At 49.2% G+C, this 143,070-nt stretch overlaps 1 protein-coding gene across 1 annotated transcript; it reads left to right on the forward strand.

The window, feature by feature from the left end:
- Nucleotides 1–41,120: 41,120 nt before the first annotated feature.
- On the forward strand, nucleotides 41,121–85,426 carry SFRP1 (secreted frizzled related protein 1). The gene is made up of 3 exons (XM_060001069.1): nucleotides 41,121–42,076; nucleotides 47,319–47,396; nucleotides 82,069–85,426. Exons 1-3 carry the CDS (start codon nucleotides 41,551–41,553, stop codon nucleotides 82,389–82,391), a joined length of 927 nt encoding a protein of 308 aa, XP_059857052.1. The 5' UTR covers nucleotides 41,121–41,550; the 3' UTR covers nucleotides 82,392–85,426.
- Nucleotides 85,427–143,070: the final 57,644 nt, after the last annotated feature.

A 143,070-nucleotide genomic window follows, 5' to 3' on the forward strand; every position in this document is an offset into this window, starting at 1 on the left:
CTCTTTCCTCTCCTGGACATGTGGTGCTACCAACAAACAGCATCTTTTAAGTTCTCCAGTGGAAGGGAGAGGGATATCTGGTCAACCCAACCATAGCAATATCTAAAAATGCTAAACAATACAGCCCCACAATTTAGCATGTTTTCCCATGGGATGATTTTGCTCTCCTGAAGTGTGATTGTCTTCTATCTGGTTTTTGGGTGGCCTAGACTAACACAGTACTGTTATTGGAAATAAACGATATCCTGCAAGTCCTTCTGGCTGAGCGTCTCCTGTTTTACCCCATGCCTGGGACAAATGACTTACAGTGACTACACCTTCCAAGATGCAACAGAGCACGTCCCAGGACTACACCTCCCAAGATGCAACAGGGCACCTCCCAGGTTCCCAGGCCGTTGACTTCCTGGGCCTTGATGTCCCTCTGAATGGATATAGAAAGCTTAGAAAGGATAGTTGGGGTGGATGGGAGCAGGACCTATCCAAAACCAACCAAACAAAATGGACCACACTTGGAAGTTAGAGGAATGACTATCTCATTTCCTGGACGTAGGTGAATCAGGAGGAAGACAATGAGTGTCGATAGGAGGTTTTCCAAACCTTTTTTCAAGCAGTCTTTATTTTTTAAAGCATAATCTAGGGTAGGCTGTCAGAAGTTCTCTGCAAAAATGCAGACCATTATCTGTATGTGTGGGAAACACATTCTTAGTCAAAATATTTATTTAAACATTTCAGCTGATCATTTGTCCCTTTTGGGAAGAATTATTTCACTGCATGTGAACCTCAGTGGAAAAGACATTGAAAAATTGAGTAGTTCATTCTACACAGCTCCAACTCACATTCTGCTTCCCTCACCCACACGTTTTTATTTCTATCGAAAATTCTTTTTACACCTTCCTTTGAGACAGGAACCGATACACAGCACTAAAACAATTTCAACAGATGTCAACACAAAACGCAAGAAGACATACACCAGGTGCGTTTTCCGAATCAATAAAAACGTTACTAATAAGAAAAGACATTTGTAGTTTGTAAATTTTCATTTTGCTGGGCAGGAAGCCAAAATTCTGGATCATCAGTTTAATAACCAGCCGCTCGGAAGCTGGCTTGAGAAGGAAGATTTTCCTCATTCTGCTTCCTTGGAGTGGCTTAGTGGCTTTTCCAACAGCGATCCCCTTCCTGGGGATGTTTCTCAGGGCTGAGCCTGTAAAGGGACTGGGGGCACAGGCCCTGCTCTTTGCTGCCCCCTGGGGCAGCCCCCTCAGTGATCAGGCCAAGAAAAGGCCCTTCCAGGCCTTGGTGGGCTCTCTAACCTGGTCCTAAGGGTTAAACAACCTTAAACTTCCAATCTCAGCTGTTTACCTCAGCTCAGGTGCATTAGAGAGATTATATAAAGGCCTTCCTACTTTTTTCTGGTTGTCGGATTCCGATGCTTGGGTATTGTGTTTTAAAAAGTTTATTAGTGAGACTCTTTTCTGAAAAAGTAGTAACCAAAGAATAGTTTTCTGCCTTTCTACTATGATTAATTGGTGAATCCTCTACCCAATTAACTGAGGCAAACTTCACATTTGCATTATTGCTGCCTGTTCAGATTCCAATGGCACTTAAAAAAAAAAAAAAAAAGTTCAATGGCTCATTTCAGCTCTACCTAAATGTCCTTACAGCACAAACGTTATTTTTGGCTCAGGGCACATGCTTTCAGCTATCTCCCTAAAGCTTTCCCCGCCCCGGCTGTGGAAACCCAGCTTTGCCGAGTCTATTCAGGCCCCCTCACATTTGCATGTCTATCAGGGGTCTTTCACAGCCCAGTGGCCCCAACAAGTACTTGCCAATGGCCGCATTGTTCTTCAAAACCACCCCAAATCAGGACTTGCAGCGTCCTTCTCGCCTTACCAGTGAAACACCTGTTAGTTTTCCGGGACTTTGCTTTCTACTTATGGGAGTTGTACCTTCCCTACTTGTTGAGATGGCTATTTGTGGGGAAATGCTTGAACTTCCTCTTGGAAAAGTCTTTAGAAGTTACCTCAAGTTTTATATGATGCCATTTGATCCCCCTTAGCGCTCATTTCTGCTTGTTCAAAAAAGGCTGGATGGCCACATGGATGGGAGAACGAAAAACACTTGTTTCTCTCACTCTCATGGGCTTTATAAATTTAAAATTTCCCCGAAAAGAATCTGAAAAAGAATGGGTATATGTATATGTATAACTGAATCACTTTGCTGTACACCTGAAACTAAGACATTGTAAATCAACTATACTCCCATATAAAATAAAAATTAAATTAAAAGAATAATAAACTTTTCCCAAAGTTAAAAGTCTACATGAACGTAAAGTGATTATATTGTGAAACCAACATTTCAGATTAGACTATAAAACAACACCGTGTTCAGGGAGATGAATTAAAATCTATTGCAAATATTTAGTCCACAATTGCACAGGTCCAGGGAGCCCACTTAACATAAGAGCAGGGCAGGACTCTGAGTAGATATGTCTGTTTTGACTTGTGTGGTTATACATATGTGATATGTGTCTATGTGTACAGATACATACATTACACAGATATGTTTATTATAAATATATGTATATACGTGTATTTAAACATATATACTTTCATGGTTACTTAAGGCATTGAAGACTAAAAAGACAATATCTTTCATTTTTATTCTTTAAAATCTGTACTTAGGACCCACACAGGGTTCGGCTCATCTGGAAATCTAAGAAATGCTTTTGCAGACTCACATTTTGGTGTTCATATCAGACCTGAGAGTAAGACAACTCACTATTTTTATTTCCATGTTATGAATGAGTTATTATTTTTAGTATTAATAACTACTTTATCATTCAGCTGTTTGGAAGTAGACCCAGGCTTTGTGACCTCTGGTCTTACTGTGCTTTTCTCCTTGTTCCCAGCTCAGTAGCAATTTCCCCCCAAACTGCAATCTTTTTATATGATCGTATAGCACTTTTATTGAGTTAGAGAATTTTAATAATAATAAGCAGATGATCAATTATAAAGCAAGTCGTAAAATATCATCGGTGTAGGTAATACTAATGTACACGTAAAAATAGTTTAAAATGGTTTATACTTATTGAGTTAAGGGAAGTTCTGTGCTTTAAGATTTCGCATTGTAGCTTTTTAAGCAACTTGGCTTCACAGCCCAAGAAGCGTTATTCACTGTTTCTCAGAAGGGTGGCAAATTCACATTTGGGCTGTTTTCAGCAAATCATTTTTGGGCTTCTTGGTAAATTGTATGCAAAATATTTACTCTATGGAGTCACGCAAGAGAAATGGTACACGTTGCCATTTTTGGACGTTTGTGAGTATAGCCAGACAAAGCTAAGTGGGGTGGAGTCTGAGAAAAAGCTTAAAAGCCTCGACCACCTAAACAAATGTGGCATTCAGGCATTCAGGCTGGAGGTCCCCTGGTCCTCCAGCATCTCTGGGATACTGGGATGACCAGAGGAACAGTGGTGTGAATATTCAAAGCCTGACCTATTCCTCTGGGTGCCCCTTTCCTTCTCCTTCTGGGTGGAAGCATTTTCTCCACAGACTGACTCTAGTTCCTGAACTAACTGCAGTAGGCAGTTATCAATTCCTCCAAATACATATATTTTTTTCTTTTCTAGGCCTAGAGTGGGGCTGGCTGTGGGAAGGAAAAGTTAGGTCTATCTAACGGCAGGATGAAAGAATCAAAAGGATTATGTTTCAGAGAGAAACAATTGGCTGTGCCTCCTTGGGAAATGCTCCTAAACCGTTCAGGGCCTGAGATGGGATTAGACGCAGCCCAGCCTGAGGCAGCATAGATGCTCATTCAGCTCAGGTCTTTTTCTGCCCACTTTCCTCTGGGGAGTGACCAGGAGAGAGGGCAGCCGTGTCACCATGTTTCCCAAGGAGCAGACAGTGGAGGTTTCAGAGGTGAAAGGTTAAACACTGGTGTCACTAATGTGAAGGGGAGTTTGGGGATGGGGAAGGTCAGCAGGCAGGTTGGGGGAAAGGCGGGGGAGGTGAGAGCCAAGGCAAGCCAGTCCCAGGGTTGAGAGAAAACAGGCCGGCCTCTCCTCCCTCCCCTGACTCCAGACCCTACATCTGTGTGTTGGCGGTTGTGATGTGATCTCCTGCCTCTCTCCTTCAGCTCTGCGGTTTGGCATTAGCCTCGATGCTATGGCCTTATACACAGGATGTTCACAGAAGATGCTTGTTAAGTTATCGTGGTCCTGCCTAGACTTTGGCTCCCCTAGAAATACTCTGATTTTGGAATCACTTCCAGTCTTGGGGCACAGTTTTGCATGTGGCCTTAAGGGTTGCTAATTTCCCTAAAGTAAAGGTGGAATTGATTTTTGGAAGAAGTGTTGCATAATCGGAATAAAATCTGAAAAGGGTAGAAAATGAAGCATGGACTTATTGAAAATGAACCCCTTTGAAACATGGGGTTACCAGAAAGTAATACATTCACTTTTTTGTTAGGTATATATATATATATATATATATATATATATATAATATATTTATATATATATTTAAATATGTATATATGTAATATATTATATATAAAATATATTTATATATATTATATATATTTTATATATTTATATATATTTATATATATATTTTTTTTCCTGAAAACATTCTAAAATAATTTTGCTAATAGTTAGTACATTAGGGTAAGTGTGCAACTTCTCAAAGTCAGTGGTCATTTTGGAGGTCCAGTCTGCATACAGAGTATTTATCTGGAAAGAAAGGCTGTTTTCTTCCCCTGTTGTCATATCCCCCATGATGGGCTCTTCCTTGAGAGCTGAAGAGAGGCTCTACTCACAGCCCAGGAGAAAAAAGACCCAGTTACCTCCTGGACCGCATTCAGGTTGGTTGCCAGGATCCCTCCTTTGAGGAATCTGCCACTTAAGTCAATGGAGAAGGGCATACTGTGTTCTGGGGTGAGATGCAGGCAGGGCCAGCCATTAGGGGACCTGGCTGGGATTGGGTCTACCTGGTAGCTACTTAGTGATATATTTCTTTGGCAGTTTCCCTCCTGACTTCCCGAATGAATTTAAAACCTCCCCCCACTTGGGCTTATATTTTCTTACCTATAAAGTAGAAAGAAAAAGAAGAAGGATTTCTCCCTTTGTGCAACCCAGTGCTATAGGGACGACTATGAAAACTCTTTGGGTTCAAAAAAGGAAAAAGAGAGAAAGACACAGAAAATCATAAGGAAGGATAAAAGGGAAAAACCATATAGAGAAAAGACTGGCAGGGAACAGGTAGGGAAGGGAACAGATGGGAAAAGGGAAGAGAGGAAGGAAGGACAAAGAAGAGAGGAAGAGAGTGAAAGGAGGGATGAGGGCAGAAAGAAAGAGCAGAGGAGAGGATGCCTCATCAGACCAGAGCCAGGGGAGACTGAGGAGCCCTAACGCCCCTGGGGAGACAGAGCAAATCTGGTCTGAAATCTTCAGGGATCTATTTTCTCAGATGTCCTGGGGACAGAATTCCAAGGCCTGGGAGACACCAAATTGTGTTCTTTCTGTGGTGCTGGGTCGTGGGGCTGGATGGAGGGGAGGGAAACCATCTGCAGAAGCAGAAAGTAATAGATTGTAGCCTCAGGCTTCTTATGTGGACACGACGCTGAGGCAGAGAGGGAGGAAGACAGATTCTCAGGTTTGGGGTTGGGGGGATCTGTAAGCATGTAAAGTGGGATAAAACTCTAATTTATGTGAAATCATATGTATAAAATTTGTAACACACAATTTTATTTGCTATAGGACAATGTATTTTTAAAAATCATTATAAAAGCAATCAAGATAGAAGAAATAATCCTAAAATTTATATGGAACCACAAAAGACTCAGAATTGCCAAAGAAATCATGAGGAAAAAGAACAAAGTTGGAGGCATAACCCTTTCAGACTTCTGGCTATACTACAAAGCTACAGTAATCAAAACAGGGTGATATTGGCACAAAAAATGAACATACAGATGAACAGAACAGAATAGATAGCCCAGAAATACACTCACGCACCGATGGTCAATTAATCTAGGACAAATGAGGCAAGAATTTACAAATGGAGAAAAGACAGTCTCTTCAATAAGTGGTGCTGGGAAAGTTGGACAGCTACGTGTAAACCAATGAAATTGGAACACTCTCTCACACCATATACAAAAATAAACTCAAAATGGTTGAAAGACCTAAATATAAGACTTGACACCATTAAACTCATAGGCAAAACATCCTCTGACATAAATCGTAGCAATGTTTTCTTAGGTCAGTCTCCCAAGGCAAAAGAAATAAAAGTGAAAATAAACAAATGGGACACAATCAAACTTAAAAGCTTTTGCATAGCAAAGGAAACCCTCAGGAGAATGAAAAGACAACCTATGGAATGGGAAGAAATATTGGTAAACGATGCAACCAACAAGTGCTTAATTTTCAAAATATACAAACAGCTAGTACAACTCAATATCAAAACCCCAAATGACCCAATCAAAAAATGGGCAGAATACCTAAATAGACATTTCTCCAAAGAAGACATACAGATGGCCAACAGGCACATGAAAACACGTTCAACATCACTAATTATTAGAGAAATGCAAATCAAAACTACAATGAGGTTCTCACATCAGTCAGAATGGCCATCATCAGAAAGTCTACAAATAGTAAATGGAGAGGGTGCAGAGAAAAGGGAACCCTTGTACACTGTTGGTGGGAATGTAAACTGGTACAGCCACTATGGAGAACAGTATGGAAGTTCCTCAAAACACTAAAAATAGAGCTACCATATGATCCAGCAATCCCACTCCTGGGCATTTATCCTGAAAGACAAAAATTCTAATTCAAAAAGATACATGCACCCCAACGTTCACTGCAGTATTATTTACAATGGCCAAGACATGGAATCAACCTAAGTGGTCAGTAACAGCTCATTGGCTTAAGAAGATATTTTTTATATATATATATATACATACATATATATGTATATATATATGTATATATATGAATATTAGCCATAAAAAAGAATGAAATATTGCCATTTGCAACAACATGGATGGACCTAAAGATCATCATTTTAAGTGAAGTAAATCAGATGGAGAAAGACAAATATTGTGATATCACTCGTGTGTGGAATCAAAAAATAATACAAATATCTATACATAAAACAGAAATAGACTCACAGATATAGAAAACAAACTTTTGGTCACTAAAGGGGAAAGGGAGCGGGGAGGGATAAATTAGGGGTATGGGATTAAGAGATACAAACTACTATTTATAAAATAGAAAAGCAAAAGGGATTTACTGTACAGCCCAGGGAATTACATTCAATATCTTGTAATAACCTATAATGGAAAATAATCTGAAAAAAATGTGTAACTGAATCACTTTACTGTACACCGGAAACTAACACAATCTTAAAAATCAACTATACTTCAATTTTAAAAAATCAAGGTAAAAAAACCAGCCAACACTACCGTGGATGGACGCGTGTGTGCCCACTCCCTGCTGACATCTTGAAAAGGTCCCAGCCCGGCTGTGAACCGGGAAGGGTCTCTGGCATCCTTGTTGGCACACTGTGTAATAGCAACCTTGTATTCCCAGCCCAAAATGGAAATATGCAGCTTCATGCACGGTCTGACACTGGGATGGAGTATTTAAAGTTAGACTACTGTGGGAACACATGGGATGTATAGGCTTCTCCACTTAGGCCCTAGCGATTCAGCCACAGACCTGCTTCCCCTCCCAGGAGTAACAGTCTCCCGTCTGCGTAGAAATGGAATCCGGGTTTTGCTCCTAGGGATGACTGGTCCTCAGATGAGATTTCCTTCCCCTTTATCCCTCCAAGGGGACAGTGTGAAGACCCCGGAGCGAACTCCCCGGGGAAGAGGCCGGGAAGGGAAGGAGCCACTGGCTGGGCCGAACTGGGGAAGCTAACAAAACGCAAACACCTCCCAGCCCCCAGCGATCCGCCACTTTCCACCCCCTCACCATCCCCGTCCCCCGCTGTAACGCACGGTGTAATCTCGCTTCTAAACACAGAATTACAGCAAACCAGGGGGAAAAAGCCCCAAAGGAAGAATTAATTTCTGCTTCCTCATGCAAATCCTTTGGCCAGTCATTGAAGGTTCAGAGCAGGACCAATTCAGCTCCTTGTGCAAATTCCAAGCTGAAGGCATTTAGAAAAGAAGAGGGAGCGAGAAGGAGAGCAATTGAATGGATTTACTTTTCTAAGAACCAGCATTAACAAAGGTTCCATTTTCCATGGTTATGGGTCTGGCTAGCCGGCTCTCCCTGACAAGCTCTCCAAACACATGTGCTGGCCTGTTGAAAAGGCCTCGCTGTTGACTGACAGATAATTGAAGTGACAAATTGTTTCATTGTATTTGGCAGGGAGAGTGCTGTATTAGATAATTATGGGGAACGGAGGAGCTCTGGGGTCTCAGGTCACAAGACATGCCTGACCCTATTTTCTGCGAGGTCTGAATGGCGTTCTCGGTCCCAGAGGACCTGAGTGGGGGGCTGTCTCTTTTTTCATTGGTGTTGCGTTTTTTTTCCTTCCCCTTTACCTCCCCTCCCCCTCCCCGGCAACCCCTCCCCCTCCCCCTTTCCGATTTAAGAGCTAAAGCATATGGAGACCTCCAGAGCGGAGAGAAGGGCCCTGATCTCGCCCCTACCCTGCCCCCACCCCAATTCCTGGCCTTTTAGGAAAACAGTTTGTGGATTTTATCCACAGTAGAGAGTTTTCAAACTCTTCCTCTGATCGGCTGCCCACAGCGTCCTGAAAGGAGGCTGGCTAGTCTTGGAGGGAAAGTGGCTGGGGACGAGGGAGTCCCTTCAAATGGCTGGGGGTGGGGGGGCCTGGGGCGCGTCCTGGCAGGGTAAAGGGCGCAGAGCTGCTTCTGTGTGCCGCGTCCTGATGGGGGGTTTTCTGCGTCATCAGCTCTTTCTGATCCTGGTTTTCCTGAAGGAAAATTAGGAGACGCGGGAGACCTAAAGATTAGGAGGTAGTAGAACCATCTCTTTTTTCCAGCTGAGCCCCAGGAGGACCACGCCGTTTGTCAGTGGAGAAGTAGGGGAGACCTCAGGTCGGGGGACTCCCCATCTGGCACTCTTTTCCCCCAAACACTGGAGCCTCCTGGGAGATAATGAAAAAAGTGTCTGCGTGTGTAATACAAATAACTTTGTCCGCCTCTGCCTTCCCAGCTGCCCTGACTGCTGTATAATCTTACATGAAGCTGAAAGCACATCACATGGATGGATGGATGGATGGATGGATGGATGGATGGATGGATGGGGGCTCCCTTGTGTCACACTTCCTGCCCTGCCCCACACCCTCAAGGCAGTCATTCTCAGGAGTTGGGGGAGAGACCCTGGGAATGAGACTTCCCCGATGGTTCAGAGGGACCCCAGAGCAGGCCAGAGGGGCTGGGAAGAGCCTGCTCTGTAGGCTACGAGGGAAAGTGAGTGGCAGGTCCTTCTGCCCTCAGCCTGCAGCCACTCAGGGAGGGGGGGCAGGAGATTGGGGTCTGAGGATTTTCACTCTAAACCTCACTTGTTTTCTACAGAGCTTTGATGCTTTGGAAGATTCACTTTTCTTTCCCACGGGAAAGGTGTTAGAATTACGCAAACTTTACGATTCATTAGTTTCAGTTGAATTTTCACTTTGCCCCCATGGACTTTCTTTTTTTTTTTTTTTTTTTTGCCTTTCTTTTGACTTTTCACTCTAAATATAAGTCCAGAAGAGAACCTCAGAAGGTGATTTGTCATTTGGTTTCCAAAAGAAAAAAATGGTGGGAACACCTGAAAATTTCTGCAGTGTGTGTGACCCATGCACTTTCCCTGACTGTTTAAAAAATCCAATAACTTAAAAAAAAGAGAGAGAGAGAGAGAGAGCTCTCTAGCGGGTTTTTTTTTTTTTAGATGTTGGGAGTTTATTAATTAATTAATTTATTTTTGCTGTGTTGGGTCTTCGTTTCTGTGTGAGGGCTTTCTCTAGTTGTGGCAAGTGGGGGCCACTCTTTTTTGTGTGTGTGTGGTACGCGGGCCTCTCACTGTTGTGGCTTTTCCCGTTGTGGAGCACAGGCTCCAGACGCGCAGGCTCAGCGGCCATGGCTCACGGGCCCAGACCCTCCGCGACATGTGGGATCTTCCCGGACCGGGGCATGAACCTGTGTCCCCTGCATCGGCAGGCGGACTCTCAACGACTGCGCCACCAGGGAAGCCCAGGGGGGGCCACTCTTCATCGCGGTGTGCGGGCCTCTCACTATCACACCCTCTCTTGTTGTGGAGCACAGGCTCCAGATGCACAGGCTCAGTAGTTGTGGCTCACAGGCCTAGTTGCTCCGCGGCATGTGGGATCCTCCCAGACCAGGGCTCGAACCCGTGTCCCCTGCATTAGCAGGCAGATTCTCAACCACTGCGCCACCAGGGAAGCCCTCTAGTGGTTTTAAGGCAGTCATTCTCTGAGTCAAAACCTGCTGTGCTCAGTTCAGGACCGGCTTTGACTGACTTATAGAACGTATGTCCCTAACAGAAGGCATTAATTAGAGGGATCGTGAGTTTGAGGGGAAGGGAATAGAGGCAGCACAGGATCCGAAACGAATAAAATGGTTTTAGAATCTTGTGGTAAGAGAAGTTGTGGTACGAGTCTGAGCAGAGTTTCCAAGCATGGCTGCCACAAGTTCCCTCCCCCAGCACAGGTATACTTCTCAACCCATCAGGAGGAGGAATTGAATTCCTCTGCTCTTGGACTGATCTTAGTGCCTTGCCTGAGCTGTAGGACGCGGTGGAAGGGACTTCCAGGGACTTCTAAGGCGAGGCCGTGAGCACTCTGCGGCTTCTATCTGGGTCTCTTACAACACTTGCTCCTTGAGACACTCCTTCTTGGGACATTCCTTCTTGGGACCCTGCCACCATGCTGTGAGAAGCCATATGGAGAAGCCACACGAGGTTGTTCTGGTCGTCAACCAGCTGACCTCTAACTGACAGTATCACCTGTCAGCCATCGAGTTGAAATGGAGCAGGACCCTATGAAGTCTTCCCAGGACAGAACCACCTCCAACCGTGTCCTCTGCCTGCCTTTTGTCTGTAGAAAGACTTTGGTCAAAGAATAAATTTAATCAGAGAAGTGAGAAAATGTAGAAGCAAAGGAAAGCATTCATATAGGACGAAATAATAATAATCGAGTCATTAAACAAAGTCAAGGGCCTCTGTTTAATTCCTCCTCGAGGGCTATATATAATATTCTGAGCCATGTCCTTTGAGTTGTTTTGTAGATACTGAAACCCCCAGCAGGTGGAAGAAGTTGAGTACGTGATGACCAGGCCGTAGCCATGATGCAAGCTGCCATAGTTCTGAGAACTGGCCTCAAAGGAATGGGAAAAAACCAACCCCGGAACTAAAGATTAACTGTACTTAAAACAATCAAGATGACACTGATCAGACCACTGCATGACCAATTTCAAGACGATTGTCAGAGATGACTGTGCCGTTCTGCAGGTAACCCCTCCAGCCACCCCTGAAACTCCCCTTTAAAAGTTCTTGCCCCGTGATTGGCAGGTGGGGATTTGGCCTTTGGACAGGAGTCTGCCTTCTCCCCAGGTTCCTTTCTACCAACACTTGCCTCTTGAGTATTGCTTTCAATCAGGGAGCAGCCGGACCTGAGTTCAGTAACAGACTGAAACAACTCCACTGGATGTCCAGTCTACTCAAGCCTTTAGATGACTCCAGCCCTGGCCCCTACCAAATACAACTCCATGAGAAATCTTAAATGAGAACTGCCCCGCTGACCCATCAACAGACACATGAGAGACAATAATAGATTGCTGTTTCAAACCACTGTGTTTTGGAGGTGTTTGTTAATCAGCAAGGTGGACAGAACAAACAATGAGGCTTCTGTCCCTAAATCCTTGCCTTGGGGAAGGGGCTAGAGAGAGGGAGATTGCTCCAGAAGAAGTAGAACACCATCTACAAACAGTAGATAAAGCAAAGACCTAGGAGAAGGAGACATAGAAATTCTACGGTCCAAAGGATTTTTTTTTTTTTTTTTTTTTTTTTTTTTTTTTTTTTTGCGGTACGCGGGCCTCTCACTGTTTGTGGCCTCTCCCGTTGCGGAGCACAGGCTCCGGACGCACAGGCTCAGCGGCCATAGCTCGCAGGCCCAGCCGCTCCGCAGCATGTGGGATCCTCCCGGACCGGGGCACGAACCCGTGTCCCCTGCATCGGCAGGCAGACTCTCAACCACCGCGCCACCAGGGAAGCCCGGTCCAAAGGATTTTGCCCAGCAACTGCTGTAGGACCTGCAGCTGGCCCCAGATGCTTTGAAGTACTAGCAAAAAGTCTTCATTTTTTTCTCTCCTTCTTACTGAAAGGATGCTTTTCCTTATGAAATTGATCTGAAGGATTCATCATGGTAGGAAGCCTCTCCTCCCTGCCCTGCACTACCTGTGCAGTTGTGTGACAAGAGGGATTCAATGACCTTGAAGGGAAGGGAGTATAATATATGGGGCTCTCAGTGTGGGGTAAGTAGAGACTGAGGATGTTTTCATGAACGTGGGTTGTGAGTGAGGGTTCGCATCCAGAAGCTGGAGAGGTTTGCAGAAATCCAAGGTCACCAGGAAAACAGGCTAGAGACTCTGTCAGCTTGTTCCCTTTGGCCCAACACAGAGCTGGATGCAGGAGCAATCGCAAGCCAGTGACATCAAAGGTCCTTGTCATGGGGTTTCTAGCTCTCTCACCCAGTGGACTTATTTGCTGTTTTCTTTTCCCTGCTGCACCATCCCATTGCACCCTCTGGCATAGACCCTCCTTCATTATTTAAAGACCTTTCTGGGGACTGATGATCTCAGCCCTTTCTCTTTCTAAACCTCCCTTTTGGAGTTAGGCTCCCATGTGGACCACATGCAACTCTGGCAAACAGGCACGCCCTCCTGGGGCCTTAGCCCTGCAAGGAGACTGCAGACAAACCACTCACTGCTAAGTGTCTTCTCTGAAAGAAGAACAAAGAAGAGATGGATATTCCTTGAGAAAATCCAATATAAAAAATTCGGGTTTGATAGGATGTACATTAGAGGGTTATTCATATTGCAGGTAGTGGTCCTTTAAATGTCCACTAGTGCATTTAAATACAATTTGATTTAAAAAACTAACCAAGGTAGCGTTTCTTCAGGCCATGTTTACCATGTAAAGTGAGAGGGACAGATGTTTATAAGAAGGGAATCCAGCAGAAAGTGTCTCAGTCTAGAGACAAAGGGAGCCCTTGATTGATTTCTCACAGGGGGAGACATTTTTCTACCTTCTGGAGTTAAAACAAACAGCCAAAGAGGGGAACAAATCAGGCTTTCTGCAGTCAGTTCACTTCACCAAGTACTTTTTTAAAGAACCTACGTGCACCCATTTGGAATATGCCAAATAAAGAGTTTCAAATTAGTAGAGCAGACTAGAGGAAAAGCCGTCTTCAAAACTATAACAAGGTGATAAAATTTTACTATTTGAAAAGGGTGTAATGTGAGACAACCTTCTTTATTTCTTTATTCCACACCATTTCTAGAAAAATAGGCTGATACTCTTAGGTGTCAGGAATGGAAAATGAATTTTGCCCAATTATCTAGGGAGAAATGTCTAGATCTACCTGTAAAGACCTTTACATTCTAAGTTAAACTTCTGCCTCAGGCAGATTCATTCTCTGGATAAATCGAAATCAAATCCAAACAACGAAGCTAAACAAACTAACCAGAAAAAAAAAAAAAGCCAACAACAACAAAAAAAGAAAATTAAAAAAAACAAAAGGCTTTGTGGAAAGAAATTACAGTCAGCATGGAGGAGAAATGGGAGCTCAATTCGATTTGATTCCATTCACTTCAACTCAGCCCAACCCAACCCAACCCAACCCAATCCACCCCGATCCAACTCATCCCAATCCAATCCAGTCTGATCCAACCCAATCCAATAAATACTTATTGAGTGCCTACTACCTGCTGGCAGAGCATTACATTCCATGGATTCGGAATTGAGACACAGTCTCTGCTCCCAAGAAGTTCTGTTTGCAATATCTGCAGAGGATCAGACATTCATACATTAGAGAAGGTCCCAGGCTAGCCCGTTGCTTCCTGGCCCTCTGGGAAAGCCCTGCCCTTATGACCCCACCTCTGTGCCGCCAGGTTTAGCCCAGTGCCTTCTCACCTCTGCACAGAGGGGGCACCACTGCTCCGTGTGCATGGCCGTGTGGGTGTACACGGACGTTACGCCTGGTCAGCTAGAACTCGTCTTTTCTAGCACATTTGCTAGAGCTTGAACTTCATTATGATCCCTTTTTTTCTCTCTCCACTGTCAGTCTAGCGCAAATAATAATTATGAAACCCCTTTTCCCACTATCGAAATAAAATACAGCCAGAGAGCTAAAGCACAGCCCGTCCACCGAGAGCCGGCTGAAGCTGGGTGAGACCAGTAATTCAAAACAGATGAATGAGCGGCAAATACTATGGACTCAGTATTCCAGGCTGACCTGACCTTTAAAACTTGCTGAAAGTTATCCTTGAAATTCCCCAGAACTCCTTGAATAACTTCTGTAAAAGGCTTATTTATCACAAAGTCATAAATAATATTTGCTAGGTATTTGCTCCGTCCGTCTAGAAAATGAATTAGGCCAGAAGACATGAGCTCAGTGGCTGAGCTGGGGTGAGGGTGGGATGGCCTGGGTGGTGGGGTGACCGTTCACAGATCTGAGAAGGAAAGTACCGAGAAGCTGCAGCTTTCTGTCTTCCATACATGGGGGTGTAAAAGGAGGGGTGCTCAAGGAATGTGGTTCAGTACGGCAGATTTTAATTTCATTGCTTCAACACAGAGGTGGCTGCAGATGGCTGTCAAGAGACATAGCTCTGGCAAATAATTCAAGTGATAACTTTTACAATCACTAAATTGTTTCTGGGCAAGATCCCAAAGTCCCTTCCCCAAGAGCTAGATGCTCTGTAACCGCCCTCCGTGAAAGCTGGAGGCTTCATTCATTCAACAAATCTATCCAAAGACAGCGTCCTAGTTCTCTGGGGGATATAAAGATAAAAAGGACTTAGTTACATCTTTCAAGGAATCTTTGTCTTCAGGAAGACAGAGAAACATGCAAACACCTAGGACACAATGTAGAAAGTGATAAGCATGTTAGTACAGGAACAGAGACAGGGCAGTAGGAATTCAGAGGATGACTTCCTGCTCATGGGGGTGGGGGGGCAGGCGGTGGTAAGAGGGGGCAGGGGAGGAGATGAGAGGATTTTTAGAGGAAGCCCCACTGAGCTTCTTGAAGGCTCGGTAGGATTTGGCAGGGCAGGGGTGAAGCCTTCCAGGATGAAGGAAGCGTGGGAAGATCAAATATAGGCGTATACAAGGCTTGGCCCAAATAGGCTGTGAATTTAAATAGGGGGGTGATGGTAGGAAGGGAGGTGGCAAACCAGGGCTGGAAGACTGACAATGGTCCCTATAAGATCTAAGGAAGATGCTGTTGTAGATGTAGGAATGAAGAGAAAGGGATGCTCCACAGCCATTATAGGGGGTGACAGACAGAAGTTGGCAACTAATCATGAGGGTGGGGCGGGGGGCGGCGGGAAGGAAGGGGAAGGGATCCTCAAGCAATAATGTTAAGATCATTTCCTGGGTCGGGCTTCCCTGGTGGTGCAGTGGTTGAGAGTCCACCTGCCGATGCAGGGGACACGGGTTCGTGCCCCGGTCCGGGAAGATCCCACATGCCGCGGAGCGGCTGGGCCCGTGAGCCATGGCCGCTGAGCCTGCGTGTCTGGAGCCTGTGCTCCGCAACGGGAGAGGCCACAACAGTGAGAGGCCCGCGTATCACAAAAAAAAAAATAAAAAGAAAGAATAAAAAAAGATCATTTCCTATCTTGAGCGTGTGATGCTATTAAACCTCACGGTCTGAGCCTGCCTGCAGGGAATTGAGGCAGAGCAGGGAAGATAGGAAGTGATGCCTGCTGGGGGGAGAGGATCACAAAGGACAATCGACTGCATCTTCTGCTGCCGACAGCTGGGGACCGGGGAAGGTGTGGGGTGTTTGCAGGTGAAGGGAGCCCGTGGGGAGAGGTGAGATAAGGGAGGGGGATGACACACATTGTCGAGGGGTAAGGAAAGGAGGGATGCATGGCCTACAGGGAGAAACAATGAGCTCTGACGAGTGGATGCCCAGGAGTCGTGGGGAAAGGGGGAGTCGAGAGAGTGCCTGTCCCCACCCTGATGAGGTCAGAGGGCAGAGAGAGCTGCCTGGACACCTGGGGAGGTGGTGAGGTCTACACCAGGTTGGCAGGAAGCAGTGGTCAAGACCTCCTGCCTAGTGTTTTGCCTCTGTTTTTATTCTGTGCCCAGGACCAACGGGCTCAACCGGACACTGTGCCTCCACCGTTCGTCCTGGGAATATGGAGCTCTGAATGAGGTGACTGGGTGCTGGGGAAGCAGGGCCCCCGTGACAGGATGGTGGCTGACTAGATCGGGGAGGGCAGGTTTGCCTTGCCAAGGAGCTGCGCTCGGAGATGCTCTGAAGAGCCTGCCTGCTTTTCTGTGTTCCTTGGTGGCCTTCCTGGTGACTCCCAGAGGACACATGCTTTCTTCACGGCACAGCATGACTGGTTGTGACGGATGCCTCACTCAGGGGCTTGGCATGGTTCCCGTTCTTATCCTAGAGCGTCAGAGCTAAAGGGGGCTTCGAGCTCATATCGGCCAGGGGCCTCCAACCGGTCCACCCGGAAAACCAGGTCTGGACCTAGTGTCACAGCAGCTGCCAGCCTGAGAAGCCCTCCAGGGATAGGGAGGGAGCCTGGTGGGGTAGCTTGAGCGGCCTCTCCCCTCCAGGGCAGGTGTGATGCTGGCTTCAGAGGTAGAGTGGGATAGTGTGCTGCTAAGAAGGTGCAGGAACCCCTTATGAGGATGACTTCCAGCTGGCAACACCATGAGCTTAGGGCCCACTGCCCAGCACAGAGTAGAAGCTCAATAAACATTAGTGAGATAAAAAAATAAGGAAATTCATTAATTCCATCATGATTGGAGAAGGAATAAAGTTTGAGGAGTTATAGGGTTTTTGATTCTTAGTTCAGTTTCCTCTCACTGCACCCATAAGCTTTCTCTCCCCAACATCATTTTCTCTCATGATTTTGTACCTTCAAGAGCTGTGTGTCTTTCTTAGGCTTCTTCTCGAATTTCCAGAATCTTCCCCGGGGCCTGAGGATCTCAGTTTTCTTTAGGCACTTGGAGTGCTAGACCTACATTCACTCCCTGCTCCCTCCTTATTCACTCTTTCTTTCTTTCTTTGTGTGTTTATTCACTTACACCATTAAGATGTTAATTGGCCATCTGTCCTAAGTCACCTGACGTTCCTGTAAGAGTGTGTATTGTAAAGACAGCCTGGCAGCTCAGGTCTCCTAGAGGTAGGTCACAGGATGGCCGCAGTCCGCCCCCTCCTTGGAGTCACACCCTCCTGCATGCACGCTGACTTCCCTCCTGGGCTTTGTCACTTGAGTGGCTCTGGATACTTGGAAACCAGCGGAGGCTGAGAAGCCCTTGTGCAGTGGGACTGGTCTTCTCTTCTGGTTTGTGGAACTCCGTGGCTGCCGCCGTGTGAAGAAGCTTCTGATGATGAGAGACACGTGGCCCTGTGGCCTCCGTCATCCCGGCCAATAGCCTGCCCTCAGCCAGATGTGGGAGTCACCCCATTACGTTTCGGGACTGTTTGTCTTCTGGCAATAGGTAACTGATACAACAGTTACCTCCTCATTAGCCTTGAGAGGCATCTAATATCTTTCCAAACAAAAATTCCCTCTTGCACCAGGATGCGCCATACTTTCAGCCCCCAAATCATTCTCCAGCTGTTGGTCTCCTTTTATCTCGTTCAGACTTTCTGGAAAGCCACTGGCTCTCTTACAACCTCTGGGCCTGAAATCAACAATAAGTATTGGCTTCCCATCCCAAGACACAAAGTGAGAGCAGTCATCACCATACTCCCAGCTCTGATGGGAGTGGGTGCACCAGAGGCAGTAGTGAATATTTGAGGGAACGCCCTCCAGGGCACCCCCAGGGAGCACGGGACAGCTGTTCCTTCAGCCAAGGAACTTTGTAGACTGGACTCCATCCTGCCAGCTCAGGGCACGCCATCACCCCCAACCCAGCAGGATCCTTCGAGGGCCAGAGGCAGCTGTCCTGCTGCAGCTCCCCAAGGGGCAGCATCTCTGTTTGCCCACTCAGGAGTCTTCGCTGGGTGAGGGCAGGGTCTCAGGTTCCGGAACACGAAGACCCAGCTGAGGAGTCTGTGCTTTGTTATAAGAGGGGATGGTTCCAGAGTGTCGGGCTGGAGCCTGCTGTGGGGGTGCTCTGTGGCTCAGTGGTCCCTGCATTTGTGGAGAGACTTCTAGGAGTGGGGAGGGATCCACACTGTGTGCAGGATTGCAGAGAATGTCAAGAGGATGAATAAATGATGCCGATACATGAGTAAGTGATGCCGCTGCTGGTTATAGTGATAACAGCAGCAATAGCAGTGGGAATCGGGGCATCACCAGCTCTGCTAGCAGAAGCGATGGCGCTTGCGATGCTGCAGGGCTAGGTTTGCATGCGTCTGACCTCTGTCCAGCCCACTTGCACTGGGCGCCCTTTCTCTGGCTTTCCCACCTCCAAGCTCAGGCTTCCCTCCCCCCAGTCACCCTGACAGCCCCTTAAACATCCAACACCCGCTCCGCCCCAAATCAGTGTCCCCTCCTCTGTCATAATCCTTTTGGGCTCTGGTCTCTACCAGCAGACAGTTAAGCCCAGATAAAGGCGGCCCCACTAATCTGTCCGTTAGTGTGTGTGTTCCTGTCCCAGATAACACACTCATTATGGCAGACACTTGGCTGGGCTCTTGGAGAGGGTCATGGAGCAGCAAGACGCGGGCTGGAGTTTGGTTTGTACCTGGGGGTCCTGGGGGAGCTTGAAGAGATGGGGTCTCATTACCTCTTACACCATCCTGAGGGTGGATGTTCAGCTCCCTCTGTGTGTCTGAAGCCGACCTCTCATCTGGGGCGTTGGAAGAGTCACAGCCTTTGGAATCAGATGAATCTGATTCGGCCTCTTATGAGCTCTGTGACTTAACTTCCCGCCTCTGGACCTCAGTATTTCTCATCTGGAAAAATGGGAAAATTATAGCTACCGTGCAGGCTTGCTGTGAGAATTAGGAAGCATATATGAAAAATGTTTACCCACGACGGGACTCCCCCAAGGCAGTGCTGGGATGGGGAGTTTCTCCTGCCCGAAGCCTTGAGGATGTAGAGCACCCCCAGGTGCAGGGGCTGCAGGTCTGGCTCTGGAGCCAGACCCCGTGGGCTCAAAGGCTGGTTCCACCGCTTATGAGATGTGTGACTTTGAGAAAGTTACTTTTCTGGGCCCCAGTTTCCTTATCTGTAAGGGACAGTATCAGTCCTTACGTCATAGGGATTAAGTGAGTATCTCGGCATGTGATGGAGCTGGCACTGTGCCAGGGCAGAAGGATGGTTCCAGGAGGCTTGGGGGAGGACTTCACCGGCTGACTGTTTTGTCTTCTCTCTGAGCTCTGTCCGTCCCCAGGTGTGGGGCATGGCTCACCAGGACAGGTGCCTGCCCCAGACTCTTCAGATCCAGGGAGCAGTGTCCCGGGGGGGTCTCAGGGTCTGATGGGTCCAAGCATCTCACCTTAGGAGGCCTGGTGGGGTGCAGACAGAACCCTCTAGGAGGGATGGCCAGGGGCCTGGGGTGTGAGAGGTTTGGGAGGCAGGAAGAAGGAAAGGAAACTCAACTTTTCTTTAGCTCCTACGTGTGTTAGAGGGTTAGACCCCATGATACGCATTATCTCCCCACCTGACGAGCGCATGTTATTATCATGAGGAGCCCGAGGCAGAGCGGTTTCTACCTGCCGAGGTCACACGGAGCGCGGCTGATGGGAGAGAGACTGGGACGAGCGTCTGCGGGACACCAGAGCTCCTCCTGGGCAGCGAGGCCATGCAGTGGCCCTGGTGGCTTTAGTCACAGCACGGTCCTCGGATCCTTCAGTTACCAGGGCGGGGAAAGTGAGCTGTGTACCGTGGGGTCACCTGGATCCTTGGCGTGCGGCTCTGTGAATCGGCCAGTCGACAGGTGCAGGCAGCCTCCAGCTTCCAGCGAGGCCTTGGGGCAGCCGGGGAAGGAGAACTGCTGTGTTTGCTGATTCAGGGCAGAGTCACTTCCTCCGCCTTTGCTGAAATTGCCTCTGAAACTCTGGATGCTAAAACATCACCCCGCTTTTTTTTTCCAGGAACTATGCTTGACCACAATTCTACTGTCAGTTTGTTTTCTTGGATTGCTTCTCTTTTTCCTCCAGAAAGGGTACTGGGATCTAAGAAATAAAACAAATAAACAAAAACCTCCATGAGATGAGAACTGTGACCAATGGAGCTCTGGTTAACTGAAGCATCTTGTGGAAGGTGGCTTTTGTCCCTGTCGCTCAGCATAAGCTTTAGTGTGTCTGTGCAGCAGGGAGAACCTGTCACTGCCAGTGACCACCGGTGACTCCCCGGTTGAGGTGACTGTGTGTCTTCTGCTGTGTGTGGTCACACTAGCTTCCGGGGTGTCAGGGCCATGGGATAAAGGGGCCCAGCAGGCGGGCCTGTATCTCATTGATTTCCTGTGGATGCAGTGGCCCTTGAAGAAGAGGATTCCATGGGGCAAGGCCCCCCCGCTCTGCCTTTGCAAACTTTCTCCTCACTGAGCCCAGGCCTGTGTGAAGGATGCTGCTGAAGGGGGCACCAGGCAGCGGGGAGGGGAAGGAGGGAGCCATTGAAAGGAGCGCCTGCACGTCTAGCATCTTCAGTGGGCCAGGCCTCTCTCATTACTACCTAGGACGCTGGTGGTCCCCAGGGCAAAGGGCCCTTTGTTTATTGTTCCTTCCCATGTCTTCCTTCATTCCTCCCTCCTTTCCCCCCTTCCCTTTTCCCATCCATCCATCCATCCATCCGCCTATCCAAGTATGACACTGTACAGGAGATGTGGTGGGAAATATACAAGATGAGGTCCCTGCCCTTTAAGAACCTCCAATCTAGGAAGACGGATGAGACAGAGACACACATAAAGCAAAGTAGAAAAAGAGCAGGGCCGTAGAGCAGAGCAAAAACTGCCATGAGCATTCAGGGAAGAGGTCTTGCTGATGTGGTCAGGAAGGGGGGTGAACCTGGAGGGGGAGGTGAGGGGGTTTTAAATGATGGAGGGGATAGGATTAGCCTCTCAGGGAACAGAAACAGCAAAGGTCAAGGTTGGCAGGTGGGAAGGCTGTGGTTGTTTAGGGAAAGGGGACCCGTTTGGTTTGGCCGTGGAGTAAGGGTGCGTGGAGGTGAAGATGGCGGGATACTTTTGAGCCAGGTTGCAGAGGGCCCTGGCTTTAGGCTTTGTTGCACGAGGTAGTCAGGATCCACGCAAGGCTTCTGGCTGGCGGTGCCTGTCCTGAGCGGTGCCGACACACAGCCGCCAGGGACAGCGCCCAGTGGGTGAGTCCACACCCACTGTCACTCCCTGACCTGGAGGGCCCAGCCACTTCCCTCCTGTTCCAGCACTCCTGGCCACTCCCATTCGTGTGAGGATCCATCATGAAAGCCCCACGAGGCACGGCCGGATGACTAAGTGATGGGTCGCCTTCATGGAAGAAAAGCATTGACCAGAAGAACTCGTCAAAGAGAGGAGGAGTCTGACGCAATTAAACTTTGTCAGTGACAAAGAGAAGCATCGCCCGGTGGCTGTAAGTGTCTCAGTCGTGACTGCTTTTTGTAAATTCTTTTGGCTGCGCCAGGTCTTAATTGAGGCACGTGGGATCTTCATTGCCGCGTGTGGGATCCAGTTCCCTGACCAGGGATCGAACCTGGGCCCCCTGCATTGGGAGCGGGGAGTCTTAACCACTGGACCACCAGGAAAGTCCCATGACAGTCCTTTTTAAAAAAAATTTATTTTCTTGAAGTACAGTTGATCTACAGTGTTGTGTTAATTTCTACTGTACAGCAAAGGGATTCAGTTATACACATAAACATTTGTTTTCGTATTCTTTTCCTTTATGGTTTATCAAAGGATATTGAATGTAGTTCTCTGTGCTGTACAGTAGGACCTTGTTGTTTATCCATCCTCTGTATAATAGTTTTCATCTGCTAATCCCAGCCTCCCACTCCCTCCCTCCCCCACCCCCTCCCCCTTGGCAACCACCAGTCATCGTCGCCCTTTTAAATGAGCAGTGAGCTTACTTCTCACAATACTTTAAAGAGTGTTAAAAGGTATTTTGTCCACAGTAATTATCCCTGCCCCGCCAATGCCATAAGTGGGCGCCATTAGGCCTTCTTTTGGTTTAAGGACGACAAGGTCCCTGGCACGTACATGCCTACCTGGGAAGGGGAAAAAAAGGAGATCTGTTGGGTCCCTGACCTTCAGGGTGAATGGATTCCTTAGCAAATCTGTGTGCTGCGGCTTCTGAGGGATCAGCACCCAGGACTGGATGGGTCTGGAGTATTTTTAAGAAACATTTAATGAGCTTGTCGAGTGTGCAAAGGTCTAAGCTGGAGAGCTGGGGCTGGGGAACAAAGACGAACACACCTCAGTCTCTTGCTGTAGCTGCTCAGAGGGTCCTGGAATCCGGCAAAGAAGCAGCATCACTAATGTTCTCGTTACGTTTCTCAAGGCATCACCTCCTTTAAATGCATTCATACACCCTGATGAGATAGCTACTAGGATCCTCACTATTTTAGGCTGAGGAAACATGCTCAGAAACGTATGTACGTAGTGTTACAAATCAAATGAAGGAGATCTGGGGGATGGGCAGGAGGTGGCGAGCCGCGGGGGGCAGACTTAGCCAGACTCCAGCATCTGTGTTACAACTGCAGGGCTATGAGGTGTGAAGACCATTCTAAAACCTGACCCCAGGAGCGAGGTCAGAAGGAGAGAAGCCAGTCAGACCCTGGGGCGGGAGAACAGAGCAGGTAGGAGTCAGGGCAGACCCTGAGGGTGGGCCCAGGGCGGGTGGCACTTGGTCAGGGCTCTTGGGATTTGCTCCTTTCTTCTCATCAGTAAATTCTGGGAGCAGGACCAAAAGAAGCAACGGTGGAGGCTCACCAAATCTGTGGGGTTAACTCAAGCAGACCGAGCCCGGGTCCCCTCCCCGTGGGACCCGCTGGCCCCCAGATGTACTAGAGAATCAACCTAATTCCTCCACTTGGAGTCCATGATAAATTTTGATGCAGCCGAGAACGGCGTGGAGAATAAAAGCCTCCCCTGGTGGATCCCAGGATGGTGCCTGTGTGTGTATGTGTGTGCACTCACCAAGCTCCCTCAGTCCCATGCAAACGTGCGGGGGCCCCCTTTTCTTGGAGGTCAGTGACAGCCCAGCCTCCCATTCACAGGTTGGAGAAAGGGCGTTAATCTTCCTGACATGGCGGGGGTGGGAGCGGGGACTTGGGGGCCAGAATCCCTCAAACTGGGACGCCACTGAAAGCAGAGAGATCCTTGTCTTTGGCTGGGTGAATACGCTCTCGTTATTGAGTCCAGGACATAAAAGAAGTCCGAGGGGCTTGAAGAAAATCGAGTAGCATTACAAGAAGCAAATATCACCTCTCCCTTTTCTCCTTCCTGCTTTTTCTTGGGGGGGTGGGTGGGTAGGGTATTCACGGAGGGGACTCTGTGCCCTTGGAGGAATTTTGCAGTGTTTTCCGAGGACAGACACCTATGTTCTCAGCAGAAGGGGCAGAAAGGGCAGGCCTGGTGAAGTCTGAACTTGTGCCCGGAACGTAATTCATACGGCCAACGGCTTGTACAGACTGACCAGCTGGTGAGGCCTCCCCTTTCTCCAGTGGAGCTCTCCTCCACCTGGATGTTCCTATCTCCCCTGCTCCTCGCTGTTCACCTGGGCTCCGCAGCCACAGCCTGGGGGATCGGGTCCCATCCATTTGGAACGAGAGAGGCGGGATTGCGAGTGAGGGGAGGGGGAGGGGGTCAAGCACCCAGACCCATTGGTTACAGAAACTTAGGACCCTGTGCCTGCACCCTCCTGACTCATGGCTGGTGGCCCTCTCCGCACCCCCAGCTTTGCCCCAGCTCCAGGCTTCCCTCTCCCAGACTGTCCAGCCACCTCCTCTCCCGCTTAGCCTAGCCCCGATGTAACCCAAGGTAGGTTCCGTCTCTTTCCTGAAGTCTCCAGCCAAGGCCAGCTACATATCAGCCCCATACAACGGAACGCCTCCGGGGCCCTCACTGCTTCACACGTGACAGTCCCGGCCCTGAGGGCTCTGCCCTCTTGCCGGGGGCTTGCAATCATCCTAACTGCATTCGGCTCTCCAGGGAACTGTCACTTCTTCAGAGCGGCCTGATCTCAGCCCTTCAGAGCTAGTCACCCTGTGTGACTTTTTCCCCACAGCACTTCCCAATTCCTTAACATCTTGCTTCCTCGTGTGTTTGTTCTTTTCTTGTCTCACTACTGGAAAGCCAGGCAAGGAGGCAACTTGAGGCGTTGTTCACTACAGTGGTCCCGGTGCCTAGAACAATGCCGGTTTGCTGAAGGATTAGAGATGCTCAGGGCAGCAGAGCGAGCGGAGCAGAGGCTGGAGCGGTGCAGATCCAGGACTGGGCTTGGGGTTCTCACCTCCACGCTGTGGGTGACCCCGGGCAGGTCCGGCAGCCTCCCTGGGGCTGGACGGCGGCAGCCCTTCTTCCTGTGATCCCAGAGCCCTGGGTGTGGTGGGTACGTTTGCGGCTCTCAGGCTTGGCCAGCAGACGTGCCTTGGCAGCCGGTGCCATGCACGCAGCGCACAGGTGCGCCCGGGGCTGCAAGGCTCTTTGTGGAGCCACTGGAGCAGGCTTCGTTAGTGAGGAGAGGAAAGGGAAACAAAGGGCAACCTTCCCAATTATTAATAAGGCAGCAGCCCCGTCCATCTTAATGAGACAGGGCGGAAAAAAACAGCGTTTGGGCCGTCAGTACACAATGGGATACAATAGAGACCTTGCTTTCTTTTTCAAAAGGAGGACAGAGACACAGACAGACGGGAACAAGGAGGCCAGATTGGAACGCCGATCCGAATGTGCACCTCCGCGCCCCTCGTGGAAGGAGGCCCCTGCGCTGCAGCCACAGCTGTCGGGAAAGTGCCAGGGGTCCTCTGCTGGGGCGGGATGAGGCAGCCCCTCTGGCAAGTGGGCGTGGAGCGGCACCCAGCCTAGCGAGGGCCTTCGACCCCTGGGTGCACGTGGCCCAGTGCGGACCAGTGGCACAGGACCTGTCACCTAACGCGGAGCTCGTTTTGATGCGTTAATCTTTTCAGTTAGTAGCCCCCTTCCTCCTACCCCTACCCCCCTGGCCACTGTGCCGTGTCAAAGATTTTCTGAGTCCCACACCTGGGTCCTTCTACTCGTCAGCTGAGTGACTTTGGGCAAGTTTCTTAATGTCTCACCCTCAGTTTCGTCAGAACTAACTTACCTCCCAGATTTGCTGAGGTTCTACTGCGCTCATCTGTGTATAAATGATTGTCAAAGTGTCTGACACAAAGAAGGCATTGAGTAGATCTTCACCGAGTCAGAATCTGAATCTCATCTCAGCTGGCGGACAGGCAAATGAGGTCTCCAGGAGGCTGGGCTACCTTGAGAGTGGATCTGCCTCGTGTTCGCCCTGATCGCTCCCCACCCAGCACGGAGTAGCTGAATGAATGACCAAAAGGCCAGAACTATAATAACTTCATCAAGACAAGAGTCTGATCGAGGGTTGGTCATGCCCCGAAAGGTGGGGAATCGTCCTTCCTTCTGGAGAATGTTCCCTGGAGTCTGGAGGCCCCACCAGCCCTGGGGTTCCCTCCCCCTCTACAGCAGGTCCCCCAGGCTGCGAGGTCCATCTTGAGCACCGGCCGCGCTCTTCTCCTTCTGGTGGAAATTCTCCATCTGCAGGAGACTGTAGGAAGGAAGAAGGAAGGCAGCACACATGGGCGTCAGAACCCGGACACGTGGGCGGCGCAGAGGCTGGCCAGGAGCCCAAAGCACTCAGGTGGGGCTGCAGAGAAGCTGGTCTCTCTAGCCACGTCTACTTAGGTCAAGGTGTCCTGCGTGGGTTATGGAAAGCATTTCAGTGTGGGGGGAAGGGGAGGGAAGAGGGGCAGTTGGGGGGTCTGGTGACAGGCTGCAGAGTGTCCCGGGGCTGTGCCCTGCAGGGGCCCTACAGGCAGGGCAGGAAGTTCCTGGGGAGAACGGGCCCCAGCCCTCACACGCGGCCGTCCTCCACAGGAGCCAAGGCTAGATCCCAATTAGAGCCAGGATTCCTGCAGTGATGGCTGTGCGCTGCCAGCACCCTCATTAGCTTGGCAGGAAATCCCTCCAGCCTCGCAGGATCCCGCCACATGCCCAGACACGCTCCCCGATGTCCGAACCCCCGGCTCTCTGCCTCCCCTCTCTTGCTGGGTGACACCCCACGGGTGCAGCATTTCCTCAGAACAAACACCCCCAGGACTCCGCAGGAAACGCAGGTCCCCCGTGTGTGCAGGGCAGAGTTCTCACCAGCCCTCCCCTCCCGGGACACAGTCCAGTCCAAATGGGAAAGGAAAGGTGTGTTTTGCGTGGCAAGCTATTACAGGATGAATTCCTGCAGCCTGGAAAGGGCAGCTCTCCTGATATGACAGGCATATGACCTTCCAAGGCTCCCCTCTTGGCCCCTTCCCATGGGTGGGTTACCTTGGGCAGAGCTTGTGCCATGCCTGGCAGTGGCCGGGAGGGTGGAGGGGACCGAGGCGAGTTTGCTGGGAGGGAGCTCAGAGGCCCCGCATCCCCCAGGGACCATTGCATGACCCCCAAGCCTGCTTCAAACCCTCCTCTGCTGCTGCCCAGAGTTAGAGCAGGTGGACGAAACTCAGAGTCTCTTCCTTAGGGGATGCAGAACGCAACGGAAAGATATCCAGACTGGGCCTGGGATGCCCCGGGAGGGCAGGCAGTCCACACAAAGCAGACAGGGGTGGCGAGAGGTCTTGAGGGGCAGTGAGGAGGGCACGTGCACAGGAGTGAGCAAGGATGCACAGCAAGAACCTTGCACGTAGTAGGAGCTCATTAAATACCTGTTGATTGATCACTGGCCCCAGAGTTCTCACACTAGCCTTCACTTCTGTGTGGTCTGGAAGATGCAGATATGACTCTATATGCATCGTGAACTGGACAATGGGGGCAATTATCCCCCATGTGAGCCATCACTCACCCCGTCCCACACGAAATCTTTTGCAATAATTACCTGACATTTCAAATGAAGCAGGATTTTAAAAAACCTATGTCATTGGGACTAATATTAGAGACTCACGTTGTTCCTTTTGCTGAGAAAAATAGTTATGCTGCTCTCTTTGCCTATCCTTTTTACTTTAAAGTTAATATCTATACTTTCACTTTTTGTTCCCCCAAAGTGATATACGATCATTGTAGACATTTTAGAAAATGACGAAAAGCCAAAAGAAGATAGTTTAAATCCCTTTTTTTTTTTTTTTTTTTGCGGCGCCACCAGGGAAGCCCTAAATCACTTTTGATTCCAACAACCAGAGACAATGAGCATTTCAGTGTAGTTATTTTCAGTTTTTTAGCTGTCTTTTTTCCTTCTTTCCTTCTCTCCCTCCTTTCTTTTTTTAAATTGAAGTATAGTTGATTGACAATATTGTGTTAGTTTCGGGTGTACAGCAAAGTGATTCGTTTTTTCTTCAGATTATATTCCATTATAGGTTATTATAAGATACTGGGTATAATTCTCTGTGCTCTACAGTAAATCTTTGTTGCTTATCTATTTTATGTACAGTACTTTGTATCACTCACTTCTTTCTCTTCCTTCCAGTCTTTCGGCAAAATTTGTTTTTTTTGTTTTGTTTTGGTTTGGATTTCTTGCGATACATGGACCTCTCACTATTGTGGCCTCTCCCGTTGTGGAGCACAGGCTCCGGACGCGCAGGCTCAGCAGCCAGGGCTCACGGGTCCAGCCGCTCCACAGCATGCGGGATCTTTCCAGACCGGGGCACGAACCCGTGTCCCCTGCATCGGCAGGCGGACTCTCAACCATTGCGCCACCAGGGAAGCCCTCGGCAAAATTTGAATCATACTATAGATAGGTTTGTATCCTATATTCTCCTCATTCACTCATTCGTTCATTCATCATGAGTTCATTTGTTCTTTCAGCAAGTGTCTCCTTCTTGAGTGCTTTCTAGGGACCAAGGCACTGTTCTGTGAGATGCAGTTGTGAACAAAACTGATACGAATCTCTGCCCTTGGGAAGCGTTGGTGATGGTATAGAGGGAGACAGACAATAAAATCAATGAGAAAAATATGTGGGTGTTAGAAGAGCATAAGAGGTGGGTAGGAAGTTGAAGCAGGAAAAGGGGGTGGTCGCTGTGGAGAGGCTGGATGCAATTTAAATAGAGAAGACCCCCCAGAGCAGCTGATGCCTGGGCTGAACTGGCAGGACATATTCCCTCCCGAGATGTCCCATTTTCAATACCTAAGCTTTGGGTGCTTGAAATGACTTTCTCAGGTGCACCAAAAAATCTAGGCAAAATTCTTGTATCTTCCATATTGATAAATGCAGTAGCGAAGAAGAAAAATGCCAAGAGAAGTGCTCAAAGCTTATGGCCGAGTCGTGCATCTTTCCCCGGGGGGATCAGAGCATGTCCACGGCAGAGAAGAGAAGGAGCTGGGAGAAGGCAGGGCTGGTGAGGGCGACACGGTAGCACCCAGTCCACACTGCCAACCAGGTGGCTCTCTCATCTTCCCATTTGGACACAGTTGTTATAGGAATAAAAAAAGAAATCACATCAGCGGGGACTTCCCTGGGGGTCCACTGGCTAAGACTCCAAGCTTCCAATGCAAGGGGCACGGGTTCGATCCCTGGTCAGGGTACTAAGAGGCCGCATGCCACGCGGCGCGGCCAAAAAATTACAAAAAACAAAAAAAAACAAAGTCACCTCAAAACAGCTGTATCTCTGGTGGTGCCTTTGCTGTTTTCACATTCATCTTTTCACACCGATCTTTTTCACACTGATCTTTGCTGGTTATAATCAGCACTAATATTTGCCCTGGGCTTCTGGGTTTTCTCGTGTTTTCAGAGCTCCTAATGCAGTATGAGATGTAAAGTAAAGGAGGCATGGTCAGAGTTTTCTTTCTACATAAAATTTCAAGGTTTGAAGGGGTCTAGAGCCTAAATTGCCCAACTGCCTCACAAATTAAGGCCCCGAGGCTCAGAGAGACCGAGAGGTAAGTCCCTCTGCTTGGTCAGGCTGGAAAACTAGACTCCTAACATCACAGAGTTGATGTTATTACGGCACCATTCCCTTCCAGAAGCCAAGCTGGTTTTCCCTAAATAAAACTCGCAATACTTAAGACTGTTCTGGAGTTAACCACTGGTCCCAGGACTCTCAAATTAAACCGAGAATCTGCCTTGCCTGTGTTTAGGGTGGCAGCGTGGTCACCTGTCTCAGGAGCGGCGTGGCTCTGACCAGGATGGGGATGGGCTTGGCTGGCTGGTGTCAGCTGCTGGGCTCTTTCTTGGCCACTGGGATGCTTTGAGAGTGGGTCCCAGGAAGTAGCCTGGGCTGGTGCCCATTAGCCAACCCCTTCCGAAGCCCTGAATATGGACTTTGTCTGGCGGCCTCCATTCTGCTCCGAATGGACTAAAGCCAGTCATTTGGCAAAAATCAGCTCAGTGGCCGCCATTGTTCTTAAAGAGGCAGAGCTGAAAGGGCTGTGGGACTAATGTATTCTATTGTGCCCCTTGGGCTGGCCTCTGAGCGTGGGGAGAGGGCTGCATTCCACAGACGCCCCTCCCCCAGAGCTGGAGCTGCTCAGGCAGTCTTTGGGGCCATGGGTGCCTCACCTCCCAGGGAAAATCGGGGGGGGGAGGCACCCCATCTGGAACCCCTCGGGTGGAAAGAAAGGGTCTTGAGAGCAGCCAGGAGCCCAGGAAGCGAGCCAGGGATGGGAGTGGAAAGGTGGGGAGCTTCCACGGAGCCAGGCACTTCGCCCTGGTGGTCCAGCCCTGTCTCCCTCACCCCTGCTCTGCAGGGCACAGTCACCAATCAAGCAGCCCCTTCTCCTCTGCAATCCATTTCCCATCAAGAACATTCCACCTCCGAGGACAAGAGGGGTCACCGGATTTGTTTTGAGCTGCCTACAGATCTCTGGTTCCAAGGTCAGTTATGCCCGAAGCAAGAGAAATATGATGTGTGAAAGATAAGGAGGGAAGGGCTTGGAGACGGAGAGCCTGGGCTGACACATTTATCATATATGCCCTTTTAAGCACAGAGAAGGGGTCTGTGTGAGTCTGGGGAGACTACCTCTGGTTCCCTGTGTTTTTGCAAAGCTGGGCCTCCATCCCAGGCTTCCCCTCACTTTGGAGGGCTAGAAGGGACCTCAGCCAGCGGAGGAAGGAGGCGAGGCAGGGTGTGGTCCGCTGGTTGAGGTCTTTCCTAACAAGACAGAGGTTTGGAAGTGTGATTCCTCTGGACTTCAGCACCACCTGGTTCTTCCTCCCTGCCACCCCCTTTAATCTTCTACAAGTGTACTTATTCTCATGACAGCAACCATTCAACCTTTGGGGGCGGTATCACGAGGCTGAGAGCCTCCTTGTTTAGGATAGTCGGGGGTGGACAAAATGATGGCATGGGGAGAGAGAGAGAGAGAGAGAGACTTGTCTCCCAGCTTGACAGAACGATGGACCTGAGGAAGATGGGGTCTCTGTGTGCTGCAAACCACAGTGGGGGTGAGGCGGGGTTCTGGGGGGCTTGTTCTGGGGCCGAGTTCCTAGCATGTCCCTTGGTTTCCCTGAGTTGCTGGACAATAGGTGGGCAGATGCAGCTCCAGGATAAAGCATGTTGTCCCGACAGAGTGTGACAACCCGTCACCCACGCTCTTCCTACCACCACTCCCCCCAGCTTTGCTCTGCATACACTGGCCCCCTCAGCCGTCTCTGATGTGTGTCTTTCTTTCCCATCTCTATGGTTTTAGGGATCTGGGGGTACCTCTTAGAAGACCTCTCTTCCCCACAGGACCCAGCTCAGGCAAAGCTTATGTCAGGAGAAAAGAGAGGATGGAATTAACCCCCAATCTGAAATCCCCACTGATTATGAAGAGGCAATTTCCTTGCAGTGGAGATGGAAATAAAGCCCCCAATCTGGGACTGTGGGTGAGTTAAAATTATGCAGGATGCAGAGCATTTCATCCTCCAGAAAGAGTATTTTATTCTCCTGTCAAGGCGCCAATGATGATGGCAATAAAGGAAAACATAAGTGATAGTGGTAAGGATTATGTGGCAATTCAGGAAGTGGTCGCTTATATATTTATGGACCGACGTGGCTGGAAAACTTTTCACACCCAAGGAGTTCATGCAGAACTTGGAAAGCACTCCAAGGCTGAGAGGCTGTACTGGGGAAGCTGTTACTGATGGGGCTTACACTGTGTTTTAAGCAGTTTGGTTAATAGACTACAGTTAAAAATCAAGAACAAAGGGGTTTGATGGACAAATGATGCTTTCCTGGGGGTTGGGGATTATGGCTTTCCCGCAACACTATAAGTGTTAGAAGGACCCATGAAAGGCCATGCTTGTCTAGCGACAGATATTAAATATGATACAGCTTGGAGCTGCTGCAAGATTACAGAAGCCTCCAGATGCACAGCTGCTTATATTGCAGCATGTGGGGAAGAAAGCGGGGTCTGTCTGCCCCTGGCTGCTGCAGTCAGCCTCAGAGGTGCCAAGGGGCAGCGCTTCTGTGCTGCCTGCCCTTTGCTTTGTAGCACCCCTGCAGTGCTGCTTCCTTTAAGAAAGAGAGTTGCCTGTCCGCCCTTTCGGCCCGTGAGCTCGATTTCATTGTTGAAGGATTGTCTGAATGCTCTGTCCTTGGGGTGGCTGAGGAGCCTCTCTGTGACTTACTCTCCTCTTCTGAAAAGTGGGGATCCGTAAGCCCCTTCCAGTTGATTGCTACATCACGGAATGCAGAGCAATGTGGGTGCCCATGTGTGACAAATCCACTGACACCTAGAAATAGGTTGTTTTTGCAGCCATCGGAATTGAAACAGGAGAAAGACAAAGCAACTTCCTAGCCTTGGAGGAGTTTCTTAGGATGGTACTTCTCAGTCTTAAATATGCATAATATGCATGTTGGAACCTTGTTAAGATGCACATTCTGATTGAATACGTCCGGGGTGGGGCCTGAGATTCTGCATTTCTCACAAGATCCCAGAAGCTACTGATGCTGCTGGTCTGGGGACTACACTGTGAATAGTAATGTCCCAGGAGACAGTAAAAATTGGAATGTTCAGCCTTTGAGCTTCCTGTCTGCTGTGAGAGCCTCTAAATGAGAGACCTGTATCACTTAGGTTTGTTTCTATCTGTATGAATGAGAAAACCCAAATGATTTTGGATTTCAACAAGTGAGGCAGAGAGATTATAGGTCCCGCCCAACAGGAATTCCAGGGTAAGCCACTCAGGTCATTGCTTATGATCCAGGTTCTTTCCATCTTTCTGTCCCTCCACTCTAGTGTGTGGGCCTTTATCCTCATGCTTGTGGTCTCATGGTTGCAAGATGGCTGCTGTACTTCTTGGTATCACATCTGAATTCCAGGCAGGCAGAAGAGTGGAGGGAGGGTCAAGGTGCATGCCTTCTAAAGTTATCTGGATTTTTTTTCCCCCCACTGCCCAGCTTGTGGGATCTTAGTTCCCCAACCAGGGATCGAACCCAGGCCCCCTGCAGTGGAAGCATGGAGTCCTAACCACTGGACCACCGGGGAATTTCCTAAGGCTGTCTGTTTTAAAATGCTTTCCAGGGTGCCCCAGTTACCAACCTGCACTTACTTCTTACTGCTCAGAGCTGGGTCCTAGGACCCATCTCATTCAGGGATCCCGTGTCTACAACATGGCAGGCAGTGGGCTGAGTACGGAAGATACAAGGACCAAAAGGATATAGCTTCTGTCCTCAAGAAGCTTCTGGAGGAGCTCCAGACATGTAAACAAGCAAATAGTATTTGAGGAGGGCTGCTTGGATAGCCATGGTGCACAGGGGCAGAGGACTGCCTTGGCTACTTCTAGCAGGGGGACCCTGGGGAGTGGCCAGCCAAGAGAAGATGGGGAGCTGAGTCTTGGGTACCAATTGGGAAGACAGCTGGCCTGATGCATTCTGGGAATGGTGCATCTTCTCACGCTTCTATGGGAACCGTCCCAGTGCTGGGATGAAGCTGGCACGCCTGTAGGGCTGCACAGGTGGTTTCTGTCTGGCATACAATCTGATCAGTTGTGCCATAATGGGTTTTAAAATTTTTAATATCCCCCCTGGAAAGACCACGTAACTCTCAAGGTGTTCAGACCCTGAAGAGGACCGTACACAGAACTCCTGCCTCACATCCTGGACCAGCTCTCACACAGCCCTCTTTCTCTCTCTCTCTCTCCCAGGTGTAGTGAGCCCCCCTTCTTTGCATGGCTCCCAGTCTTTTCTCCCCTAGAGCATTTCTTCTGGGCATCCACATGCTGCCTGCACAGAGCTCTGTAGTCTCCTTGGCAACCCAGGACAGGCCGGGTCACCCTTCCTAGCAGCAGTTCCAAAGCCCCCACTTCTGACCCCTGCAGGCACCCGCTACTCCATCCCGCTCTTCCCTGGTTCTAGGACTCACAGGAAGACCCCTCATATACCTGCCCACGCTTCAGACCTATCTCTCCATCGCTCCCTCTTTCAAAACTGCACTGCTGGTGGCGGTCCCACCGCTCTGACGCTCCGGGTCTTCTTCTGAAAAATGGGAATAACGAGCTGCTGTGCCAGCTCAGAGGCTTCTTGTGAGGTCCAAAGGCGATAATGTGGGTAGACTGCAAACTGGGAAAGACTGAAGAATGGCAGCTCACTACTGGGGCTAGGGGCTAGGGACCGGGGGGCAGTGTGCCTGAGCTCAGGGGAGCAGGGCCTCTAGGACGCGGTGCGTTATTCAGGCGGAGGGAGACTAGGAGAGGAGACCCCCCAGCCGTGGATGGAGATCAGGGGATGAGCGCCTTCAAAGCGCATGTGTGGTCACCACACCTGACGGGTGCTCACTCATCCTCTCCCCGCACCTCGTTTATACCAAACCCATGAGAAAGGCGGCTCGCGGCTCCTTGGGGAATGTGTCCCCGTTGGCCTTCCCCACCCCATCCTCGGAAGCAATCCCAGCGATTTACGGGCCTCCGAAGCCTGTGTCACTTCACTTTCACTGCCTGGATCACCGGAGGGGGGCTTTCCTAAAGAACCATTTTCCCTGCTCTGTGATGTCCAAGCAAAGCCCGGGGCTCTGAGCCAGGACCTGGCATTAGGTCGCACCCTGCGGAGCCCTCTCCAGCTTCTCTTTGCCCCTTCTCCACTCCCAGGTGCTGTCAGAGGCTCTCAGGAACCCCGGCCTTCTGGGTACCAGACCCTGTTTTTTTTTTTTTTTTTTTTTTTTTTTTTGCGGTACGCGGGCCTCTCACTATTGTGGCCTCTCCCGTTGCGGAGCACAGGCTCCGGACGCGCAGGCTCAGCGGCCATGGCTCACGGACCCAGCTGCTCCGCGGCATGTGGGATCTTCCCGGACCGGGACACGAACCCGTGTCCCCTGTATCGGCAGGCGGACTCCCAACCACTGCGCCACCAGGGAAGCCCCCAGACCCTGTTTTTAACAGGGTTGTGTTAGGGTCAGTGCCCATGCAGGATTTGCAGGAAGTTCTCTTCTCCTCCGGAAATCGGCCAGTACATTCACCAACTTGTCCACCTTCCATGCCCATCTGCAACTGAGCAGCCTACTTGGTGCAGGCCCTGGGGAGAGGTGAGTTGGATACGTGTCTGTCCCCAAGGCCGGATGTGAGGATCAAAAGGATGCAGGAGAAAGGCTCAACCCGCCGTTGCTGGCTCTGAGGATGGAGGAGGCGACCTGGAGCCAAGGCATGTGGGCAGCGTCCAGAAGCTGGAAACGGCGGAGAATCCCAGAGCCTCCAGGAGGGACGCAGCCCTGCTACCACCTTGATTGTAGCCCAGAGAGGCTTCTGACCTCCCAAGCTGTAAGATGATAATACATCTTACAACAGTCCCACACTCTGTTTACAGTCTTTGTATAAGGCGCTGAGGATCAGTTCCTCTGCAGAAGGAGAAAACCATGTGAGTTATTCATTCTTACTTACTGCCTTGGTTCTCAGGAAACACAGCGTAAAATCGACGCTCAAGGGCATACCTCTCTTAGCCTGGGTCTTTCACACATCTGCCTCTCTCTACTACATATTTATGCATTTATTGGGGAGTGCAGAGCCTTATTGAGCACTTACTGTTTGCCTGGCACCATGCTAGATGCTGGGGATGCAAGGATAAAGGAGACAAAATAAGATCCTCCAAGAGCTCCCAGTTGTGTAAAAGACACCCCAAAGCAAGTAGTTATAAAAGGTCAACAGGAGGAGAGAGAGGTTAATCCGATTGGGGTGAAGGAGGGAGGTGATGGGCCGAGAGGGAGTCAGACAAACCTGCTGGGGAGAAGCAATGCTAGAAAGATGAACAGGTGGGTTTGCCACATAAAATACAGGATGCCGATTTCAATTTAAATTTCAGATATACAAGAAATAATGTATAGTATAAGTATATTCCATGCAATATTTGGGATATACTTATACTAAAAATCTTTTTTTTCTTGTTCATTTGAAATTCAAGTTTTACGGGGGCATCCTATAGTTTCATTGCTAAACCCGGGAAGTTTATGAGCTGGAGTTTGTACGAAGGTGAAGGAGGGTGTTACTGACAAAACAACGTGTGTAAGAGGGAGGGACTGGAGGGACATTGGAGGGCAAGATCTTGATATTCTTCTGGAGTCTGGGCTTTTTCCTGTGGACAATCAAAAAGTCTGTGAGGGTTTTAATCAGAAAACCAGCCCATTAGAGATTTTAAAAAGTTATGTTAAAAATGTGTGTTTTCGTTCCTTCTTTTCTGGAAGGCGGTACATAAATTCTACAATGTATATATCTATAAATAAGGTAGTATATTCAAAATTGAATACAAATTGCCAAGCCCAGTTTGACAATGCCTCTTCTGGGGAGAGAGAGGTGGGTCTACCTGAGCAGTGGGGCAGGCAGGGGCTGTGTGTCCGTGGCCTTGAGGTAGATTAGGGTGGGCACTAATGCTTGGGTGGCCTAGGGAGGAGAAATTACAGGGAGCAGAATTTCCCTTCAGGAAAGGAAGAACATTCTCATGAAGTTGCCTGAACCTGGTGGCTGTGTCCCCAAGAAGTGAAAGGGTCCAGTGGTGGTGGCTTGGTGCTCAGCCAGCCCCCATCAAGAATGGTGCAGAGGTTTGGGGACTTCCCTGGTGGTGCAGTGGTTAAGAATCCACCTGCCAATGCAGGGGACATGGGTTCAAGCCCTGGTCCGGGAAGATCCCACATGCGGCGGAGCAACTAAACCCGTGCACCACAAATACTGAGCCTGTGAGCCACAACTACTGAGCCTGCGCTCTAGAGCCTGCGAGCCACAGCTACTGAAGCCCGCGCGCCTAGAGCCCGTGCTCTGCAACAAGAGAAGCCACTGCAACGAGAAGCCCGCGCACCGCAACGAGGAGTAGCCCCTGCTTGCCGCAACTAGAGGAAGCCCGCGTGCAGCAGCGAAGACCAAGCACAGCCACAGATAAATAAATAAATAAATTTATTTTTAAAAAAATGGTGCAGAGGTTCACCAATACTGTATTGGACACTTAAGAATGCATTTGGAGGGTAGCTCTTATGTTAAGTGTTCTTAGCACAGTAAAAAATGAATAAAAAGAAAGATGCAGAGGGGTGTTTGCCTGGGAGGAGGTGGAGCTGGACTATGCCTTTAACTCCAAATGTTTATGATTCTTCCCAGACATTCCCAATCCCAGACAGCAGGTCAGGCCAATTCTTTTTTTTTTTTTTTTTTTTTCGGTACACGGGCCTCTCACTGTTGTGGCTTCTCCTGTTGCGGAGCACAGGCTCCAGACGCGCTGGCTCAGTGGCCATGGCTCACGGGCCCAGCTGCTCCGCGGCATGTGGGATCTTCCCGGACCAGGGCATGAACCCGTGACCCCTGCATCGGCAGGCGGACTCCCAACCACTGCGCCACCAGGGAAGTCCCTAGGTCAGGCCAATTCTTGAGTCAGAGGGGATTGGGAACCTCCGGGCATTTGCACCTCCACAGAGGCGGAGCAGAAAAGCAGCTCATCCAAGTGAGAACATTTCTGTGCTTTGTGGTGTCTCGTATGGAATGCCATTTTAAACGCTGCAGACTGTAGAACACAGTTAGGACTGTGTGCCTCCCTGACACTGGATGTTGAGAATCCACATATTTTATTTCCTGAGGTAGCAGGGCAGGCATGAATAGCCCTGATTTACAGATGAGAACTCAGCGCAGAGAGTCAAGTGTGAGTCATCCAGCCTGTAAGGAGCAGAACTGGGGCCATACTCCATACATCCTGGGTCTGAACGCAGACCCATCACCACCCAGCCACAGGCAGGAGACCCTCCGCCCTGCACACTCGCTCCAGGATGATGGAGAGGACGCTGAGTGTACCTCTGGAGAGTGTCATCAAAATCACTGATGATATGACAGTGAAACAGAATGGGAGAAACCGGCCGGAAAGGTCCACCCCGCAACCCTTGTTTTTTCGGAAGAGGGCAGGATGGAGCTCTGTGTGTAGGCGCCGGGGAGGCCCTGCAGTGACCCTGCATAGCCTGACATTCAGCTTTCGGCGACCCGGGAGACTGAAGAATGCCTCCTTAAGGTGGGGCTATGAAGCAACAGGGAACACGCTTCCACGTTTTTTTTTTTTTTTTTTTTTTTAATAAGTTTACTTATTTATTTTTGTCTGCATTGGCTCTTCGCTGCTGTGCGCGGGCTTTCTCTAGTTGCGGCGAGCGGGAGCTACTCTTTGTTGTGGTGCGCAGGCTTCTCATTGCGGTGGCTTCTCTTGTTGCGGAGCACGGACTCTGGGCACGCGGGCTCAGTAGCTGTGGCGCATGGGCCTAGTTGCTCTGCGGCATGTGGGATCCTCCCGGACCAGGGCTCGAACCCGTGTCCCCTGCATTGGCAGGCGGATTCTTAACCACCGTGCCACCAGGGAAGTCCCACTTGCACTTTTTTGAAACGAAAACCACAAGTTTAAAGGTGTATTTTGCCCCTGTTCATTCAAGAAGGAAAGATGTGCCTGGCTCACAACTCCCATACTGGAGACCCCTGGTTTCTGAGAGCTCTGTCATGTCAATAACATGTTTAAAGAACCTTTGTTCTAGAACTTTCTCCTCCACACACACACATTCTTGCCATTAGGGCAAGGGAGACTGGGCTTTGAAGTGCAAAGTTTTGACAATATGACAAAGCACCACACAAACCCAACAGCTGCATATGCACCTCTAAAATATGAAGTGTTCAGGCTGTTCTGGGGGAGGGGGAGGGGGGAGGAGGAGAAAGAAGAGATTGTGTTTATTCTTAAAAAGCAGTAGGTCAACTTAGGGTAAATATTCAGGTATCAAAAACAATGGCTAGGGCTTCCCTCGTGGCGCAGTGGTTGAGAGTCCGCCTGCCGACGCAGGGGACGCGGGTTCGTGCCCCGGTCCGGGAAGATCCCACATGCCGCGGAGCGGCTGGGCCCGTGAGCCATGGCCGCTGAGCCTGCGCGTCCGGAGTCTGTGCTCCGCAACGGGAGGGGCCACAGCAGTGAGAGGCCCACGTACCGGCAAAAAGAACACAAACAAAAACAATAGCTAAAGTGTTTAAAATTTATTAGATTAACAAACTTGCTCAATTATATTATTTGATTTAATTTAAAATTTATTAACTGATAGCTGTTCCACATATTATTTTAGAATTTATAATATTTGTACTGTTTCAGTAAATTTTCACCAGAGTTGTCTGCTCAGAGCTAATCATTTATTCAATTTTCCACTTACCCTCTGAATATCTGGATTTAGAAATCATTACATCTCTTGTTATATATGAGATGACCTTATAAAAATTAGTGCTAGCTTCCTCCTCAATTTCAAGAAAATCAAGACATTTTCTTTAAAAACATTTTAAAAGATTACCTGGGCAGTCACGCTCAGTGCAGTTCCAAACTCCATGGGCACTGATTGGTGGTGGGCAGTCATTCTCCAAAATCCTAGGTGTGAGTTAAAGTCTGTCAGTGGGACAGACTTGAGCCTTTCCTTTCCAGCTGGGCCTTGAGAGGAGCCAGAAATGTACTGAGTTTAGGATTCTGGGGTCTTACATCCACACTCCCTGTATTTCTCAGAACAGTCATGTCCCTGGCTTGCCCCAAGAGGCCTCTCGCTAAGGCCATTTGTGGGTGATCAATGAGAAACAGCAAGACCTAGGCTAGGCCCTCCCATGAACGGATTTGTGAGATTTACTCCAGACTCGAGACCCCCCCACCCCCACCCGGCCCCAGGACTGGTGGAGGTGTAGTCACTTGGACTAGTTTCCAGAATTTTCATGGTGGGCAGACCCAAGTCCTCCCACCATTTGGGGAAACAGTGCAAACATGAGTGAGAGCTGGGCAAAGACTGGATCCAGAGGTGACAGGATGTTATCTGCTAACGCAACTCTTTGCAATGAGTACGTAAACAGACACATTTGTCTTGGGACTGAGGGCCTGCCTGGAGGAGAGAAAAGGACCCCTACCAAACTGCATTTTTCTCTAACTGCCCCTTGAGTCGAGTCACAGTTGCCTGGTTTCCTGAGGTCTATTCTGTGTCTGTGAAGAATGTCTTCCCCAGCTTCTGGGGCTGAGCATTACCAATTGTTTAGGGATTAACCCTTCGCCACCCAAAGTCTTGCTCTCCCGCCATCTCTTTGCCTCCATGCTGCCCCTCTCGTGTTAATGCACCTTTCATTGGCTTAGAAATGACAGGGAAGGTGACCATTGGCAGTTGCTTCCTGTGTGCACAGTGGAATCACCATCTCGTTAGGGGCACCAGGGCTTTAAGAAAATAGCCTCGCTTCTTCAGAAACTCTAGTCGTTTGACTTGGAATGTGTCCATCAAGAAATTTGGTCTGCAGAATCTAAAGCAAGCTTCCCCAGAGCTTTACAAACAAGCTGGCCCAGCAAGGCAGCGCCTCCTCCGGTGTCTGCCTTGAGCCCGGAGCTCTGTGGCCATTTGCCACCTGGGGAGGTGCCACACTGCTCAGATGTGGTCTGCAGCGTTCTTGGCCGCCCTCCACCCCACATTTCAGGACACAAGCAGTGTGGAGACCCAGTTAACCTCAGGAACTGCTGTTGCTGTCTTCTGCCCCTGGGGTCAGTCGTGGTCACACTTCAGGTCCCTGAAGCTTGAGCCTCCCCCTCAGGGTCCCGTTTGAAACATACAAAGAATCCCCAGGAACTCTGAGGTGGCAGTGGCAGAGGGACTTCATTTCCCGGGGGGCTGGATGGGAAGGATGGGCTGTTTCTGCTAAGACTTCCCTCTTGCCTCCTGCTTTAACGGAACCCCTGGTTTTTGACTTGAAGTTCCTGGGCCAGCTCTGAATGCAGCATGTGTGCCTGAGTGATGGACTTGATATTTACACAAGCCACGCTGATAAGTGCACATGTGTTTTTAATGTTTTGGCTTTCTAGACCACAAACATGTCAATGTGCATATGCGTGCACACACAGACGTGCTCTTGGGCTGGGCCTTGAGTAGGGCTCTTTTTTTTTCTTCTTCTTTTTCTTTTTTTAAACGGTTCTCGCAGAGTTAACACCTTTGTTAGCACCCTTTCCTGCCTCACTGCCTCCGGGTTGTCGGAGGGCCGTCATCCGGTTATCCCACCTGGAAAGGCGCTGCCTTTTTAAGCCAGCAAACAGCCCGACGACACCTTCGCCTGGCCCTTTCGGGAGCCGAGCCCCACGGGCTGGGGATTGAAAAGCAGACCTCCTTTGCCGCAGCCTTCCTGAGCCCCGGTCTGTCGGAAACGGCCCATCTTCGTCTGCAGCCACAGAGAACAACACCGAGGAGGTGGGCTGCTGCATAAAGTTAGGGAAAACTGTTTGAAAAAAAAAAAAAAGTCTTGATTATCTCATGGACTTGCAAGTACTGTTAAGGTTCCTTACTTTCCTGCCATCTGACTCAAGTTAACAGCAGCATTAAACATCGTCTTGACCCACCGCACGCTTCTCTTCGTCCCCAGTCTCTCTTCCTTTTTTTTTTCTTCTTTTTCTCGTTTCCCCCCCCTTCTTCCTTCCTTTATTTATTTTTTGGTTTTGTTTTTTAAGGGGTGTTGACCTGCGCTGAGTTCTAGGGAGCCGACCCCTCCCGCCCGCGAGCCGATTGGCCGGCCACGCGGGTGACTGACGGGCGGGCCCGGAGCGCTCGCGGCGGCCGGCGCTGATTGGCCGGCGCGGCTCGGAGGGCTCGGCCGCGGGAGCGCCGGACACTCGGGTCCCGCCGCCTCGGGAGCCGGGCCGCACTCGGGCCGCGCGCTCGCCTCCCCGCGCGAGCTCCCTAGGGTCGCCCCGCCAGCGCCTGGCGCGGGTGCGGACGGCGCCTTTTGTGCCCGGGGGCTCCTGGAAGTTCGCGGCGGGACGCGCGCGGGGAGGCGGCCGAGGACGCCCCGCGTCGCAGAGGCCGGGGCGCCGAGCATGGGCGGCGGGCGCTGGGCCGCGGCGGGCGCGCTGCTGGCGCTGGCCGCCGGGCTCCTGGCCGCAGGCTCGGCCAGCGAGTACGACTACGTGAGCTTCCAGTCGGACGTCGGCGCGTACCAGAGCGGGCGTTTCTACACCAAGCCGCCGCAGTGCGTGGACATCCCGGTGGACCTGCGGCTGTGCCACACCGTGGGCTACAAGAGGATGGTGCTGCCCAACCTGCTGGAGCACGAGACCATGGCCGAGGTGAAGCAGCAGGCCAGCAGCTGGGTGCCCCTGCTCAACAAGAACTGCCACATCGGCACCCAGGTCTTCCTCTGTTCGCTCTTCGCGCCCGTCTGCCTGGACCGGCCCATCTACCCGTGCCGCTGGCTCTGCGAGGCCGTGCGAGACTCGTGCGAGCCCGTCATGCAGTTCTTCGGCTTCTACTGGCCCGAGATGCTCAAGTGCGACAAGTTCCCCGAGGGCGACGTCTGCATCGCCATGACCCCGCCCAACGCCACCGAGGCCTCCAAGCCCCAAGGTGAGGCGGGGGGTTCCCGGGGCTGTCCGCGCTGCGCCCCGGGACTGGGGACGTGCTCTCGGCCGTGCCCGACCGCCTTGAGAGCTACCGGCCCGTCCGAGGTGGTGCCCGGCGGGGCGAGCGCCGCGCGCACCCGGTCCGGGTCCTGGAGCCGCTGTCCTGGGATCCAGTCAACGGTGAAACAAAGCCTTAGCTCTGGCTCCCAGAAGAGCTCTTCTGTCCCTCGCGAGGGAACCGAGTCCCTATCGGAGTTTTGAACCCCCCAGACGGGATGCTCCGGGGAAAAAAAAAAAAAAAAAGCCTAAACCCCAGATCTGGGAAGCTCAGAAAGGCCGAGCAAATGCTAAGGTGCAGGTTTGTTTATTTGCTTAGGTTTCAGGAGGATTTTTTTTTTTTTTAACGCTTTCCTTAGCTAGTCATTCAGCCAAGTAGCTCCAGGACTGGTTCAGAACTGGCCGAGAAAAAAAGTTCAGAAGTTGCGAGGCTTTCTGTTTCTCTACCCCTTTCAGTTAACAGCTTCGGGAAGGTTTGGGCGGGGGCGGGATGGAAAGGCTCTTCTCCCTCATTCTTGCATACCCCCTGCTTCTCTCATTTACACAAATCCTCAGGTAATTAGAAAGATAAAATTGTCATTAGCTCATGGCTCAGCTCCCCTTGGGGAGCGAGGCTCCGCAGATTGGAGGCTTTCCTAACAGCCCCAGGGATGAGCCAGAGGTACTTCTCTGAAACCCCTTCCACTTAAAGGGCAGTTCTTGGTGGGGGTGGGGGTGGGAGGAAAAACCATCCCGGGGAGGCAACAAAACAGAACGAAACAAGTTAACAAGCAAATAAACCAAAACAAAACCCCACAGAACAAACAAGCCAACGAAAACAACCCAGCACTGTGGCCTGACTTTTAGAGGAGTGAATTCAACCCCAAATTCTTCGGAAGCGGAGTTGAGGCTCAAAGAGGTGGAGGTCCATACCCAGGGCGCCGAGCAGAGCGGTCCGCATCCCAGGGGCTTTTGAGGAACGGGTTTACGGTGGGGGGAACCTGCTCATGGCTGACTCAGTTCATCTCCAAGGGATACCAAAGCACAAAGGTCCCCCGAGGGGCGTACTCCCCAGAGTGAGGGTGGGGTAGTCCCGGGAAAGGGCACCCCGAACTTTGAATGCCTTGGCTTATTCCAGGGAAGGAGGAGGTGGTCCAGAGGGGCGGGTGTGGGGTGGCAGGTCTGGCGGGTGGGCAGGGCAGCGGCCCGCCTGCGGGGGCAAGGTCTGGGTCCCGCTGCTCCCCTTTCCTGGGGGTCTGCACAGAGTTCACCTTCGGGGAGGCGCAGCCCTTTGAGAACGGGAGCCGAGCCGTTACCTGGAGCGGACAAAGCGCTTTGTATTCTGTCCGCGTGGAACCCACGGGATTTTCCTTCTCCCCGTCGGCACTGCCGGCGGGCAGACTAGCCCAGCCCTGCCCCCGGAGGCCGCGGCCAGCTCTGCTGGGGCTGAGTCCACCCCCCAAGTGCCCCTTTCTGGTACAATCAGCGACAGAACACTTCTGAGGGGGAAGCCCTTCTGACGGGAAGGTAGGGGTGCTGGCTGGGCTGCCTACTTGTGAAGGGACGAGCATCCTCCACCTCGATGCCCCAAAGGCAGGGGTGGCGGGGTGGTGGTAGGGGACCAAACCCGGGCTCTCTTCTTGGAGGCTTCGACTCCTTGGCTGTGTCCCACCTGGCTGCTCCCAAAGTCTGCCCTTTGCACCATCTCCTCTCCTCCCTCCATCCCAGGAGCGCTCAGGTCGTCACCCTCCTGAGACCAGCTGCACACAGAGAACAGTCCCGTGTGGGACTTGGGACCCGGTCGTCCCCACCGAGTCTTTGGTGACAGGCTCTGGGGGAGGCTCCGCTCCTGCCCAGGACTGCGGCCCCTCAGTGGGAGGGACCCCCTATAGGAGTCAGTCCTCTGGGGCCGAGAGGCCACTGACTGTCAGCTGAGCCCGGAGGTGGGAGGGCTGTGTGTGTGTGTGTGTGTGTGTGTGTGTGTGTGTGTGTGTGTGTGTAGGGCAGGTGGAGACTGGTCCTTGTAACCTTACGGCTGGTGGCTCCAGCATCAGAACTGGTACTTTGGAGGAGACCAAGTATACATGCCCTACTTTTATTCTTTATTTCTTTTTATTCTGTAAACTTAAAATGGAATTTTCAAAGCAGCGGCATATCCTTGCATGCCGCAGGCTGGTTTCTGTTCACATACTTGGACAAGCACCGTTTGGGGGTATTGGGCAGGCCTTTGGGGCCGCATGTTATCAAAGATAAACTTGATAATGAGACTGAGTCAAAAGACACCCCCCCACACCCCCAAAGGCTTCAGCCCAAGCTGCTTCAGCATCTGTTATGGGAGAGGAAAAGTGTTTGTTTGTTTGTTTTCAGGAAAGTTATTTCTAAATCTTGCCCTTGCATTAGACCTGTACATTCCCAGGCCGATAAATTGTCGTTCCTCCTCCCAGCCAGGTTTTACTGATTCAAGCTCTGCGAACGAGCACATACCTTTAGTTTTATTTTGTTGTTGATTAGGCATGTTGTGCGTTAAAACAGCCTGGCTGTTTTAGTCACAGATTGCAGAGGCCACGGTACACTCATCCTTCCCGGGAGCCTTCCTTAGGGTCCCTTCCCTGTATTGAAGAGCTGGCCAGGCAAGACCTGCTCTGTGTGTGTGGGGTGTGTGTGTGTGTGTGTGTGCTGTGTGGGGGTGTGTGCCGTGTGCATGTGTGTGTGTGCTGTGTGTGTGCGTGTGTGTGTGCTGTGTGAGTGTGTTCTCTGTGTGTATGTGTGTGTGTGCTGTGTGGGGGTGTGTGCCGTGTGCATGTGTGTGTGTGCCGTGTGTGTGCGTGTGTGTGTGCTGTGTGAGTGTGTTCTCTGTGTGTATGTGTGTGTGTGCTGTGTGGGGGTGTGTGCCGTGTGCATGTGTGTGTGTGCGTGTGTGTGTGAGTGTGTGTGCGTGTGTGCGTGTGTGTGTGAGTGTGTTCTCTGTGTGTATGTGTGTGTGTGCTGTGTGGGGGTGTGTGCCGTGTGCATTGATTTTTAAAAATCCACTTACTCTTGATTCCAGTGTTGGACTTTCCCGTCCTCTCCCTTAACTACTGATGAAACACAAAACGTTTTGGGTTTTGGTTCTTTTGCTTTAAACATTATTTTAAATACACCTTAAAACAGCCATTTAGTTCTGCCTCTCCGATGGATGACTGGGTGGATTTCTCCTGCTCGGGCCGCTCGCAGGGCCCCCCAGCACGATCCAGAGAGGCCACAGATTAACAGCGCCCTACACAGTCTAGAGCTGCTCCACAGTCGGCTGTGGGTGGGGGCAAGCCGTGCAAAGGCGCAGAACTCACTGCAGCCAGCTCCTGCCCGGCTGGGAGACGCTGAGGGCCAAACGTAGCTGAGTCCGGGGCGCCAGTTGGATAGGGGAACTCAGAGCGTCTAGACAAGGTGATGTGAGCGAACAAGGGGAATCCGGTGTTTGTATTCAGATAGTCCTGCCCTGCAGGTTGTTTGGTCAAGGTCACATTCGTAGAACTTTGCAACGTGATAACTTCCACTGAAAAAAAAATAACCCAAACAAGGAAAGCCCCAAAGCACAGTCCACACTCCCGAAGTAGATACCATGGTCCTTCCCACATTGCGGGATTTCCTTTCTGTTTTTCTCCCCGTGGAAGCAAGAACCATGATGCAAAATTCTGGGTGAGTTTTTCCCTTTTGTCAGAAACACAACCTCTGGAATCCGATCTTAAGTTCTGGCTGAAAAGCACATTTTCAGCATCCGGGTCAAAATATAGCCCCATGGTCTCCTGCTCGGGGCGTGGCTGTGGTTCTTGCTGCAGGACTCTGGATGGAGTGCGGCCCTGGGCACAAAGTAAAGGTGGGACAGGGATCTGTCAGTAAAGACCAAGGTGTACGGCCTCTGCTGCGCCTCGCAGGGACCCTGCTTGGAAGTGGGGCAGGGGGGTCGCGCATCACCTTCCCGGAGCTGGGGACCAGCTGCGTCCTGGGGGCAGCACTGGCCCCGGAGGGCTGTACAGCTCCCTTCTCATCCACCATGGGAGGCTCTGCCTGTTTCTCTGAGCCATAGAAGTGCTCGAAGGTGAAGGAGATGCCGCCAGAGGAGCCACGAAGACGGAGGGGGAGGAAGAGGATGAAGAGCCTGAGTCGGAGCGAAGGTCACTCAGCGCCCCATCCTCCCTGGGGGTGACTGCTCCCCCCCCCACAGCGTGGCCGGGCATGGCCTCCACCAGTGCTGCCGAGGTGGAGGACCCTTAGAATGTGCTCTTGCTTTCCGGCATCATGGATAAAACTCCAAGTTGTCTGATAGATGATGGAGGTGACGGTGGGATGGCAGCGGTGGTGCCAAGCCACCTTCCCTTCTGGCGATCCCACTGGGCCGCTCTCTCCCTGCCCTTCCACGGAGCCCCCTTACCTCCCAGGGGTCTCTCCAGCATCAGCAGCATTTGGCTGGGAGGACCCGCTGGCCCTGGCCTCCGAGGCCTCCCCCTCCCCCGGGGCCTCAGCTGCCCCCGGTGGCCCCCATCCCTGCAGCACACACACCTCCTCTTCAAAGCCCTTCACAGTGTGAAAACGCCTCCAGAGGGTCTCTCCCATGTCTCGCCAAGTCCTTCCCTTGGGCAGCAGGGCTGGTGCCGTTCCCAGCCCCCACCAGCTTCTCCTGCTTCCCGCCCCTGGCAGGAGCTCGCTGCAATAGCCCTTCTGGGGAGGGGTGTTCAGGGCCTGTGGTTGGAGTTTGTGAGTCGGGCTGATTTTCTTTCTTGACTCCTGGAGAGCTGGTCGGACGGATCGGCCATCTTTTGGGGAGTTTGGGAACAGGAAGTGGGCAGGAATCAGAGGGGGGTATTTCAAGGAGAGGGGAGAAAGAACTGGGGGGCAAACAACTGGGGTAGAAGTGTTTGGTTACAAGTCAGCTTCTCCTAGGGGCCCACCACATCCATCAAACCACGACTCAGGACCCGCCCCATCCAGCCCCACATCATGTTGGTTTTCATAGTTGTACCATATTCAACAGCTCTAGTCCCCAGATTTTCAAGAAACTATGCGTCTGTTTTGGTCTCCAGGACTCGTCTTTTCTCAAGTTGCCCTATCAGGAATTCCAGAAGACCTTTAACTCCTTCCAGCCTGGTCCCTGGGCTGATCCAGGCCCCAGGGGCAGGTCCGCCCCGCGTTCCACCGCAGTCACTCAGCTCCTGTTCTCCCCTTGCCCTTCCTAGGCACGACGGTGTGTCCTCCCTGTGACAACGAGCTGAAATCTGAAGCCATAATCGAGCATCTCTGTGCCAGCGAGTTTGGTAAGAAAGCGTCCCTGGCCGCCTCCGGGAGGTTGGGCATCCCTGGCTGCTCCCATTCTGCATCCGTGGTGCAGAGCCTGTGGGAGCATCTTTTTGGAGATGTGTATTCTCTCCCTCCATCCTCCCCGGACGGCTGCTGTTCTCAGGCAGATGGAAGGCCAGATAGGATGGGGAGCCGGCCGGTTTTTATGAAAGTCAAACTTGGCTTCTGTTCTTCCGTGTGTGGGATCACTCGGCAGGTTTGGGGGGACCTTCTCGAGGAGTGGAGGGAGGCAGGCTTGGGGAGAGCTGTAGAGGAGCTGGGGGAAACCGGGCGGCTTGGGCTGGCCTCTCGGCACAGCTCTTCTTCCATCCACCCCTAGGTGTCAGCACCACTCTGCCCAGGATCTGGGAGGGGAGTCTCCATGCGCTTAGGGCATTGCCGGGGCGGGCGGGTAGTGGGTGCGGCGGCTCTCAGGTCCTTCCAGGCCAGGAAACTGACAATCCCACAGTGAGGGGTTTTCCTTCCCTTCTTCGCAAATCACTCCGGGCTAAAAGGCAATTCTGGATGAGCCCTTGCAGCCCTAGGAGAAGGGCTGGATGTGGCCCTGGGGGCTGATCTCAGGGAGCCTCTCAGGGACGGTCCCCGGTAGTCTGCCCCGCAGAAGACCGAGCTTCACACACCGTGGGAGGCTGTCCTCTGGAAAAATAGACGTGAACTGCATCCTTTTGAAGGGCCGACTCCCTCCAGCCTCTATTGTATATGGATGCTGAGAAGTGCCTGCCGCCAGGCCTGCTTTGCCAAGGACAGGTTCTCACGATTCTGGCCATTGTGTCCCCGAGGCTGGATTTCTTACAGAATTCCTCCCAGGGAAAGCATGATGGTAGGTAACGTGAGTGTTTACGTCCATCCAGGGCTACCTACTCCGGGTTTTCACTAACCAAGCATAATAAAGTACGTGAAAGGGCCTCGTGCTGGCAAAGTGCCATGTTGGAGAGCTGCACACGTGTATGTGCGCACTTGTAAGCTGAAGGAAATGGTACATGTGACAGGTGTAGTCTCAGGTATTTGTCATTGTGACTGAAGGCGGGAAGTGGCGAATTCTGACCCTTTGCCACGGAGAGCTTCTTGAGAATGCACACGTTTTTTAGTGCCTTATTTCTGCATTGAGTATCTCTCCCTGCCTTCTTGGTTCTTGGTGAATGACCGCTGGGACGATTTCGTCTCCCAAGCATTCCACTGCTTGTGTTTGAGTCACATCCTTTGTTCTGGTTGCCATTTTAAATGAACTCAGATAAATTGTAGAGGGACCTGCAGCAATGTTCCCAAACTCTGATGACCCTTCCGTCTGACGGCGGTGACACTTGCTTGTTGACGCTCACACCCTTGCTCCATCAAGGGGAGCCCAACGCCCGGCGAGGCTGGCAGGTCTCTGCGGCAGAGTCTGCGCGGCCCCAGCCTGTCCGAGTCACAAGCTTTCCTTCCGCAAACGGCGCGAGATTCCTTCCCAAAGAGGCATTTGGGCATCGAGAAAAAGGCCAGAAATAAAATCTCTCAGAAGTCCTGATGAGAAGCCTTTTGCTGCGTGATTGGCGGGGGGGGGTGGGGGGGGTGGCAGGAAGAATCTGCTCGGATGTGGCTGTTATCCCGAAGCATCCTTCCTTGCGGGGGGCCGGAGGCAGTGTGGATAATACTCAGGGGCCACCTTCAGATTTCACTGACCCTCTTCCGATAGTGTAAATCACCACACTCACTTTTAGAAGTCGACTCCCTGACGTTTCAGCAACTCCAGGCAATCGTATTAGAGCCCACTCTGAAAGGTAATATATTAGCTGATGTTCTACGTTCAGATGACTTCTCCCGGGATGACTTCTCCTGGGACTGCGTGTGCGGAGGACGCGACTCAGATTCAGTGTGTCCAGTCATTGACTGAGCCACGCGTCCAGTCGGTCACTCAACATTTCTTGAGTGCAGAGCTCTGTGCTAGATACCGTGTCCTCAAATACGGACCTAGAATAGACGAAAATTTCATTAAAGAAATTTCTTCACCCCGACCAAGCACGAATCGGTGATTTCCTAGAGAATCGTGGTGTCATAGAACTCACCGCCTGAAGGGGGCGCCGTGGAGACTCCAGGCGAAGGATGTTCGGCAGCCCTGAGAAGAGAATCTGCACCTTCTCGTTCAGATTCTCGGTAACCCACCAATCTGCTTTTGTTGGGGGCTTTAGTGGCAACTTGTTAAACTAGAGCCGTTCGCTAGACATGGGCTGAAGAAGCAAACCTTGGGAAAGAATTTGAGTGTGAAGGTTGACCTTTGGGTGAAGGGGAAAGGTGTGGAGGGGGCTGCGGTAAGCCTACTGGGGAGGGACAGCCTCTCCCCGCGGCAGTGGCTCCCTGCGTGCAGGCGCCAGGGGTGTATCTTATTTTAATAACCAGTCAGGGCCTGGGCAATCTGATTGGCTGTTTGGGACTGTGTTCCTTTCACCGGGAGATTATCTCCTTCTTGAGTTCCTAGAACTTTTGAATTCTCCTGGATCCTCCAGGTCATCCTATCAAGTCCACTTATTTCACAAATAAGGCGTCTGACTTGCCCCACTGGAGTTCTTTTACTCGCTGTCATGCTGCCTTCCCCCCTTAGGAGAAGATGAACAGCCGCTGGGCTCCCTCCTGGAGGCATTTATCTCCTCCTTGCTTGGGTGTCCTGGACGCCAGGCTTCTTTATCTGAATGCAGGAGAGACTTTTATGGGTTTTCTGTGTGTCATGGTCTCATAAGGCAGTAAATAGGATTTTTTTTTCCTTTCTCTCTCTCTCTCTCTGCAGGGGCTGAGCTCAGCTCTGCCCTTCTCGGCACCCTGGAGAATGCAGCCTTGTTGAGAAACTTGTTTCCTAGCTCAGCTCATTTCAAGTAAGGGAGGTAGTCAGCCACGCTGATGGGATTCAGTTAAGAGACAAAGAAATGCAGCAGGGCAAGCTGACACACAACAGAGAAGAAAAAGAATGCTTTACTCCCTACTCCAGGGATCAAACTTTGCTTTAAGCGGCCCTGACATCCCCTGTGGGAAGACATCAGGTTGTTGGAAGGCTCCCTGGGAACTCCAGGAACAAGGGGTGCTTTCCTTCTGGGTCAGCACGCCCTCGCCCTCTCCTGCCAGTGCGTCCTCAGACCCCTGCCGCCCCCGTAGAGCTGGGCCTGCCCGGTCTATCACCGGCTCCCCGGGCGGCACAATTTTTTAAAAAATTATTTATTTATTTTTGGCCGTGTTGGGTCTTCGTTGCTGCGCGTGGGCTTTCTCCTAGTTGCAGTGAGCGGGGGCTACTCTTCTATGCGGTGCGCGGGCTTCTCATTTCGGTGGCTTCTCTTGTTGCAGAGCACGGGCTCTAGGCGCGTGGGCTTCAGTAGTTGTGGCGCACGGGCTTAGTTGCTCCGCAACATGTGGGATCTTTCCGGACCAGGGCTCGACCCCGTGTCCCCTGCATTGGCAGGCGGGTTCTTAACCACTGCGCCGGGCGGTGCATTTTTAACTCTCTGGCAGGTCTGCTTGGTTCTCTCCACCCCTGCACTGTACCTCCTCAGTTCAGAGCACATATTCTGCCCCCAGCAGGGAAAAGCCTCAGTAGAAACACCTGTGGGCTGATGCTCAGGAATGCAGCTGGATCAGCCTGGATCAAGCACCAGATGTGTGACGGCCAGAAGTTAGACGGTGCAAAGTCTGTGGATTCAACATGGCGGCCAGGCTGCCTGCTGGGCTTCAATGAGAACACCGGCCCTGCTGCTTGTTTCCTCGCTGCTTTTCCTGCTCCATGACAGCAGGGTGCTGCTGTTCTCCCTTCGACGGGTCAATATATTATTTGCAAGCTGCCACACTAATAATCCTGCTGTTAACAACTCAGCACCCATAACTGTCTTTCCTTCAGCTCAGCTTATCCCAGGGATGGGGGATCTGATTTATAATGGCTGTGCGGTTAGGATCCTGCCTCTGGCCACTCTCTAGCTTCTGGATCTGTAAACACCCTTGAGCTTTCCTGGTAGAAATGTGTGGGATAATATACTTCTGCTAGGACAGTTCAGAGCTTCCTCTTGTACTGGCTTCTCCTCTTTTTTTTTTGAGAGTTCAGGTTCTCCTTTTTTTTTTTTTTTTGAGTTCAAGTGGCCACTTCTTTAGCCCAGTATTTTCTGGTTGTGGAAAAGGATTTCTTGGCCCCTAGAAATTTTCCTTGCCTTCTGGAAGTATTTTTTTCCCCGTTTATAGGTTTCCTCATAAAGAGTAAAACTGTACACTGCAACACTAAACTGAGTCAAAGAGGAAAGAGAAAAAAATTGGCTCTCACCATTAGTGTTTGGGAGTATTTCCTAGAAGAAGCATTCTCGGCGGTTTCTGGACCTTCACTAATTTGTTCTCACTCTGGCTCACTCTGCTTTCAAGGTGTTTTGGCTGGGCTGCTGTTTGGAGGTGCATTGTTTGATTTCTTGCATAAAGGAGGCTCAGCCTTTCCAAACTAAACCTTGGGTTTCCTCCCACAGAGGAGGAGATGGTAGCTGCCAGCACGGTAATTGCAACATCTGTAAGCTGCTTGAGAGCAGAATCTGTCTCTGATACCATATTTTACCTAACGGTAAGACACCCATTGATCGCGGGATACACCATCCATCACGGGAGATGCCCCGCCCACAGAGAAAACATACTTCACATTAAAATGTGAAGAGAATCTGTGTCTTAGAATGAACAAAACAAGGCCTGTGTGTAGTTAAATCGTCCTTGGTATGGTGTCTTATCCGCGGTAGGCATAAAATAAAAGTTCGTTGGGCATGTGTGTGAATGATAGTGTGTGGGCAAGGTAGGGAGATGGAAATTCGCCTTTTTTTTTTTTTTTGAGTGGTTTAGTTTCCAGTTTATTTTCTGTTAAAGTAACTACAACCTGGTTTTATGTTGCATCATCTTAAAATTCACAAAGATGAATAATATAGGAATTTTTAAATCCAAAAATATTATAATAGTACGCATCTGAGTACAAATCCTAGATTTTCTACAGTGTGCATGGAAATGCCTTTCCTTAATGTTCACAGTTGTTAAATGGGAACAAGTACATTTATATCACAAGATTAGGTTGTATTTAAGTGAGAAAAACAATGTAAAAATTATGTAATATTAAAATGTTCCCAGATGACTAGCAATTGGGATAATTTAGACTTACTTTTTAACTTATTGTATGGGTCGCCTGTTTTTGACCTAACCATTGTATATCCTCCTTTTTCACTATTATCCCATTCCACTAGTACTTATGGAAAACCGGTGAATAGACGATATTATTCTGGCAGTAGACGCACCTTGTAGGCAAAAAGTAACAGAGCATTGGTTTTATTTTGTTTTCCAGTTTTCTTTCTTTTTTTTTTTTAATGAAGTATAGTTGATTTACAATGTTGTGTTAATTTTGGCTGTACAGCAAAATGATCCCGTTATATATATACATCTTTTAATATTCTTTTCCGTTATGGTTTATTATAGGATATTAAATATAGCTCTCTGTGCTGTACAGTAGGACCTTGTTGTTTATGGCTTTCCTTTTTTGTAAAAGGAGAAAACGTCTTTCCAAACGAGTATGTGTAACTTGTTTATTAAATTCGAGGGAAACTGCATCCCTGTTTTGGGTGACTGAGTGTATATGTTAAAAAAAAAAAAAAAAAAGCCCTAATATCTAGAAATCTAGTTCAGTCAAAGTAGAATTAAATAGACAGAGGAAGGAACTGTAACCCCGGGGTGGAGTTGGTAGGCTGAAAACAACTGGTTTTTATTGTCAGTGAAGGTCTCTAAAATACACAGCCCATCCACAGATCTGGAAATAGTTGGAAGGAGCTGTATGGCATTTCCCATTCAGGGAAACATGGGGTCAGAGCTTTAGGTGCCCTGGAAATGCCACTCCCAGCTCGTGGCCTGTGGCCCATCCTAAATCCTTTGCCCATGATGGGGGGGGCTTGTTCCGTGCAGAGACCACTGCTGAACCCTTGAGGGCCTTTGAAGCCCTCCCATGGGCTGGGTGGGTCATGGTGGCGATTCCACGGCCTCCCAGTGGAGAGCTGGGGGCCTGGCTGGGGGAATCGAGCCCCGGGCAGTTCGGGCCGAGATCCCATGGGGACCACTCTGCGCTCTGAAGCCATGTTGAGTCTCCGCGAGGAAACGCTGGGAAAAGAGCCAGGTTTCCCCCTCTGGTGAGCACTCTCTGCGCGTTTAATTCTCTCTTGGCTGTACCTGGCAGGACGATTCTTAGATAAGGCAAATGTCAATAGGAGCACTTTGCTTTAGCATACTTGGCCCTGAGAAAGGACCCAGAAACCCAGGATCCACGGGTGGAGGCGGCTCCCCTGGAGCTGAGTTCATCTCTCCCTCTGCCCCTATACGTACGCCGGGCAACACTGGGAAATCTCAGAACCTCTCCAGGCCTCGGTTTCCCTGCGAGGTGACACTAATACCCAGCATCGGTTTTAGTGAGGAGCAGATGAGCTGGTGTAAGGAGCCCAGCCCTGGGCCCCGCACACCCGCTGGACTCACTACCTGTTCATCCTGGGGGTCTTGGCAAGGACGGGTGGCCCAGCCCTCTGTTCCCAGCAGACGAGGCCTCCCTTCTCTAGAGGAGCAGGATGCGCAGCTCCAAGGCTCTCAGTTGACACCTCCCCTGAGCCGAATCCTGTTTCCAGCCCTTCCCGGTCTCACATCCTGCTGGAGTCCTTGCTTTCTTTGACCCAAGGCACGTGGCGGGGTGGGGGGGGGCATGTGACTGCTCCCTCTTTGTCGATGGGTCCAGCTCCGAAGAGGTTATTCCTTGGGACGGTCAGTTGCCAGACCGCTGGGTTTGGGTGCCCTTTGACGTGCCCTCCAACCTGCCATTCCGTGATTCTCCTATTGAGTGGCCCCGCCTCACTGCCTTCCCCTCCTTTTTAAAAAAAAACTTATTGTGATGAAATATACATGACATAAGATGCACCCTTTTTTTTTTTTTTTTTTTTTTTTTTTTGGTGTGTGGGCCTCTCACTGTTGTGGCCTCTCCCGCTGTGGAGCACAGGCTCCGGACGCACAGGCTCAGCGGCCATGGCTCACGGGCCCAGCCGCTCCGCGGCATGTGGAATCCTCCCTGACCGGGGCACGAACCTGTGTCCCCTGCATCGGCAGGCGGACTCTCCACCACTGCGCCACCAGGGCAGCCCAGATGTACCCTTTCAATCCTTTTTAGGTGTATAGCTCAGTGGCATTAAGCGCATTCACACTGTTGTGCCGCCATCGGCACCATCCATCTTTGGCGATTTTTCTTCATCCCAAACTGAAACCCTGCACCCAAACGCTAACTGCCCTCCTCCTTCCCCCCAGTTCCCAGGAACCGCCACTGTACTCTCTGTCTCTGACTTTGACTATTCCAGGTACCGCGTGTAAGTGGAAGCCTGCACTGTTTGTCCTTTTGTGTCTGGCTTATTTCACTTAGCATCATGTCCTCCTTATCATTTGATGTGTATATAAACGGTCATGGAGAAGGGAAGCCAAGGGAAGGGTTTACCCTCAAGTTCACCTCTGTTCCCTGGAGCCTTTCTGGGGGTGGGTGGAGAAGGAGGGGCGTAGAGATGAGCTGAAACAAGGGGGGCTGCTCGCGCATTTCTCTGGGTGCTGCTTTGCTCCTCCGTACCCCTTTGTCATTCTGAAGATCTGCTGAGCTGGATGGGACCTCAAAGATCAGCCAGTGCAGGGCGCTCAGCTTACAGATGGAGGAAAATAAGACTCAGATAAAGGAGTTAGTCATCAGATTGCCCAAGGCCACTCTCTGCCTGGCATCCCTTACCGGTTTTGTTCCCAGCAGCTCTTAGCTGGGTAGCCAGTCTGGATTCCACACCCTTCTTCCTTCATGTCCCCTCATGCCCATCACGTTCCCATCCTGCCAGGAATGGGAGACGAGGCTCTCTGGGAAGGGGCACTGGATGCTCTCAGAGTTTGCCGGGTATAAATGGACTGATGCCTGTGCCTGACACAGGGAAAGAGCTCGGCGATCGTTGGTTTCTTTGTGGAGGGGCAGGCGGTGCTGTTGCATAGAAAGAACATAGGCTTCAGGCCAGACAGACTTGGATGAAATCCCACCCTTATAAGCTGAGCGGCCACGAGAAAGTCTCTTAACCTCTCTGAGCCTGTCTCCATCACCTGTGGATGGTGATTCCTGTGTGACTGTGTTGGGAGGAGAATTGGGTCAGTCAAGCATGTTCAGTTCCTGGAACATGGCGCCTGCTCCAGCCATAACCATTATTATCTCTTCTTATTGGAAAGAATTGTTTCAGGATGGAAACTGGCCTCGGTAGGAGGATGCAAGCACTAATAAAACCAGCTTGCTTGGCACAAAATGTTAGGAAATGGAATGGAATGTCCTGATGAATTTCTGGTTAGTAGAGGATTAAACTGGAGAAATCTTTTACAAACCCCACTGGGGAAAACTTTAAAAGGCTGATGCGGCTTCCAGGTGCTGAAGTTCACAAAACCAAAACCAAACCAAAACCAAACCAAAAGCAACCCTATAAATACCAGAAGTGAGACAGTCCGGGCTTTAGTGAAATGACACCCTAGAGTCACTGTAAAAACTGGAAGTCATCGGACAGTGATGACCGCAGAATACGTAGCGCTTGGATTGAGTATTTGCTGATTCTAGGACACGCCCACTGAACTTTGTTCTTTTGTTTTTGAGTGATTTTCAGAAATCTTATTCCTGATATGAGTTTTTCTGCTCATAATTTATCGGGTCTAAGAGAGACCTTAGAGGCGTCCGTGTTGTCCCCTCCTCCCAAGCACTGTCTCTGGGGCAGTTTTCACGTTTTTTCCAGCAGCTGTGATATTTGTGATATGCACTCCCGTGAGCCAAAGAAATAGGCCATATTCAGAAGCAAGTGAGCATTTAAGTATTGGCAGGTTTCTTCCAGTTTTTCAGAAATGAGCCAGCAGCTCCAATCTGTATTTATTTTTCAAAGGAGAGCAAATGGCCAAAGAGATGTCAGGCCCTCGCCCTGCCCCAGCCTGCGTGGAGCAGCCAATTAAACGTGCATTAACTTTGGAAGGCTTCTCAAAGCCCTATAGATTGCACTTGAAATCTTTGTTTAGTCTTTCAGGAACACTGTCACATGGATGATTTATCAAAGAAAGTTGTTTATCTGCCAGTAAAATAAACTCTGGGCCTGTTCAGACGAAGATTTCCCGTGAATTTCTACCAAGGTAAACACTGGGAACTGGCAGATTGCAAATTCTGTGTGAAAGCCAGACGCATACAATAAATATTTGAGCTACAGATCTGCTGTGTCAGAGGCCCGGCCTGTCACCAGCACTGTCACTCCCGCCGTACCCCGGAGGACCTGGCCCTGCAGCCGGGCCGGTGGGCTGCCAGGCCCAAGGACTGCCCCTGCTGCGTGGGCCTCCCTGGGCTCGAGTGCCACTGAGTGTGGCACAGGGAACTTCCTGGTTCAGAGGGGGCAAGCCTCAGTCCGGCTTCCCTCTGCATCACACCGACAGCCCGTCCAAAAGTGGCCACCTTAGTTTTCTTTGCAAATAGACATTTGTTGAACCAAATTGGCAGGAGGCTGGGGCGTGTTGAATGATTTGGGAGCTGGGGCCGGGGCATGGTGGTCGGGGGTGAAATCACCTTGAAGATTCTGCTGAGTTTGAAGGATGGGGGCGGAGGGCTGAGATGCTTTCCCAGGGTCTCTGGCTCTGCTCGTTGGGGGTTGTGAGAGCTCCATTTAGGAATAAAGGGGGAAGATCCAGCCCTGTGAGGGCGGCACAGGCACGTGTGCCCAGGACCTGTCTGAGGGAGGGAGGGAATGAACGGATGAATGGTGATGATGGAATGAGAGGAAACGGAGCCTTCTAGGTCTTTCTGAGGGAGACAGTACAGCGGCTATCTAGAGTGGCTTTTCAGGGAGGGGCTGCTGGGTTATATACTGCTTGTTCCCAGACAGCCCTGGAGTCTGGAGTTTCTGGGTCACCCTGGTCTTGGGGTCCTCATGGAAGGCTGCGTTTGAAGGGCTTTGTGGGTACCACCTCTTATTTAGGCACCATCCCGGGTCCTGCTCATCCTGATTTCCTTGGTGGGTCAGGGAGGGGAAGCAAGGACCCTAGAAGAGATGATGTCACCTGCGAGGGCTTTGGGGGTCGGGGTCAGGGCTCACGTTTGAGGATGGAGAGGAAACGGTGCTGGTGTTCCACGGCTGGAGGCGCCGTGGGTGTGTGAGGCCCGGCGCCCGGACAGCTCCTCAGGGATTTATGTGCAGGTACTGGGTGCTTGCTGGCCTGTGGGTATTTAGGGGAATAAAGGAGTATTTCTTCAGGGCAGGAATTGAGGGAAATCCTTTACAACAGATTCTGAAAGGATGTCTGTGAGCTGCAAAGAGATGCCGAAATAGGACTTTGCAGAGGGAAAATTAGGAACCAGCTTCCCTAAACGACGCTCTGTCTCATTCAGGCAGGAGAACCAAGAGGGATTTTCTTCCATCAGCATGTTCCCTGGGACGTTTCCTCTGGGAGTCCCTCAGACGTGCTCTCTGCTCTTCGTGAGCCCTTTGAAAATGAGTTCACACTGGTGTGTCTCTCACTGCAAACCCAGCTGGCTTCTGGAGGCGGCTTTAGGGCTGACGGAAGTCCCGCCGCCGTGGCTACGGCCGCAGAGCTAGAATCGGGGCCTGGAATAAGCACGTGAAACCCGTCAGGCTCCACTGGGGCCTCTTGGACCCAGGTCTGTGTCTGTGGCAGGGACGGCCTGTGCTCCTTCCCGTGGCCTCAGCTCCGCATCAAGTCCTGAACAGATCTGAGGGCCTGGAGGATGAGGCAGGCCAGAGCCAGGCTTGTCAGTCCCTCTTCTCTTGCTTTAGTGCTGGGTTCCAGCTCTCAGGCCTGTAGGAGGGCAGGGTCTCCCGCGGGGGTTGGATACATCCAGGGCGGCTCCCTAGAGTAGATGAAGATTAATGGAGAAATTCAGGGAAGGCATCCTGGTGTCAGGAGGTGAGGGCTGGGAAAGGAGTTAAGACTCAAAACAAATAGCACTTTAAAAAAATTTTTTTTAAATTTATTTTATTGAAGTATAGTTGATTTACAATGTTGTGTTAATTTCTGCTGGACAGCAAAGGGACTCAGTTGTACATATATGTACATTCTTTTTCACATTCCTTTCCATTATGGTTCATCACAGGATATTGAATACAGCTCGCGGTGCTCTACAGTAGGACCTTGTTGCCCATCCATTCTCTATATAATAGTTTGCATCTGCTAATCCCAAACTCCCAGTCCATCCCTCCCCCACCCCCTCCCCCTTGGCAACCGCAAGTCTGTTCTCTGTGTCTGTGAGTCTGTTTCTGTTTCATGGATACGTTCATTTGTGTCATATTTTAGATTCCACATATAAGCGAGATCATATGGTATCAAATAATACTTCTTAAGTTGACAAAACCCGATTCAGGTAAATCCGCACAGGTAGAGAAGGTCATCTGTTGGTTCAGGCAGCTGACTCGGCATCCTGTTAGGACTCGCTTCGGCCGAAACCCAGGGACTCAAGGGCTGAGTTGAGGTGTGAGGAAGGAGGTGGTCTTTCTGATTCCAGGTTCCCCGCTGGTAGGATGCTGGGGCCCCAGAGGGAGCAACAGCCGGAGTGAGCAGGTGTGTTCCAGGGGTGACCCAACCAGCATGTCTGTGGGTCCGAGTCAGGGATCCTGCCAGCGGGGCATGGCTGCAGGGGGAGTGTGGCAGTCTGCCCTGGGCGACTGAGCCTACGAAGACAGCCTCTAACTTCATGTCAACTACAGCGGCTTCCACGAAAGGGAGGGGGCTGACTAGAGAGTCATGGCCTGGCCTTTGTTCTGAGATGCGGAGGCTCAGATGCCCACAGCGTGCCAGGTGCCAGCTAGCACCCAGCCTCTAGGGTGACAGCTCCTTTACTCTTGGCATGCATTCGTTTAAAAACAGGCATATGACGTGTGCGTGTGTTTTCTTTTGAAAAGTCTAACGATCGCAGAAGGTGGGCAGTCTTGCACAGATTTGATCCTACAGACGATTGTTGGGCTTCTGCTGAGGACACGGCCCTGCTTATACTTTAAGCTACGTATGCTGACTTTGGGATCGACAGACATCCAGAGACAGGAGTGTTTGTACTGTTTCTTCCCAGAGCCTGGGAGGAGGGGGGTCCGCACAGTCAAAGCCAAAGAGAGCGGCTGTCTCCTCTCTGCAGGTGCTCTGCCCTTGGCGAGGAAGGTCAGACCTCAGGCAGAAGATAGCTTTTACCTGTGCACATCAGGGGAGCTTTGTAGTGGGGGCAGTTCCGTCCATCCTTTCGTGTGCAGCCTTTCAAACTGCATTCTCAGTGAGAAGGCCTGCACTGAGCTGCCTTGAGGGGGCGAGTGGCCCACGTTATCAGGCCTCCATCCAGACGTGGTGGAGGTGGAGGGGGGTGTGGTGTGTTCGGGGGGCGGGGTTCTCTAGGTGACCTCATAGGAAGACCAGGGCCCCTCACCCTCCCTCTTCCTGGAGCCAGCTTGAGGCCAAAGCTTCATCTGGGGGCCTCCCCATGGGGCTTCTGTTCTGCCTCTCGGGACCTGGCACCCGCCAGTTCTGTGCCAGTCCATATGGTGTTCCCTGCCCTTGAGAGGGAAGTGAGTGGTTGACCCAGTCCCGCATTTGCGTTAGAGATGTCATAAATGCCGGCGGAATTGAAGGCTGTATCACGTGCAGACTCAGGAGCAGTGAGTGTGCACGACAGCGGTGTGCTTTCTACCTTCAGAAGGCTTACGGTCTGGAGGAGACAGAGGGGAGAAAACAGGCAAGTATAAGATCACGTCGTCAATGCTGAAATCCCTGTAACAGGTAAGCACTGGGGCCATGGGAGCACAGGAAAGGGAGCAGGTCTTCCTGGGGAGGGGTCGGGACAGCTCCAGAGAGGAGGCACCTTGTGCTGTCCACTGAAGGATTGGTTGGAGTTTCTCACCAAAAAGATGGACATAGGAAGAATATTCTAAGTGGTAGACCCCTCAGAGACCAGGACACATAGGCATGACGTCCTCTGTATATGGGGGAGTGGTGATTCTCTTTGTGGACGGCTTATAAGGCGTATGGGGGCGGGTATCTAGAAATGAGATTGACAGCGTAGTCAAAAGTCAGCTCAGGGCCTTGAATGCCATGCTGAAGAAAGGAACATTTGTCTTGTTGGCAATGAGGGGCCAGGAGCCTATTTTAAAGTGAAGGGCTTGGGTGGAGAGCAGAGAGAGGAGGGGGGAGGGGGAGGAGGGAGAGGAGGAAGGGAGGAGGGGAGAAGAGGAAGGGGAGGAGGGACTGGGGTAGGGTGAGGATGAGGGGAGGGGAGGGGGGAGGAAGAGGGGGAGGAGGGAGAGGAGGGAGAGGAGGGGAGAAGGGGAGGAGGAGGAGAGGGAGGGGCTAGGGGAGGGTTAGGAGGAGGAGGAGGGGAGGAGGGGCTGGGGAGGGGGAGGAGGAGAGGGAGGGGGAAGAGGAGGGAGAGGAGGAGGGAGGAGGGGCTGGGGGAGGGGGAGGGGGAAGAGGAGGAGGGGAGGGGGAAGGAGGGGGAGGAGAGGGGAAGGAGGGGGAGGAGAGGGGAAGGAGGGAGAGGAGGGGAGAAGGGGAGGAGGAGGAGGAGGGAGAGGAGGGACTGGGGAGGGGGAGGGGAGGAGGGAGATGGGAGGAAGAGGGGGAGGAGGAAAACTGAAGGAGGAGGTGCTCATTCATCCAAAGCAATGATGTGCAGAGCCTCAGGTGTCAGGGGTGAGAGGTTTGGGACAGGAGGGCCTGTGGGCTCAGGGCAGCGCCGGCCGGTGCCGGGCCACCCACTGGAAGGCGCCGCTGTCGGCCGTTCTGATGAGGTCGGCACGCGGCTCGGGCAGCTGGGCAGGCCATCTGCTGCGGTCAGGGCCCCGGGAGACCTCCGTTGGGGTGCGCGGGGCAGGAGCCCGAGAGTGTCATCAGCCCACACGCGGGTCACCGCCGAGCCGGTCATTCCCGAGAGCGGCGGTCGTTAGGAGCCGAGCCGATGTAAACTGCGCACTTGCTCTCCAGACCTCGTTAGCGGCGGGCGGGCGGCACGTTTGGCGCCCGTGGAGCCAGGCCTGTGATGGTGGGGCCGAGTCACCCCAGGGGTCTGGGGCCTCCTGGAGGGGGAGGCAAGAGGGGCTGTGGCCACACGGGGGCGGGGGCGGGGGAGGCCTCGGCTGGGGTGCGAGTGTGGTTTGTGTGTGTGCGCGCGTCTGAGCGTGTGGGTAGGTCTGAGCGCGCTGATCTGTGCACAGCGTGTCTGCCTGGTGAGCGTGGGTTCCAGTCACCCCTCCGGGGGCTGAGTTTCCACGGCCGAGGTCAGGGGCCTCCTCCTTTCCCCGTCGCTCCAAAGAGACGCCTTCCAGAACCCGCCACCGATTCCCCAGACTCGGGAGGGCTCTGGAGCCTGGCAGGGATTTCTGGGCAGCAGGCGCGCCCAGGGCCATCTCTGCGGGTCGGCGAGCACTCCTCCAGTCCCCGTGTTTTGTTTATTCCTCCAGATGCCAACCGGGCTGATTCTGTTAGGTTTCAGTGTTTGCAGCAAGTCCACTTAGAGCTGCTGCTTCTCTGGGCGAGAGCCACCTCCTCGGCAGATCCCAGCGGTTCGCAGGGGTTGTTGGGAAGGGCATGGTGTAATCCCTGGGATATGAAGAATCCATCCGGAGAAACAGGCACGGCCTGAGGTGTCATACAGGCCTGAGTTCAAGGCCTGGGCCCACCACCTACTGTGTCAGCTTGGGCAAGCCGCTTCACTGCTCCATGACTCAGTTTACCCACCTGTACACAAAACGCAACAATAAAACAAACTTAAAAACTTCTGTGCGAGGAGATCGTGGGATGTGACAGACAATCGCCCCAATCCCGGAGTCCTGCGATGTGACCCAGCGCTGCCACTCGGCCAGTCGGTGACGTCTCTGAGCCTGTTTCCTTAAGCAAGTTGAAGGGGTCACCCTGGGTGACCTCTGAGGCTCCTTGCAGCTCTGAAATCTTATGGTTTTGCTCCGCAAAACTCTGTGACTTGGTTTCTTGATAAATGTCTCTGCTGGCACCTCCCTGCTTGCTGGGGACCTGGGTCTCCATCTCAGGCGCGTGGAAGAGCTGAGCAGTGAGCGGGAGGCCGTCGCGGAGGAGCTGGGTTGGGGTGCAGGGGTGGGACCCGCAGCCTGGGAGCGGCACTGGTCCACGGCAGGTCCGCATCCCCTGACGGGGCCTGGCTGGCTGCTGGGCACCCTGACCTCAGCCCCTCTCCTGGACGTGTCCCCCCATGCTTCCTCAGAAACCCAGGGACAGTGGGGACCCTCTCCACCTGTGCGGGGAAGACAGCCTGTTGGGAGACCAATCTGCAGGCACGGTGCGGGTGATTTCCAAGGAGGACTTTCCAAACCTCAGAACCGATTTTCTATTCCAGCCCCATGATTTGTCAGCCACGAGACTCTGGCCAACTCCAGTTCTCTGGGCCTCAGTTTTCTCACCTGTCAAATCGGGATAATTGTGTATACTTCTCAGAACTGGTGGATAGACCCCATGAGATTGTACCGATGTGTCCTGGAAAGGACACACTGCAAATCCACCCCAAGCCTGTGACCTTGGCCGCGGTCCCACGTGCCATCTTACAGCTCTGCTGGGCAACCCCGCGTGGCCGCTCTTCCCTAAAGCATTTCTAACCTAAGCCACACACTTGGCTTTCCTTAAAAAAGAAAAAATAAAATGAATGCATTTTACAGATAGACCAGATCTGAACCAGGATACTTAATGGTGATGCTTTTCTCAGAGGAGCTTCACAGTAATTTTAGAGGTTATTAAAATACACACAGACTTCACCCCCCAGACATCTCTGGGGTCACAAGGGGAGCAAATCTTACCTGAAGACTAAAGTTCAAAGCATCAGGTGGAGAGGACACTCAGAATGTCTGGGGCGGAGACTTTGTGTCAGTCTTGTCCCCGAGAGGGGCCAGTGGCCATGGCAAGCCGGGTGCAGACAGGGCACCTCTGGGAGCCTCTGTCCCTCAGTGGCAAGTGACCCGGGGCTTTTACTGACACCCTCTGCACTGACGCCGGCGTGTGGAGTGAGCACCCAACAGCCCTTTGGCCCGTGGCAGCCAATGCTGGATACTTCGTGTGGGCAGCAGCTTGAAGTGTCAGCAGGTAGGTTGTGAGCATCACACCTAGGTGCTACCGGGTCAAAGTTGGGTGTTTCCTGCTTTCTCTGGGGCCTGGTGATTCTCTTCCCACTTCCTCCTTCAAACGACAAGGCTGTGTTTGCCTCTCAGGACCACAAGTGCCAGGAGGACAGTGGCTGAGAGAACTGGGACTGGCTTGTCCAGCCAAGGGAAGTCGTGTGCTGTGTAGCTCAGGTAGAACCCGGCTTGCTGAGGAAACAAAACCTTGACCGACAAGGTGGTGGGGTCCCCCCTCCCCAGGGAGCCGTTCACAGACGGGATGGCCTCTTGCCTGCGGACCCGAGAGGGCTGCATCTGGCAGGAAGCAGGAGGATGACTTCTCCGGTCCTTCCAGCCCCACAGAGTCCGTGGTCCTCAGGGCACCTGCTGGCGGCACTCCTGCTGGTGGCTTCCCCAGGAAGGTGGCTGTGTTGGAGGGCGAACCTTCCTTCTCAGGAGGACCTCGCCTGATTTTCCAGAGGAAGGTGGAGGGACAGCCTGCGGCCTGGTCAAGTCACCCAGCAACCTGGGATGCCAGCCTCGAGTCCCCGCCCTCACGCGTAGACCCTTCAGGAGGGAAAGGCCGGCTCCGGTGTGCACAGTAGAACCTCGAAGCTGGTCGAGTTGCGTGTCTTTGTGGCGAAGACCAGACGGCTTGGAGCCCCTGACTCCCGGTGACCGGTCCTCTGGTTGCCAGGGAGGAGGCCGACAGACCTGGAATGAAGTGCAGGCCCGGACGGGCCTCCCTCCTGCCCTTTCCTTCATGCAGGCGGGACATCTGGTCCACCCCCCGCTCCGGGTATCAGCTTTCCTGGGGACTTGGCTTTCCCAGTTGTGTAACTGTGTGTGTGAGGGTGTGTGTGCGAGGCGCTGGGGCAGCGGAGCCCGGGGCCGGCTTCTCTGGAAGGACGGGGCTCCGTGGCTGGTGTGGGTTTGCTCGTGACTGACAGCTCTTCGCCTGCAGCCTTCTTTCCTTACAGACCTAATGTGTCTTCTGGCAGGTTTCCTTGTTCGAATTACTCAGGCCCCGCAGAGCACCGGTGCTTTCCTTTTCTTCTGCTCACCACCCCCATCTTGGTCCCCCCTTCCCGAGCGGGTTGGGGGGTGGAATCCGGTCTGGACCAGCTGAGAACTCTCTGTGCTCCTGCCTGGCCCCGGGGCCTTAGAATGAGGAACCCCAGCCAGAGTTGAGAAGCTTCCTGTTCCTCCCTGGGAGCCCTCAGCGTGGAAATTCCAGGCGGGCCCATACCCCAAAAAGCTCTGGCTCAGGAAACCGACACGCAGCTCCTTGTGCAGTGGCCTGGAGGGTCCCTGGCGTTCCCCCGGGTCTGGCTGTCACGGGGGTGTGAGGCCTGAGAGCCCATTTCCCGGGCGGCTCTCTAATGAGGGTACGCATGGGAGTGCAGCCTGCCGTCCAAGCCGCTGACTCACCCCCAAAGGCCTCCAGAGGAAGGCAGGTCTGGGACTCACGAGGACAGGCCCCAGGATGGCTCAGTAAGAGTTTCCAGGACCGGAGGGGATAGAGTGCTGGGCCGCAGCCTGCTGTTCTGCCTGTTGGGTGGTCCTGGGTCAGAGTGAGGGGCCAGGCTCTCCTTGAAGTGGTGGGGGGACTGGCAGAGGGACCTCTGGCCCCGGCTTTCCTCCTCCACTGCAGCCACGTTTCTTGGAGGAAGTGACAGATGTGAGAGCGAGCCGGGGTTGTCCTCAGCCCGGCTGCAGCTTGGTTTTCCGGTTTGGGGCATCTTGTTCTGGCCTTGGAGCAGGGGGAGGGTTGTTCACATTCGGAGAGGAGGGAAGGGGACTGTGTGATTACATGCGGTGGGAGCCCGAGGGGCTGGGGGTCCTCTTTCCGAGACGGAGTGTGTGTTGAAGGACAGTGCTTGGGGCTCGAGGCGGGGGGCAGTGGGGGTCCTGGTTCCAGCTCTTGATGAGCCGGGTCCTTGTTTCCTCTCAGCCCCGTTCAATGATCTCTGGAAGAAGGCTTTGGCTGGATGGCCTCTTAAATCCCACGTCGCTCTCAGCATGTGCCGTGTCCTAACGTGGTGTTCTGTAAACACACACACCACGAAGCGGAACCTTTCTTCAAAGGAAATCTCACCCTGACTTCATCATAGAAACTGGTCCACGGGGGCCTCTACGCTGGAGGAGGGGGGCCTGGACCTGGGTTGGCCTGGGCACTTCTTACTCGCGGCGCATGACTGACCCTTACTCTTTTAAGAGGTTCCTGGGCGTGTGGAAGGGTGTCTGACCTCAAGGAAGAGGGGCTGTGATTATCCGATGAGACACTCGCTGTGTACTTTCTTCCTGGACGGACATTGGGGCCTTTACCCAGTGTCCCCTGGCCTGTCCCCTGTGGGTATGGACGATGACATTGGCGCCCACAGCGTGTGGCCCTGCCAGCCTGCACTTGCTGGGGTCCACCTGCTCACCAAAGGCGGGGTGCTCTCCAGGGGGCGCTCTGGGGAGGCTCTGCTCCAGGGCCCTCTCCTGGCTTCTGTTGGCTGCCGGCAATCCCGGCATCCCTTGACTCATGGCTCCAGTCTCCGCTCTGTCTCCACGTGGCTCTTCTCTGGTGTCTGTGTCCTTTCTACTCTTCTTGTAAGGATACCAGTCGTTGGGTTTGGGATCCACCAAATCCAATGTGGCCTCATCCTAACTAATTGCATCTGAAAAGACTGCATTTCCAAGTAAGGTCATATTCTGAGGGTCCAGGTGCATGTGAATTTGGGGGCACGCTACTGAACTCTCCGTTACTCACTAGCTGTTGTCTTTTGGAAAACTGTAGCCTAAATCCTCTTGTCTTACAAGGTGAATGATAGTTGTACCGACTTTACCAGGTCTCTGTAAGGCCCTTAAGGATGATGCCTGACACTTGCGGTCAGTACCGGCGTCCCTAAGGTGGACTTGGGAGGTGGCAGCAGAGGGCGGTGGTCGTCAAAGGCGTGATGGAGTCGCAGACAAAGAAAGCCGGCTTCACGCGGTGAGTACCAATGCGCGAATTGTGGAGGCATTTGTAAGGGATAAAAAGCCTTGTTGGTCTGGAGCACCTGGCCTGGCAGAGAAAATTCTAGATGTGAGATGGTGGCCCGCTGAGTGCCGTGTCACACACAGCAGGGCCTGGCTCCTGGTGGCCCCTGGGAAGCAGGGAGCAGCTCCATACAGCCTGGCTCTGTTGTTTAGCTGCTGGGGGCAGCGGTGTTACAAGGCTGATTTCTAACATTATAGGTGAGCTTGGGAATAGAACCGCCGAAAACCAAGAACCTCAAGGTGCAGCGTCTAGAGCATCAGAGGTGAGAGGATGTCTCCCGTCAGCCAAGCCAGGGAAAGTCAGCTGCAGATGTGGGGCAAGGTCGGCTCCCAAGGCATCTTTGGAACAGGTTCTAAAGGGTGGCGGGAGCGATCGTGGAGCCCCCTCTGTGCCCCTGGCCTGCAGTGCCCCGAGGGTCTCCAGCAGCTCCACCCGAAACCCTCCAGCTGCTCATCTGAAGCGCTTTAGAAAATAAGGACCCTTTAAAAACCGTTTATTTGTTGAACGTGAGGCACGAGAACGTGAGGCACAAAATCTGCATTCACAGGAGGGAGGAACTTTGGAGAAATCGCAACTGGGGGAGATCAGAACTCAGAACGCCAGAGAACGGCCAGCAGCGTTGCCCAGGGGGCTGGGTCTTGAAACCGCATCTTTCCTCACTGGCCAGCAAATGAAATTCTTCATACAGAGAGTGTGTCAGCCCCTCAGGCTACCAGGAGTAATTAGTCACGCACGCAGGCCGTGTTAAGGATGGTTTCACTGCAAACCCTCAATTTACGACAAATTGGCACTGTAGCTGTTGGGTGTACGGTGTCTATACGTCTGTCCACCAAAGATCAAAACGGGTGCTGACAGGTGACAAGGTGCCTCCTACGTAGTACCAGCTTATCTGCAATGGCTGAGTGGTGGCCGCGAGCTCGAGCATTCTGGGTCCTGAAGTGTCTGTGCTGGTGCCGGAGCTCTGATCGTAGGCCGGGTGACATTCGTCTTCCACCATCCCTGGTCAGTGGCAGTGACATCAGTCCCCGATGCCTGGCTCGTGAGCAGGGCGGTGACCTCCGTTCTTGGGCAGATCCGGGGGGACCCGCCCAGCTTCCCGACTCCTCCTGCTTCGTCCCAGCTCTGGGGGGACAACTGGGGGCAAGCGAGTGTGTGGGCTCAGAGGGTCAGCCCTCTTGACCTCTGCCAGTGAAGGGCACGCCTGGCCAGGGAGCCGGATGCTGGGGAGCAGACTGAGCCAGAGCCATCGCCCGGAACCCCGGGGTCCTGACTGTCTTCAGCAGGAAGGGATGCACCGCACACGGGGCGTCCTGGGGCCCATTAACCAAAATCTGTCGGTTCCGGAGCCAGGAGCTTGGTAAACACGTCGGAAGCACTGGCCGCCTGAGTGGTAGGCGTGCCTTGGCAGTTGGCGCGCCACCCCAGGATGTGGTGAGACACCTGCTGCCCAAGAAGCTCTGTCCCCGTCATCCGAGTCCTTGCCCATCCACCAGCTTCCCCAGGGGTCTCCTCTGGGCCAACTCGGCCCCGGGGCGCAGCGGCTTCCGCAGCCATGGGGAAGTTTGTTTGTTGATGTATTGATTTTTGTTTCCATCTCTTTTTAATAAGTAGTTTTCCTGAAGAAGCAGAAAAGAGCCCCAAGGGCGGCACCCAGATCTGCCCCCTTACCTGTGTGTGGGGCTCCAGGTGGGTGGAGAGAAAGAAAGGAGACCCAGTGAAGTCAGGATCTGGAAGCAGGACTCGGGACCCCCAGCTCGGGGCCGACACCACGGGCCACGTTGCGCGCCTGCTTGCTGAGCTCGGCGGGAGCAAGGAGCCTGGACAGTAGAGAGGAGGCCAGCTTTCAACGTATTGTATCTGTTGTTTTATACAGTTTTGAAAGGTTCCTTTCCATTTACAAAATATTAGCTACATTCCCTGTGTTGTATAAGACATCCTTGAGCCTATCTTCCCCCCAACAGTTTGTACCACCCCCTTCCCCATCCCCCATCATGCCCCCCCATTGGTAACCACGAGTTTGTTCCTATATCTGTGAGTCTGCTTCTTTTTTGTTATATTCAGTAGTTAGTTGTATTTTTTAGATTTTAAGTGATATCGTACAGTATTTGTCTTTCTCTGACTAATTTCACTTAGCATAATGCCCTCCAAGTCCATCCATGCTGCAAATGGCAAATTTTCATTCTTTTTCATGGCTGAGTAGTATTCCATTGTGTCTGTAGTATTCCATTGTGTGTGTGTGTGTGTGTGTACACCACATCTCCTTTATCCATTCATCTGGGTGATTTAGATTGCTTCCACGTCTTGGCTATTGTAAATAATGCTGCTATGAACATTGGGGTGTATGTATCTTTTCAACACACATAGTGTTTTTGTTTTTGTGGATATATGTCCAGGAGTAGGATGGCTGGGTCCTACGTTAGTTCTATTTTTCATTTTTTGAGAAACCTCCATCCTCCGTAGCAGCTGCACCAATTTACATCCCCACCAACCGTGTAGGAGGGTTCCCTTTTCGAGAGGAGGCCAGCTCAGAGCTAGGACCGGGTGCCGACTGCCATTAACTTTTCAGATTCTTGGCTTCATCCAGACCTATCTGAGGCCATGACAGACTTCACCTTTGGGAGACCAGCATTCCTCTCCATCCTGATTGCATTACGTTGTAATCCAAGGGGACACACGTCTGTCTCTGGTGGGGCAGTGCCGGGCGGGTGGCAGGAGAACGTGTGTGCTCTTGCCCCTCCCTGGGGCTTTGGGGTGAAGCCGGGTGCTGCCCCACCTGATGGACGGGGAAGGTGTGCACGGTGGGCTGGGCTCAGGCTGACGCTCGGCGCCTCCCAGGCCGGGGTCAGGCAGGCTGCTAGGGTGCCTGGGCCTTCTGCCCTCCCTGCTCTTTATACAAAGCCTAGAAAGACTGAAAAAAAGAAACAGAAACTTTCAAGTGCAGTCAGCTGGGTAGCTACGTGGTCAGGATCTCGGATGGGCAGGAATAAGCTTCATGGCGGGCGAGGGGTGGGCTCAGGTCTAGGACCAGCCTCTGTTTCTGCCTGTGCATCCTGTGATGGTTAGAATGAACGATTTTGGACATAGGCTGCTTTTTGCCTTCTTTTGAACTTGGTACTTGAGAGACATCTGTGACGAAGCAGAGAGGTACTTCCCTTTCCGAATCCTTTTATACCTCGAACGTCCTTGGGAGGGAAAGGGGGACAGTGACTCCTGAGTGAGGACGCTGCCTGCCCCCAGGCCGCGTCGGCGGAGGAGGCCCTAGGACACGGGTCTCCTGTTCTGCTTATTATTCCCGGCGGCGCTGGCACTACCGGGCCTCGCTGTCCTCACTGCACTGAGGGAACGGGACGTAGGACGTAGGGCTGTGGCAAAGGCTCCTTCCAGCCTGATGGTTCTGTATCCACTGGACTCTGCTTCCCCAGCCAGGGCCGTGGAAGTGTGGGCAGCCCCGCGGTCAGACAGGGTGCGGACCCTCTGACCTCTGCACCTGCCTGGTAGCTTTGGCAGCCAGGAGAGGGAGAAGAAGGGCCTCCGTTGCCCTCTCCTCCGCCAGGCCACTCGTCACCACCTCCATGCCAGCCACACCTGTGAAGCATGCACCTCCCCGTTACACACGGGCCACCTGCTCGTTAGGGTGGCTACATACCCTGTTTGCTCAGGAAGGTCCCCGTTTATTCCTGTGGTCCCAGCATAAAAACGAATGGCCCTCAGGAAGGTCCCCGTTTACTCCTGTGGGCCCAGCATAAAAACGAATGGCCCTCTTTCTGTCTCCGAAGTGTCCTGGTTTGCAGGCTCAGTTGTATTCCTTTCGCTTCCCTGCCCGTGACCAGGGCTTTTCCCTGCTGGCTGCCCCAGGAAGCTTCAGCGGGTAGCAAGGAATTTGATTTTTTGTTTGTTTGGGAAATCTGGTCGAATGCACACAGGGTTAATCGATGTTTAATTTGGTGTCGTGGGCTTTCTGTGAAGACCCGCTGAACACCTGCTGGAAGAGTCATGAACTGTAAGCTGTAAACTTCTTATTTACCCAGAGTACAACAAGACTTACTTCTCTTTGGGATACTTTTTTTTCTCACTATAAAAATTATAAAACCTGGAAAATAAAGGGAAACACAATAAAGAACTTAGACATCAGCCGTTCTCAGAGCCCAGAGGCAGCGACTGCCGAGCTTTTGGAGTATTTCTCTCCTCTGCGTCTTTGATGTGCACAATTTTGCATAGAGATTGCTTCCCAAATAAATTTACGTGGTAGACTTTTACACCCCTAAAATTGCTCTGCAGTTTTCCTCACCCTAGGCCTTTCAAAGGCAGAGATTTTTTTTTTACTTACTGTTTCAACGTATCAGTGTCCTCTTTTTTTTTTTTTTAATTGAAGTAAAGTTGATTTACAATGTTGTGTTAGTTTCTGAAATGTTCTCTTAATCATAGGTACCATGCAAGGGTTTCACAGGCATACCTCTGTTAGGGACAGTGATTGGGGTCGGTTTGTCGGAGAACGTTCTCTGTGTGTTAGGGAAGAATTAGTGAGACCCAGCCTGCAGCGGCCACCGGCCCAGGCCTCACACGAGGCCTGGGTCCCCTGGGCCTTAGCTGAGCACTGTCCGTGCTTCAGGCGGTAGATGGTGGCCTCACCTCCACTCCTCCTGGCACAGTGTCCCCTCGAGATCCGTGGAACCTCGGCCAGTCTCTTGAGCCATCCTGCCTTAGCCTCCCGATCAGCAAGCCAGTTATCAGGGTTGGTTGCTAGAGAATTCGGTGAGTTAACATGTAAAGGCACCTACACCAGGGCCTGATCTGCCAAGTAGCCGTTGGCCATCGTTGTTGCTGCTGAAGCAGAGGTTTGAGCGAATGATGCCCGTCTCACCGGTGAGGCTGTGAACTTCAGGGCAGGCTGTGCTGTTTACATCTCTTCGTTCGCTTGTGTATCCGTGTTAGCTGAGCTCAGGGATGTGTGGGACACCCACTAGTCCAGGGACAGGGGTGGGTAGGTGGGCCAGGCCTGCAGGCTCACGGTGGGAGGGTGCTGAGAAAGCACACTCACGGGTAATTACCACCTGTGCTGAGTCCATATGCAGATGGCGGGGTGGGACCTGGAAGGCCAGGGCTGGAGAAGATCACCTTCAGGGAGAAGATGATCTGTAGTTTGGCCGGAAGGATGGGTAGGAAAAGCATAAATTTTGTCTGGAGCACACCCTCTGCTCAGAGGGATCAACTATGAGAACAGTGAAGGGAGGAGATCTGAGGTGTGCCTGCCGCCGCTTCTCAGAGGCCTGACTCATAGCTGCTTCGGGGATCTCCCAGCCGAGGGGTCAGGGCACTGCCAGGCCTCTTCTCCCATCCGTCAGATGGGATAGTGTGAAGACCTGCCTGCCGCCGTGCTGGGAGATGATTTCTGGGAGCTGTCTTTGAGTTTAGACAACTCCACGGTCAGGGCCAGGCTCTTGTGCCATTGTGTTCTCTGTGGGCTTGGGCTGCGACCACTGTCAGCAGGGTCCCCGGGCGCCGTGAGCTGGCGAGGGCACCCGGTACCATCTGAGATAGAGGCTACTTTCCCTTGGATAATCTATACTGAGTTTCAAGACAGAGAAAGGAAGTATGAAGACTTAGACAGATTGCCCGTGCTGGAATGGAAATTGAGATTCACTGGTCCAAATGGCTACATGAAGACCCAGAGAAGTAAAATGATTTGTACAAAAGTTAGTGATGGAATCCCAACCAGGAGCTGGAGTTGGCTGATTCTGGACTTAGAGTCCTTTACTCTGAAAGATGCTGCCTCTCGCTAACAAAGCCTTGGTTTTCCTGATTTTGCAAGATTCCACCTCTGCGGGGTGGGGGCCCCAGAGACCTCGGCGATTCTGAAAACGGCACTAGGACAGCTTGCCCAGGTCAGCTGGGTCTTGGACCTGCCCGTGCTGACTTCAGCCTGAGTTTTAATGAGTTTGGAGGGCTGCCCTGGGCTTCCAGTAAGTTTAAACACCATCCAAGAAAGCGTCCTCAGAATGCGTCACTGTGAATAACCAAGGTGACAGACCAAAAAGCCCACCCTCAAACCCTTTGGACCAGTGGTTCTCAAGTGTGGTCCCCAGACCAGCAGCATTAGAGTCACTTGGGAACGTGTTAGAAATGCACATTCTCAGGCCCCATCCCATTACTGCTGAAGCAGAAACTCTGGGGGCAGGCTGGCAATCTGCATTTTTTTTTTTTTTGCGGTACGCGGGCCTCTCACTGTTGTGGCCTCTCCCGTTGTGGAGCACAGGCTCCGGACGCGCAGGCTCAGCAGCCATGGCTCACGGGCCAAGCCGCTCTGTGGCATGTAGGATCCTCCAGGACCAGGGCAGGAACCCGTGTCCCCTGCATTGGCAGGCGGACTCCCAACCATTGCGCCACCAGGGAAGCCCCCCAATCTGCATTTTAACAAGTCCTCCAGGAGATCCTGAGGACCCCTCTCCGGAGCATCTCTCAGAGCCAGGGCTAGCTCATGGCTTTTCCGATTCTTGGTTCTGAAACCCACTCCCCATCATCTTCTTTCCAAGAGACCATTGCGCACTCCAACGTGCCGTGTGGCGTGAACACTGCGGGGTGGAATGGAAAACTAGTGAGCCCTCCGGCAGGAGGACTGTTTGCCTTGGCCGGTTGGCCCGAACTTGGAGCCAAGGTTCCATTAATCCTTTTGAGTGACTTTATTTAAGCAAGTCTCCTATTCTCCTCTGCCGACTGCTTGGGGAGGCATGGGGGAGGGATGCGGTCCTTACTGGGAGGAGAGGGGCCCAAGCCCCTGCTGCCTGGGCCGCGGTGCACACGTCGTCCCTAATAAACCCACGCCAGGCAGCCCTTTGCTCTCGAAGTGGGGCTTCCATTTTGCACCATTAGCTTCGATCAGTGGGGATTTAACACAAGCCACGAAATCAAGCGCTTAGGCAGCGGGATTCCGATGGCTGACACCGCCGCCGCCGTGCTGCGTGCGTGAGTACTTGTAAGTGGGTTGGGAGGGCACAGAGCTGCAAATTCCACCCTCCCGCCTGACCATCCCCCCACCTCCCCAAGATGTCTGGGATCCAGAAAACAGGACAATTTCAGTTAAATAATTTGTCTCAAATAAGTCACTCAGGAGCATTTTTTACATCTGCTGTTTTCTTGTAAATGAGGAAAAAAGAAAAGCTGCTTTCAATCTTTTTGTTTGTTTGTTTTGTTTTGATTTTTCTTTGTTTTCCCTTCTCTCTCTGTAGCGTCTGTCCTGTAGCCAGTAGATGCCTGTAAGTATGCAGCACGTGGTTTGTGGTCGGGGAGAGAGTCTGAGTTATTGTACCAAGCGTGAGCCCCTTTCTTTGCTAAAGGAATTAATGATGCAAACACTGGCCCCTGCTGGGAACGGAGGTCTGTTGAGCTGCCTTTGCAGGGCCTTTGTCAGCAGGACTCATTTGGATCCCAGTGCCTGCAAGCCAGCCTGTGCCGTGCCCAGACCCTCTGCTGAGTGTTGGAAGCGGCGGCAGTTTCTCCCAGCCCCGCCCTTACCCAGCGCTGTTACCAAATCTCATTTGCACAGTTGGCTTTGGGGATGGCGCTTTCTGCCTCAGGGTCGCCCACCCAAGAGATTTGTGAAAACGGGGCTGGGACGTAGAAAAGCAGGTCCTCTCTGTCTGACTGCTTAGTGAGGTCTTGCTATCTGAACAGGCTCTTTCACCAGGAGGCAGGGTGGGAGGAGGGGTGTAAGCTGAACCCCCAGGGCTGATGCTCCAGGCGCCCACCTGTGGGCTCTTCCTGGTCCTGGGGTCTGGGAACAGGCCACTCAGTAAAGAGTTTGTCCATCTGCTGCACAGATCATGTGTTTGGGAACTTCAGCCCTGTCTGTCAGAGAAAGTAATTTAGGAAAGCAAGCAAGTCAGGAGTCAGACTGTGTGGTGGGTTACCTGCCCCAGGATGATTTTTTTTTTTTTTCTTTTGCGGTACGCGGGCCTCTCACTGTTGTGGCCTCTCCCGTTGCGGAGCACAGGCTCCGGACGCGCAGGCTCAGCGGCCATGGCTCACGGGCCCAGCCGCTCCGCGGCACGTGGGATCCTCCCGGACCGGGGCACGAACCCGCGTCCCCTGCATCGGCAGGCGGACTCCCAACCACTGCGCCACCAGGGAAGCCCCTAGGATGATTTTTTATTAGCACCTATTGGAGATAGTATATCTGACTGCTGGTCACTTGTCCCCAGAATCTGCAGGGACCCCACGCTTTCCTGCTCCTTTCTTGGAGGAACTGTGGCTGGGCTGAGAGGCAGGGAGCTGTGGGCACCTCCAGCCTCGGGCAGCCTATTCAGCTGAACCAGGTTTGACGTCCCTTTGCATTCAAAGTAAATAATCCGAATTCTAACCTAATTGGTTTTTTATCTGAAAAATGATCGGCTTGACAAGCTCTATAGGCTACCCCGTGCTCCCAAATAAACAGTGGAAAAGGCAGAATTCTTAAACAAAACCCTTCCTGAGAAGCTCTAACGCCAAGCTGCTCCTGCTGGACGGGGAGTGAAGGGCAGGAAATGTAATCTTTGTGTTTCTGTTAAGAGCTCCCATTTTGTGATTCACTGACATTTTATATACATTTCAGTTCTTTACTAGACAGCAAGCTTTTTTAAAATCTAAGTTTTTTGCTTCAGAATAAATGCAATTTAAAACGTCAAATAGTATTAAAAGGCTTTTAACAAAAAACTGCAGGCCTCTGCCCCATGCCTTCCAACCACTAATTTCCACAACCCAGAGGTAATAATTTTCAGCTATTTTAGCTATTTCTTATGATAGATAGCAAAATCGAGTAAATAAATACCATACTTAATTTTAATTTTGATTTTCAGACATTGCTTATTGATTTTCTATTATTGAAGACAAAGATCTGTCTCACTTTTGTTTCTTAATTTTAATTTTTACACAGTTTTAATTTTTAGTTAAATTCTTCGTTTTAATTTTTAGACACTATTTATTGCTTTTCTATGATTGACGATAAAGACATCTGTCTTATACCCTATTCCCTCTTCTCCCCATTCTTTTCAATATAGTTATATCACACTTCCGCTTAAATTGACATTCAGCGTTTAATTTTTGTAATTATGTCAATATTATCTGCAGCTGAGCCGTGTAGTGTACTGCATTTGTATTTCCTTTATTATACACCATTTTGTTTTCCCTTGAGATAGTAGTTGCCTCATTTTATTTTCCTGGCTCCTCGTGTTTGTGCTTCGAATTCAGCCCCAGACCTTCCTGCAGATGTACATCTATCCCTCTGTCCTCCTGTTTCAGTCTGGACTGATTGAGCTTTGCGCCGGCCACACAGTTGTTTGGAGGAACAATTCTAAGACTTCCATTGCTTTTATCTTATGTGAGAGCTTTAGTTTCCTGATCCTGGGTCTTGTGCTGCATTTTGGGGGCAGCTTCCTAAGAACAGATACATGGAAGATTTTTTTTTTTAACCATTAAATGCCTGAAGTTGTCTTTATTCTCCTGTCCCACATTGACTGGCTCGGTATTGAATTTGGAAATTGTTTTGGCTTCTAGTGTTGCTCTTGACCGATCCAGGACCATTCTGATGCCTGGTCCTCTGCAGCAGATGTAGCCTTGCTTTGTCTCTGGAGGATTTTGTAAGTTCTTTTTACCTCTGGTGTTTCTAAATGCTGATTCATTGACCCGGGCACTGTGTAATCTGAGAACTTGCATTCTTCATTTCTGGAAAATTTTTCTTGCATTATTTCTTTGGTATTTTCTCTCATTTGTCTTCTTGGTTTTCTCTTATTCAGATGTTGAACCTCCTGGTTGGGTTCTCTCTTTTATCTTTCTCTCTCCTGTTTCCACCTCTTTGTCGTTTTGTTCCAAGCTTATCTTAAAGCACGTGTGTTGCATTCTTTATTTCTGCTCTTACCTTTTAAAACTTCAAATACTCTTGGTTCTCTGAACATTCCTTTTAACAGCATTCTGTGCTGGTTTCATGAACACAGTATCTTCCATTATCTTTGTAAACAGTTTTCTTCTGTGCCATAGCTTGTTTCTGTTATCTCTGATTTCTTTTTTTCTGTGTGTTCCGTGCGTTTTGGTCTCTTGTTCACATGTAGAGTCTTTCCTTTAAAAGCCTGCTGATCTTGGCCGGCCGCTGGAGCTCAAGAGTAAAGCACTAACTTGGCGCTCTTTGCGTGTATGCATGGCCTGTGAGTGGTTGGGCCTCATTTCGGAATTTTGTTAGGGGGAGCTGTAGGTCTTCTCTTTGGGGCTACTAGTTTCTTTAGATAGAAACCCTACAATCCTCTGACTGGGGGTATTGCTGTAGTGTTCTAAGACCTGAGGGTTTCGCCCTTCACTGTGCAGACTTCCATTTAACCCTTTGGTGTCGGGGCAGCTCCCCCCTACTCCGTCCTCCTGTGAGGCTGGTGTCCGCAAGCCCAGTCTGTCTGGGTTCAGACCTTCTGTACGGAATAAACGTCTTGGCTGCCGCTGGAGTTGGTGAGGGGCAGTCATCTGGATTTATGGCCAGGCTGGTGGATCTGGGTGCCCTGATGCAGACTCCTCAGTTCCTATATTTAATACAGTCTCTGTCATCGAGTGCAGAAGCACCCAATGGCCCCAGTTCACGAGCACGTCTGGGTCCTGCCATGTGGACCTGCTGCTTTCTTACTGTCAGCTCCCTCTGTTAGCAGCTGGGTTTCAGCTTTTCTCTTCTCATCAAGCCAGGACCCACCATCCATTTGCTTTCTATTTTACTAAATGTGATGTCCTTGTTTCTTTACCATTTTCTTGCGTGTATTTATAACTTTTTTTAAACTATAATTTTAGAGGGGTGGAAATGATTCTGTGCTCAATCTACTATGTTTGGCTAGAAGTAGCCAGCGATGACTCTTCACAAACATTCCAGACGCTTGGTGGTTGTCAGGATGGAAAACCTTTTCACTTCCCGTTGGTTTGGAGTTCTCTGGGAGTCTCCCTGACTCCCTGGGATTGTGGCTCCCACAGGTCGTCAGCAAAGCCCCCCACTGCCAAGGCTGGCAAGCTGGTCCCACGCTCGTTCTTAAGCTCCTGCAGCGTTGGGGATGAAGGAGCATTTCTTCCACTTGAAGCGCCTTCCCGCTGTGCTTTCCGAGACGCTGAGCTACCTAGTTTTCCATCCGTGCCTCTGATGACTTTGCAGGGACTCCCCAGTGGAGGTTCCTCCTTCTCTTCTCGTCTCTACTTTATTCTTCACTGCAACCGTTATCTGTAATCAGAGGAGTCACAAAGCTGGGGACTGACTCAGCCTCTTCGGCACCTTCCCCATCTCAGGCCCTTTCTTGCACTCTTGCAGCGATTCCACACTGTCGATCATGTAAATGCCTGGCCCTTGGCCAACAGTGGCCTCTCGTCCAGGCTCCCTGTCTGGGTATTTGGAAGGATGGCGGCCCCATTAGCATAAGCAGGTCAGGAGAAAAAGATGGTTTTGAAGAGAGTGTGGGTTTGGGATGAGTGTAACAAGCTTCCTCTGCTCGTTTCAGCCTCAGAAAATGGCCAGGCTTTGTGGGGAGGCTACCGAGGGGGTATCATTTGTGGGCAAAAAATATGGTTTCGGTGACTGCAAGTGGGATGAAACTTTCAGGGTCTAACCTGAATAGAAGGGGTTATTTATTTTAAGGTTGCGGAGAAAGACCCAGACGGCCCCTAACTGTGACCTTAAGTTTTGAGTTTTCAAAGTTTCTGGTCTCTGCATCCTCGCTGGCCCTGACCAGCAAGGTGAAAGGCAGGAGTTATATCCTCCTGTTGGAGGGCGTTCAGTTGCTGCTAAGAAAAAACGCAGAGAAGGGTTTTGTTTCTTGTTTTGTTTTGTTTTAGTTCAGGGCCTGGCTGTCACGGGTAGCTGAGATCAAGGGCCTGAGGCAGGTGTAGAATCATCACCCTGTGGGAGACAGGCTTGGGAGGGGGCAGAGAAGGACGGGGACAGGGTGGGCGCAGCAGTCGCCTGGGATTGCCCAGCACGGGCCCTCTGCATGCCCGACCGGCCAGGCCGGCAGGCAGACTGCACTCCACGCTTTACAGCCTCCAGGAGCTCAGATCCAGGTTCTGTGGCCACCCAGTTAGAACCCAGGACCTGGGACTCCAGCAGCGCCCCAGTCGTGAGCCCAGCTGCTGCACCAGCACCGGTTGCAGCGCAGACACAGTCCCTGGGCGAGCGAAATCCCTGGGGTCCAGGCTGTCTGCATGGTGGAGGCCGGGTGGGGGAAAAGGAAGTGGTCAGTCTCCCCCCACCCCGTCCCAGCAGCCCCTGGGTGTATGTGGTGGGAGGCTGCACACATACCCACAAGGCAGGGGGAAGTCGACCTGGGATGGCTAATCGCCTATCCAAACATTGCTGGTAATCTGCATCCCTGAAATAAAGCCCTGAAAGATGGAAAGATGTTAGTAATTTCTGGCCACATGTGCCTCCTTCTTCCCTGCTCTCCCTACCTCAAAAAGAGAAAGGAGCCAAATGGCAAGAAACGAAGAGTCTAATGCAGAACACATTTCCATCGTTTGCTTTTCCCTCTCCCCGCCATGCTCCCACCTATGTAAACTAAATTCCTTGACACGGTCATGGCAAAGGAACATTAATTTTTGATTTGAGTTGTGATTAAAAGCAACACAATCAAAAGAGGGAAATAGTTTCCACTGAAGCAATAGCATCTGAAACCCCGTCATGGTATAGTAGGAACCAGCGTGGTCTTTGGGGTCAGGGGTGGGTTCTATAGTCCTGAGTCTCTTTTCACAAAGTGTGGCCTCGTGTTGTTCCTTAACCTGAGTCCTTCTCCTTGATCATCGTCAGTAATAACAGCGGTTGCTGTGCATTAAGTCAGGAGAGCCACACAGAGAGCACCTGTCCTGTGCTTGGCACACAGTGGGTTCTCCAGAAAACATGATGGCTCACTTCTCTGCAGAAAAGAGGCTGCCCAGTTGTCACTGGGAATGCATTCGTCCCTGCCAGTGATGTAATTGATCCCAGCTTTAGACCTTGGGTCACGTGACACGTCGGGGCACTTCTCGGAGGGTGTCTTCACCGCCTCGCCTTCCTGCAGTCCCTGGCCGCCTTCCTTGGGTCAGTCGGTTCTCGCAGTGTGGAGGGCGGGCAGAGATGGAGCCCTGATCTGCCCGGGCCTGGGCAGGGAGTCTCCTCTGGCTCAACCCCCCGGACACATTTCTAGATGAGCGAACTATAGACTGGCCCAGGTGAAGTCTTTTCTCAGGTGACCCACCAGGTACAAGGATGGTAAGCTGACAAGGGGAGCTGAGCCGGGGTGGGAGAGGGAGGGCTGCTTGGGCAGGTCTGGGCGGAGGTCCCAGAGGGGTGGTCTCTGCTGGTTCCTAGTTGCGGCTTTCCCACCTGCTGGCCCCCCTGCCTCTGCCCTCAGGGTGGGCGTGGGTGCAGGAATCAAGCAAAATCAGAGGTGCTGGGTGGTGACTGGTTCCGTGGGGCAGGGGGCAGTAAAGAGAGGAGCTCACTGGGAAACTGTGCTCAGTGCACTCCCGTGGGCAGGGGGGCTGGGCCAGCCTGCGAGGTCAGGGCTAACCATCTGCTGCTTGGGCCAGTCCCCAAAACCTCCGCCACCCTTGGGAGTGAGGTCTTTCTTAAGGGCTGCGGGCCTTGGGTGTCTGTTACCCGGGGCTCGGTGGCTGCAGAGCTGGGACTCCTTCTGTAAGCAAAAGGGATGGGAGTGCATTTCATTTCCTGATTTTAAGACATCCACTGAAGCTTTGTTCCTAGGATTTCTCCTAATTCTTGGGGTGGCCAAGGGTGTGCTTTCTAATCAGCTAAAGAATAAATAATAAAGCCTTCGCTCTTGCGGTGTTCCCTTTCAACCAGGAGGAACTCTTACCATTTCGTAAGTAAAGTCATTTTGAAATGTGGGTAAACCTGGGAAGAGAGCCTGAGCCCTTTTCCCGTATTGTCTTGGTCCATTTAATCAGCACTTGAAATGTCAGCTTCTTTATAAAGAATTTTGCAATTCGGCCTGGACAGCACGGTGATTATAAGTGCACACTCAGTCCGTGGGTTTAGTTGAGGGTCAGTGACTCTGGGCAAGTAAACGTAACCATTACGCCTCAGTTTTCTCATCTGTTCAATGGGGGAAATAATTGCACCTTCCTCGTGGAGGTATCAGGTTTCACTGAGGAAGTGCATGGAAAATACTCAGCACTCTTGAGGGCATCCAGATGCTTTCCTAGTCATTAGCTACTGTTCTGTAGCTCGATTCAAGTCTTTCCTCATGGAATGTGGGTGGAAGCTTTGAGTTATTCAAAAGAGAGGGCTTGGTGATTTGGAATTCACAAGAATTCAAGGGATGGACACATCATCTGGTGACCAGAATCTAGAAATGATTTCCAACTCCTTTGGAACTCTCCAGGGCTGGCGAGGCTTTGAGGGGAGTTGGCTGTTATAAGGACGCTGTGTTTGTGTTTCTGGTGCATTTCCGATGACTAGAACGCCTCCACGCTAATTTATCCTCACCAATTAACCCCATGAAGCCAGCACTAGAGTGTGTGGTCCACACACTAACCCTGAAGCACTGTTGACTCAGGCTCTGTAGAGACAAAGAGGCCGGAAGGCAGAGCTGGCAGAGGGCTGGCTTTCCCTCTCTTCGGGGAGCCGTGCTGAGAATGGAAGAAGCCCAGGTACCATGTGAGATTTAAGGAATCACCACCTGGATTTATCCATCAGGCCCTCACCAGGACTTGCTCGAATGGGTCGAGAGGTCAAAGTCGAGTCTGGGTCTGTGGGTCTACACGGTGGGTAGGCTAGCCCGTTAGTGGCGCCATCTAGTGGTTGATGAGTGGTGGACAGCACGTCAGTGGTACCTGCTGTCTGAACGCCCTGGAGGCCCAGTGGTTGGAACCCTGGTTTCTCTGATGACAAAGTTGGACGCTGACGTTTGATCCAGTCAGCTTTCCCTTGCTGACTGCACACACACAGGTTCTGTCTGTCTTCTTTCCAGGACCCAACTGACAAAGAATTTTAGGTCCTTTGGATATTTAAAAAAAACGTAAACCAATAACTTTCTCCTTAAAACAAACAAACGAACAAAACAGGGTAAGTTTTTTCTTTGAGTGCTGATGTTGGTAGCATTGGATTATGTGGACTTGATTGGATTAGATGATCCCCTTCCTCTCTTAAAGCATCGTATGATAGTCTGAGTCCTGGAGTTTTAAAAAAGAGACACATGATTTGGTTTTGAACTTTTATCTGAGACTCTCACGGCATCCTGTGACAACCATTGAGATACCATCAGATACTGCAAAACCAGGGGGCAGGATTGGTACGTGAAGGTGAGCTGAGACCTTGGTCCTTATGTATAGAATAGACAGATAGGGCCTCCCTCTTTTAGGTGATCTTTGCCTTTTATGTCTCCTGCTCTTCTGCCCACGGGTGGGTTGTGGTTTCTGATGAAAAGCCATGTTCTAAAACTCTCTCTCTCCCTTCTCTCCTCTTCCCCTCTCTGTCCTCCCCCTCTCTAGCCCTGAGGATGAAAATCAAAGAAGTGAAAAAGGAAAACGGCGACAAGAAGATTGTTCCCAAGAAGAAGAAGCCCCTGAAGCTGGGGCCCATCAAGAAGAAGGAGTTGAAGAAGCTGGTCCTATACCTGAAGAATGGGGCTGACTGCCCCTGTCACCAGCTGGACAACCTCAGCCACCACTTCCTCATCATGGGCCGCAAGGTCAAGAGCCAGTACCTGCTGACGGCCATCCATAAGTGGGACAAGAAAAACAAAGAATTCAAAAACTTCATGAAGAAGATGAAGAATCACGAATGTCCCACTTTCCAGTCGGTCTTTAAGTGATTCTCGCGGGGTGGGTTAGGGGGGAGAGGACACCCCTGGACCCTCGGCGGTTCACACCCCCTGATCCTTCGAGGTGGAGGGCATCATAATCCAGCTACTTTGCCCTTGCAGCATTTCCCACCCCTCCCTCCATCCCCATGCTCCAGACCCCAGTATAGCCGATATTTAAAGCCGCATGCCCAGATGAGGAAACCCATTTAGATCAGGAAGCTTCTGAAGACCTACAGTGTGGAGCAGCACGTCCCCAGGGGAAGGGAGGTGCAGCATCATCTCAATCAGAGACACAGTCACTACAAAAGAAAACGCTGCCGGTAAAGAAAGGGGGTGGGCAGCAAGGGAGAGGCGGCAGCAAACGTTAGGTTCTGCCACTCTCTTTGTGTCGTTACAGATTGCTTATGGATCTATCCGCTAATCTACGCCTTTGGAACTAGAAAATTCTAACTCTTGGTAAGATGCACGGCTTTCAGTTCCAGAGGAGTTTCTCTTTCTGTCCGTCGTGGACAGAAACAGACACACACCACACTCAGAGAGTGACAGTGCACAGGAGAAATAGTAAGAACAAAGGGAGGGGCCTGCATTGCTTGGCCCTGTGGCCATGTGTCATCTCTGATATGAACCAGCCAGTCTCAGATGCCCTGGAGGTGGTTACCGTCAGCCTCGGGTTTGATCTCACCTCCTGACACGTGGAGGGCGGCAGGGGCCCGCCTTGGTGTGACAGAGGTGATGATTCGTAGACTGAGAAGGCAACCGTGGTTTTCAAAAAACAGAGTTAAAGGAGAAAAACAGAAAAAATTGAGAACAGTTGAGCAAGTTGCTAGTCTAGGGTGAATTGTCATTGGGCAAAGAGCTTAGTATTCTAATTCCCTTGTTTGTTCATTTCACATTGTTTTAAAGCGACCAACAGACCCACTTACTTTTCAAGGTTTTAAAAAAAATCTCCACTGAGCATTTGAAAGGTGTGGTAAGACTGGGGTCTCTTGGTGCCTCCGAGGCAACTTTGTAGCTGAGTGGCTGTCTCTCTGAGCATTTCCAGTGGGAGGTGGATTCTCCTGGTAGTGTAGCTGTGGGTCCTCCTTCCTGAGGGGTTCTGGCTTGCCCTGGCCCGAACACAACGCTAATCAAAACTCACAGTACATCCCATTCCTGTCTTTCCTGTGAAGAAATGGATTCCTTTGAACTTGATTGCCTAGAGAGCCGAGAAATTTAGAATAGCCTGCCTGCCTGTCCTCTGCACTAAAAAATAATGTTTGTTTGGCTTTGCTTTTTTCATTTCTGCAGAGGGAAAGCTAAGCTACAAGGGTCCCAGTCCAAGGAGGGAGTTTAAAAGGCAAAGCAGCTACGGTTTTCCCCCAAGGGCCCTAAGATAATTCTCAAAGCCATCGTGTTTAATGAGTGAAGTACATAAACCCATTCACGGAAGCAACTTGACTTCTGTTGTTCAATGTATAGGAAGTAACTCCTCCCAAATTAATTTCTCCCTCAAGCCTGATTCTTAATTCTCTGTAACACCTCGAGGATTTAACGATTGTCCCTCTGGGCAAATGTTTATACCCAATCCAATGCTTCAGTGGGGCTGGAAGGCGTCACCCGCATGGCCTCAGCCTGACACAGAAACAGTGGAAGATTCTGTTAACTTCCCAAAACTCCAGTCTGAAAGCCAGCCTGCCGACTTCAGTACGTTCTTGAGGGTTATCCTGATCTAATGAACCCCTGACAATTAGTGACCCATCATTTAATACTTTTTTTTTTTGGTTCTCTCTGACCTTTAATCATAAAGTGTTGGGGATCTTAAGTGATTCGCCTGTAATTTTGGATGATTTTTTTAAAATGTGTATATATATTAGTTAATTAGAGATATTCTACTTTCCTGTTGTCAACTGAAATTCAGAGCAATTTCATGAGCCTATGGTCTTGACTGATTAACTCAAGAGTTCTGTGCTCATTTGCATCTGCTTGTTTGGACAGAGCGGGTCAGGCAACAAGGCCTCTGTCCATGGTGAGGGCCTTGGGAAAGGCTTTGTGTGGGCCATAGCAGTTACCCCAGGAAGGTTATACATGAACAGGTGGACTCTCTAAATGGGAATTCTCAGGTAGGAAGCAGTAAGAGAGTTCAAAAGAAGTTGGAAATGTGAATTGCAATTGTACAGTCCAGCCACAGAGTCCCGGGACTGAGTTTCACCGTGGACTTGGGACAGCCTTGACTATCACACATCAACCATTGCAGGGCACAGGGAGGCTCTGGGCCCAAAGCCGCATTTGATCACAAACCTTTGTTTTTCTCAACAAAGGATGTAACAAAAACGATGTGCAGACTCATTGGCTTTCTCATTGGTTTCCAAAAGAGTCTGTGTGTGATTTGGTCATTATTGCTAGTGCAAAGGTTGTATTCGTGAAGGTTTAAAATCATCATTCTGGGTGGAATCCAGTGAGGTCATGGGCAGAACTCAGCTAAATCTTTGAAGAATATTAGTACTTATCTTAGAAGATAGAAAGTGAGGTGAGAATTCCAAGAACACTTCATTTTTAGAGCATCCTGTGTCACACTTGGCTTTGGGTGTCGGTGAATTAGCACTGAGGGCTCCCTAAGGCACCTGGGTCTGTAAATTACAGAAACCCCATTGCCCAAACCTAGAGTCTGTCTTTCTCATCAGACTCCAAGTAACTAATGGCTTTGCTGTAACCCCGTGGATGTGTTGGGCTCAGGCGTTCTGTTTCAGGAGAGACTGTCGTGGCATAATGTGCTGGCCCTCCTGACCTTTCACCAGCAGATGCACAGGACACAGACGAGATTCCTGTTTCCTCTAGTTCCTCCATGTAGCACTCCTCTTATAGAGTCTAAATCTCTTACAAAAGCTTTGAATACTGTGAAAATGTTTTACATTCCATTTCATTTGTGTGTTGTTTTTTTAACTGCATTTTACCAGATGTTTTGATGTTATCACTTATGTTAATAGTAATTCCCGTATGTGTTCATTTTATTTTCATGCCTTCCTGCCATGTATCAATATTCACTCAACTAAAATCACTCAATTAATCAACGGTAATGTGCATGGTGACTTTTTCCCGCCAGTGATGCACCATTCGCCCTCATCCACTGCACACATACCCCTCTCTTGATTTTTTTCGGGTCCCAGTTTAACAGCTTTCAAATGGTAACGGGGCATGGTGGGCCAGAGGAGTACCTGGGGTGCCCTGCAGACACCCTCACCCCATCCCACATACACCACCTGCTCCCATGAATCATTTCCAGAAGCTTCCCCCGGCTGTGTGTTTCAGATCAGAGAGAAAGTTAAATATTTGCTCTCCAAGAATGTATTTTTCAACCTGCCTGCGTTTCTTTTCCATGTTTTTGGTTTCAGATGATCTTCCCCTCCAGCCAATTCTATGTTAAAATTCCAACTAAAATCTGAAAACTCTTTGGGACCTGGAGTCTGAGACCCACATGAGCCGTAGAGGAGACCATGTCTGCCCCTTTAATTTACAGATGGGAAGCCAGATGTGAGATGGCTAGGGTTTCCCAAGGAGGGTGGGGCTCCCAGGTCACTGGCGTTGCTGGAACCAGAACCCAGGGCTCCCAAGTCCCAGTCCTATGGGATCAAGGTCTGAATTACAGCTGAGCCTCCCTCTGGACCCAGACTGTGTCACTTGGCGAGCCCAAGCTCTCTGATAGGAGGCTATAGGCTGCTATAGGCTTCTTGCCTAAGGAATTCCTCGCTGTGATTTTTAATTCTGTGAGTGATGACACTGACAACTTCAGTTCATGTCTTTCCTGACTAACAAGGCACTTCCAAACCTCAGACAACTGGCAGTCTCACCCAGAAGTGAGCAAATACTCCAAGTGACCCCAGACCACACCTAAGCACAGAGACACCATTTTTAAGGCGTGGTATGAGGACTTGTAAAAATTCCACTAAGTCGTGCTCTGGTATCAAAAGATTTTCCCATACTAGTGGACCTGTACCTGGAATGCCAGCCCAGCCAAGGAAAATACTGGCATTTCCTTTTTATTCCTCTGTGGTTAATAAGAAGGAAAATCTCTTTTAGGCTGGGCGTGGATATCATTGTCACCCTACTGAACCCTACCACCACGACCCATATGTTCTCACTGCCCTTTTGCATTTTTAAAAATCAAATCAGTATAACTGAGTCATTTTGCTGTATCGCAGAGACTGGCGCAACATTGTAAATCAACTCTAGTTCATTAAAAAATTAAAATTAAAAAAATTAAAAAGTTAAAATAGAATTATCCAAAAAAAAATCAAATCACCAAAAAGATGATGAAGTGTGTTCAAAGGCATCCCGGCTTCAGCAGCTGGCGTCGCCCTGGAGTTTGGGTTGTTCCAAGTGTCAGGACTGCCAGAGCCTCGTGACTAAGAGAGGGTTGGCAGGGCTGAGAACAGCAGCCTTACCCTCAGGCTCCATAGCGCTCACACCTCTTGAAGGGATTGTACAGGTGCAGAAACTCCAACTCAGGGGCAGAAAGAGATCAGGGTCACAATGTATCCAAGTTAGGTGGGTCTTATTTCCAAGGCAACCACGGATCCAGAAGTGCTAGCAATTCACTTTCTCTCTGGAGGAAGAGAAGTCCGTACCAACAATCCAACAGTACTTAAAGGAAATAGGGAGGCTCATTCTTAAATTGTAGCATGTGTCCCCGAGGAGCTTGCTAACGTGCAGTTTCTGTCTTCCACTCCCAGAGATTTAGATTCGGGAGGGTTGCCATGGGGCCCTAGAATCTCAACTTTGAGGGAGTGCTCTAGGTTTTCCAGTTGCCAGCAGTCCTCTGGATCTACTTTGCATGACGTTCTAGTAGGACATACGTGGTGGCTTGGGAGTGAGAGGCAGACGATTATTTTGGTGTCTCTTTTCCCTACTCACACACTTCATATTGCTGCAGCCCTTTCTGAAGTTCTGTTATTCTTAACTAGGTATTGATTAACAGAGGTAAGTTAGATACACGAGGGAGGGGATGAACCTCTTTACTGCCAGGTACATCCTGCTCTCCAGGGAGTACTTCTCAACCTCTAAGATGCATATAAGTCACCTGGAGACCGAGTTAAAATGCAGGTTCTGATTGGATAGATCTGAGGGCGGGTTGGAATTCTGCATTTCTGATTGGCTCCCGGGTGAGGGGCGGAGCTGGCGCTGCCGGTCCTCGGAGGCTCTAAGCGGCACATAGAAGAAGGGCTGCCCGCTCAGCAGTGTCCTGGCTCCCTGCGCTACTAATGTCACCTCTGGGTCCCCACGCAGCGCCCATCTCCTCGGAACTCAAAATACGAACCATGCTTTGGGGTGGAAAGAAAATCAAACTGTGGGAGAGTCGCAGTTCGAAACCCAAAGCTGGGGGCCCATCCTCTCCATCCACTCGTTAGGGTTCTTTGTCCTAGCTCTCCAGGGTTGATTCTTCCCCAGACTCCTTTCCCTTTTTTTTTTCCTTCCTCAGCAAACTATTAGCCATCCAGACCTGTCCTGTCCAGGTCTGCCTTTGGACCTCCCCTCCATCCCTCCCCCCAGCCCCGCCCACTGGGGGGGCCTTGGAGTTCACCTCTCGATGGTGTTCCCCTCCACCGCCAAACAGAATCAGAATCTGACAACAGAACGGGGGCTTTTCATGTTCCGATGTTCACATCTGGGCAGCTTCAAGCTCAGGTTATGGGAGAGGCCACGAAAAGAGGGGTGGCGGGGGGAATGAAGTATTTGGAGGGGAAATCCCACCTCTTTGATAAATTGAGGACAGCCTGCCGAGCAAGGCTACTTTACCCGGGGAACAGGCGTGAGGAATTTCTGTCAGCAAAGGCCGAGGAAGGCTGCTCTTTGTAGGTTTGGAGAAGACGGGAGCCAGAACAAGCTCGGAATAGCACCCGAGAGTGCCTGTGTCTTTATAGATCTGTGGACTATTTAGATAAGCGGGGGCTGTACTTAATCACGGAGAGAGTTGTTTGCTTAAATAAAGGGAGGGAAGGTTGCATGTGTATGTTTAAGGAGAGACAGAGGAGATGGGAGGTAGGAGAAAGGATCCAGCAATTTTTCCACAGCTGAAACCCCACCACGTGGCTTTAATTAGGATGACCTTCCCGTCACCTGAGCACCAGAGTTGGTGGATAGGGCGGGCACGAAGGATTCAGAATTCTCACGGTCCTGTCCTCGGCATTTCAGCTAAGCTCTGCTGTAGGCATCCACAAGATGCAAGCAATGGTTTTACCTTCTCTCTTCCCTGGATTTCCTGAGTCCTGGGCCCTGAAACTGAGCACACCGCAGAAGCCTGTCCATCAGCTAGCCAGGTGGGATCCTGGGCTAGGGCTGCTCTGAGATTCCTTGGATGTCAGGACTTAGAGATAAATAAAGCCATCAAACCCCAGAAGTGCACATTTGATTTCCTTTCAAAAAAAAAAAAAAAAAGAGAGAGAGAGAATTAGAAAGAAAAGAGGAGATGCTGCTGCAGTGTTTTGTACATGATCCCACCTCTGTTGCGCTTTTTAATAATTTACACCAGCATCACCGTCACTGTTTGTACCTGGGAATGGATTGGGGGTGGGAGGGGCTTTAAGGGCCTCGGTTTCCAGTTTTGCTGTTGAGTCCTCTGGAGACTTTGTAATGACCAGATCTGGGTAATTTTGCCTCTTTGCCTAGAAGATTTAGCCCATCAGCTGAAGGAATAAAGGCATCGCATGCCAAAACCCAAGTGTGTGTTTCACAGTGTGACCCAGAGACAGCCAGGGTGGGTTCCACAGAACTGACTGGATTCCTGGGGGGTCAGCACTCCCTCCAGAGGCCGGCAGCTGAGAGCACGGGAAATCCAAGTCTGGCTGCCCATCCCGCAGGTTACTCAGTGACTTCTAGCAACAGTAGCTCCCCTCCGGCATGCAAATCAGGCCCTGACCTGGGCCAGGCCTGGGGGAGGCCTCAAGGCCCCCGCAGAGAAGGAAGAGGCGTGGGAAGACGCAGCGTGGAGCCGGCTAGAGGAAAATTGCACCCCAGTCTGCAAACGGCAATTAATGGCAGCAGGAAGCCTCTCTAGCTCTGCCTCTGACTTGCCAGCCACTGTCACAGCTAAACTCTCCGAGCCCTCTCCTAATTCTTCAGAGCTGACTCCTTACTTTTGGACGTCTCCTCTCTTCAGGCTGTTTACGAGGTGGGGGCTGGAGAGGGGTGATGAAGGCGTCCCACGATGTAGGGACAGTTGAGATGGACAGCCGGACCCAGAGACTTACTTTTATTTCCGTTTAGTGAGTTGGAAGGAAAAGAACTCACCTTTAAAACCCTAAGAACTAGCTCGACTGTGCTGTGACTCTTGATGAAAAAAAGGACAGCTCGTGGTCAGTGAGGCTCCTAGCAAAATATTTGCGTCCTAGACCCTCCTCGCTGTGATCCGACCTCCAAGCCTGAGCTCTGCACTGGGGACCATTCTTCTCGGGTCTGAACGCTTCCAATCAGGACTCCACTGAACCTACAGCAGGTCCAGAAAAATCCTCCCCTCTTTTCTGACTCACTGTTTCCTCCTCTCCTGGTGGATGGAAATGTGTTTGTTCAGGAGAAGTGGTTTCAACTGCAGGGGAAAGAGATCCAGTTTTAAATCAAGTCAAATGAAATTCATGTGTTTCAGAAGCCCCCCACCACACACACAGTCACACACGTGCCTGAGGACAGACAGCTCCGCCCCAGAAGGACCGTTTTCTCAAAGTGCAAACAGCTCCGGGTCTCAATTTGTTGCTATCGTTTTTATAATCACTGTTATGTGTTGGGATGATTGTGAGTGGCGCTGGGAATGTTTGTTCTCATGTAATTGCTTGTTTCCTACTGAAATTTCCATGTCAGACCCTTTCACTGTTCTCATTATCACTTGCCTCCTATTCTACCTGCCTGCCCCTCGGGGAGGCCATCACGGGCGGGAGCGGTGGGAATTGTTGGTATCCATCATGAAGCCGGTGTCCCCCAGCCCTCCCCAGGCAGGCCGTCAGGCAGCTGTCACCCACCAGCACAGGAATTCAAGGCTGTGAGCCCCTGCTCTGTCCTGACCATCTGGGGTCCTGGGTGCTGAGCCAAACCTGGGGACAAGGGAGATGTGACAAGGGCCTGGCCTGCCACCTGATTTGGGATTAGGCTAAATGCACCCCGACCAAGTATTTCAGAGGAATGTGACCCCTGTGTTTCTCACTGTGTGCTTAACTCATTAAAATGTTGATTTACAAAGGGTGGGTGATATCCAAACAAACCTCAGGGCCTCTGTTCCAAGCCAACCATTTTTTTTCCTTATGACTTTTTGTGAGGAGGGTAGGTGGGAAAAAGGAATCAAGGATCTTCACTTTGAACTGGGAAGCGACGTTCCATTAGGCATGAAACTTGACCGAGGGGCAGGAATGCCGACCTTTGGAAGCCCCCGATTCTCTAGTGGAAAAGCCAGGCGTCTCTAGACCTGATCAGAACCACCTGGACTTGCTCATGGCCCAGTAACTGTCTAGGCAGCATAAAGCATTTGAACTTGACCTGTGCTGGAAACGAGCCAGAGTCCATGAAAAGAGAGGCCAGCGTCTGTTCATGGGATAAACACTTAACCGCAAGAGCGTTCGAAATTCCGGGATGAACGTTTCGCACTTTTCTCTTCTTCACCTGAAATTCCAGCGACCACCTCCCGTGGACACTAATTTACTCCTTCGAAAAGCCCAACCCTTCCAGGAATTTAGGGTGCATTTTCTTATGGATTACTTACAAAGCCTGTTTGGAATGGGGCAAAAGGAGGATGACATTATACATTTAGCCAATGGAGAGGTTGTGAAGAAAAGGGAACCCTCCTACACTGTTGGTGGGGATGTAAATTGGTGCAGCCACTATGGAAAACCGTATAGAGGTTCCTTAAAAAACTAAAAATAGAGTTACCATATGATCCAGCAATTCCACTCCTGGGCATATATCTGGAGAAAACTCTAATTCAGAAAGATACATGCACCCCAATGTTCATAGAGGCACTATTTACGATAGCCAAGACCTGGAAGCAGCTTAAGTGTCCATTGACAGATGAATGGATAAAGAAGATGTGGCAGATATAGGTATATGGATATTACTCAGCCATAAAAAAGCATGAAATAATGCCATTGGCAGCAACAGACGGACTTAGAGATTAGCATACTAAGTCAGACAGACCAGGGCAAATGTGAATGCTATCACTTATTTGTGGAATCTAAAATATGATACAAATGAACCTATTTACGAAATAGAAGCAGACTCACAGACACAGAAAACAAACTTATGGTTACCAAAGGGGAAAGGGGGTGGGGGAGGGATAAATTAGGAGTATGGGATTAGCAGATACAAGCTACTATACATAAAAGAGATAAACAACAAAAGTCCCACTGTATTCAATATCCTGTAATAAACCATAATGGAAAAGAATATGAAGAAGAATATATATGCATATGTGTGTGCATATATCTATATATATCTCCGAATCACCCTGTTGCACAGCAGAAACTAACACAGCATTGTGAATCAACTATGGTTCAGTAAAAAGAGTTCCGCTGGGAGTGCCTTCTCGGGCCGCCCGAACTTCTCTAGAAAGCTATGTGCTTTTGTCCATTTCTCATTTCTTTCAGCAGAGGAACTTAAAAGCTATTACTCTCAACACAGTGGTTGAGAGTCCACCTGCCGATGCAGGGGACACGGGTTCGTGCCCCGGTCCGGGAGGATCCCACATGCCCCGGAGCGAATGGGCCCGTGAGCCATGGCCGCTGAGCCTGCGCGTCCGGAGCCTGTGCTCCGCAACGGGAGAGGCCACAACAGTGAGAGGCCTGCGTACCGCAGAAAAACACAACAACAACAACAACAAAAAACAATTACCCGTGAACTGGTGTGCGGAGAACACATCTCTTTGCAGGGTGTGGATGTGTATGGAAGGCGTGTGTGTGTGTGAGTGTCAGAGCGTGCAGGAGCTGATGTTGGGACGTGTGTGCTTGCCTTGGTGTTGGTGTCTGTGTGTGTAACGTGGCTCTACTACCAGACCGCGGTGGGGGGGGGTCCCCTCCTCACAGGCCCCTCTTCTTTGAGCACCCACCACGCCTGATATATAATGGAACGTTAAGTGGTGCGGTGACAAGTCTCTCTCATATGGGTCTCTCTTGTTCCTGGGATGTCTTTTAATCCCTTCAACCTGTTTGTAGCACATGAGGTCTAATACTAATGTAATATACATTATACCATGCATTACACATGGTAACAAGTTATACCCGCATTATACCTGTGTGATACTAGTTTTGGGTCACCCCCCTCCACTGCCTTGCCCATGGCCTGTACTCAGGTAACTTGTCCACATGGGTAACTTGTTTTTATGGTTAAGAAACAAGAGGGATGGGTGGAAACAACGGGACTTCCGAATCTGCAGATGGGGGCATGTGTGAGGCCTCCCAGGAGGGAGGAAAGTGAGTGGAAGGGTGAAGAGGGTGGGCAGTGTGGCAGTAGCTTTGCTGTCCCTGCCCTGGAGCCCTTCCTCACCTCCTGTGGCACCATTGGGTTGAAAGTGTCTTCAATTAAACGAGCTTTTCTTTTTCCATTATGAGAGGAAGGTGGTGAGTTCATGCCAGTAGACTGGAATGTATTAAAGGCTGGTCTGGCCTCACAGAAGGTGACCTTCAGCTGCTGGCGTACCGAGGGAATTAGGGAACGCTGGCTCGCCAGTATTTCTTTGGCCGAGGACTCGGCAACTGACACCGATCAGAGTTAGGACTCATAAAGCACAGAGCCAAGACCTGAATGCTCAGCGCTTTCTTCTAAGATGCTTTCAGCTCCTTATCTTTCAGAGCAGTTAAATGTTCGCATTCACTCCCCTGGGGACCCTTTATTGATTTTTAGGGTGGTCCCGTCGGATGCAAGTCATGAAGATCTGAACTGGCCAGAAAACCTGGGATATTTTCTCCTAAATAAGTGGCTCATTTTGGATCTTGTATGTGAAGTTAATTCTTTAAGATTCCTTGCTGTACGACGGGAAAATGTGTACCCAGAAGGCAGGGACAAAAAAACACCCAGCGTCGAAACAAAACCCCACCAGCAACAACAAAACAAAGAAGCCAAAACCCAAACTCCTAAGTTTAGCATAGGTCTGAAAAAAAAAAAAAAAAAAAGATTTCTTATAACCTCGTACAAACTCTGACTCGGAAAGTAACAGAAAGGGAAGGTCAGCTCCTGTCCTGGTCCACACTTGCTCATTGTGGCCACTGAGATCCAGGCCACCCATTATCAGCACAGGGTTTTATCTTGTTCTCTCACTTAAAGGCATCTTGAGAAGAGCCATGGTATTGAAATTGGCTAAAATACTCTTCTTACAGGAAACAAAAGAAAAAAATGGATGAATTGGATTACATCAAAATTAAAAACTTCTGTGCATCAAAGGACACAATCAGAAGAGTGAAAAGGCAACCCATGCAATGGAAGAATTTGCAAATCATGCATGTGATAAGGATTTAAGACGCAGAATGTATAAAGAACACATACAACTCAACAACAACAACATAAAGAACTTGAGTAAGAAATGGGCAAGGGACTTGAATAAGCATGTCTCTGAAGAAGATATACAAATAAGCACATGCAAAGATTCTCAACATCACTAATCATTAGGGAAATTCAAATCAAAACCACAACAAGATACCACCTCACATCCATTAGAATAGCTACTATCAAAGCACAGAAAATAACAAGCATTGGCGAGGATGTGGAGAAATTGGAACCTTTGTGCACCGCTAGAGAGAGGGAACTATAGCACAGCTGCTGTGGGAAATAATATGGCAGTTCCTCAAAAAATGAAAAATAGAATTACCATGTGATCCATGCAATTTCACTTCTGGGTATGTACTCAAAAGAACAAGAGGTTGGGCTTCCCTGGTGGCGCAGTGGTTGAGAGTCCGCCTGCCGATGCAGGGGACGCGGGTTCGTGCCCCGGTCCGGGAAGATCCCACACGCCGCGGAGCGGCTGGGCCCGTGAGCCATGGCCGCTGAGCCTGCGAATCCGGAGGCTGTGCTCCGCAACGGGAGAGGCCACAACAGTGAGAGGCCCGCATACCGCAAACAAACAAACAAAAAAAGCCAGTCACAAAAAGAAAAGTACTGTATGATGCCACTTAGATGAGGTCCCTAGAATAGTCAAGTTCATAGAGACAGAAAGTAGAATGGTGCTTGCCAGGGGCTGGAGGTGGGGAAAACAGAGAGTTGTTTCATGGACACAGAGTTCAAGTCTGTGAGATGAAAAGGGAACAATGTGAATGTACTTACCACTACTGAGCTCTACACTTCAAAATGGTTAAGATGGTAAATTTTGGGCATAGACTGGTGGTTGCCAAGGGGGAGGAGGGGAGGGAAAGATTGGGAGTTTAGGATTAGCAGATACAAGCTATTATATATAGAACAGATAAACAACAAAGTCCTACTGTAGAGCACTGGGAACTATATTCAGTATCCTGTGATAAACCATAATGGAAAAGAATATAAAAAAGAATGTATATATGTATGTATAACAGAGTCACTTTGCTGTACAGCAGAAACTAACACAACATTGTAAATCAACTATACTTCAATAAAAGATAAAGTTTTAAAAAAGTTGGTCAATTTTGGCATGTGTAATTACCACAATTAAAAATAATTTTAAAAAATACTGTTCCATCTCTCCTGGGCATTTCCGGGACAAAATAGGGTTTCCAGAGCCCAGGACGATGTGAGTTGGAAGCTACGGGTGCAGCAGACCCTTATTTCTGAGCTCCTTGTGCTATTTCGTGGCCTCCGTAATGGAAAAAACCTCAGGGGTGCTTTTTCCACTTCCTCTGCTCACCACACTGGGGATTACAAGAGGAAGCCAGCTTCGCCCAAAGCAAAAGTGAGCAGAATTCTCCGAGGGGCGAGATTCTCCAACCCGGGCAGGCAAGCTCCTCAGCCGTCCCTCCACACAGGCATGCACGCTCACAGGCACACACTCACATGCACACACTTTCCAGCCAGCTCAGCAGATGTCCTGTGTGAAATGACACCATTTCCCAGTGCCCCTGCTGGGCTGGAGTGGAACCCTGAACTTGCCCCCCGCCCCGGGCCCCCAGGACTTGTACTGGGAGGAGAAAGGGGATGGGGCTGCTTTGGGCTTTGCTGAGAAGCTCATGGCTTCACCTGTGTGGCCCTGCTCCTTGCTGGTGTGAGAAGACGGAGTTTGGACCAAAAGCCCCAACTCGGAGGGAACGTGTATCCAAGCAACAGCACCCATCAATCCACGAGGCTCTGCAAACATTATTCCCTATTTGCCTTCTCTTCCCCACCCCCCGGCTTTTAAGATTTCTTTATTTTCCTTTCTTGCTGCTCATTCTTTCCTTTTTTCTTTTCCATTCTCTTTCTTTCATCATCTTCCATTTTAAAAATTGAAGTAGAGTTGGTTTACAATGTTGTGTTAGTTTCAGGTGTACAGCAAAGTGATTCAGTTATACACACACACACACACACACACACACACACACACACGTATAGATATTCTTTTTCAGATCCTTTCCCTTTGTAGGTTATTCCAGGATATTGTATATAGTTCCCTGTGCTATACAGTAGGTCCTTGCTGTTTATCTATTTTATATATAGTAGTGTGTATCTGTTTATCCCACACTCCTAATTTATCCCTCGCCTTTCCCCTTTGGTGACCATAAGGTTGCTTTCTATGTCTGAATCACCTTCCATTTTTACACGTTTGGCTTTTTTAGACTCCACATTTCAGTGATATTATACAGTATTTGTCTTTCTCTGTGTGACTTAGTTAACATAATGTTCTCTCAGTCCATCCCTGCTGTGTGTGTTGGGGGCGATAGCACAGAGGTTTAAGGGTACAAAGTTGCAACAAGCAGTGAATAGCCCTAGAGACCTAATGCCCAGTATAGTGAATACAGATAAAAGTGTCGTGTTATAATCATCAAACTTTCTGAAAGACTAGATCCAAATTGTTCCACCCACTAAAAAGAAACTATAATTATGTGGCGTGACTGTGGTGTTAATTATTGCTACGATGGCAATCACATTACAATATATACATGTATCAAGTCAACAAGTCATATGCATGAAATTTATACAGTGTTACAGGTCAAATATATTTCAATAAAAATATTCAAAGTCACAAAAAATCATCTTTCCTCATAGCTCTGCCTCCGGCCCCTCCTCCACCCTCAATCTTCCTACCTGTTTTCCGAGCTCTCCCCTTGTCTCCCCTTGCTTTCTCAGCTCCCCTTCATAGCCAGATACAATCCTTGGCTCGGGGACTTGTGTTCTGAGGCGGGATGCAGCAGGGACTCTCCCGCAGGCTGGAGCACACTCGGGGACTCTGTCCCCGCGGTACCAGGTCAGGCAGCCTCCTTTACAGAGGCTGCCCTGCTCCCCACGCTTCTCAGCCAGCCAGTTCACACTGCCTTTGACTTGAGGGCGTCCAAGCTTGCTGTGCAGCAGGTTCATCACGGCAGAGTTGAGGGGACGGCAGGCTCACTGAGGGACAGGAGGGGCGTGGTCCGTTCCCGTAGGGATGAAATGTGGCACGTTCTGCCTGCGTGCTGTCCTTGGATGCAGGGAAAAAACAAGCCACGATGGCTTTCCAGCCCAGGTGGCGCATTCCTCCCATGGTTCATCACCCTGTAATCAAGACTTGTGCTTGCCGTGCACGCGAGGCTCTGAACAAAAGTGCTTCCCTTCACACACAGCTGACCCGTCTTCCATCTGCCAGATCTGCTTCCCCGGCTTGGGACAACTGGCTCTGGGCTGTGACACCCTGCTGGGCAGGGAGAGGCCTGAGTGAGATGAAAGGAAACGTCCTGCCTGACTGAGGCAGGGGACAGCTGGTGGCCTCATTTTCTGAAGAGCTTTGAGAGGCACAGAGCCCTTCAAAAGGGTCCCCTTAGCAATCCACTGCTTTTCTTAGTGCTGTTGGGATTTCCCCGGCCAGGGGCCTTCAGGGCCTGGACATTCTTGGCCCTCGAGGTTAGGAAGAACAGACAAACAACCATTTCTCTCTGCCCGGCCTGCTCCATCCAGACTCTGCGAGACAGTTCTGTTGTTGCCAGTCACTGATAAAAGCCAACTTTCTCGGGTAACCACTGGCATGGAGGCAATTCACTATTTGCCTTTATGAAGGCCGCCAAGATCAAGCAGAAATGAATCCTTCCCTCAAGTATCCTATGGTCTCCTAGGGAAGGGAAGACATGGACTTGACCACAGTGCTACATAGAAAGTGGAGCACCAGATCAGAGAGGCCTCAGAGCAATGCTGTCCAGGAGGATGGAGAAAGTAGGGCAGGTGGCACTGACATTGGGCCCCAGAGAAGAGTGACGATGGGATATGCCGAGTCAAGAAGCGGGTGTCCCACGCAGAGGGAACAGCAAGAACATTGAGAGAGAGAATCAGGGCACGGAGCTGATGCCGCGGGACCCACCCACGCTCTGGAGATGGACCTAATCAGAAGTTGCTTCAAGGAGCCTGGAGAGGCCGTCAGGGAGGAGGACAGACACAGCCTGGCTTGAGCTGCTTGAGAAGCGAGTGGCTGCCATTGAACTGACCCGGCTAGTGCTACTGAAGAGCACGACCATGGAGGGCGGTCACTATACACGTGAAATACGAAATGCGTGCAGAAATCCCTATTTGATGGAGTGATTGCATGTCGAATCTAATGATACAAAATTGCTATTTGATGGAGTGATTGCATGTCGAATCTAATGATACGAATGTTGAACTTGGATTTTGTATGCTTTGCTTTTATTCAATTTTTTCCTAATAATTTGTTTTTATTGTATCTTACAATATATAGAGTTCTTGGACAGACTGGAAAGAAAAACCTCACGAGTCTTTCATGACAGAGAGTTGGGGGAGCAGTCCCTTCACTTACCGCTGTGGTCTTTCCTGAAACAGACCCCATTCTCCCTCACACCGTTTGCTGGGGTCTGTCATGTGAAGCCCAGTCTCTTTCCTCTCTCCAGATGGACCACACGTGGCACCTGCTGTGTCTGCATAGCCATGTGAAGCCCACACAGTGGGGCAGGACACGAGTCTAAAGTGTCCACGACAGGAGTGGGCACTCCGGGTGGTAAGGTAGATCTGGACCCTGGTTCGGCCACAGCAAGGCCACCATCATGGGCTCAGGGGAGGCCCGGCAGCAGCTGGCCTTTGTCTTTGACCTTTGGAGCCCCATCTCTTTTCCTATAAACTATTTTCACATGTTTAGTATTTGTACCTGGTTTATTCCATGAACTGAACTTGGCCTGAAATGAGGAAACAGTAGTCCCTTTTCCAGCTATTGCTTTTCCCACCTGCTGGGTTGGATCCCGATTCCGAGAACTCATGCAGCTTCCATAGTTTTCTGGTCCTTGCAGGTACTAAGGAGGAATCTCGTTTTCATGGACCAAAGAGCCCAGACTACCTAAAAGTTTTAAGTTCTTATTCAGGTTTGACGTCTCCCTCCCTCCCCCCTCCAGCCTCTGAAACCTACAGGGGAGAAAGGGGAGGTGGTCTCTTCCTCCCCTTGTCCTGTACCCCCTGCACTGGGAGCCCAGTGGGAGAAGTTCTCATTCTTCCAGCATGTAGTCGTCTGGACTAGAGGCCACCTAATTTGGATGGTGCCCCAATCTAGACACTTTCTCTCATGGTTTTTAAAATATTTTTTTATAAATTATTGGAAATCCTCCCTCCCTGCCCCGCCCCCACCCCATAGAGATACCTCGATATCTCATCTTCCAGCTGACAATCCCAGAGCTGTCTGCCAGGGTCACCTGGGCCTTTTAGATGGGCTCCTCCCAGCCATCTGTTCTGCCCCAGTGGGAAAGCCTGGCCCTTGAAGCCACTCCCAGGGCAGCCCTCTCATGACTTCGGCTTTCCAAATAACCACCCACCTGCTGCCTTTAGAGGTCTACTGTTGAGAGTCAGACGCATGACCCTAGGACTTCCCAACTCCAGGGGACACTTTTATTTATGCTCCTCTGGGAACTCTCCTGCTGACCTCTGCTCTAGTCCCAGGGCCCCTTGGCTTGGGGTGGTACACAGAGAGATCACATCTATATCTACTTTTATGAAGCCACCAACCTTCTTGAAGAAATGTATTATTTGTACAGCAGAAATTAACAGAACATTGGAGATCAATTATACTTCAATTTTAAAAAAAGGCATTATCACCAACCCTCTCCCTCCATCTCTTTCTTACCATTTTAAACTGAAGGAAGGGACTTCCCTGGTGGCGCAGTGGTTAAGAATCCGCCTGCCAATGCAGAGGACACGGATTTGAGCCCTGGTCCAGGAAGATCCCACTTGCCGTGGAACAGCTAAGCCTGTGCGCCACAACTACTGAGCCTGTGCTCTAGAGCCCACAAGCCACAACTACTGAGCCCATGCATCACAACTACTGAGCCCATGCGCCACAACTACTAAGCCTGTGCTCTAGAGCCTGCGAGCCACAGCTACTGAGCCTGTGTGCCACAACTACTGAAGTCGGCACACCTAGAACCCATGCTCCGTAACAGGAGAAGCCACCGCAATGAGAAGCCCGCGCACCGCAACAAAGAGTAGCCCCCGCTCACTGCAACTAGAGAAAACCCGCGCGCAGCGGGTTTTCACAGACAAAAATAAAAATAAATAATTAATTAAATAATAAATAAATAAGTAAATGGAAGGAAGGTGATTGGCAGAAGACAGAAAACAAGTTATTTTGATGGAGAGAGTATAATATAAATAATTATTAATGATACAATTTTCCAGTTGTGTTGGAGAACTGAAAAGGCAAAACCAACTACTAAGGTATTATGAAAGTTGTAACCCTAGAATGTAGCTACCCTCAGTTAGGGAACTCAGGGAAGAGATAGGAATTATGGAAGTTTCGAAGTAGTTCCTCACTGAGTAGTGAGGAACTGTTTAGTCAAAATATTCCCACACCCCACACAGAACTGGGAGTAATTCAATTCCACCAGACAGTGTGGAGAGACATTCTTCTATATCATTAAGGCCTCAGAAGGGACATACCTAATAGAAGGACTTAATGAATCTGAAGAAAGACTCTCTAGACGTCCTGAAAAGAGGTTTAATAAAAGCCCAGAAGATTAAACTGATGTGGAAATAACTTACTTGACTGCCAGAATAAAGTCCATCACTCTTTAAAGCAATGCAAAAAAATCTAGCATTCAAGAACGTAAAACTCACACAATCACTAGATTTGCAAAGGAGCAGGAAAATCTAACTCATAACTAAGACAAAAATATTACTCAAAGGAAACTCAGAAACAGACATGATGGAAAGAAATGTCAAAACAATACTTCAGCTTTCCCCACCTCCACCGCCATGAGTGTGGCTGGACTTGGAAGCCACTCACTTCCAAAGAGCATGGAGTGGGAAAGGTAGTCATTTACAGCAAGAGACATGGCAGCCTTACTTTAGTCAAGCAACCAAGGTTCATATCACCAGTGATATTTTATTATCTTTGATCTCCTGATATGATACCATGATAAAGGCATTTCTCCTCTGTGGTATTCCTCCGAAACACCCATATAACCCCAGTCTAAACATGAGAAACACTAATGGAGAAACATTTTAGAAAATATTTGACCAGTACTTGTCAAAACTGTCAAGATCATGAAAACGAGGAAAGATGGAGAAATAGTCAGAGTCCAGAGGTAACTAAGAACCATGATGACCATGTGCAACGTGGTATCCTGGATTGGATTCTGGAATAAAGGTATTAGTGGAAAAAACGGGTGAAATCCAGTAAAGTCAAGTCTGGAGTTTAGTTCATAAAAATGTACCAGTGTTAATTTTTTAGTTCTGAGAAACGTACCATAGTTATGTAAGATGTTACTATTAGGGGAAACTGGGAGTTGGTTATATAGGAATTTTGTGCTATCTTTACAACTTTTCTGTAAATTTAAATTGTTCCAAAATAAACAGTTTATTTAAGTAAGAGAGCTATTGATAGAATGCCCAGAGATAAACCCACGCACATATGGTCACTTTATCTTTGATAAAGGAGGCAAGAATATACAATGGAGAAGAGACAGTCTCTTTAATAAGTGGTGCTGGGAAAACTTGACAGCTACATGTAAAAGAATGAAATTAGAACACTCCCTAACACCATACACAAAAATAAACTCAAAATGGATTAGAGACATAAATGTAAGACTGGACACTATAAAACTCTTAGAGGAAAACATAGGAAGAACACTCTTTGACATAAATCACAGCAAGATCTTCTTTGACCCACCTCCAAGAGTAATCGAAACAAAAATAAACAACTGGGACTTAATGAAACTTAAAAGCTTTTGCACAACAAAGGAAACTATAAACAGGATGAAAAGACAAACCTCAGAATGGGAGAAAATATTTTCAAATGAATCAATGGACAAAGGATTAAGGTCCAAAATATAAAAACAGCTCATGCAGTCAATATTAAAAAGACAAAAACCCAATCAAAAAATGGGCAAAAGACCTAAATAGACATTTCTCCAAAGAAGACATACAGATGGCCAAGAAGCACATGAAAAGCTGCTCAACATCACTAATTATTAGAGAAATGCAAATCAAAACTACAGTGAGGTATCACCTCACACCAGTTAGAATGGGCATCATCAGAAAATCTACAAACAACAAATGCTGGAGAGGGTGTGGAGAAAAGGGAACCCTCTTGCACTGTTGGTGGGAGTGTAAGTTGATATAGCCACCATGGAGAACAGTATGGAGGTTCCTTAAAAAACTAAAAATAGAATTACCATATGATCCAGCAATCCCACTACTGGGCATATACCCAGAGAAAACCGTAATTCAAAAAGATACGTGCACCCCCATGTTCATTGCAGTACTATTTACAATAGCCAGGTCATGGAAGCAACCTAAATGCCAATTGACAGATGAATGGATAAAGAAGATGTGGTACATATATGCAATGGAATATTACTCTGCCATGAAAAGGAATGAAATTGGGTCATTTGTAGAGACGTGGATGGACCTAGAGACTGTCATAAAGAGTGAAATAAGTCAGAAAGAAAAAACAAATATCGTATATTAACACATATATGTGGAATCTAGAAAAATGGTACAGATGAACCAGTTTGCAGGGCAGAAATAGAGACACAGATGTAGAGAACAAAAGTATGGACACCAAGAAGGGAAAGCGGTGGGGTGGGGTGGTGGTGGGATGAACTGGGAGATTGGGATGGACATGTATACACTAATATGTATAAAATAGATAATAACCTGCTGTATAAAAGATACATAAATAAAATAAAATTCAAATAAAAAATATTAATAATAAAAAAAGTAGTAATGGACTTCAGATCTCTGTTGGTAGTCTTTATGGGAAGAGTTTATCCGTGTGTGTGTGTCTGTGTATACATACACATATACAAAAAAATAATAAATATATAAATAAATAAAAGAGCTATGATAAATATGCTCAAAGATCTAGTAGAAAATATGGAGATAATGAGGAGAATGGAAGATATAGAAAGAAACCAAATAGAACTTCTAGAGTTTAAAAACTATATGCTATCTACAAGAGATGCACTTTAAAAAGTACCAAGGAAAACTAGAAAGTGTTTTGAACAGAATGAAAATAAAACCAAACAACACCAAAATTCGTGCGGTGTAACTAAAGAAGTACTTGGAGGAAATGTTATAGCTTTAAATGCTTATGTGAGGAAGGGAACATCTAAAATCCTGGACCTAAGTGTTCATTTTGAGACTGTGGGAAAAGAGTAGCAAATTATCCTCAAAATAAGTAGAAGGAAGGAAATAACAAAGGAAAGAGTAGAAACTGATGAAAAAGAAAGAATAAAAGACAGTGAAATTTGGTTTGACATAAATACACTACCATGTGTAAAATAGCTAGTGGGAACCTGTTGTATAGCACAGGGTGCTCTGTGGTGACCTAGATGGGTGGGATGGGGGGTGGTTGGGAAGGAGGTCCAAGAGGGAGGGGATATATGTATACATACAGCTGATTCACTTCGTTGTACAGCAGAAACTAACACAACATTGTAAAGCAATTATACTCCAATAAAAAATGATAGTGAAATATTAATAAACTCCAAGCTGTTTCCTTGCATAGAACAATACAACTGATGTACCTCTAGTTGGACTGATCAAGAAGAAAAAAAGAGAGAAGACAGAAAATACCAACGTCTAGTATGCAAGAGAACACATCATTAAAGGTCCTACTGGCATCATAAGAATAATAAGAAGATATTATTTTTTAAACTTTATGTCAATAAATTTGACACCCTAGATGAAAGGCGAAGTGCAATAAAAAATCACCAGCAGGGCTTCCCTGGTGGCGCAGTGGTTGAGAGTCCGCCTGCCGATGCGGGGGACGCGGGTTCGTGCCCCGGTCCGGGAAGATCCCACATGCCGCGGAGCGGCTGGGCCCGAGAGCCATGGCCGCTGAGCCTGCACGTCCGGAGCCTGTGCTCCGCAACGGGAGAGGCCACAACAGTGAGAGGCCCACGCACTGCAAAAAAAAAAAAAAAAAAAAAAAATCACCAACAACCAAAACTGACTCAGGAAGAAGGGAAAGTCTGAGTAGACCCAAATCAATGAAAGAAATTGAATTCATAATTTAAAGCCATGCCACAAAGAATAGTACTCCAGACCCAGGTGGCTTTGCTGGAGAATTCTATCAAACATTTAAGGAAGAAATTACACGAATCCTACACAAATTTAGGAAAAAGAGGAAGAGGGGACACTTCTCAACTCATTTTATGAAGGCTGTTTTACTCAGGCTGTCTGGCTACTTATTTTGGCCTTAAGTGACATTTACACACCTTGAAATCTCCCAATTACTTTAGAGCACTCGACTGTCTCCTTTCTGAACCCTGGTTGCTCCAAGCAGCCCAGTACCTCCTTGTTCATTATTCATGTGACTCAATCTCACTCAAGATAGATTAAAAACTCATTGAGGGGACTTTTCCATACTTCATATGGTGTCACGCACACCCTGCAGGTCTGACCTGGGCTTGAGTCCATATTTGCATCTCAGTGAAGAGTTCCTGCTTGAAACTGGGATGACTTTTCTCCAACTCATCCCCACGTGTGAACATCCCCAGCACCAGCATGTCCCGGCCTCCGGCATTTCCCAGGCACTGTTTCCTGCCTTTCTCCTCCCTCCCACTCTGTCCATTTCTCATTTGAGACAGGATGTGATTTTCAGCCTGGTCACAGAGTGACCAGCAGGAAGCAGGAGGAGAGTCCCAATCCCTGCTTCCCAGGCTTGTGTCAGGTGCCTCTGCTGGACCTAACAGTACCTGTGGGAACCATACGTCCCGGTTTGCCTGGGTCAGTTCCCAGTTACACCTGTTGTCTGTCATAATTATTCATGGTGCCCCTTTTCATTCTCAAAATGTTCTGTCTGGATGATAATAATAAATGTTATGCCCCCCCGCAGAGGTCCATGGGAGGAGGAATTAGAGATTCAAGATTTTCATTAGGGGTTGGATTATGTCCTCCCAAAATTCGTGTTGAACTTCTAACTCCCTAGCACCTCAGAATGTGACTTTATTTGGAAATGGGGTCATTCTGGTATAAGTAGTTAAAATGAGGTTATACTGGTGTAGGGTGGGCCTCTAATCCAATATGACTGGTGTCCTCTAAAAAGAATAACTGTGTGAAGAGACAGACACACACACACACACACACACACACACACACACACACACACATACAGAGGGAGAAGGCCAAGTGAACATGAAGGTAGAGATTGGGTGAGGTTTCTATAAGCCAAGGAATGTCAAAGACTGCCAGCAAACCACCAGCAGCCAGGAGAGAGGCCTGGAACACTTCCCCGTCACAGCCTCAGAAGGAACCAACCCTGCTGACACCTTGATCTTGGACTTCCAACCTCCAGAACTGCGAGACATTCAATTTCTGTTGTTCTAAGCCTCTCAGTTTGTGGTACTGTGTTACAACAGCCCTAAGAAATGGTACAGTGGTGAGAACTGGAGTGGCCCCAAGAGATCTAAGTGTGTCTTTTTACCCATGAAGAAACTGAAGCCCAGAGAGGTTAAGTGGTGGTGCAAGGTCACCCAGCTCGTTAGTGGCAGAGCTGAGACTTAAACCCAGATCTCTGACTTGCTTACAGACTCCTTCTGTTCTCCAGTTTTGCAGGCTGATGCTCAGTCCCCTGGAGCAGCCAGCTGCCCTGGGTGAGCCTTTGTAACAGCCCTTCCCAGAGGGTCCTGTCAGAACCAGAAATTTATCCTGCCTGAGTGGATGTTTTGAGTTTGGAAAGTTATGGCTGTGGCCTGCTGCTCCTGGGGGCTGAGCTAGCAAGGGACCTGGGCGTGGGGAATTAACAATGTTTATGGAAGAGACATGCAGGTACTTGAGTTGGGTGAGAGGAGAGTGCACCTCGTAACTCTCCCAGGTTCATTGCTGTCCGGAGCCGGGGGCCCTCTCGTCTCTGCCTTCGGGGGCTGGACGTCAAGTTCTGGTTGGGTTGCCGGGAGGATGAGTTCTCTAGCGCAGATGTCCGCACGCTTATTCAGAAAGTATTTGCTGAACGAACTGCTGAGTGAATGGTTGTCACAACTAATTTGCGAGCTCTTTGGGGGCAGGGAACACATCATCAATCTTTGCAGCCCTGCTGCAGGGCGAGGCCTAGAGCAGGAGCCCCTTCTTTCTTGCCCTGACATCCCACCGCTCGGGTCACCCAGATGCAAAGTCCCACTTTCCTCCATGACACCGCGCCTCCCCCGCGACCCCAGGGCCTTGCCCTCCAGCCGGGTGGCCTCTAGCTCCAACACTTCCTCTTCCCTCCCCTTACACCTCCAGGCCCTCATTAGCTGTCAGCTGGACCACTCTGAGACAGGTGCTTCTACTTCAGGCCTAGAAAGCTACAAGGATACCTGTGACAATGGGGACTTTTGTCTGGCTCCCAATCTCTCCCAAGTGCCAACAGCAGTGCCTGACACCTAATGGTCACTCGATGGATATGGAATGAAAAACTCTTTCCGTCAATACTTTCACTTATACTCTACAGATAAAGTGCACTTATCGTATAGTCTGCCCCCAAATTACATGACCTGTGTCCTGAATTTGGTATTTATCATTTTCATAATATTATGTATATATAATTTTCTATGTTTCATAACCATCTATTATAACAGCAATAGCATAATTTTGCATTTTTCAAATTTCATTTGAAGGGCATCACATATACGTGTGTATATATCACCTTCCAAATTTAAAAAACGGAAGCTTGTGTGATTATCCATGTTGATAAGAGCATGGAGAAAGTCTATGGATTCGTGCATGTTAGATTGTGTATTTAAACTATATACTCTATTATATGTATGATCATAATTTATTTATAAATACTCCTGTTGATGGATGAATAGTTTGCTTCTATTTATTTTCCAGCGAAATCTAAGAAGACTCCCTGGGCTCTGTTTCCCTTCTCAACTATTTTCTGATCTTGATAATAAAAGCCCAGAACTCTGAGGGGAGGCAGAAATCTCTCCGGCAGGTAAGAGGAGAGGAGAGACACTGAATACTTGTCTGTACATATCTTTTCCTCTTACACATCAGCAATGCTTGCTGGCTGCCTTCCTGACTGCGTGCCGGGTCTCTGCTAGGCACTCAGTAGGCCATCCTGAGCTGAACAGTCTGGATTCTGCCCTTGTGGAGTTACCGGCCAGTGGGAGAGTGGCGTGGAGAAAGGGCCATAACTGATGATGCTCCAAAGAGATCAGGAAATAATCAGGATTGGAAAAGTGTTCTTTATTTCAGGGCCAACAGCACTACCTCAGGCCACTAACGCGTTCCTCCTGAAGACCTCCCTCCATACTGACCTCAGGCTGGGACATCGGTAATTACACAGCACGAATAGAGTCTTGGGCAATAGGGTTGATGCCCAGGGAGGAGAGGTGGAGCCAGGTGTGTGCCCCTGCTCAGATGTGAAGGAGGATTTCAGGGCAGAGCGAGTCCTCGGGGACTGGCTGCGGCTGGGCACTGAGCATGAGGACAGAGTACAGTTGTTCCTTGGTATCCGCAGGGAACTCGTTCCAGGATCCCCATGGACACCAAAATCCAAGGATGCTCAGGGCCTTATATAAAATGGCAGTTGGTTGAATCCGTGGATGTGGAAGCTGCAGACACAGAGGCCGAATGCACGTAGGACCAGACAAGGACGAGTGTAGGAACTAGAGAACGAGACCCTCAGAGCCCCAGAGATGCCCGAGGCCGCCAGATCCCAGCACTAGGCTCTTAGGTGGCAGGTGCGGCTGAATTTGTGGGAAGGGACAGTCTTCCTCCCTAAATCATCTTTACGCTGTGGTCCCACCTTCGACAGGGAGGCCTTTCCCACTGGCTTCAAGAGAACCATTCTCTGAATCCAGTACCCGAGAGGCTAAATGTTGACACATTCTCTTATAATAATAATAATAAAAACTAACCATGCGCCACACCTGTTCGAAGTGCTTTATTTCTGTTAATTCATTGAATCTCCGTAATAACCTGAGGGGCTGGTGCAGCTGAGGAAACAAGGCACTGAGAGGGGATGTAACTTGCCCGTGTTTACACAGCAAGGACGTAGCCGAGCTGGGATTTGAACTCGATCTCCTAATGCTTGGCTCTCTGAGGGGCAGTGTGGTTGAATGGCTTAGGACATGGTGTTTAGAGTCAGATTGCAAACCCTAGCTGTAAAACACACATCTGTTCAATGACCCGGCAGTTCCATTCCCAAGTGAAATGAAATCACACGTATAAACAAATACTTCTACAAGAATATTCACATCAGCCTCTTTCAAAAAAGCCCCAGACTGGAAACAACTTGAACGTTGATAAATAAGAGAATGAAAAAAACATACTATATTTACATAATATATTCATGGGATCAATTACTAGTGTATTCATAGTATATTCAGCAATAAAAAATGACTGAACTACTGTAGACCAAATAACATGATTGAATCTTAAACATTTTATGCTAACTAAGCGAACAAAGAGAGTAACAAAAAAGTACTTTTGGATTTTTATAAAATCCAAATAAAGGAAAAAAAATCTATAGTGAACGATGTCAGATAGTAGGTGCTGATGGTGGTAGACATATCTGTATCTTGGTTTGGGGGGTAGTTACAAGAGTGTGTCCAATTGTCGGAACATATCAAACTGAATACTTAAGATATGTAACTTTTATTGTGTGCTAATTATTCTTTAATCGGAAATAAAATCTTGGCTTTTCTACTCACTGGCTGTCTCCCGGTTTTTGAGTTACTTTGCCTCCTAAGCTTGAGTTGTCTCATTTATAAAATGAAGAACACAGAGCTTTTCCAATTCTTCTAGGTTGTGATTTTATAAATCTTCTTAATTATTTAAAAGAAACAATAGGGGAACATTGAACTGATCTTGGGATGCGGAGAGCTTTCTAAGCATAAAGCCATTGGATCCATCACAGAGGGAACTGTTACGTTTAACTACGTAAGACAAACAAGAAACCCAAAACTGTCTGTATTTTTTAAAATCCGTCTATAATAAAAATTAAAAGTGAAATGAAAAAAAGGGCAAAAATATTTGCAATAAAATTGACAAAGAATAACAGCCTTAATTACATCAAGTCAATAAAAGATACTAATACCCCAATTGGAAAATGACCAAAGAAAATAAACAAGCAACTCATAGAAGAAATGCAAATGGCCAACAAACCTAAGAATTGGTCAATAGACCCATTAATCAAAGAAATATCAATCAAAATAATGAGATATCATTTCCTCCTATTAATATGAAAAACACTTAAAAATATTGACTTGTTTCTGCAATGCTTTTGCACTAACCCATGCTTGCTATTAGGGCTATAAATTGGTGCAACATTCCTGGAAACAATTTAGCAGTAAGAATCTTCGTAAAAATATTTATGTCATTTGTCAGAAGGATCCCACTTTCAAGTATCTCCTAAAAAAATAATCAAAATGTGATTAAAGACTTATGTCTAAGGATCTTCATCACAGTGCTATGTCCAATCATTAAAAATTATAAACAACCTGAATGTCTAAAAATATTATTCTGCAATAAATATGGTATTTTGAAAGAGTATTTAATGGCAATAAAATACTTATCGTAGGATGTCAAGAGAACAAAGCAGAGTAATAAAACATTTACACCATGTGATTCGATTTTATTTTAAAATAGTTTGTATTTTTTATATCCACTGAGAAAAACCTAGAAATGAAGACACAAAAATGTTAGCGGTGGTGATCTTGGGGAGAGGAAGAGAGACCTTGGGTGATAGTCGTTTTCCTCTTAAATTTCTCAATATGCAGACACACCTCACTTTATTGCTCTTCATAAATATTATGTCTTTTTTACAAAATAAAGTTCTGTGGCAACTCTGCCTTGGGAAAGTCTACCAGCATATTTACCCAACAGCATTTGCTTACTTTGTGCCTCTGTGTCCCATTTTAGTAATCCTCACTGTATTTAGAATTTTTTCATTATTATTATATTTGTTTTGGTGACCTGTGACCAGTGATCTTTAATGTTACTATTGAATGACTTTGGGGTGCCACAAACCACGCCCATATAAGATGGCAGACTTCACTGATAAATGTTGTATGTGTTCTGACTGCTCCACCAGTGAGCTCTTCCCCCATCTCTCGGGCACCCCTATTTCCTGAGGTACAACAGCATTGCAGTTAGGCCAGTTAACAACACTACACTGGCCTCGAAGTGTTCAAGTGAAAGGAAGAGCCGCACATCACTTGTGTCATATCAAACAGTAGAAATGTTTAAGTTAGTGAGGAACGCATGATGAAAACCAAGATTGGCTGAAAGCGTGCCTCTTGCACCAAACAGTAGGCCAAGTTGTGACTGCCAAGGAAGAGTCCTTGAAGGAAACTAAAAGTACTACTCCAGTGAACACACGAACGATAAGAAAGGGAAACAGCCTTATTGCTGATACAGAGAAGGTTGCAGAGGTCTGGATAGAAGAATAAACCAGCCACAGCCTTCCCTTAAGCCAAAGCCTCATACAGAGCAAGGCCCCAGTTCTCTTCAATTCTGCGAACGCTGAGAGAGACGAGGAAGCTGCAGAAGAAAAGTGTGAAGCTAGCAGAGGGTGGTTCTTGAGGTTAAATGAAAGAAAGATTTAACTGACCTATTTCATAGGGTGGTCATTCTTCAGGTCAAATTAAGCACAAAATGTTTTTAAATGAAAGGATTTGTAAGCTATTAATTGGTCATAAACTTATAGCTTAGAGGCCTATCAGTTTTTCTAGTTGCTTTGAAAGAGAAATCTTACAATCTCACTTGTTGAACGTAATAAACATCTATTTCTCATTCACGCAGAGTCCTATTTGTGGGGACTGGGCTCTGCTCCATGCGAGCTTTCAGGAACATGGGCTGATGGGAGCTCTGTACACGTGGTTCCCAGGGCTGCCCTGGGTGACAACACCCTGCCAGGATATAGCAGAAGAGAGTATGGAAGAGGCATGTTCATTTCTTGTCCATTTTAGTCTGAAAGACATCCAGTTAGTTCCACTCATCATCCCATTGGCGAGAGCTAATCACAAAGGGGTCTGGGAGATGTAGTCCTGGCCACAGAGCTGCTTTTCCAGCAGAGACTAGAGTGCAGATCTTTGGCATATTTAACATCTCTGCCAAGGAGGCCCTCTGGTCCTTCCTTTATTTAAAGATGCAAACTAAGCCAGGAAAGGTGTCACCTACTCAAGGTCACAAGCTTCACTCAGAACAGTGTAAGATCTTGGCTGAGGTCTCTAACTCACGCCAAGTGTTGCTATTGTTATTGTCTGTTTGTCATTATTTTTCAGAGGTAACTCATGGGATAAACTCTTTTCTGTTCACTTCCACTGGAGAGCTCTGCCTGGGGTGACTCTTTGCTCTGGATTTTCTGTACAATTGTCCAAGCTTTGCTGAATCGGGGTTAGCAATGGACCTGTCCTGGGATCCGTCCCGACTGTCACTTTGACTGAGAGCCCTCTACACCTTCCTCTCTGACTGTGTGCAGTTCTATTTTCATGCTGTTTCAGAAAGGCAGCCTCCTTCCAGGTTCAGCCGCAAGCAGAATGCTGCAGGAGAGCTTCTGCTCCCCGTGAGGGGGCGTCCACCTGCTCCTCCCCCAACCTCCACCCATTCTTTCTGCTTTCCTTGCTTCCAGGGCTCTGCTGGGGACTGTCATGATCCCACTGACGAGGATCACGGAAGCTTTTTGTGGCTCACCCATCTTGATGTCCTCCCTCCCCACAGGCTTTTCCGAGGGAAACTTGACGACGTGACGACTCCCCCTCCTGGGAGAGCTGGCCAGCGTGTCAGGTTTCTTTGTCTTTGGCTGGAATGATCTCAGTGCAGGACAGCAAAGCCGGCTCACTCCTCTGATGAGCAGCTTTTATTACCTCTCAGTCATAACATGGGAAAACCACTCAGAGGGCACCTAATGAACACAATTTTGGGATACCTTTCACATTTATAAAAAGATGTCCACAGGGGTAAACATTAACAACTGGGTCTTGGGGGTGAACACGGGTGTGACCCCCTAACCATCTCAACATTGAGCACTCTGTGGCCACCATGTTGGGCAGGTTTGACACAGCTGGCAGACCAATGGCTAAGACTACGGCCTCTCCATGCCTTTTAAGGTTGGCCGGTCAAGGTCTGGGACAGCATTGTGTCAGCAGGCTTCAACCAGAGAAGCAGCACCACTAGGACTGTGTCCATATTTTCTCCAGAAACATCTTTGCCACAAGCAGCTTTGTTGCACAACTAATTGGCTATAATGTAATTTTGCCGTAAAAGACAAGACAACTGATTGACAGTTGGGTTTCATTTCTCCGTGGGTACAATACTCCCTTCTTCTATTATATACATCTCAGGCCCCGTAATGATCTCTACAGTGATATAGTTATGGTGATCTTGAAAGAGTGGATGGGGCTTCCCTGGTGGCACTGTGACTGAGAGTCCGCCTGCCGATACAGGGAACACGGGTTTGTGCCCCGGTCTGGGAGGATCCCACATGCCGCGGAGCGGCTGGGCCCGTGAGCCATGGCCGCTGATCCTGTGCGTCCAGAGCCTGTGCTCCGCAACGGGAGAGGCCACAACAGTGAGAGGCCCGTGTACCGCCAAAAAAAAAAAAAAAAAAAAAAAGAGTGGATGAAAACAACCATGTTTATTGACTTGATAAAACACAAGATGATAAGAAAACTTAGTGGAAGTGTAAAATAAGAGTGTGCAGAGCTGGGTTGCATACCATACTAGAAAATGATGGCATATTAGTTTGCAAATCCTTCCATGAGCACAGTCATCCCTCCTGCCCCTTGGGGCCACAAGTCTATAAGAGGCGGCAATTCAGAAGAGTCTTTGAGAGCATTAATGATAGATTCATTGGCTGATTTAGATACACCAGCTTGTTCTCTCTTGCCAGCTTTAGCAAATTTATCATTATCAGCGGTATTAGAAGTTGGAGGCAGAAGAAGAATCAAGGCCCTCCCTCTCCCCCCTAAAGATATGGTTATGCGATTTCTGATGAACGTAAGTTTCTTGAAAATGGTGACTTTTTTTGCTATTTGGTAGTAGAGAACATGATGTAGATGGAATTTGGGTATTTGGCACAGAATCTGGCTTAGATGATTTGGTGAAATATAAGGGACCGGGCAGGTGATGGAATATTCCAGTGTAGCCCAGATACGTTCTAGCAGTTACATACATTGATGAGAAATAGCAGCATCCCTAGTCTTACTTCCGGGGAAATCTGGAAAGACTTACAGCCGATTATATGTACATAGTAGAGAACTTATGTCCAACATTAGATCCTGAATCCTTATTGATCGACTTTGAGAAGGGAAGTCATCATCACTTTCCTTAAGATATACCTGAATACGGGACTTCCCTCGTGGTCCAGGGCCTAAGACTCCACGGTCCCAGTGGAGGGGGCCTGGGTTCATCCCTGGTCAGGGAACTAGATCCCACATGCCGCAACGAAGAGTTTGCATGTTCTAACTAAAGTTCCCGCATACCGCAAGTAAAAAAAAAAAAAGTTCCCGCATGCCGCAGTGAAAATCGCACGTGTCACAACTAAGACCTGGCGCGGCCAAAAAAAAAAAACGATATACCTGAATACAATGATAACGAGCTGTTTTGCCACCCAGCATGAGGGATTTTAGTTCCCTGACCAGGGATCTAACCCATGTCCCCTGCAGTGGAAGCTCGGAGTCCCAACCACTGGACCGTCAGAGAATTCCCCAGCTGTTTGTTCTATATGGCAAAAACCATTTCTACAAAATCACTGACATTGGGCAAAAGTTGCTCTGTCAAACAGATGCTGAATTTAAAGTGAAAATTAATTGCTTTGCAGTGTTAGCATTTCTTCCGGTTAGTGACATTACTGATGGCTTTATCCAGCTGACAGGTGACAAAGAGTTGCTTTCTTATTTTGAAGCACACGACATTGGAAGAGAAAGAGGATGAGGGTCTCCCAGGCACACAGTTGAACGCACATTTCCCGTAGAACTTTGGAACGTTTATCAGCAGTCATGTGACAATATGCCAAGAACACAGAATAGTGTAGAAGCTTCCGCGATGAGACACAGAATGCAGTTACAAATATACAGCCTAGGATTTGGAAACTGGTATCTGTCTTAATAAAGAGGCATATATTAGTGCAACAGGAAAAATGGAATGCCATACTAGGAGGGAATTAACAAGGAAAAAAAAAAGTGTAGTACTATAAATGAAGGAAAGATTTGGAAGACAAATGCTGAGATACAATCCACAAGTTAAAATCAGTTATTTGTGCAGTATTACCATGAACCCAGAGACATTTTACATGTATTCATTTTTTTTTGTATTTTCATTTTTCACCATAAAATCTTTAAAAGTTTTTGTCATTAACTTTTCCTGATTCACTATGTCCTTTTTAAGTGTCCATCTTTATCTTATTTTTATTATTTTATCTTCTATGGCAAAATTGCCTTACGGCCAATTAATTGTGCTGAGAAACTGCTTCTGGCAAAGATTCTTACAGTGAAATACCTAGAACCCACCAGGATTTATAATGAGGGGTTTATTGTGGGGATTTGACCTCCCACAACTGTGGCAGTTGGCGAAAAGCTGTCAACAAAAAATTAATCTATCTAAGAAAGAAATGGAAAATTTTATTCGAGTCAAATTTGAGGGTTGTAACCCAGGAAGAGCATCTCAGAAATCTGAGAACTGTTCCACCCGTTCGAAGTCAAGACACAGTTTATATAAGTTTTTTGAGACAGAGGGCTGTACATCAAATGACGTATTATTGACAGTTCACATAATCCAGAAATCTAAGTGTCATCCTGGTGGGTCATGTGACCCCTTACAAGATCAAGAAGGAATGTTATCTTTTATGGAGTTGTCTTGTTGATGCAGGGGGAGTGCTGCTTTTTATGGTTCAGCAGGTATTCCTGCCAATGGGGGAGCTTTGGTGACGCTTAATGCAGATACACAATGCACAGTGGGGGGAGAGAGGAGGCCAAAGGGCAGAGAAGAATTTTTGTCTAAATTTCTCTTGTCTTGCCATAAAAATACGGCTTTTATTTCACCAAGGTTAAGAAGTTGTCGCTTCTTTGCCTGGTGCTGGAATCTGAACTCAGCAGGCAGGCAGTTGGGAAGAAAAGGTGCACATAATACAGAAGAAGCAAGGCGAAACTGAAATGGACACAGATGATCCGGAAGTTATGAGAATGGACTAGAATCTGCATTGACCTCTTGTCACCTCTAAGCCTCCAACCTTGATGATGGGTGTCGATGGGCAGGAGAAGCTGGCGGGAGCTGCCACAGAGCTAAACACATCTGGCCCAGGAATTGAGCTGAAGAGACCTGGCCGGAGATGCAGCTGCTGCGCCATCACCCAGGCGAGCCAGATGAGAGACAGTGTGTGTCTGCGGCAGCAGGGCAAGCAACCCTGCACCAACTTCCCGAGCATGAAAGGAATAAGGCTCCAGCTTCACTTCTGCCTTCCAGATCTCACACAAAATGTGTTCTGTGGCCAGTGCTAACCCAGAACTTCTGGGAAACAAAGTTTCATTTAGCTAAGTTGACTTGAAACAAATTTACCACAATATACCCTTAGAAACTTCTTATCCACATGTATCACTATTAACTATTTCCTGACAAAGACAATAGCAAAACCGTGCTTTCACCTAATATGATACAACTATCCTCTACACAACTGAAAACATTCTAACCCTCTCCTGAAAAGAAGAAACAAAATCCCTTTAACCATCTGTGGGTGAGGTTTATTCCACTTCTGGCTGAGTTACACTCCCTTACTAACACATTTTTGACCAGAGACATATTATGGCCACAGGTATTAGTTTCTGCAAAAATCCCCTGGTCAATAATGTGTTAATATCTCTGACTTAAATACTGAGGTATAAGGTAAACTATTGTTAACACAGCTTAGATGGTAGAGAATTGGAAGAGAGTAAGAAAGAAAAGAATTGGTTAATATATACTCAAATATATTCTTATCAAAATAAGAAAAATGATTCATAACTATTCCAGTTCTCATTCTGCAATTGTGTCCATGGTTGCAGCTATGGCTCACACATATCTTCTTATATTTCTCAGAACATATTTATTCCTTTGCTCTTAGCAAGCACCTTGGCTGGTCGTGGCTCCCTACCTAGTGGGGTGAGTACTGTCTGTAGTTTTCCATCAATTTATTCTCTTATAATGATAATCCCATTACATTAATTTAATCACAGGGCGTGGGAGTACTTAAGGCAGCCTATAATTGGTTAAATTGTGTATTCCAAAAAAAATATGTTGAATTCCTAACCCCCAGTCCCTGTGAATGTGACTTTATGTAGAAATAAAATCTTTCCAGACATCATCAAGTTGAGATGAGGTCACTAGGATGGGCCCTAATCCACCATGACTGCTGTCCTTATAAGAAGAGGGAAACTTGGACTCAGACACACACACAGAGGAGAACACCTTGTGAAGATGCAGATGCAGAGGGAAGGTGACAAGGTGATGATGCAGGTAGAGGTTGGAGTGATGCTCCACAAGTCAAAGAACACCTGGGCCTGCCAGCGCTGGAAGAGGCAAGGAAGGATCATGCCTTAGAGGCTTCAGTGGCTGTTTTAAGGGCCACTCAGTTTGTGGCCCTCTATTATGGCAGCCCTAGAAACTAATATAGGTACATAGAAAAAAGCATTTACCAATTCAATAGCTACATACAGATTCTATAGGATATATTGATTTCCTCTGTCAATTAAAAAACACCAGGAACAGTGGCTGTAATTGGAGTGACCATCTAATCAAGTTTATGATGATAATCCACTGTCATTTCCCAAGATCCGTCTTTCTTCTGTACAGGTTAAATAGGTGCGTTGAAAGGGAGTGCAGTAGGAATCACCGCCCTTAAATCTTTCAATTGCTTGGTTGTGGTATTAATCTCTTTTGTTTCTTTAAAGATTGGTATTGCCTTTTGGTTAGTAGATAGAGGCAATCGTGGCGACTTCCGATCAGCTTTCCCTACCGTGATAGCCCTCACTATGGGATTTTGCCAGTTTCTGAGTGTATGTATTCCACTTATACGTTCCCAGACTGGGGAAATAGCTATAGAGTGGGTTTGGGGTGTGAGGACCTCTCATGAGATGGGCTTGAGCCAAAATTCCTTTGATTTTCTGATCACCATGAGCCTCTACACTGACTACTCTACTGCTGTGGAGGTTGGGGTGTCTAGGAATTACTGTGAGTTCAGAATCACAGTCCAGTTATCTCTCCAGATTCTGATTATTTCCCTTCCACGAAGCTCAGTCTTCCTGGCAAATGTGCAGGTGCCTTTGGAGGGGATGAGGATGAAGATTCCCAGGGCAAAATTTGGGCTGTGTAGCAGGTACTTCCTCAAGAAGACCTGGCCTCCCCTTCCTTCAAGGGTCTCTGGAACAGTGAACTGGCTTTAGTAGGGAGTGAATTTAGTGTCCATGACTCTACTGTGCTTCTCAGACCTAGAGCTTCTCAGCTTGTATGGATCAAGACATGAGTGGGATCCCCATCCTGTCAGTCCTACGGACACCCAAGTCCTCTGCTGTCCATTACGGTCACCGTGCCGGTAACATCTCCCTACCATGTGCCTTGGAAATCTTGGCATTTCAGCCACCTGTAGTGTGAGCCACCTTTTGGTCCAGATTTCTGTCCACCAACCAGGAAAAGTGTTAGAGAACTCTCAGCCCTACAGCGAACACGCTGAATCTGAAATCTCTGCTTAGTGGCCCGTATCAATCAGTTTGGCTTGATCCAACTTAATTTTCCTTCCAATCTATTCCCACACCATTTGGAACCATTCCACATATGTTTCCCAGGTTTTTATCAACATAAATGGGCATCAGATGATGCCCATTCTAACTGGTGTGAGGTGATACCTCATTGTAGTTTTGATTTGTATTTCTCTAATAATTAGTGATGTTGAGCAGTTTTTCATGCGCTTCTTGGCCATCTGTATGTCTTCTTTGGAGAACTGTCTATGGGTTGTTTGTTTTTTTAAATACTGAGCTGCAAGAGCTGTTTATATATTTTGGAGATTAATCCTTTGTCCATTGATTCGTTTGCAAATATTTTCTCCCATTCTGAGGGTTGTCTTTTTGTCTTGTTTATGGTTTCCTTTGCTATACAAAAGCTTGTAAGTTTCATTAGGTCCCATTTGTTTATTTTTGTTTTTATTTCCGTTACTCTAGGAGGTGGATCAAAAAAGATCTTGCTGTGATTTATGTCAAAGAGTGTTCTTCCTATGTTTTCCTCTAAGAGTTTTATAGTGTCTGGTCTTACATTTAGGTCTCTAATCCATTTTGAGTTTATTTTTGTGTATGGTGTTAGGGAGTGTTCTAATTTCATTCTTTTACATGTAGCTGTCATGTTTTCCCAGCACCACTTATTGAAGAGACTGTCTTTTCTCCATTGTATATCCTTTGTCATAGATTAGTTGACCATAGGTGCGTGGGTTTATCTCTGGGCTTTCTATCTTGTTCCATTGATCTATATTTATGTTTTTGTGCCAGTATCATACTGTCTTGATTACTGTAGCTTTGTAGTATAGTCTGAAGTCAGGGAGTCTGATTCCTCCAGCTCCCTTTTCTTCCCTCAAGGACTGCCTATTCGGGGTCTTTTGTGTCTCCATACAAATTTTAAGATTTTTTTTGTTCTAGTTCTGTAAAAAATGCCATTGGTAATTTGATAGGGATTGCATTGAATCTGTAGATTGCTTTGGGTAGTATAGTCATTTTCACAATATTGATTCTTCCAATCCTAGAACATGGTATATCTCTCCATCTGTTGGAGAGAGATCATCTTTAATTTCTTTCATCAGTGTCTTATAGTTTTCTGCATGCAGGTCTTTTGTCTCCCTAGGTAGGTTTATTCCTAGGTATTTTATTCTTTTTGTTGCAGTGGTAAATGGGAGTGTTTCCTTAATTTCTCTTTCAGATTTTTCATCATTAGTGTATAGGAATGCCAGAGACTCTGTGCATTAATTTTGTATTCTGCAACTTTACCAAATTCATTGATTAGCTGTAGTAGCTTTCTGGTGGCATTTTTAGGATTCTCTATGTATAGTATCATGTCATCTGCAAACAGTGACAGTTTCACTTCTTCTTTTCCAATTTATATTCATTCCTTTTATTTCTTTTTCTTCTCTGATTGCTGTGGCTAGGACTTCCAAAACTATGTTGAATAATAGTGGTGAGAGTGGACATCCTTGTCTCATTTTTGATCTTAGAGGAAATGCTTTCAGTTTTTCACCATGGAGAACGATGTTTGCTGTGGGTTTGTTGTATACGGCCTTTATTATATTGAGGTAGGTTCCCTCAATGCCCACTTTCTGGAGAGTTTTTATCATAAATGGGTGTTGAATTTTGTCAGAAGCTTTTTCTGCATCTATTGAGATGATCATATGGTTTTTATTCTTCATTTTGTTAATATGGTGTATCACATTGATTGATTTGCATATATTGAAGAATCCTTGCATCCCTGGGATAAATCCCACTCGTTCATGGTGTGTGATCCTTTTAATGTGTTGCTGGATTCTGTTTGTTAGTATTTTGTTCAGGATTTTTGCATCTATGTTCATCAGTTGTATTGTATTTCTTTTTTTGTAGTATCTTTGTCTGGTTTTGGTATCAGGGTGATGGTGGCCTCATAGAATGAATTTGGGAATGTTTCTTCCTCTGCAGTTTTTGGGAAGAGTTTGAGAAGTATGGGTGTTAACTCTTCTCTAAATGTTTGATAGAATTCACCTGTGAGGCTATCGGTCCCAGGTTTTTGTTTGTTGGAAGATTTTTAATCACAGTTTCAATTTCATTACTTGTGATTGGTCTTTTCATATTTTCTATTTCTTCCTGGTTCAGTCTTGGAAGGTTATACCTTTCTAAGAATTTGTCTATTTCTTCCAGGTTGTCCACTTTATTGGCAGAGTTGCTTGTAGTAGTCTCTTAGGATGCTTTGTATTTCTGTGGTGTCTGTTGGAACTTCTCCTTTTCCATTTCTAATTTTATTGATTTGAGCCCTCTCCCTCTTTTTCTTGATGAGTCTGACTATCAATTTTGTTTATCTTCTCAAAGAACCAGCTTTTAGTTTCATTGATATTTGCTATTGTTTCCTTTGTTTCTATTTCATTTATTTCTGCTCTGTTCTTTATGATTTCTTTCCTTCTGTTAACTTTGCATTTTGTTTGTTCTTCTTTCTCTAGTTTCTTTAGGTGTAAGGTTAGATTGTTTATTTGAGATTTTTCTTGTTTCTTGAGGTAGGCTTGTATAACTATAAACTTCCCTCTTAGAACTGCTTTTGCTGCATCCCATAGGTTTTCGATCGTCATGTTTTTATTGTCATTTGTCTCTAGGTATTTTTTGATTTCCTCTTTGATTTCTTCAGTGATCTCTTGGTAATTTAGTAATGTATTGTTTAGCCTCCATGTGTTTGTGTTTTTTCCTTTTTTTCCCCTGTAATTGATTTCTAATCTCATAGTGTTGTGGTCAGAAAAGATGCTTGATATGATTTCAATTTTCTTAACTTTACTGAGGTTTGATTTGTGACCCAAGATGTGATCTATCCTGGAGAAAGTTCCATGTGCACTTGAGAAGAAAGTGTAATCTGCTTTTTTGGATGGACTGTCCTATAAATATCAATTAAATCTACCTGGTCTGTTGTGTGATTTAAAGCTTGTGTTTCCTTATTAATTTTCTGTTTGGATGATCTGTCCATTGGTGTAAGTGAGTTGTTAAAGTCCCTCACTCTTATTGTATTACTGTCGATTTCCCTTTTATAGCTGTTAGCAGTTGCCTTATGTATTGAGGTGCTCCTATGTTGGGTGCACATATATTTATAATTGTTATATCTTCTTCTTGGATTGATACCTTGATTATTATGTAGTGTCCTTCTTTGTGTCTTGTAACATTCTTTATTTTAAGGTCTATTTTATCTGATATGAGTATTGCTACTCCAGCTTTCTTTTGATTTCCATTTGCATGGAATATCTTTTTCCATCCTCTAACTTTCAGTCTGTATGTGTCCCTAGATCTGAAGTGGGTCTCTTGTAGACAGCATATATATGGGTCCTGTTTTTATATCCATTCAGCAAGCCTGTGTCTTTTGGTTGGAGCATTTAATCCATTCATGTTTAAGGTAATTATCAATATGTGTGTTCCTATTACGATATTCTTAATTGTTATGAGTTTGTTTTTGTAGATCCTTTCCTTCTCTTGTGTTTCTCACTTAGAGAAGTTCCTTTAGCATTTGTTGTTGAGCTGGTTTGGTGGTGCTGAATTCTCTTGGCTTTTGCTTGTCTGTAAAGTTTTTGATTTCTCCATGGAATCTGAACGAGATCCTTGCCAGATAGAGTAATCTTGGTTGTAGGTTCTTCCCTTTCATCACTTTAAGTATATCATGCCACTCCCTTCTGGCTTGTAGAGTTCCTGCTGAGAAATCAGCTGTTAACCTTATGGGAGTTCCCTTGTATGTTGTCATTTTTCCCTTTCAATAATTTTTCTTTGTCTTTAATTTTTGCCAATTTGATTACTATGTGTCTCGGCATGTTTCTCCTTGGGTTTATCCTGCCTGGGACTCTCTGTGCTTCCTGGACTTGGGTGGCTATTTCCTTTCCCATGTTAGGGAAGTTTTCGACTATAATCTCTTCAAATATTTTCTCGGGTCCTTTCCCTCTCTCTTCTCCTCCAGGGACCCCTATAATGTGAATGTTGTTGTGTTTAATGTTGTTCCAGAGGTCTCTTAGGCTGTCTTCATTTCTTTTTCTTTTTTCTTTATTCTTTTTCTTTATTCTGTTCTTTTTCTTTATTCTGTTCCACAGCAGTGAATTCCACCATTCTGTCTTCCAGGTCACTTATCTGTTCTTCTGCCTCAGTTATTCTGCTATTGATTCCTTCTAGTGTATTTTTCATTTCAGTTATTGTATTGTTCATCTCTGTTTGTTCTTTAATTCTTCTAGGTGTTTGTTAAACATTTCTTGCATCTTCTCGATCTTTGCCTCCATTCTTTTTCCGAGGTCCTGGATCATCTTCACTATCATTATTCTGAATTATTTTTCTGGAAGGTTGCCTATCTCCACTTCATTTAGTTGTTTTTCTGGGGTTTTCTCTCGTTCCTTCATCTGGTACGTAGCCCTCTGCCTTTTCTCTTGTCTATCTTTCTGTGAATATGGGTTTTGCTCCACAGGCTGCAGGATTGTAGTTCTTCTTGCTTCTGCTGTCTGCCCTCTGGTGGATGAGGCTATCTAAGAGGCTTGTGCAAGTTTCCTGATGGGAAGGACTGGTGGTGGGTAGAGCTGGCTGTTGCTCTGGTGGGCAGAGTTCAGTAAAACTTCAATCCGCTTGACTGCTGATGGGTGGGGCTGGGTTCCCTCCCTGTTGGTTTTTTGGCCTGAGGCAACCCAACACTGGAGCCTACCTGGGCTCTTTGATGGGGCTAATGGGAGACTCTGGGAGGGCTCATGCCAAGGAACACTTCCCAGAACTTCTGCTGCCAGTGTTCTTGTCCTCACACTGAGACACAGCCACCCCCTGCCTCTGCAGGAGACCCTCCAACTCTAGCAGGTAGGTCTGTTTCAGTCTCCTATGGGGTCACTGCTCCTTTCCCTGGGTCCCGATGCACACACTACTTTTTGTGTGCCCTCCAAGAGTGGAGTCTCTGTTTCCCCCAGTCCTATCGAAGTCCTGCAATCAAATCCCACTAGCCTTCAAAGTCTGATTCTCTAGGAATTCCTCCTCCCATTGCCAGACCCCCAGGTTGGGAAGCTTGACGTGGGGCTCAGAACCTTCACTCCAGTGAGTGGACTTCTGTTGTATAAGTGTTCACCAGTTTGTGAGTCACCCATCCAGCGGTTATGGGATTTGATTTTATTGTGATTGCACCCCTCCTACCATCTCATTGTTGCTTCTCCTTTGTCTTTGGATGTGGGGTATCTTTTTTGGTGAGTTCCAGTGTCTTCCTGTCAATGATTGTTCAGCTGTTAGTTGTGATTCCGGTGTTCTTGCAAGACGGAGTGAGAGCACGTCCTTCTACTCTGCCGTCTTGAACCAAGCTCCCAGTATCAAATTTTGTATGAGACAAGGTTCAGTTAGAGAAGCCACAAGGAGTTCTACACAATAGGGGTTTATTGTGAGAATTAGCCTTAGGCCATTGTGGGTGTTCTATGAGAGGTTCTGGCTTTTGAAACTGGTGCTGGGTCATGACCAGCTGGGCGGCCAGTCTGTAAAGATGCTCATGAAGCGGAAGAAGCAAGGACAAGCAAGAACCTATACAGATGACGTAGAATCCCTGAGGATGAACTAGAGCCCACATTGGTCTCTCACCATCCGCACCTGGAACTTCGGTGATAGGTATTCTGCAGGAACAGCCGACGTGCTATGTCACGGTGCTAAAACCCACCTGGGCCATGAACCGAAGGTGCTCAAGAGGGGATCTGGCAGCATCTGGAGTCAGCCTGGGCTTGGCTCTTCCCCATGGCAATGGGGTAGGCCGCAGGCAGTGACGGTGTGCGCGAACAGACGCAGGCAGCACCTGGCATGCTGCCCTGACCTTCTGACTGTCAAACGAATCTGGCTTCTGCTTTGCTTCTGGTTTCCCGAAGCTGACACCACAAAAATCCATACAGTCCCAAAGCTTGGGAAAGTACTCTTCCCAAGGCTCCACTGCTCTTTTAAACGCTGACACCTTGAGAGACAAAGACATTTCCATCCATGTCTCTGAGAAAGAAAACATGTTACTTTGACCTGTGTAGATGCTGATGTCTCGGCATCAAGCAGTTAAACCCGGCGTGAGTGGGAGCTTGGGGTTCAGGGTTGAGAGTAGTCACGTGCCTGTCTCCCTGCTTTATGTCTCCCCCCAGCCAAGGTCCTTGTCAAACTTTGTCTCAGATTCTGGACGCCCAACCAAAAGTCCATGATATTTATCTCAACTTTGCAAAGTGCTTTCACACACACTTATTTTCTCCTTCGGTTCTCATAGAAACTAAGCCAAGAGACGTTCAACTCATCTAAGTCATCTCCAAAAGAGGTAAGGTGGCCTGAGAGTCCTGAGTCAGGGCATCAGGATCATTTTTACCTTCAGTGAATCTTCTTGTTCAGGGCTAAGAGCCGTTATGCTGTTATGAATGATCTCCTGGGCGACGTGGATGGGAATTTGCAAAAACAGGAACAATCGTGTTCATTACTTATCACTGCAGCTGCTGGGAAACCAATCCTGCTTCGACACAAATCCAGGAGGCCCTCAACCAGTGGTCGGGTCTCCTGAGCAGCTGTTTGAAACTACATACAGCAGTGAGGGGCTATCATAGTTTCAGAGGCATGTTTAGGGTGTACAGGGCTGTGTGGGTTTCTGATACCCACTTCTCTAGTTGTGAGCTACTCTTCTATTCTTGACACTTGTCATAATGCCTGGATATGATTATTCTAATAATAAGTTTTGCCTGGTGAATGGGCCTATGCAGTTATAATGATATGCAAATATTTGTTGGAGACCTTAAAAAAATAGACTTACATCCAATGGTGACATTAATTCAGGAGATGGTAACATTCATAGGTCCTTTTGGACTCTGTACAACAAAACTGTGTTCATATTCAATCAGATGACCCAGAGGAGTACTGCGTTCTTGATCTCGTTATAATCAATCCTCCTCAAGGAACATCGTGGCTCCCCTCCATGAAAGAGTCCTTTTTGGTACTGGAAATGCTCACGTTCTCCTTGCACAGCGGGCGTGTGGGAAGAGGAGAGGGGAAGTGACCAAGGCTTTTGGACTTCTTCCTCTTCTGCCGTGACCTCTCTCAAGTCCATTCCTTTGCATTGCTAACATGCCAACAACTAAATCAATGTCCCAATCAAGCACAAATCTAAAATTGGCCTCCCAACTCCAGATCTTGGAGGAGGAGGGTAGTATTGACACAATTCATTCGTGTCCTCTTTTGAATTTAGAAAACTTTTTTCCCTGGTTAATTCATTTTGCAGCAGATGGACTCGGCTCTTTTCCATGGTCAATCCCTGCCCACTAGGTCAGCAGGATATCTTCAGTTAGACAATGTTTTTTATAACAAATCCAGTACGTACTCTGGTTTCCTAAAGGCTGGGGTCTCTTCCTCTTGAAATTGCCTATGCTAATTTAGTGTGTAGTACATAGTAAGTGGTCAAAAATATTTGTGGTTGAGGGTGATGTAGGACTTTACCCCAATCTGGTAGGAGGCCTCCAACCGAGTCATGGAATAATATGATACTTACTTATTGGAAACTGCTGCAGAATCAACTTCTGAAAAATAGTAAGGGTTAAGATATAAGTCTTCAGCCACATCTTTTCCCCTGGAAATAGTTTTCATCTTCTGTTGAAACCTATAAAATTCTGGAATGGAGGATGGGTGAAATATAAGAAATTAATAAGCAAGTATTTATTGAGTACGTATTATATCCCGGGTACCACACATGAGCTCATGGGAGTACTGAGAATAAGGCAGGATCTTTGTTCTCAAGGAGCTCATGGTCCATTTGGGGAAGAAATTAACCTACAGAGCAATAGTAAGAGGTTCTATAGGAGTGAATAGTGTGATTAAAATGTAAAGCGAGGAAGGAGGTTAGGGTGTGTGGGAAAGGTTTCTAGGGAAGCTGAATGATGAATCAGGCCCTTGAATAGCAGGTAGGATTTACACGAGAAACACAGAGCAGTAGACAGTGAGGCAGGGCTCCCTGAGCTGACCGGTGCCAACAGTAGCTCATCATTTCAAAGAGAGAGATGACACAGGTCTGTGATGGTTGTGTCTGAGGAGTCCCCTCTCATTTCTGGATTGCCCCCAAGCAACAGGCCCACTTCAGTCCAGGGCTCAGTGGGACCACAGCAGGCACATCTCATGACCCATCACTGTCCCTTCCAGAAGGTGGTCTTTCTGTCCTTAATGAGGGGTACCTCTGTGCTTAGGAGGTTTCTTTGCTCCATCCTTCTTGGCCAGTGTGTGTGACTAGCTTGTTGCTTTGAGTCTCCAATATGAGAGCACCCAAACACCCAGGCGACCTCTTCCCTGGGAGCTAGGCCCTGTTCTCACTAATTCCAGTTCCCGGCAGATGCCTGCCCTAAACCAGAGGGACAACCGGGCAGCACACCACGGCTCTTCACTTGTCCTGTACACACCACTTCCCAAGACTCCAGCTGTGAGGCCAACTCCACCCACCTGGGCTCCTTGGCCCATCCTTGCACAGGCCAAGTTCACCACGATTATGACTGCTCTAAACTACTGTGCATATATGGGCCAATTATTGTGCACTCTGTGATGTTACGTCCTCCTCTCTCTCCCTAGACATTGCAGAGAGGCACAAATTATTATCCCCTTGAAGTGGGTTAAATTGTGTCCCCCCAAAATATATTCAAGTTCTAACCCCCGGTACCTGTGAACAGGACCTTATTTGGAAAACAGGGTCTTTGTAGATCTAATCAAATTAAGATGCGGTCATACTGGACTGGAGTGGGCCCTCCATCCAATGACTGGAGTCTTTATATGAGAAAGGAGAGAGATACTCAGATACAGAGACACACGTGGGAAGAAAGGCCACCTGACAATGAAGGCAGAGACTGGATGATGCAGCTACAAGCCAAGGAATGCCGGCAGCGGCCAGAAGCTGCTGGGAGAAGAGAGGATTCTTCCCCAGACCTTACAGAGGGAGCATGGCCCTTCTGAAAGCTTGATATTGAACTTCTAGGCTCCAGAACTGTGAGAAAAAACATGTCTGGTGTTTAAGCTCCCAGTCTGTGGTATTGTGTCATGGCAGCCCAGGAAACTAATACGAGTGTTTTTCGCAGGAATAAAAATAAAGGCTCTGAGAGACTCAGTAACTTGCCCAAGGGCAGACAGGTCTCAGTGGCAGAACTGGAAGCAAAGCCCACGTCTTGATCCAGAGCCTGGGCTTTCCTCCGCCCACAGCCTCTTGCCTGCACACAGCTGGCCTCCCCGCTCCACTCCCTCCTGGCTGCTTTTGGGACTCAGCTGCCGACACGGGCACTTCTACAGCATCTTGAAACACATCCCTGTGGAGACTGCCTCACACATAAGATGTATCGTTACATTAAAACAAAAGCAGAGTTAAAAATCCCGGGCTGCGTAAGCAGACACACATGTTTGAGGCTTCAGACGGGCCCTGCCAGCTGTTGTAATCGCACAACTGGTTCTTTGAGTCCTTGTACTATACTATAAAAATAACTCTAATTTGGAAAAGATGGAACCTTGTTTGTGGAAGTTCATAACTGATTCAACATGTAACAGAGAAGGCTATTTTAAAATTCTTGCCCCTCTCTTGGTGTCACTGGGATTTAGTTCAACACAAGAGAAATGAGGTCAGGGTTTGATTTCGGAGGTCGGGGTGGAAGCTCTGACTGACCTGGAGAGGCGCCGAGCTTTCATTAATGCTCTGGGGTCCCTGGAGTGTATCCACTTAGATCTTGGACGGGCCCGTCCAGCCAGGGCCAGGCTGCTGGCCTGACTTTATCACAGAGAGGATAGATGTTCCTTTCCCGGCTAACTAAGCAGCCCTCACGTGCCAGGTGGCAAAGAAACAGCAGCTGTGGCCTCTGAGCCCAGAGATTGAGGGTCTAAGAGAGGAGTCAGAATTCATTTCCTCAGCGCAAAGGAAGGCAGCCGAGCTCCAGGCTTGAGGTTAGAGTGCTTCAGGGGAGGGGGTGTCCCTGGAACTGGCAGCGGGAAGGGAGTCTTCCTGAAGCGAAGGTGGAGCCGAGCCTCACGGGAGGGCAGAGGTTGGAGAAGATACAGAAAGAAGGAGGGAGGAAAATCACATGAGGTGACCCAGAACTGGGGCTGCAGAAGGCACCTGGGATGGGGGACAGACAGCAAGAGGCTGGCTGGGTGTTGGCAGCTACCTGGTCCTTCCTGCTGCGTTGTGGGAGCCTCAGGCAGCTCTGGGGAAGGAAGCAGAGAAGCAGCTGGGGATGCAGAAAGCGTCTGTAGACGCGGGCAAGACACGGCCTTCACGGAGGCTCTGGGGGAGACGCTGCTGGATGCATCTGGCTCCGTGGTTGTCTCTCTTGCACTTATTGAATTATTGTTTATTGACTTGCTTTGTTTTGTTTGGTTAAGTTCTTATATCCTCCAGTTACTAAAGCAAGACAGTGCAGCCAAAGGCCCCCGGTGGGGAGGTGGGCTTCTTGTGGGGAGGTGGTGGGCCTGCGATAGCCGCTGGTGTTCAGCCATCCTGGTTGTCAGGGGAGAGGGTAGTGTGTGTGTGTGTGTGTCTGTGTGGGAGAGTCCTAAGCAGACACACTCACTAATCCTGCGCCTGTGTCTTCTGTGCCTGCAGGAGATCAGGAGCACGTAAAGCCCTGAGATTATTTAGCAGACTTGAGCCCCTGTGGCAGAAAATGAGGACAGGCTTTCCAACTCTGCTGATGGTGACATTGCCAGGACTCAACCCGGCAGCTGCGAGGCTGGCTGGCCTTCCTCTGACTCAAGCTTGCTCGTGCTGCCCTTTGCCTGGATTGACTGGGGCCATGTGAGAAATGAATCTTCTGCAAAGTAGGCACTGAGACCCCCCAGAAGCAAGGAGGGGTGCAGCAGATGCTGCTTCCTGAAGCTTCGAGGTCCGTGATCTCTGCCATCGGTGCCGCCTTGTCACTTGTCACTTGCTCCTGTCACTTTGGGCTTGGCCCCCTTTCTCTCCCAGTCTTCGTTTTCCCTCGCGGTCCCCCCGAGAGGAGCCTGGTGGGAGCCCCTTGTGATACTTCCTGGCAATGCGGGAATGGAGCTGGAAGGATGGGCCCCGGGGGCACACGGATTGGAGTCCCAGCTCTGGCTCTGCCACTCACTGTGCAACCTTACTCTCTCCGCCTCAGTTTCGCCCGCTGGTAAGAACATCTATGCCATGGGTGTGGTTTCGAAGCTTAACTAATGTATTTGGCACTCAGCGGGGGGCTGTTCAGTCCCTACACTGGATTTCCCATTGCTTTACCAGTTGGGGTGTCTTGGAGGGTGAGGTCCTGAGTCAGCTGAGCTCCAAGGACCATCTAGACTTGGGGACCTGCCCAGCATCTCAGGGCACAAATCTGACTGTTGAGACAAACAAAGAGACCTCGTTCCTTTGCTCAGAATGTCTGCTGATTCATGCTTCGCCTCCAAAGGGTAATTTTATCTTAAGTATTCGGTAGCTTCATTCAGGTCCCTCCTAGCATCCTTGCAGCCCCATGCTCAGGAGACAATGGAAGAGCGAGGTCTCCCCACCCACAGAAAGTGTTTATACTTTCCCTTCCATTTTATATTCTGCCCTCTCAGTCATCCTAAATGTTTATTTAACGATGCTCAAAGCCCTTTTAAGCTTCCTTGGTTTAATGTTTGCAAAACACGCTGTCACTTCCACTTCTACTGATAATTTCCTGCCTGCTGCAGAGCTGCTCCGCTTACGCACCGTCTGGAAAGTCTTAATGGCATGACTAAAGCCTCGGTCCCCACAAGTGCGTGGACAGCCCGGGAGGTCAGGATGCTCTCTGGGGCAGAGAAAAATGAAGAGGAACAGGGATGCTGGGAATTCATTTGGAATTCAGGGCTTTTTAAGATCGAGGGGCAAAATTTCAACTAGATTGTGTCAATTGTCAGAATCCCAGGCAGCACCTAGATGGCCCCCAGGCCCTTGGTTTGGCCCCAAGCCTGGCCCAGAGTTTCTTCATTGTGAGGAGAGAGAAGGGGCGTGACCAGATGCCAGGTGGTGGTTCAGCGTGATTCCTGGCACATAAGCTACAGAGTGTGGAAGAGAGAAGCTGGCTCTTTCTCAGGCCACAGGCTGATTCAGCCAAACTCCATGCTCAGCTCATCTCTGGTGTCCTTTTTCTTCCTCGTGGCCATAGATGGATAGCTCTAAAAACATGGGCTTCTGGCCACACGACCACAGGAAGTTGGATACTATTGCCATGTGTGGTTGTGCAGGTTCCGCACTGAGCAAATCTAGGGGGCTAAGTCACACCATAGTCTAAGTGAATGGCACTCTCTAGAGTTGTGCTTAGCTGTCGACCTGGAAGCAAGCTGGGCAGTTCTGTGTCAAGGAACTAGGGCCAGACTGAAGGTGATGGGTGCAAGGCCAGAGCGAGAGGTTTTGAGTAGGACCCTCCTTATCACACCAGCCGCGTCCAAATCCCACCTCAGTGCAGCAATTACAGGTTGGAAAGGTGCTCAGAGGTGGGCAGTGGCCTAGGAACCTTGGCACTTGAGTCTGGAGTCCCTTCATTCACATGAATGATGTTTTAAAAAATTCAAAGGTTTACTCCCCTTCAAAGCTGACGGTCTAGTGGGAGTTATAAAACTACTAAGCACAGGCTACATCAGGACTTGAAGTTCTTCCCATAAGGAAACCACACAGCAAGAACGAGTGTTTCAGGGAGGTCAGTGTCAGCAGGGGTGATTGGGGAACACTTCTTGAAAGAGTTGGGTCTTCATACATGGCTTAGAGAATGGGGTAGTATGGACGGGTGTGGGGTCCAGGGGAGCAGAGTTCACATGTGGAGCGATTGGGGGGAGCCAGAGGGAGGGGCGCATGTGAGCATCAGCTTGGACTGAGGGATGAGCAGGGGTGAGGAAGCCAAGATCACATCCGTGTCAAGTGCGGGCAGACACGTTGGGATGGTCAAGTGGGACCACATTTAAGCAGCTTCAGTCTGGGCATGCAGTTTGGAATCCATGCTGTCGGGAAGCCACGGGAGGCTTCTGAGTGGGACAAACTTATGAAGCGAGAAGAGCCCTGTAGAGGGCCCTCCCTCCCGATCTTTTCCACCCAAGCCTGTCTCAGCTTGGGGACAGCTGGGGACACCCTAGTGGGAAGACTTAGTAACGTTCAGCTGAGGCCCCCAACTCTGCCCTTCCCCAAGCCAGGCTCCTTTCCCTCCGGGCCAGGGTAGAGCCATCCACAGGGACAGCAAGTCGCTGTCTTTCCTGGAGGCATGGCCACGTCTCTACCAATGAGCAACACACAGCGGGCCACAGAGGCCACATCCCCTCCCGCTGCCCCTCTTCGTCCATGGCTGGCTGCTTCCAAATGGTGGGGGGACCCAGACATCTCCCGTGCTCTGCAGAGGCCTTTCCTGACCCCTATGGGGGTGGGGAACTCAGGCAGGAAGAATTCAGTGAGGCCAGGAAAGGAGCGCAGCTCATCAGGGACTGCTGCCACATGGCCGTCCCTGCAGGTGCATCCACAAGTTGCCACTTGAACCATGTTCAAGAAGACGCGGGTGTGAGATGAGGGCCCTGCTGTACGAGGGGCCTGCAGGCAGCAAGGCTACTTCAGCCCCAGAGACCTCAGCTGGTTTTAGCAGTAGGGTCTCCATCCCAGTCAGCTGTGCTTCTAAGAGCCATCCTCTCTCCTTTGGGGAGCTTGCATCCCCTCTTGGCTGGGCTGAGGCTCCTCTGGGAATTAACTCACCCTTTGGCTTCTTTCTGCTTGCAGCCTCCCCGTCAAGCTCCTATTCCCAGTCTGAGAGCAAACTGATGATGGACAAGAGCCACGGGCACGTCCTGCTTCATTCAGCCTGTCGGTGTGCAAAGCCGTCTGCTCCCAATTACAGCTCTGAGGTTGAGCCGTGGATTGACAGGGAGGACTTCCCAGGCCTGGAAAACCCCACTGACCTGTAACTTCCCCAGAAAACCATCACTCATCTCCTTATCAGCCCCCACAGACCTCGGACGGTGACTGGCATCTGGTGGACCCAGGCCCTGCAAACTGAGAACAGAAAAGATGTCTCCATCCCAGCAGTTCTCAGTTCTGACTTGTGAGCTTCCTTCTAAAGCCAGTGAGAATATAACTCAGCCATAAAAAAGGAATGAAATCATGTCATTTGCAGCTCATGGATGGACCTAGAGATGATCCTACTAAGTGAAGTAAGCCAGACACAGACAAGTATCATATGCTATCGCTTATATGTGGAATCTGCAAAGTAATACAAGTGAACTTGTTTACAAAACAGAAATAGACTCACAGACATAGAGAACAAACTTCTGGTTACCAAAGGGGAAAGGGGGGTTGAGGGGTAAATTAGGAGTTGGGAATTAACACACTACAATATATAAAATAGATAAACAGCAAGGACCTACTGAATAGCACAGGGAACTCTACTCAATATTTTGCAATCACCTATAAGGGAAAAGAATCTGAAAAAGAATATATAGCTACATACACACACACACACACACACACACACACACACACACACACACACACACACACATATATATGTATATATGTATATATATATATATAAACTGAATCGCTGTGCTGTACACCTGAAACTAACACAACATTGTAAGTCAATAAAAAAATAAAACCAATGAGGATTTGGTGCTCACAGCACTGGGGAAGATGGGCCAGCAGCCCTAACCCCGTGGTTTCTTGTGACTTTGGCATGCAACAGGGACACTGGTGGAGCCAAGATGAAGTCCCATTTCAAATTTTAAAAAGGGCGATCCAGGATGTCAGAGCCCAATAACACTGTCTGTCGGGCTGAGAGTGACTCGAGACTCAGGCTGTGGAAGGTTCTAGAAGAGACTTCTTGTCTCGTTGGGTTAGGAGGCCTCTAATCTTTTCTGTTCCTTGGAAAATGCTATTTGAAGTTCTCCCTTGGTGACCTTAAACCAAGATCCAAGATCTTAAACCACCAAGAGAGTGCGAGCGACTTAGCAACCCTTCCTCTTCTGTTTGAGAGACCTGAGTCATTGTATCAAGTCATGTGTATACCCCCCGGACTCGAACCAAGGAAACCGAGGCTCAGGAGGTGGGGCGGTACATTCAAGGTCACGGAGCTAGTGGATGAAGAGCTGGACTTTGGAACCTGATCTCCTGCCTTCCAGCCCACCAAACTACCTTCCATTTTCTGAATGCTTGTATCTCATCATGCTGGAAAGAGGTGGGGATTCATTCCACCTTCTAGGCCCTGGCACATGTGTATGTTAAATCCACCATCCTCCCCTGTACACTAATATGCATCGACGTGAACACGCAGCTGATTCTGATGGAGGGTGAAGTTGAAAACAGAAATTCCGAGACAGATGCCGGGCTCCAGCCCTGACCCACTAAATCAGACTGTCCCCCGGTGGGTCCCGGCTCTGCAGGTAATTCTGAAGTCCGGCCAGCCTTGGCACCATGGTGCCGTGAAAGCTTTCTGAGGGACCATGAGGATGGTGGTGCTGCTTGGGTGGAGGTGAGGGGCTTTTGTAGGGTGGCTTTAGGGGGAAATCTCTGCTTTTCAGTTCTTTGGAGGGAGGCTGGCTGGTGACAGGGAAGGAGCAGGGAGAGTAGGCGAGAGCTGCCTAAGGTTGCAGGGCGGGTCCCTGCACGCCTGGTCCAGGGGCAGCGCAGGTTCGCTGGCAACCTCTGTGGCTGTTAGTAAATGAGTGGCTGCTGCTGCTGGAAGCTGGGCCAGTGTGCCCGGGAACGGTGGGCGCTGCCCACTCACGCCAGCGTCGGAACTGAATTCAGTGGACGCCCGTGAAGCCTCTGCCCCAGTTCAGGTGCTGGAGCCATGCGCATCTGGGTGAGCCCAGAGCTCCGAGCGCAGGGGCCCTCCCCCTGGAGAGGGAAAGGCGCCCGCAGCCACGGCCCACGGCAGGGTGGGCAGCCGGCTCCTGAGCTTCTGGACCCTGCATCAGGAGAGCAAACCCAAGTCCTAACTGATCCTCAAATGGCTTTTAGGAAGAGAACCATGGAGGCCTACTGTGTGGTGTGTGAGTGTGTGTGTGTGTCTGTGGTGTGTGTCTGTGGTGTGTGTGGTGTGTGTGTGTGGTGTGTGTGTGTGGTGTGTGTCTGTGGTGTGTGTGGTGTGTGTGGTGTGTGTGTGGTGTGTGTGTGTCGTGTGTCTCTGTGGTGTGTGTGTGTGTGGTGTGTGTGTGTGTCGTGTGTCTCTGTGTGTGGTGTGTATGTCATGTGTGTGTGGTGTGTGTGTGTGTGGTGTGTGTATGTGTGTGTGGGTCATGTGTCTGTGGTGTGTGATGTGTATTTGTGGTGTGTGTGTGTGTGTGGTGTGTATGATGTGTGTGTGTGGTGTATGTGTGTGTGCTGTGTGTGTGGTATGTGTGGTGTGTGTGTGTGGTGTGTGTGTGTGGTGTGTGGTGTGTGTGTGGTGTGTGGTGTGTGTGTGTGTCGTGTGTCTCTGTGTGTGGTGAGTATGTCGTGTGTGTGGTGTGTGTGGTGTGTGTGTGTGTGGTGTGTGTGTGTGGTGTGTGTGTGTGGTGTGTGTGTTTTTGAGTGTGGTTTGTTGTGTGTGGTATGTGTGTGTTGTGTGTGTTTGTGTGTGGTGTGTGTGTGTGGTGTGTGTGTTTGTGTGTGGTGTGGTGTGTGTGTGGTGTGTATGTGTGTGTGTGGTGTGTGGTGTGTGTGGCGTGTGTGGCGTGTGTGGTGTGTGTGTGTGTGTGTGTGGTGTGTATTGTGTGTGTGTGGTGTGTGTTTGTGTGTGGTGTGCGTGTGTCGTGTGTGTGTGTGGTGTGTGTGTGTGTGTGTGTGGTGTGTGTGGTGTGTGTGTCGTGTGTGTGGTGTGTGTGGCGTGCGTGTGTGTGGTGTGTGTGTGGTGTATGTGGTGTGTGTGTCGTGTGTGTGGTGTGTGTGGTGTGTGTGGCGTGTGTGTGTGTGGTGTGTGTGTGCGCCTGTGTGTGTCCAGCACAGCTGAGTGGGCTCTTGCCTTTGCAAGCTAGACAGTAAGCTCTCTGTGAGCAGGAACCTGCGGGTTGGCCCCTGAGCATCTTCCCAGCTCCTGGCAGAGTGCCTGGCACACAGCAGGCGCTCAGTGAAGGGATGGGTGAAAGGGGCTTCGAGGTCAGCATCTCTACTTTCCCTGCACGGGAGTGAGGGGCAGGGAGGTGACAGAGGAGCAGGCTGGCCTAGCCTGCCTGGGGTCACCCAGCGAAGGCATAGTGGCTGCGGGCCTTCTGGCCTCCAAGCCTCATGCTTCCCACTCTCGGCAGGCCTCCTGTCACCAGCCTTGGCAAGAGAGGTGCAAGCTACTGTGTACAAAAGAAATAAGCTACGAGGGTATATTGTACAGCCCAGGGAATATAACCATTACTTTGTAATAACTTTAGTTTTTAACTTTTTATTTTATATCAGAGTCTAGTTGACTTACAATGTTGTGTTAGTTTCAGGTGTACAGCAAAGTGATTCAGTTATACATACACATGTATCTATTCTTTTTCAAATTCTTTTCCCATTTAGGTTGTCACATAACATTGAGCAGAGTTCCCTGTGCTGTACAGTAGGTCCTTGTTGGTTATCCATTTTAAATACAGCAGTGTGTACATGTCAGTCCCAAACTGCCTATCCCTCCCCCACCACCGTTGCCCCCGGTAGCCTTAAGTTCGTTCTCTAAGTCTGTGAGTCGGTTTCTGTGTTGTAAATAAGTTCATTTGTAATAACTTTAAAAGGAGTATCATCTATAAAAATATTGAACCACTATGTTGTACACCTGAGACTTATATAATATTGTCAATCAACTATACCTCAATAAAAAAAATAGAAAAGGAAAAAGAAGGGCCTGGGGCAGTGTGGCTGTAGGAAGCTGCACCCCTCTCCCCATGTGGCTTCACAGAAGCGGCCCTGAGGGACGTGTGTGTCAGGGGAGCCCACACAGAGGGCATCTGGGAGGCTCCCGGAACTCTGAGCCTCTTCCCAGAGCACCTCAACCTGAGGGAGGGCATCCTAGGCTGAGCCGTCCTCCTGAGGGGTGCGGCAATGGGCAGGCCCTGAGCTGCCTGGCCTTTCCACTCAGGAAGCAGTCTCAGTAGGATGGGAAAGGGGCCGGGCGTCCCATCCTTCAAGGTCCCCAGGTCTTAGGGGCACTCAGAGGGCAGGGAGGTGTGTCTTGGAAGGCGGGGTCTTCAGGGGATGGCTCCTCCCCGCCAACACCTTTGCGGGAGGTTCCTGGCCCAGTGGGTGCCTGCAGGGTTGCAGGATGAAAGAGACCAGGATGACAGACATTTCCCAGAGAAAATATACCAAACCGGGAGGTTGCCCTTCTCCTGTGACCTCCTGAAGCCCCAGGAGATCAGGCTTTCAGGAGCTGTTTCCTGCTGTTCACTGACCTTCCTCCTAAAGGTTCCTGAGATGTTTGCCAACGTGATGCTATGGGGAAAAAATGCTCAAAAAGGAAAAACAAAACACACAAACAAAAAAATGAGGATGATGTCTGGATGAGAACGTCAGGGTTCTAGGTTAAGGACTTGTTTCTTGGAAACGGCCTGCAGCTCTTGGAAATTCGTGTGGGGTGGAATGCTACAAAACCAGACACCGGCTGCTGTGTCTGCGGGTGACGATGGAAAGTATTGGGTGTGAAGTAATTAACCACACAGAGCACTTGCACTGGAATGAAGATTGCAGAATGACACAACCATTTTCAGGTGGCCTGGGAGATATCAGATTTTATAGTGATTATTGTACCTTTCTTCCTTGCCTTGCTAAGGATGAGACCTTTACTCTAGTTCTGTGCTGTCTGACCTCGTAGTGACAGGCCAGGTGTGGCTTTTTAAATTAATTGAAATGAAATAAATTACCAAGTCAGATCCTCAGGCCCACCAGCCACACCACAAGGGCCCCATAGTCACATCTGGCCAGTGGCTACTGGACTGAAAGGCACAGATGGAGACCATTTCCATCCTTGCGAAAGTTCTTTTGGACAGGCCGGCTGTAAGCATTCTTCTGTTTGGGGGTTGGAGACCACAAAGGAAATGAGAAAAGTTATTTAAGAAATGTGAAGAGGAAGAACCACTTAATATTCAGCCGTTGACACTGTGAATCTGATCCTTCCACAATAACAGAGCTGTGTGTGTCAGACTATCGTCTTGAAAAACAACTGTCCACATCTCTTTACCGCCCCCTCTGACGTTTCAGCAGCAGAGCCCAGATGACTCGGGCCAGAGATTTCCTCACCGCCAAGAGGATAGCCAGGCTTAGCTGGAGGCAGGGGGAGAAAACACAACTCAGAGTATTTTCTGAAGTACAGGCAGAGGGTGTGTTCTGCCTGGAGAATGTGGGCAGGAGAAGAAAAGGAGTGAAGACCAGGCACAGCTGGGCTCACGTCTGCTGACCCAGGCCTGGGCTGGTGAGGGCGGGGCTGTCAGGCGGGAGGGCCATGTTGAAAGCAGAATCGCCACCCATCAGCCTGGTACCCAGTCGCGTTAAGGTCACCCGTGGCACAGGGTAGCCTCGGGAGGCCGTGCAGACTTGCCTCCTGTTTGGTCACGCTGGGATGTGGACACTGCACTGGCAGCCAGGGCGCCCGTCATGGCATCCACCGTGGCAGGTGGAGGTGGTCCACTATAGGGGCTGGTGCCGGACTTGCAGGGTGCTGAACTAGATGGTGGGCCGGCAGAGACTCAACGTCTATCCCTAGTGGCAGCCGAGGTGAGGCCAAGGCAGCCTGGGGTAGATACTTGATTCTGAGCAAAGTACGCAAGAGCAGCCAGGGCAAGATCTACACTGCAGACTCCTCCTGGGTGGACGGGGACGGCGTCCAGAGCCTGGAGAAGGCTGAGGATGCCAAGCCTAAGGCTAAGGTATTTGCGGACACAAGGATGAGCTAGCCCCTTCCTCTCATGCACCCAGACACCCTCTTATGCAGAGAAGAAGGAAGAGGGAAGTTCTGTCTTAGTAACTGAGAATTTTTATCCAAACAAGTCTGTGTATTTCTTTTGAAAATAATCTGTTTGCAGGACTTCCCTGGTGGCGCTGTGGTTATGAATCTGCCTGCCAGTGCAGGGGACACAGGTTCAAGCCCTGGTCTAGGAAGATCCCACATGCCGCCAAGCAGCTAAGGCCGTGTGCTACAACCACTGAGTCCGCGTGCCACAACTACTGAGCCTGCGCACCTAGAGCCCATGCTTGGCAACAAGAGAATCTATCGCAGTGAGAAGCCCGCGCACCGCAACGAAGAGTAGCCCCCACTCTTGGCAAGTAGAGAAAGCCCGCACACAGAAACAAAGACCCAATGCAGGCAAAAATAAATAAATAAAATAAATAAATTTATTTTAAAAATCTGCGTGATTGGATTAGAGTACATTTAAACTGGATTTGGTCGATAGTTTCTTGTTAACCAGTGGGTAGAGACTCCAGAGGGAAAAGATCAGATTTGCTATTGGCAAACCAGAAATATTATATTTTCTCTGTCCATCTGGGTTGCAGGAGGAGGTGCATCTAGAGAACCCGATATATATGCAAAGACTGAATGACGATCAAGAATCAACAACCCCAGAAGATCAGACAGAGTGGGATGAGGGCAATGGGAGACCCAGAGGAAGGACCCGACGGGGTGATCACAGGGACCTCGGCCTCACTGGCTCAGAAGCATCTCCTCTGTCCTGGGGAAGAGGAGATGGAGTCTGGGGTCAGAACCCCCCGGATAACCAGCCCTCTGTGGCCATGTCAGTTGAGATACTGCAAGTGACACAAAACCCAACTCAAATGAGCAGAAAAGGGAGTTCACTGCTTCATGTAACTCAGAGTCCAGTAGATGCTGCCCCAGTTCCATCTGTGGCTCAAGGCAGGGCTCAAACGATGCCACTGACAAGTCTCAGTCTAGACTCTTCTCTCAGCTCTGCTGCTCTTCATCTTGGCTTCGTTGCCAGGTAATTCCCTGGTGGCACTGTGGCTGCCGGCGGCTGCACACACCCAACTTCTCCCCAAAGTCCCAGACCGTCTCCCTGCTCTTCATCGGCCCCGATTGTGTCTGACACCTAGCTTTCATCCAATTGCTGCGGCCAGAAGAATTCAGTGCTCTAAATGGGCAGGCTCAGTTTACCTGTCCACCTGGAGGCAAAGGTGGAGTGAAGTCCACCTGGGACACCTGGACAGATGGGGGGAGAGAGGAACGGTGCTGAGCAGTCCACAGAGCTGTGGAGTCGACTGTATTTGGTACTGACTCTACGGGGCAGTGGATAGAATCATTCTCAAAAGATTATTCTGAAAAAAAAAATAAAAAATAAAATAAAAAAAAAAAAGATTATTCTGTTGTCGTCAGAAGGACTTAGGCTTAGGTATTGGTGGATAGACTGTAGGCAGAGATGCACCTGAACCGACGGGACTTATTTCAGGGTCATGGTCAAGAGTCCGAAGCTTGGAGCAGACAGAAGGGTGGGGTCTCCTACGGAATGTGTCAGAGCACGTGTGACGATGGTGTGCTTTGAGGTGCCGTTTTCCTGAGTCCGTGGGAAACGTTGTGGCCAAAGGGGTCATTGATGTGCAGCCTCCCGTTTCATTCTGGTTGCGGTGCTAAGGCCCTGGAATTTGCCCTCGGGTTGCAACAAACTTTAAGCTGTTGCTGAGCGGAGGTTGTGTACGTATTTGCAGAAACTTTCAAAAGGCGAAACGTTTTTAGTGTTTTTCGGATGGCAGCCGTTTGTTTTTCCTTCTTTCTTTTCTTGAGCTACCATCAGTTCCAACCCCTTCAGGCCTGAAGAGGACACAGGGGCAAAAAGCCCCTAAAGCTGGTGGGGTGTGACAGTGGAGACCCTGAGAATAATCTAGGGCTCTGGGAGAAGGAGATCAGACAACTGTCAAGGTCCCTGTGATCAGGATGCCCCCCCACCCCAGATGTCATGTGTAGGGTGGTAGTGGATTGAATATAGTTTCCCCCAGTTCAGGTCCATCTGCAAGCTCAGAATGCGACTTTATTTGGATATAGAGTTTTTGCAGATACAGTTAGTTAAGATGAGGTCCCACTAGATGAGAGTGGGCCCTGAATCCAGTGCCCAGTGTCCTCAGACCAAGAGAGACATACACAGGGAAGAAGTTCATGAAGACGGAGGCAGAGATCGAAGCTACGCGCCACCTTGGCGGCGACGAGCCAGGGACCGCCAAGGGGGACCGGGAGCCCCTGGAAACTGGGAGAGATAAGGAAGGATTCTTCCCCGGAGCTTGCAGAGGGGGGCATGGCCCCGTTGACCCCCGATTTCAGACTTCTGGTCTCCAGAACTGTGAGAGGACAAATTTCTGTTGGAAGCCCCCCAGTTTGTGATCATTTGTTACAGCAGCCCTTGGGAAAAAAATATAGGGGCTTTTAAAGAAATTCAGGCCTGGAGTAAGACATGAGTCAGAGGAGGGAGATGCTGACATATAAGGTCCCCTCGGAGGCTCCATGACAGGGCGTGTTTAAAGGATCCATTTCTGCTTCTAGACAGAGTTGGCCCATCTACACCACCGCATCTGGCCTGCATCGGGATGGTGGGAAGGGCCTGGCATCCTGTCGGTGTTCCCTCAGCAGAGCTAGGGCGATGCCGTGAGAAGCTTCACACCCTGAGGGAAGGGGCTCCTCTCCTCCCCTGCTCTGCCTGCTTCTCAGTTGTGAGCTGTGGGTCTGAGGCTGCCGTGGGCGCCTGTAATTCATAGGAAGGCGCCAGATAGACAGCAGTGGCCTTGATCTGGCTGGGCACAAGCCTGACACTGCCCAGCCTCAGACAGCACCCTTCGTTCCTTCCATGAACACACGCACACACACTTCTAATATTCTGCCGACGCTCATTCTTTGCAAATTCCGTGTTTGTGAATTCACCCACTCGCTAAAATATATTCATCACCCCACACCAGTGCTCATGGTGCTTTTGTGGTCATACGTGGACCTGCCAATGAGCTGTTGGGGTCTCCTCGCCCGTTCCCAGCTGAGGTCAAAAAAGGCAACCCTCTGCCCTCTTGTTTCCTCCTGTAAATAGATGTCCTTTTCGTGATCTATTTAGTGCCACTTCTTTTTGCATTTTTGTGCTTTTTGTTGGTGATTTCACTGTTTCGATTAGCCCCCAAGAATAGGGCTAAGAGCTGTCCAGTGTCCCCAAGCACAGGAAGGCTGTGACCGCCTCTCGGAAAGGATGCGGGTTAGATATGCTTCCTTCAGGCGCGAGTTACGGTGCTGTTGGCTGTGAGTTACGTTAATGAATCAACAGTAAATATTTTAAAAGCCGTCTTTAAACTGCAACAGACCTAAAATGAGGTTAGTAATAATCGGCTGACGAACACGCTGTGACCAGAGGCTCGCAGGCACCTCGGAGCCACGGTTCAGTGTTCACTAAGGCGGTGTGTGCAGACACTATAGGACGTAACTACCTTGAATAACAAAAACAGACTGCATATTTTTCATCCAGGTCCTGTGATGGGGATGGGCATGAACTGGTCAGCATCCCTGCCCCTGGGTGCCTCTATCTAGGTAACAAGTGAGGAAGCCCTGGAGTTCTGGAAAGTTCTAGGTTCACATGGGTGAGGATGACTACTCTCATTTAGCAAACGCCATCAGAACACCCACGACGGGGGCAAGGACAGTGCCACTGTGAGGCAGGGCTTCTCCCTGCAGAGCTGAACTCCTTCTCTGCAGAGTATTTACCCAGCAACACTCCCTGGCCCCAAATAAAGTGAGGACAAGAAAAACAAAAAACAAATAGAACGGAAAATCCACTCACCAATAGGAGAACAGAAATCAGGACATAAGAACAATAAAAGCAAATCGCTACCCAGCAACAGGCATCTCATAGGAAGTGACTATTTGCAACCGACCCAGTTCAGTTATATCAGCCCGGGGAGAAATTTCAGGAGAGACATAATAACGAAATCCATTCACTTCTGTCCTAAAGATGTGTCGGAACCACTTTGCTTCTTTTAATCCTCATTAAAAGCAAAACAAAACAGTAAAAACGAAAACCAAAAAAGGAGAAAAAGATAAAGGGTCTCCCCGTTAATTACTCTAACTCGTCTGAGGGCTTCACAAAAGCAGTGAACGAACGCCTGTGAAAATGATGAGGCTGGAATGACTGGCCTAGGCCGCCTGACTTAAAAGAATGACAGTAGTTCACCCCCCAGTAATTTGGATAATTCTAAGAGGGTCAAGCCTGAAGTTTAACCTGGCAATTACCTGAAGAAATTTAACCTCAAGAAATGACTCATAATGCAAATTAATATTGGAAAATTATTTACTCAAGGGGAATGTTAAAACTATGGAAAAGAACTTTTAAAATTAGCCTCAAGCAACTGGGGGCCAACCAACACATATTTACGGCATTTTTAGTGCCTTCTTATGCAAAGTACTATGTAGTTTCCCAACTTAAGACCAACTTTTGCCACTGAGTAATCTTGGGTGACTTACTTCACGCTCTCTTTGAGCCCTCGTTGCTTTATATGAAAGTGTCTAAATCAGGGGAGGTCACTGTGACATCACATGACAATTTGCAGGAAAGAGCTCCATTAAAACGGTAGGTGTCATGATTACTACCCCAGGCTCACTCCCACCAAACCTTCCCGGGCTCAGGGTCCTGTCCAGATCCTCCAGATGGTCTCCTTTGCTCAGGCTCTTCTCTTTTTTTTAAAGAAAAGTGATTTTTTATTGAAGTATAGTTGATTTACAATACTGTGTTAGTTTCAGGCATACAGCACAGTGATTCAGTTATACATATATATTTTTTCAGATAATGTTCCATCATAGGTTATTACAAGATACACAATATAATCTCCTGTGCTTTACAGTAAATCCTTGTTACTTATCTATTTTATATATAGTAGTGTGTATCTGTTCACCCCATGCTCCTAGTTTACCCCTCCCTCCCCTTCCCCTTTGGTAATCATAAGTTTGTTTTCTATGTCTGTGAGTCTGTTTCTGTCTTGTAAATAGATTCATTTGTATTATCTTTTAGATTCCACATACAAGTGATATCATATAATATTTGTCTTCGCCTGACTTACTTCACTTAGTATGATAATCTCTAGGTCGATCCATGTTGCTGCAGATGGCATTATTTCATTCATTTTTATGGCTGAGTAGTATTCCATTATATCTATCTATCTATCTATCTGTCGATGGACACTTAGGTTGCTTCCATGTCTTAGCTATTGTGAATAGTGCTGCTATGAACATTGGGGTGCATGTATCTTTTTGAAATAGAGTTTTTGCCTTTCCAGATATACTCCCAGGAGTGGGATTGCTGGATCATATGGTAGCTCTATTTTTAGTACTTTAAGGACTCTCCATACGGTTCTCCATAATGGCTGCACCAATTTACATTCCCACCAACAGTGTAGGAGGGTTCCCTTTTCTCCACACCCTCTCCAGCATTTGTTATTTGTAGACTTTTTTTTTTTAACATCTTTATTGGGGTATAATTGCTTTACAATGGTGTGTTAGTTTCTGCTTTATAACAAAGTGAATCAGTTATACATATACATATGTTCCAATATCTCTTCCCTCTTGCGTCTCCCTCCCTCCCACCCTCCC

The sequence above is a fragment of the Delphinus delphis genome, chromosome 21 (genome assembly GCF_949987515.2).
Source record: "Delphinus delphis chromosome 21, mDelDel1.2, whole genome shotgun sequence".
In the NCBI taxonomy this organism is placed as follows: Eukaryota; Metazoa; Chordata; class Mammalia; order Artiodactyla; family Delphinidae; genus Delphinus; species Delphinus delphis.

Coding starts and splice junctions, on each gene's coding strand:
- SFRP1 (XM_060001069.1), top strand. CDS start 41,551: ATGGGCGGCGGGCGCTGGGCCGCGGCGGGCGCGCTGCTGGCGCTGGCC. Junction 42,077..47,318: donor CGAGGCCTCCAAGCCCCAAG/GTGAGGCGGGGG, acceptor TGCCCTTCCTAG/GCACGACGGTGTGTCCTCCC. Junction 47,397..82,068: donor TCTCTGTGCCAGCGAGTTTG/GTAAGAAAGCGT, acceptor CCCCCTCTCTAG/CCCTGAGGATGAAAATCAAA.